Consider the following 144,179-nt stretch of genomic DNA (forward strand, 5'->3'; position numbering starts at 1 on the left):
ACATACTCATCAGGACAAGAGGCAATGCACCTGGCCATTACAGTGTTGAAAATACACATACTTTCGTCAGTCAAGACTTTAGTGTTCCACTTATATGCTCTACCAGACTTGAAGCTTTTGAACAAAGATACATGAACAATTGTCCAGAAAGGGCCAATGCCCAGTCCAAAGTAGATAAGGCCCACATGGCCACAGTGCACAGTCCAAGCCCCAACTTGATCCTGACTAACTCTGCACAACACTGTGCATGGGCAACATCTCGGAAGTGGAGAGGCACCTCAGGGGGGAAGCGGGTGGAGGGCACCTCAGCTGACGTTGGGAACGTGCCCACTGCTCCTGGAGGGGGCTCCATGCCCATTTCCGAATGCTGGGGAGTACAAGGTCACAGTCTCTGAGGTGGGGTACTTGCCCACTGGTTCTGGAGGGGGCTCCTTGTACAACAGTCCCTGGAGGGTGGCCTACATGCCCTCTGCTGGAGGTGAGGGCTGCTGTTTCTCTGCTGGGTGAGATGTCATCTGGGCAGCCTCTGCTGGAGGAGAGGGCTGCTGTATCTCTGCTGGGGGGGCTGTCTCCTGGGCAGCCTCTGCTGGAGGTGAGGGCTGCATTGCCCCTGCTGAGAGAGGTGTCTCCTGGGCAGCCTGTGCTGGAGGTGAGGGTTGCTGTGTCTCTTCTGGGGAGGTGTCTCCCTGGCAGCCTCTGCTGGAGGTGAGGGCTGCATTGTCTCTGCTGGGGGAGGCGTCTCCCGGGCAACCTCTGCTGAAGGTGAGGGCTGCACTGTCTCTGCTAGGGGAGGTGTCTCCTGGGCAGCCTCTGCTGGAGGTGAGGGCTGCTGTGTCCCAGCTGGAGGTGAGGGCGTATTGCTTGCCATTTGTGGTTGGTGGGAACCTCTTCTGTCATTGGTGGTTGAGTGGGAACCTTTTCTGACATTGGCGGTTGAGTGGAAACCTTTTCTGTCATTGGTGGTTGAGTGGGAACCTTTTCTGACATTGGTTGTTGAGTGGGAACCTTTTCTTTCATTGGTGGTGGAGTGGGATCCTTCCCTTTCCTGGCTGGTGGAATGGGATCCTTCCCTTTCCTGGCTGGTGGAGTGGGATCCTTCCCTTTCCTGCCTGGTGGAGTGGGATCTTTCACTGTCCTGCCTCTACGACTAGGAGGTGCCTCCAGTGGCGTAGCGTGGGTTGTCAGCACCCGGGGCAAGGCAAGTAATTTGCGCCCCCTAACCCGTGGATTTTAGCACTCGCGAGCGCGCCCCCCCCAGATGTTGCGGCCGCCCCCCCCTGCACCCCCTACGCTACGCCACTGGGTGCCTCCACTGTCCCCGTGAACTGTTCTGCTGAGGTGCTGGGCTGGGTCGTTGGGACCCTGCTCTTAAGGGCAGGACGGGGGAGGGGGAGGGAAGAGGTCAAATTGGGCAAGGAAAAGCTTCTTAGGGACAGTGGGGCGGGAGGAGGGAGGAGGGATGGGAGTGGAGGTTGAGGGAGTGGTTGTTGGAGGAGTACATCTGCTGGACTTGAGTGCAGGTGCATGGGCAGTGTGCTGGTGTGAGGTGGATGGCTGTTGGGTGTCTGAGTGCCTGCGTTTGTGTCCTTTAGGGAGGCGGCGACAGACAGGGTGGGAGAGGACACAGGGGACGCGTGGATGGATGTTGTGGAGGTGTATGCTAGTGAGGTGTGTGTGTTGCTTGGTGTGGTGATGCTGGTGGTGGCTGCTGAAGCAGTGCATGCAGGTGTGGACGTGACTGTGAGGGAGGTGGAGGAGGAGTAGGAGGGGGAGACAGTGGAGGCAGTTGATGTGGATGTGTGTGAAACTGCCTGTTGTTTGTGTGAGTGCTTGTTTGATGTCTTGTGTGCATGCTCATCTGTATGTGTGCATGGGATGGGTTGGGGTTGAGGAGACTGGGACTGGGAAGTGGTAGTTGGAGAGGGGACGGTAGGAACAGGGACAATGGCTGCCATCAGAGAGGAGGCCAGAGCCTGAATCGATCTCTGTTGGGCCGCCAATCCACCATGAATGCCCTCCAGGAATGCAATACATTTCTGCATCTGGGATGCCAGCCCCTAGATGGCATTCACAATGGTTGACTGCCCTACAGAGATGGATCTCAGGAGGTCAATAGCCTCCTTACTCAGGGCAGCAGGGCTCACTGGGGCAGGCCCAGAGGTGCCTGGGGTGCCACCCTTGTGGCCCCGGACCCCCGCTCCGATTTGCTCTCTTTCCCTCCCGCCTCCCAGCTGATCCCTCCTCCCCCCTCCCTTCTTATGGCAGCCGCTGCGCGGCAGAGACAGTGACCCTTGACCCTCGGGTAGGTCGCTTCCCCGCCGCCGCAGCTCTGCCTGCCCAGGCCCCTGCCAGGTAGCTCTTGCATTTAGTTTCCTCCTTTCCTCCTTTGACCTTCCTTCATTGTTTTTATTTTCCTTCTCCTCTTCCCCTTTGCGCTTTGTTTCCCGCCGCTGCCACCCTTGCGGCCCCACCCCCCCTGCTCCCATTTGCTCTCCTTCCCTCCCGCCTCCCGCCTCCCAGCTGACCCCTCCTCCCCCCCTCCCTTCTTATGGCGGCTGCTGCGTGGCAGAGACAGCGACCCTTGACCCTCGGGCAGGTCGCTTCCCCACCACCGCAGCTCCACCAGCCCAGGCCCCTGCCAGGTAGCTCTTGCATTTAGTTTCCTCCTTTCATCCTTTGACGTTCCTTCATTGTTTTTATTTTCCTTCTCCTCTTCCCCTTTGCGCTTTGTTTCCCGCCGCTGCAACCCTTGCGGCCCCGCCCCCGCTCCCATTTGCTCTCCTTCCATCCCGCCTCCCGCCTCCCAGCTGACCCCTCCTCCCCCCTCCCTTCTTATGGCGCCGCAGCGGGCGTGCCACTGGCGCGCCCAAGGCGCACCAAAGGGAAGCCCGTCTGCGCCCATCCGCGCCTGGACCGCACCCAGCGCCAGGACCCCTGGCCCCCACCGCACTCAAAACACCCGACTAAGATACGACGCCGCCTCCCTCTACGTCCTCAACACCGGATGAACAGCCACCTGCTTCCAAGCCAGCCCTAAACGAACCCATGGACCCTTCACCTGCAAAGCCTGCAAATACTCATTCCGCTGAACCTGCAGACCACCCACCGGCCCTCGCAACAACAACCACCTCAAGTGCATCCTCCTCAACACACGCTCCGTCCACAAGCACGCCGTCGAACTATGGGACCTCCTGGACACAACAGCACCAGACGTCGCCTTCATCACAGAAACCTGGATGAACGCCTCCTCGGCTCCAGACATCGCCATCCCCGACGGCTACAAGATCGCCCGGAAGGACCGCGTCAACCAAACCGGAGGAGGAATTGCCATCATCTACAGGAACACCATCAACATCACGACCACCACCGAAGACACCCCCCTCGCCGCCAAACACATACACTTCCAGATCCACACCGACCCCAGAACCACCCTCAGAGGAACACTCGTCTACAGACCCCCGGGCCCATGCGCCGAATTCAACGAAACCATCACAGACTTCATCAGCCCGCACGCCCTAGCCTCACCAGAATACATCCTCCTTGGGGACCTGAACTTCCACCTGGAGAAAAACAACGCCGCCACCCTGCTCGACAACCTCGGACTCAAGCAACTGGTAAGCACCCCCACCCACACTGCTGGCCACACACTCGACCCCATCTTTTCCGCCAGCAACCACATCTCCTTCAGCCACTCCTCCGAACTACACTGGACCGACCACAGATGCGTCCACTTCACCATCCAACGGGAGACTCACCACCATCGCACACAACAAATCCCCCGCAGACGCTGGAGCAAAATCTCCACAGAGCAGCTCCTCTCAACACTGAGCCAAAACCCACCAGCCAACATCACTGACGCCAACAACGCAGCCCACAGCCTCACACAGTGGATCACCAACTGTGCCTAAAACCTCTCACCACTTAAAAGCCCCCCAAGCGGGACAAGCATCAGGAAACCCCCATGGTTCACGGACGCCCTCAAAGAATCTAAGAAATCCTGCCGAACCCTCGAAAAAACCTGGCACAGGGAATGAACCACAGAAAACATGACAGCCCTCAAGACCGCCACCCATGAACACCACCAGCTGATCCGCTCCACCAAAAGGACTTCATTCAAAGAGCGACTAGACAACAACACCCACAACAGCAAGGAACTCTTCAACATCGTCAAAGAGCTCTCCAACCCCAGCGCCAGCTCCAATGACATCACACCCTCACAAGAACTCTACAACTCCCTTGCCACGTTCTTCCACCGAAAAATCGCAGATCTACATGACAGCTTTGGACCCCAGACCCTGCCCCCTACCATCGAACCAGCAGCCCCCACCACTACACTCAGCTACTGGACCCCTATCAGCTCAGAAGAGACCAGAAGCATCATGAACACTATCCACTCCGGCTCGCCCTCGGACCCTTGCCCCATCACATCTTCAACAAAGCCGACTCCGTCATCGCCACCCATCTCCGGAACATCATCAACAGCTCGTTTGCATCAGCCACCTTCACCGAGAGCTGGAAACACACGGAAGTCAACGCCCTCCTGAAAAAACCCACGGCTGACCCCAATGACCTGAAGAACTTCCGCCCCATCTCCCTCCTCCCCTTCCCGGCCAAGGTCATCGAGAAGACCGTCAATAAGCAGCTGACTGCTTTTCTCGAGACTAACAACTCGCTCGACCCCTCCCAATCTTGATTTTGAGCCAACCACAGCACAGAAACCGCCCTCATCGCAGTCACTGACGACATCAGGACTCTGATGGACAACGGAGAAACAACCGCCCTCATCCTCCTGGACCTCTCGGCTGGCTTCGACACCGTGTGCCATCGCACCCTAATAACCCGCCTCTGCACCACTGGAATCCTAGGACAGGCCCTAGACTGGATCATCTTGTTCCTCTCCGACGGAACCCAGAGAGTCCACCTCCCTCCCTTCTGCTCAGAACCCACCGAGATCATCTGCGGCGTACCCCCAGGATCCTCGCTCAGCCCAGCCCTCTTCAATATCTACATGAGCCCCCTTGCCGCCATTGCACGCAAACACAACATCAACATCATCTCCTACGCCGACGACACCCAGCTGATACTCTCCCTCACCAAAGACCCAACCACCACCAAAACCAATCTACAGGAAGGAATGAAAGACGTCACGGAATTGATGAAGCTCAGCCGCCTAAAACTGAACTCAGACAAGACAGAGGTCCTCATCCTCAGACAATCCCCATCCGCCTGGGTCGACTCCTGGTGGCCCACGGCGCTGGGCACCGCACCAACCCCCTCGGATCACGCATGCAACCTCGGATTCATCCTGGACCCCCTCCTCACAATGACCAAGCAAGTCAACGCCGTCTCGTCATCATGCTTCAACACCCTAGGCATGCTCCGAAAAATCTTCTGATGGATCCCCGCCGAAACCAGAAAGACAGTCACCCATGCCCTCGTCACAAGCCATCTGGACTACGAAAACACCCTATATGCAGGTACCACCGCAAAGCTTCAGTAACGTCTACAACGCATACAGAACGCCTCCGCACGCCTCATCCTCGAAATCCCACAGCCACATATGTCGCCACAGCCACATATCCGCCCACCTGAAACACCTGCACTGGCTCCCCGTCAACAAGAGGATCACCTTCAGGCTCCTCACCCACACACACAAAGCACTCCACAACATGGGCCCCGAATACCTCAACAGCCGCCTCTCGTTCTACACGCCCACCCGTCAGCTCTGCTCAGCCAGCCTCACCCTCGCCACCGTCCCACGGATCCGCAGAACCACCGCCGGAGGAAGATCATTCACCTACCTGGCAGCTAAAGCATGGAACTCCCTCCCCGCACACCTAAGAACTACCCAGGACCATCTTGCCTTCAGGAAACTCCTCAAGACATGGCTTTTCGTGCAGCAGTAACTCCCCCCCCCCCTCCAGCGCCTTGAGACCTGCCAGGGTGAGTAGCGCACTCTATAAATGTTCTGATTGATTGATTGATTGAAGGAGATGCCTACCCTCCTGGGTGAGCGGGCACGGGCAACTCGCTGAGGGGCTACTGGGAGGGCAGTGGTCGCACGGGGTGGCGGCTGTACCTGCAGCTGGGGTGGTCACAGAGGTGTCCCCCACCACCAGGGAGCTTCCATTGGAGGAGGTATCTGAGTCAGTGTTGTCACCTCCTGTCTCCGCCGTGGTACTCCCCTCACCCTCCGTCGGTGGACTCTGCCTCCTGGGTCCTGTAGGATGCAGGTCCCTCTGTCTCCGGTACCCCTGCTCCTCCGCCAGATGATGCTAATGCACACATGGATAGAATGACAGAAGAAGAAAAGGGGGAGGAAAAGAAAGGGAGCACTGGGTCAATTACAGCACCAACACCACAGTTGGCATACACAGCACCGTCACACACAGGGATCAGGATTGAGCACTATGCATTGCACTGGCATTGAATTAGCTAGATGCCACAGCAAGATGAGGAACAAATACCACCAACTGCACACCTCCTGGGACCCACAAACATGGGACATGACTGACATGGAATGCAAATGAGCTAGGTTACCTGCATTTGCCCTACACCCATTACCCTTGAGCTGGATCACGCTACAATGTCTGTCCTGACATTAAGGGGCACCCACTAACTCACAACCACCACCCGGATCCCATGCCACCTACCAATGATTGTAGTAATGCCCACTGTACTCGCCCCTTGTGGCTGCTGTGATGCCCTCAAGCACCCATCCAGGTCTGGGTAGGCCACCGCCAGTATGCGGGCCATCAGGGGGTCAGGTTCCGATGGGCACCCCTTCCTCGTTGGGAGGCCATCCCCAGCTGGGCCTCCGGGGTCTTCGGTGCCCAGCGTCTCAGGTCCTCCCACTGTTTCCTGCAGTGGGTGCTCCACCTGCTGTAGATCCCCAGGGTCTGCACATCCTTAGTGATGGAATGCCACAATCCCTTCTTTTGATGGGCGCTGACCTGCAGAGGTAATACAGACAGGAGGACACCATTACATATACAATCCAGCCTGTCACAGCCTGTCACATTTAGGGTCCACAGCCTGGACCCTAAATGCTGTTTCCAAATCCATTGGCATACTCATCGCCTGGCACAACCCATGTCCACTTCCACCAGACATACCACCCCACATATGACACGATGCCTGCATACATATCTCCATGCAACCCTCCCACATGCATCGTGCCCAAGGTGTACTTACCTGTTGGTCTGGAGGCCCATACAGCTGTCCATACTGGGGCAGGACCCCATCCACCAAGCACTCCACCTCCATCAAAGTGAAGGCAGGGGCCCTTTTTCCAGTCACACAGGCCATGGTAGGTTCCAGACACAGGTCACAGCAGCACATGCAGTGTATGTTTTGTCCTGTGGAAAGTCAGGAATCAAGTAAGGTTATAGACAGAAAATGATGGCCACGTCCACGGCGGTGTACACCGTCACTGCCGACGCTGATCCCGATTGGCCACTGTACTTCATAGAGCCCCATATTAGCCAATGAGGAATTGCACAGTGGTGCAAGACCGCCTTTCACCACGACACCCAACGTCGGTGGAGTTACCTCACTTCCACCTGTCCCTAGATGCAGGACAAGCGGTCGTCATTTCATGGTGGTGGACTACATACAGATCTTCCATAACTGCGTAATTTATGAAAATTGCACATATATTGCCATTCTCACTGTCCCATCACATTAATACTGTATGCACATTGAGGTGGTGGTTTAATTGTTCAAATTGTGACAGCCTACTCACTCATGTGTCCCTTAGATATCTACCACTACGGATGAATAGGAGGAGGAGACAAACCCCGTGTACAGACCCCTTTTGGACTTGGCTACACTGGAGGACAGGCACATTGTACTCACCTATAGACTGAACAGGGCCACAATCACAGAGCTATGTGCCCAATTGGAGCCTGACCTGATATCAGCTATCCGTCATCCCACTGGGATCCCCCCTCTTGTGCAGGTTCTATCAGTGCTTCTTTTCCTGGCAACTGGTTCTTTCCAAGTGACAGTGGGCTTGGCAGCAGGAATGTCACAGCCAATGTTCTTAATTGTGCTGGCAAGGGTATTGTCTGCCTTCGTGAAACACATGTGCAGCTACATATCTTTCCCCCAGGTGGAAGATTTGGCCATTGTGAAAGCTGGATTCTATGCAACGGGACATATTCCCAATATTATTGGTGCGATTGATGGTACACATATTGCGTTTGTTCTCCCCCCGCCAGAATAAACAGGTGTTCAGTAATCAGAAGAGTTTCCACTCACTTAATGTGCAAATGGTGTGCCTGGAGGACCAGTACATCTCCCACGTTACTGCCAAGTATCCTGGGTCGGTGCATGACGCCTTTGTCCAGAGGAATAGCAGTATCCCAAATGTGATGGCCCAACCTCAGAGGCACAGGGTGTGGCTAATAGGTGAGCCAGAGTCCCCATCCACTGTATGTCAGTATATGCCTTCAAGTGTTATCCCCATAGCATTGAGTAAGGCTAAAGTTTGTCCCTCAATACTTGCAGGTGACTCTGGCTACCCAAACCTATTGTGGCTCCTAACCCCTGTGAGGAATGCCAAGACAGGGACTGAGAACCGTTATAATGATGCACATGGGTGAACTAGGAGAATAATCAAGAGGACCTCCGGCCTCCTGAAGGCCAGGTTCAGATGCCTGCATCTGACAGGTGGATCCCTGTGCTACTCACCGAGAAGGCCTGCCAGATACTAGTGGCATGCTGCATGTTGCAAAACCTGGCCTTCAGATGACATGTGCCTTTTCTGCAGGAGGAGAGGACTGGAGATGACCCTGTGGCAGCAGTAGACCCTGAGGACAGTGAGGATGAGAAGGCAGAGGATGAGCATGAGGACATCAGAATATCACTTATACAACAGTACTTCCAATGACACACATGTGAGACAGTGCAACTGACCATTACTCAGACTATTGATGTTTTCTGTGTGGCTATATCATGAAGGCTTTCACTTCCTTTGCATCTCGACTTACTGTCACCTATGGCTTGTCATTTTACAGATGTTGGTGATAAGACAACAGTGGCCTGATGTGTTTACTGCAGACAGCTACAGGTCATTATGTGTATGCTATCACAGTGTTCAGATCATTTGCACTAGATGTGACAATTCGCATAAATGCACATTTTCAACACATAAAACTGTGTCACTCAAGTTGTGTTCAAGGGTATTTATTGTAGTGCAAATAATTGACTGAAAAGTGCAGTGGAATGGGGTGATGGTAGAGGAAAGTCCAGGGTATTGTTCCAGTCTGTTTGTAGCACAGGTCCAGTGTCCAAGGGGCCATAGGAAGGGGATCAAAGGCAGTTCAAAGTGGACAAGGTGCCAGGGTGGGACACAAGGGGGACAATCAGGAGAGTTTCATTTCCTTGCGGTGGTGTCTGGCTTCTGTCTGGGCTGCAGGGAACATATGTGGGGTGGTTCACCTTCTGCAGGGGGAGGGGTGCTGGTGGCCTGTGGGTCCTGTGGCAGGGCCTCCTGCCTACTAGCTGCAGAGGAAGGGGAGGGCTGGTCAATTGATTGGCTAGTGGTAGGGGCCCGCTGGTGTGCTGTCGATTCCCCCATGATGTTGGCCATGCCTGCCAGCACCCCTGCTATGGAGAGCATGGTGGTATTGAGAGCCTGCAAGTCCTCCCTGGTCTCCTGATGGTGTTCCTCCTGCAGCCGCTTGTTCTCCTGCATGTTGTTAAGGATCTAGCCCATCATGTCCTGGGATTGTTGGTAAGCCCCCAGGATCTTGGTGAGTGCCTCCCGAAGAGTCGGTTCCCTGGCGCACAGCGGTCCTCCCAGCATCCCTGTTCCCCTGTGCCTTGGTCCCCTGAATGGTGTGCCCACTGACCCCATGTCCCTGATTGTCTTGGGGGCGAGGTGTGGACTGGGCTCCCTGAAAAGGAAAGCACACTGCTGGTTGACGTGTCCTGGGGACAGAGGTGTGGGGACGCTGGGTGGGTGCTGTGCTGTTGGATACTGATGGAGGAGGCTCTGTGGTTGACCTGGAGTGGGCTGGGGTGACCGACTGATCAGTGGTCCCTGATGGGCCAGGTAGTTCATCCAGATGCAGAAGTCCAGAGTTACTGTCATCACTGGGGGCATCTCCTGTTGGGGGACTGGTTTGTCGTGGCACCTCCTCTCTAATGACATTGGCTGGGGCACCTGTGGGGATGTAAGTGATGTATTATACTTCATGTCTGTGACATATTGCACATCCCTATCTTCCCCTCTTTCGTTGCTGTTGCCCTGCCACCTTAGTTTGTGCATGGTGATGTATTGTGGGGTTGTTAGTTCGCCTACGTTGTGCATGCTTTTGTGATGGGTGTTCATGCAGGGCTGGGAGGGCTGTCCATGCATTGGTATAGCATGCAGGGCTTGGCATTGGGGTTAGTCATATGTGTAGGTGCAGTGTATGGGTTGGGGTGGAGTGATGAGAGTGAGGGGTTGAGATGGCATGCAGGTATGGGGGTTGATAAGTAGTAAATGTTGATTCACCAGTGTCCAGTCCTCTGGCACCTCCAGTGAGTCCCTCAGTATGCAGTACTGCCAAGACTTGCTCCTCCCATGCTGTGAGCTGTGGGGAAGGAGGTGGGGGTCCACCGCCAGTCCTCTGTATGGTGAGCTGGTGCCTTGCTGCCACGGAACGTATCTTCCCCCATAGGTTGTTCCACCTCTTCCTGATGTTGTCCCTTGTTCTTAGATGCTGTCCCATGGCATTCACCCTGTCCATGATTCTCCGCCATAGTTCCATCTTCCTGGCAATGGATATTTGCTGTACCTGTGCTCCAATCAGCTGTGGCTCTACCCTGACTATTTCCTCCGCCAGAACCCGCGACTCCTCATCTGTGAAACGGGGGTGCCTTTGTGGGGACATGGGTGTTGTGTGGTGTGTGTAAGTGTGTGGGTGTTGGGTACAGTGGTTGGGTGTGTGAAGTAGGGTGCGTGAGGGATGTATGGTGTATGTGGTGTGTGTTTCTAGTTGTCGCAGTGGTCCTGGTGTCTGTCTGGTGGCAATAATTTGTATTCCAAAAGGGTTGTGGGTAATGTGGGTATGTGTTTTATAGTGCTGTGGGTGGGTGGGTGTGGTGTGTGTATGAGTGTCATGTGTGTCTTTTTGGTATTGGCCAATGTTGTGTAGTTTAGTATATGGGTAGCCATTCTGAGCATGCCGGTTCGTACACGAAGTTTCCTGTGGTGGAAGTGGTGGCCTCCACATTAATCAATCAATCAATCAGGGATTTGTAAAGCGCACTACTCATGCGTGAGGGTCTCAAGGCGCGGAGGAGGGGAGAGGGGAGAAGCCGTGGGGGAGGTGCTGTTACTGCTCGAACAGCCAGCTGTTGAGAAGTTTCCTGAAGGTAAGGTGGTCTTTGGTCTGGCGCAGGTGGGTGGGAGAACATGAGACCTGTACTGGACAAAACCTTTGCAGTATTTGGGCTCCCAGATGAAGTCCGAACAGGCAATGGTCCTCCTTTTTAGGGGCAGGACTTCAAAAGTTACCTTGAAAGGTTTGCAATCCATCACCGCAAGATCATGCCGTACTGGCCGCAGGCCAATGATGATGTAGACAGGACCCTTAACCGTGCTTTAAGGACTGGTGTGAAACGACGCGAGGAGGTAGAATGCTGTTTGCACCAGTTCCTAAGAGCATATCGACAAACACCCCACAGCACGACTGGCTGTGCCCCGGCTGCATTGATGTTCAAGGTGGCTCGCGGGATTGCATCCCAGCCGGCTCTCAATGGCAGTCTCCTGAGTTGGATGTTGAAGCCACCCAACAGCACCGGAAGCGGACAAATCAAAAGGCGAATGATAGAAGAAAAACCAATCGTGATCTTCAAGTGGGTGACCGGGTGGTCGTGAAAAACAGGATTCCTGGAGGAAAGTTCCAAACACCATTCGAACCAGAGGTGTGGGAGGTGGTAATGGTCCAAGGGTCCATGGTGACTGCCTGTCGGGAAGAGAGGCGAGTGACGAGAAGCGCATCACATATTAAGCGAGCTGGTGTGTCGGATGTCGTTAAAGAAGAGGAAGAGGATGGTGCCCTAGGAGAAGGAGAATATGGAACAGAAGAGAGGACAGACACTCGAGAGGTGTCGGTCCCTGTAAGGGTAGGTCGATGAGGTGAAGCCGATGAGGAGGCGTTGGCCGGTCAGAGTGAGCAGTATCACCTCCGGCCCAATCCTGCACCCAGCCAGAGACTTTGAGATTTTGCCTGCTAAGACTGCGGCTCGGATTGGGAGAACCTTGCACCCTGAGAATGGGTTGGGACACCCAGACTTTGATGACACTTTGTCAGAGCAGGCATTTGTGTGAAGCGGTCGCTTCAGAGGAGGCCCCTTTTATTTGCGCATATGTTTTACTGTTATTTATTTTCCTTTTGCCTCCTACTTTTGCTTTCTTTTCTTCTTTTAATTAAAGCCTTGGAGGGATGTAGAGAGCCACCCGGGCTCTGCTATACTTTGTTGCCCTGTGAGGGCAAGAGGGCGGGCGCGAGCCCGAGGTGTTAAATAAACGAGGGGCTGTTGATACGGCAGTTCCCCTGTGCACCCTGCTAGTTAGTGGCCTTTATTATTAACCGGGACGGGCGAGGGAGCATACGCACACACAGCACAATATAAAAAGGCATTCTCCCGCATACATGTATAGACCTGGCAAGCTGTGGAATCTACACCGTTCCTATAGCGCTATTACCATGTCACCAGTACTTGAGCAATGTGGTGTTACCACGTTTAAACTGGATTGTAGCTTGGAAAAAAGTGCTTAGTCAGCACTGTCAGAAAGCTAGAGGTAACCGCAAACGTAAATGTGAAAATACTTGCAAAAACTTTTTCTCGAATGATATTACTATTTCACGGTGGTAAACTCTCACTTCGGGTTTATTAAAAGTGACGTAACGAGTACGGGGCGTGAACAATTTTATAAGCCAAAGTACACTAGACCATCATGCGGGAGCCGACCACACGCATAGACGCGTATTTTTACCACATCCAATCAGTCCGTAAATAGCATAGGCCCTGTTATGTCAGAGGTCAGACATGCCCCGTTTTCCTGATGTCACTGGGGTCAGAGGTCACACGAAGATGGCCAGTATGTATTACTGGGACTGTTTACTTCGTCTGGCAGGGAAAACAGAAGGGAGGGGAAGCAGGTGGGGGCAGGGTTGGCCGAATAGTCTGATAAACGCGAACACACAGGCTGAGGTTAGGGTCGACCTGCTGTGGGGCCTCATTTCTAAGAACTGCCAGTCTCTTGTTTGAATTAGGCCTGGATCCACAAAGGCCTTAGTGTGTGACCCGCCCACCCAACACCCTGATGTCCAGCCACACAGGACTGCCCTCCCGCCCCCTGCCCTGCCAGCCACCCGAGACAGCTGAGTAACCTTCCCTCTCTGAGCTCTTTGGCACACAAACATGCGCAGGGCAGCCGGTGCCATATGGACTCAGAGCTCCCCCGGACAAAGTCCTGCCACCTCTCCTGCCGCGGAGCAGATCTCAATGGAAGGTGTTGATCCGACCAGCTGAGCTCCGCGAAGGCTGTAGAACCAGGTGCTAAGCGCTGGAACTGGCATACAAGGCAGATCGCCGTGAAAGGTGCTGATCCGACCATCAGAGTTCCCTGAAGGCTGCAGAACCAGCTTCTGAGAGCTAGAAACGGCGCACAAAGCAAATCTCTATGAAAGGTGCTGATCCGACCAGTAGTGCTCCTTGAAGGCTGCAGAACCACTTGCTGAGCGCTAGAACTGGCACACAAAGCTAGAAGAGGAACGCTAAAGCAAGCTGCATAAGGAGGGCCGATTATGCAGGCTGTAGAGTTCTGAAAGAGCAGCATATCCAGCCAGAAGACCTCTAGACGAGCCAGGCATCAATTCTTCAAATTCTGGGAGGGCTGCAATCATACAATCAAAACTCCAGGAAGCTGCAAATCTCTAGGAAGGATGATGATACAGGCTGCAGAGCTCTTGAAGGACTGACGATATAGACTGCCGAGCTCTTAATAGGAATGATGATAAAGTGATACAGACTGTAGAGTTCTAGAAGGGTTCATGATACAGACTGCAAAGCTCTAGAAGGACTGATACAGATTGGATTGCTCTAGAAGGACTGATACAGATTGGATTGCTCTAGAAGTACTGATGATACAGGCTGCAGAGCTCTAGAAGGACTGATGATACATACTAGAGAGTTCTAGGAGTACTGACGATACAGACTGCAGCGCTCTAGAAGGACTGATGATACAGGCTGCAGAGCTCTAGAAGGACTGATGATACAGACTGCAGAGTTCTAGGAGGACTGAGGATACAGGCTGCAGCGCTCTAGAAGGACTGATGATACTGGCTGCAGAGCTCTGGAAGGACTGATGATACAGACTGCAGCGCTCTAGAAGGACTGATAATACAGGCTGCAGCGCTCTAGAAGGGTTCATGATACAGACTGCAGAGCAGCGGGAAAGCTGCAAATCCAGCCAGTAGATCTCAAAGGAGTCTGAAGATTCAGTCAACAACCAAACCAACCAAAGCTCTAGAAGGCTACATAGCTGCAGCAGGGCTGATGATACAGGCTTCAGAGCTCTAAAAGGCCTGCAGGTCCAACCATCAGGTCTAAAGACAGGCTGAAGAGTCAGTCATTAAAGGCCTCAAAGCGCTTCTGTCAAACAGCCAATATTTTTAGAGGCTGCAAAGCTCCAGGAAGGATAGTGATACAGGATGCAGAAGTCTATATGAGGGATGATGATACCGGATACATAGATCTATGAGGGATGAAAGCACAAGCTGCAAAGCTCTATGATGATGCTGATGATGTATACTGTAGATATTGGGAGAGCTAAAAATCCAATTAGCAGATCTCAAGGAAATCGGGAGATCCAGTCAGTAAACCTCTAGGAGCTCCATAATCCTACAGCACAAGTGTGCTGAGTTCCAGGGTGGGCTCTAATCCAGGACTCAGAATCTTCCAACAGAGCTTTTGGAGGAGTGCTGCTGCAGACTCTAGAACTCCAGAAGGACTGGTAATGTAAGCTGCAGAGCTCTGGGAGTGCTTCAGATCTTGCCAGCAAATCTAAAGGGGATCTGAAGATCTAGCCTGCAAACTGAGTGCTGCTTATTAAACAAGCCAAGCTCTCAAGGCTGCAGAGCGCAGCGCAGAGCTCCATGAATGTGGGTTCTAACCCAACAGCCTTGTAGGAGGCCTGTAGAGTTGTAGGACGTCTAAGGTGCCCTCAGATCCAGCACAGCAAGCTCTGCAGGGCTGCAGACCAAACAGCAAGGGCCCGGAGGGCTGGAGAGCAAGAAGGTGGACTATGGTCTAACTAGCCAAGCTAGAAGAGGACTTCATAAGTCTAGGGGGCTTCAGGTCCATGAGACAGAGCTTTCTGAAAGGCAGCCGGCCGGTGGTTCCGCCCTGCAGAAACGTGGCTATGGCTTTCCTGGACTCGTCAAGACAGGACTGTACACACCTGCATAAGAAGGTAACGTGTCTCCTTGTCCACCATCTTGCGGGCTCTTGGGGTTCTCTCTTGAAATTCCATTGCTTTCTTTTTATTCATGCCTTGTACATCCTTCTTGCTTGTTTCTCTATTTTCTAGTTTTCTCACAGTCTCCTCTCTCTTGCCTCGTTTTCCCTCAGATACCTCACTTTTTGCTAGTTTGGGGGTCCCATTGTTTTCTATATTGCATGATGCCTTTCACACTCTGGCTGTTTCTCCTCTTTTGGGTCCCCCTGTTGTTTTCTGTCAGGGTTCTCCTCTATGGGCTCTCCCTTGCACCCCCTCTTTCAGAGTCTCTTGCTTGTTTCTGCCTCTTGGTGGTTCTCTCTGTTTTCTATCCCATGCATGATCCATGTTCACTCTTTCTTCCACCCTCCACTCCATGTGGTATGCTTTGTAGTCCCGTTGCCCTGTCCCATGCAGTGCTTCATTTGTAAAAGAGTAAGGGCCTCATTTTGAGTTTGGCGGGTGGCGGAGGCCGTCCACCAAACTCTTTAGGACTGAAAACCACCACTCCAGTTTTGTGCCTGCCGACCCTATTATGAGTTTTCCGCTGGGCCAGTGGTTGGAAACAGCGTTACCACCTGCTGGCCCAGCAGAAAACTCACTACAACATTGACACCTCCTCGTAATCGAGCTGGCGGCAATTTTGCAGTGCGCCAGGTGCGACAGCACCCGTCGCTCTTAACAGCGCCATGGGGCAGTCTATGGGGGGCCCTGCACTGCCCATGTCAAGTGCATGGGCAGTGCAGGGACCCTATGGGATCCCCAGCACCCTGTCTCTGCCAGCCTTTGCAAGGCGGTGGGACAGCCATGCCAACGCCGGTGGAGAGGGGACCTGTAATCCCCAGGGCAGCGCTGCCCCCGCGGATTAAGACCACCGGCACCACCAGGCTGTCGACTGGCAACGACCTGACGTTGCTCGCGGTTTGACCATGACGACTCCGCCAGGGTCATAATGTGGAGGCCGGACCACTGCTTTGGCGGAGGTCTGACCTCCACAGCGAGTCTGGCAGTCCCGGGACCGCCAGACTCGTAATGAGGGGCAAGTATTGAGGGCCAGAGTTTTGCTTAGAAGCCCAAAACCGGCACAACAGAATGTTGGGGTGCCTAGTACCAAAGCTGCCTAGTCTTGATTCTACCTTGCGCCTTTTTCATCCACCACCAGACACTCTTTGTCTGTTTATCTCACTCTTCCAGGTTTTTTTTTCATTCATGCTTTCTCCTTTGGGATATTTTTTCCATGTTTCTCTTCCTCTTTCTATCCCATTTTCTTTCCTCTTTTGTGTTTTCTTTCTCTTGTTCTGGATGAGAAAAAATAAGTGCTGATCCCCAAAAATGAGTTCTGGTGCCACCCACCTGCAACCCCTGCCTCAAATGAAGCACTGGCCCCCTGCATGATGCCCTCTTCCTGCTTGTTTCTTAGTTTTAATTTAGCTCTTGTGGGATTTGCTGTAGCTCTGGTTTCATGCACAATGAAGTTCCTCTCACATATGTGAGTATAGGTGACAGCGCAGACCCTCTGGATTCCAACACACCACTAAGGTGGTCATAGTTGTTGCCTTGTTTGCTATAAGCAGGGTCACTGGAATTGTGAGATAGTGTGGCCATGGTATTTTTTGCATAGTTATAGATTTTCTGCATTTGCCACCCATTAGCCATCATCTGCGACATAACGTGAAGATTTTAAGAAAAAATGTTTCTAGCTCAAACGGTTCAAAAGTTACTAAAAGCGCAGCAACACGTGTTGCTGTGCAGTGACTCCTGTGCAAAGGTTAACTGGTCACTTTTCTGTTTGTTGCACGCCCATGCTTTGTTAACAAATGTAAAATTGCAAAATAATGCAGACTCATAAAATGTGCCCACAATGTATTTTTTCTTGTTGCTTAATTTAGTCATAATTTGGCCCTCACCTACAGCATATTTCCAATATAGAGGTCGAGCCTCTGCTTCTCCACAGCCACGCTCCAGCCAGATCAGCCACTTTAATGACTGACTAGTGGTAAGTATCCAGGCAGCAGAGATGCCCTCACCAGGATGCAAAGCGTAATGCAAAATACGCCCCCACCGAGTCTTCAATATCTTACAGATGTGCATTGGCCCTTGGCTGTATAGCCCCCTCGCCCCCCAAGGAGGGAGGTTTGGGGGCCCCCTTGAGGGCTGCCCCCCTGCGCTGCAAACGCTTCAGGGGCCTGTGCTGTAATACTGGCAGGAAGCCCGACCATTCTGCCGAGCCCCCACTCCCACCCGTTTCCACCCATGCCCTCTCACCCCCACCCGCAGCTTGCATCCTTTCCATCTCCACTGTAAGCCACCCTCCCCTCTATGATGCAGCATCCCAGCTCCCCCGTCTTCTACCCATCTCCCCTCGCCCCTCCCCCCACCCTACTTCCCCCCACATTCCCTCCCCAGGCTTGTGCACTGACGGCTGCAGCAGCTTGGGATTTCGCGCATGGTTTGTGGTATAAAGTGTCACACAGAAACAACAGTGACACCTTCAGAACGTCAGCAGGGAATCAGGGAGCCCCCGAGTGCACCGACCAGGTGTGAAACCTGACTGGGGATCTCCCAAGTGGGCACTGATTTTAATATGTTTTTGAATTCGACAGGTGGCAGCTCGAAATTTAACATTAGAGAACAGTCAATGTTTTTCTACCGGAGCGAGTATGCTTCAGACTTCTTCCAGTGATGGGTTATAGTTTCAGTGCAGATTGTGGTCAGTGCAAACAGTGAAACACAGCCCTACCCCGGCTGTGTGCCTTGAGGCCCCATAGCATTCTGGTTGATGCAGTCTTGCATTTTCCATTATTTGCTCAGTTTTAATTTCTGCAGCAAAATGCGGACCGACTTTCAATGAAGTAATCTTTCAATTGAACAATGAATACAGTTCAGTTAGCACTGACACCGTGACATTTTGCTTTCATTAAAGCTCTTCAGAGGAGCTAAACTTTGAGATTGTAGCTTTCTTAAACAAAGCATTAGAGCATTCCAGCCATCAAACAGAATGTTCTAAATTTAATAAGTAGAACCAGAAATAATCATTGGAATGTTGGAGCAGTTATTGAGTTTATGGTCAGAGACTTTTCAAGGCATAGACAAAGTGGGCTCTGGCACAGGGCCTCTAGTCCTTCTGGGGGGCCCTGTAGAGCTGGCTCTGTTGTGCAGACAGTCTTGCCCCGATGGCCTTGAATGATTCTTAAATATAGATGGTTTTAAAAACTGTTTTCCTTTAATTTATTTTTAACACAAGAGATGTGTGGGAGTCTGTACAGGCATTTTGCAGAGAAATGTTGTGCTTGTGTTTTCGAAACCATACAACATCCATAAAAAAAGTTTCTCTTAGATCGACACAGGGCCTCACATATTGGAAACAGGAGAGGGTAACATACATTATTTCCAATAATATTAGTGAGCTGCTGCTGCTGACAATATTGAAAACACATAATTATACGCCTAAATATTAGATGGGCACACATTTAGAATTTGGACCAGTGTGCTTTTCAGTGTGTCAGGGACCTGGCCAAGGAAGGCATGAAAGAGATGTAATTAGGTCATAAATTCAAAGCTGTTCCGAATACGCCCCCAAATACGGGTAGCCTGGGGCCCCCAAAATCTTTAAGATGTCCTTGTTTATGGTGTTTTTCTGTATGAGTGAACTGTTGGATAGCGACACCTTTTGAGTTTTTCATACTTAGCAACTTAATGCATGTTTCTGCCAAAGGGCTGGGACAATATTACATAAAGCACTGGGAAACAAATCGTGTAACTTCACCTCATGTAATTTGTGTATCTTAAATGGAACGAAGGAAACCGATTTTACTTCAGCATTACTACATCCCAGGTCACCTTTTTTTCTGCACCGGGGCAAAAAATGGAGATAAAATAATTTTCCTCTCTTACTCTTTTCTTGCTAAAACGGGTTGAGCTAACAGGTGCTACAACAGTTTTCAACCAGGTTCCGGTAACTAGAGTCCCTGATATGTTAGAAGCGCCCATGGTGGAAAACCGTGCACAGATGCCCACCTTATTTTAGAGACTGCACCTCTGTCTGTGAACGTATCAGTAGCATTCATCTGACACTACCTATGGTTTGCTCCTGGTGCTATCACTCAATTGATAGCATTGAATTGTCCGTAGGTGTTTGTGACCATTGGCAGAGCAGGTCAAATATCTGACGCCACTCTAATTTCTTAAGGTAGATGGTTTGCTGTAGTGGATACAGATATCTTGCATCGTGAGATGAAAGCAAATACAGCCAGACAATAAATAAATGGTTTATGACATAAATGAGATGTTTTTGGTCATGAAATCAGCTATAGAAAAATAAATGGTTTATGATCTAAATGACGCCATTTTGATGAAGAAATCAGCCAAACAACAAATAAATGATATACATTAGATGTTTTTGATTGTGAAATCATCCATAGGATAAATACATGTTTTATGATATAAATTAGATGTTTTTGATCATGACATCACAACAAAAACCTCCTGCCTGATGCACAATACTTTCTCTAGATATTCAATGAATTGGAGATGTTTGGTGCGACTGGTGCTAATCTGGGCCTGATTAAAGTGTCCTGATAAATTGCAATACCTGTGACATTGTAAGTGGTGTGAAATTTATCACACCCAGTATTTATTCAGTCTGGTAAAGTTTGCACTCTGTATTGAATCTCAGCAGGTAAAACCAGCCGGTATTGAACATGGGAATGGGCCTGGTATTTATCAAGACAAAAGGATTTTGGTCAGCTGCTCATTTTAATCTGCATGTTATTTCCCATTAAAGAGAAAATACTCAGAATAGCTGTCCCTTGATCAGTTCCAAATCCTGCTTTCCTCAGGGCCAATTTCAATCAGGACCCTTGTGTTGCAAATTTCTCATTACATTAGCAGGGTTCCTAGCTCGTTGGGGTTCACCAGTCTGAGGTCGAAGAAATCTATAGTCAAGCCATTCTGTACATATCAACAGGTTCGGAACCTGGTGGGTTCACTCAAGCTTTCACCCTCCTGAGGCCAATAAAATAAATACAATTGATATAGGTAATAAACATCTTGTATACAGTGCAGAGAAACCCCTCTGCTGAGTACTTTACTAATTCCCATTATATTAATGAAGATCTTGTAAGAAATCTGGTAAAAGGCTGTTTCGGGCTTCTCCAACGTGTATTTCGTGAGCTACTGGTAGCTCTCCAGCTACCTCTAAGTATCTCTCCTAACCACACCCATGTCAAGCCCATCAGTTTGGTTGGTTTGTGGGCTTGCCTTTTAAAATTAGCTTGATTTAATTAGTGAAAGGCATGCAAACGTCATGCCTTTTCCGGTGTTTAGCCCGCCTCGAGTGCAACGGCCAACTACTGAAAACATACGAGCCTCCATGTTTTCCGTATGGTTTCTGCACTACTGTTTCTCTTTATTTCGTAGGCAGCGCGATCTCGCTGGGCACTAGTTGAGCACTTTGCATGACATCAATCCTTTTACATGGATATTTGCCCTTTAGCCGGTTTCATGGATAATTGCTCTTTTACCGGTTAAATGGATAATTGCACTTTTGCCGATATGTTTCACTGCGAGCGAACTTCTGTTTCCTTTTGTGTGTTTGCTTTGCGCTCATGGTGGCCTTCGGCTCACTTATGTGAAACTGTTTTACTTTTCAGTCTATGTTGGAAGAAAAGTCCAGTTAGTAGTTTACAACACTAATAGCTTTACCTCGAGCAAACGCAGGACCCATTGCATTGCAAATGCTTGTTACATTACTGCTGGCAACTCTGACTGATGAACTGAGGTGATCACTCGTGCAAATCCCACATGGGGTGGCCACTAATGTAATCTTGTTTGATTTGGCCACTATGACACCACTAATAATAGTTGTAGCTGGGGATGATTTTCTGTGAACATAAGTATCTCTTATTAAAAAAAAGGTTGGAGACTCATTTTAAGACATCCATGGATTCATGCTTATTCAAGTACAGTGCATAGTAAGCCTGTATAGTGACTATCTCGTTTAGTAAACGTATATATAGATATCCAACTATATGTAGCGATAGATAGATAGATAGATAGATAGATAGATAGATAGATAGATAGATAGATAGATAGATAGGTAGATAGATAGATGTCATGGCAATGAAAATAAATGTGTTCCAATACCATGTTATTCTGTTATTAGCACAATACAACGAAATTGTTTATTGCCTGCCTCATCGATACTTCTTAATATGACTTTGTTTTGGTTAAACAACTATTTAAAAAATGCTAATGAAAAAGTGCCATGTCACAAACCAAATAAGTGTGCAGATACAAGTGCAATATGCTATTTATTGTTGCCGGGAGAGGTTTGTCGGCAAGTAGCAGCAGCAGTAGATTTTTGTAGGTTACTGATTTAAAGCTCATAGTGTACAGCATATAAAATCTGTGCACAGGTAGAGTTTCGAAGTTTTTTTTAAATACATCTATTTATTCAGATTCCTGGTGGTTTCAGGTGTACGTTCTTTACAGTAGAAAGGTAGCCAGGCACCCCGCCTGAGTGCATTCGGTATAGCCCAATCATACATTATGATCGATGTAGAGAAGCCAGTAAATAACAATTATGACATGCAGAGCAATCAAGACATCACGCCGACATCGGGAGTCTACGTGCACTCCAGGTCACCGAGACATGTAACTATGTAAAACAGTGAATTAATGACTGTCTATAGCTTTGCAGACAAGGCAAAAAGATGTATCAATTTCATAAAAAATAAAACTTCATATAATAATGGTAACAGCTATAACAGTGGTAACTGGGGCCCACTTCTGTAATCCCTACAAATTCCCACCCCACATCCCTGTACCACCCCATCTGATCAGATACCCCCGTTCCCCAGCAGCAGGGCAAGCATGGCCCACCCAGAACATGGCGGAGAGTGAGGCCGGGTGAAGGGGGCCTCTGACAGGGCCCGGGGTACTCATTCGGGTCACCACAACTCCTCTGTGCAGGCCACAGGCCCAAGGTTCCCTCATCTGTCCCACGCATCGGCCTCTACGCTCAGACAGTATCTTAGCTGGAAGCCAATGGGTACTTGCGAAGTCGAATTTTCGAAGTGTGGGTAAATGTAACAGCTCCTGTGCTGGCTTTGTTTGGAGAGGGAGTGAACTGGTACCCAGGCCTGATCCATCATCACACTTAAGCTTCCCTAGGTAGCTTAAAGAATGGTGAAAGACCCATGGCGTTCCAAGCTCTTAACTTTGGATCAGTCTCAGCCTTTCCTGTTACCTTCAGTTCAGGAAACGTCTGAAAAGAGAACTTTTTAAAAAGATCAGCAAACAAGCCTCATATCCTCAAGGGAGAGATCAAACAATGCCCCATCTAGGTATACATGTGGCTGGGCTCCACCTTTCATGTTTTCAGAACGGTTATTGTCTTGCTTTCATTTATGTTCCAGCGCTCTGAAGAGGTCTAAGTGACATGCAGCACTTTATAAAACTCCTACATAAGTATTTGATAACATTTGATTACATTTTGAGTTTGTCGCTGTGTCCTTGCCAGCGTCTGGCATTAATAAGTATTGTATGGATAATGAACTGTTCTGTGCACATGTAAATATTTTTAAGAGCAGGATTTATTAAGATAAGCAGAGGTGTGGTGAAGATAACAGTATGTGTAGTTAGTCTATTAAGACTTGCTGGGGGCAGATAAGGTAAGTTGGCTTCATTAGTACAGTGATTATACTGATAAAAACACGCTTTTCGTGGTCCTTCCTGGTCCTGAAATTTCGCAACAGACTACGCTTTTTGTTCGTTGCCAATTGGGCTTTAGCTGACACATGCACTGTATCTTTAAGTTAAGTCTCAACATGGCCTTCCTTATCTACCTCAGGTCACAGTTCAGGGTCCATCCCATCCAAAAATGCTTTCTTGCACCTGCAACTATTCTACCTCTTTTATAATAACTATGTCGCACACAAACATAAAAATGGGGGCCAAGGAAAAGTGGGGTCTCATAAGAAAAAGTGTGCTTTCACATGTTAATTCTATGATAAATAAAAAATGTGCTGAATGGAATTACAACAAATTTGGCATAAAGTTACAGCTGTATTCAAAAAGCCTGTTTTTTTGTATTTGGTGTAAATGCATTCAGCTGTTTTTGAGAAATTGGTGTTTAAAGAGGGCTAGGGCAGGGGATCGTTAGACGTTGGCTTATTAGTTGAGGGGGGCAGGTACCCACCGTTGGTAATAACCACAGTCCTTGTCAGGTTGAACCATTAATTCACAAAATAAAACTGGTTTCAACCCTGTGGTATTATGGCACAGAGCAAACAGGTTTCACTTCAAATCAATATGTAAGGTATTTAGGCAATACTGAAACATTAATTAAGTCAACATGCAAAGCAATGACACAAACGTTACAAAAATCCATTGTGGGGAACCAGAGCTATGATTTTTTAAAAAGTTTTAAGTAGAAATAGTGCCGAGAAGTGCTAAGTGCAAATGATAGTCAATACTAGTAGTAGAACAGGACCTAAGCACAATTTGAATCTGATCATGAGGGAGTGCAAGTCATACACGCTAACTAGGTTCGTCCTGGTCAAATATTCTACCTTCTGATTTTAGTCCTTCAAGTCCCAATCCACCACAGGAGACACTTCTGAAGCCTCCCAGACCTCAGTGGAGTCAGAGACTCACAGGGTGGCAGATAGAGGCCAACAGGAGATTCCAGTTCAGGTCCAGTTGCCACTGATCAGCTTGGCAGTTGCAGGAAAAGACCTCTTGTAGCTTGTTGTGTCCCTGCAGCTCTAACAGAAGGTGTAACAGAAGATCAGACTTTTGACTCTTGGAGTCCACTTCTTTGTCCTTGGTACAAGAGAGAGACCAGGTGCAGTCTTCAGAGCTCTTCTCAGGTCATAGGCAGCAGGTCCCGTCCTCTTTTGTTCTTTCATATGTGTTTTGAAGTGGGTGCCTGGAGATGTCACATTTATGTCTGTCACCAGCTAACAGGTGGCAATGGTCCTGGGGGATGCCCTAATCAATGGAGTAAAGGTTCCTGGGAATAACTCTACCCACTTTGGGCATTTTCAAGATGGTTGAAATCTTCGGCCACACTAATCTTGGGCTCTGATGGCTGGGTGTGTGTGGGAGTGAGATATGGAGATCCTAGTGCCTTCCCACATCTAACACCATAATCCAGTTTCAAGCAGTCCCTATAACCAAACAACCCAGGAGACAGTTTGGTAGAACAAAGCTGAGTTTTCAGTAAGCTGACAGGGGATATATAAGAATTGTTTTGGCCTATCTTTGCCCAAGTGTGATATGTAAAACCCCAGCAGACACTCCCATCAGGATCTGACACAGTGATGTCAACAAGAGGCTTACTGCAATTGGGGCCTGTCTGGCTATAGGGGAAAAAGAGGGCCCTGCCCAAGTGTCAGCTAACATCTACCTGTAATGGGGGGGCGTTTTTTAAGTTAATCAAGTTCTTAGGCTAGCCCATACGCTATCCTTTCTAGGGCACACCAACACCTCCCCACACCCAAGGACTTTTTTCCCTCTCCTGGGAGCAAGTTCACACCTCATTCACTCCTATTCAAATGCTAATTACTGGCTAGAAGAAGAGAGAGAGCACAATAGTTTCCAGTGCTTAAGACAGGGCAAAGGTAACTTTTCTAAAAGTCCCCTTCCAAAATATTTATTACAAATCCGACTTCACCAGTAAAATGAGCTTTAATAAATATTTCAAAAAGACAGCAATTTTAATTTGTAGACGTTTTCTAGCCAGACTTAAACTTAATGTTGTATTCTAGTGCTTTCCTTAAGCACAGCCAATCCTGCAACACAGAAAATAGCTTTTTGGGCATTTACACTGAAAGGACATTTTTAATAGTAAACTTTTACATGTCCTACTTTTGAATACCATGCAGTGTGCCTCGTGGGCAATACGGCCTGCTTAGGGATGACATATTATTGTTTAAAAGGATGATTTAGTCCTGTCAAATAGGGGTTGTTTACAGGTCAAATTTGCAGTTTAAAATTGTACAGCCAGACTACAATGGTAGGCCTGGAGACAAGCTTTACTGTGTCACTGCAGTGGATGGCACAATGAGCACTGCAATTCAATGTCACCATTTAATTTCCAGCCTCTGGGTACATTTGGTATTATATACTAGGTACTCATTGGCACATTAAATAAACCAGTCAGGTGTATACCCATATTTCCATGCTAGAAGGAGGAGCACAGACACTTTACCCCTGGTGAACAGTGGTAAAGCACACAGAGTTCTATAACCAGTGAATATAGGGTACAGAAAAAAGGCAAAAAAAATCAAGAAAGGGCCAATTTCCAAAAGGCATGAGGAAGTTAAAAAGTTAAGTATGTCTAGATTGTTGGTGTCCAGGAATGCTCTGATTATCTAATTTAGAGGAATAGCCGATCCTGATTGGCTGGTCACAACATGAACAATGTATTGAGACATTACAGGACTCAAACAAAAAATATAGTTGTGGTGGTCTCAAAGCACCTCCCTTCCTTGATTAGCTAGCCACATTATGGGCAACATGTTGTGGCAGCCATTACAGGGCTTGGGGGAATTGTCTCCTTTGAAATGCATCGAAGCGAAAGCCTGTTTTGGAGGACCCCAAAAAGAAACAGATATGGATGGTGTTAGTCACAACATTAATTATTTGTTGGTGGTGTTACACTCATTTTAGGAATTCTGGTGAGTTCTTAGGTGATTTTACTCTATGAATAATGCTGGCCCTCAGCTGGTACTTGATGAACCATGTTTAAGAGAAAACAGTTTTCTCTCATGATTTTCTTTAAGAGGTTATGGAAGGTATTACCGAAGCTAAAATGAGAGCACTAATTTTCTGTAAATTCATGCTATCTGTCTCAGCCATGTGAGAATAAAGTCTTGTTATATTTGCAAAACGTACTTCGAACAGCAACAGCAGTCTGTCGGTTAACCCCTTAGTGATCGACTGCAGCTTCACCACAGTTCTAATGAACAACTATAGTGCTAACATTCTATATTTATGATAAAGGATGGCACACCTGAATGCCATCTTGATGGAATCAAAGCTGTAGACCGAAAGCACTTCCCACAGAAGAGACCACAGTAATGGCACAAAAGGAGGGGGATCTTTCTGTCATAGAAATTGTAATTAGTGCTCTAGAAAGCTAAAATGAGGACATATTTTCTATTATCTCTCAAACGTCTTCCTCGTCCATGTTAGTACATCATTCTGAAATAAATAAAAACATACTTACCTCCCTATTGATCAATGAAAGCTTCACTACACATTTCTAATGAACAAAAAGAGAGCTACCATTCGGATTTTATAACAAACGTCTGTCATTTCTTAACACCATCTTGATGGAATCATATCTGTAAAACTGAAAGAAATTTCCTAGAGAGGATACTGCAGTAAATGAAGAACGTAGGGGGGATCTTTTGTCATAGAAATTATGGTTTGTGAATAGAAAGCTAAAATGAGGAAACATTTTTTCCGAATTTTCAAATATCTTCCTCATCCATTTCGGTAAAACATTCTGAGATGCAGAGTGAAACATGTATGTTATGGCCTTTAATCTTGGGTCCTTTGTTGTCTTCTGTGTTATTTTGGAATGTTTATGTGTAAGGTTTTATAGTCATGGAACTGATTGATAGTTCCAGATGGGACAATTGTACAGCTTTCTGAGGATTACAGCTGCTACATAGAGTGCTGATTTTCTTGAAGTTGGAATAAACTCAGACCTTCTTCATCTGTGCCTCTTTTGAGTATTAAAAGAGACAACATAAGTTAACAACGAGGGTGGGATCTGTATTTCCAACAGTAATTTGTCAGTTAACAAACTAATGATCAACAACAGCATCACCACAGAGTTCTAATGAACAACTAGAGAGCTAACACTTTTTATTAAAGAGGAAAGTGAGGCTGTTCTGTGGAGCATGGACCAAGTACAGATTTATTCACCGTAATTTCTGTGCCGCTACTGATCATTCTGTAAATCAGGAACTCTTTCCATTGTCCATGTTTCTTTACCCCACCCAACCCTGCCTTCAGCTTGCTTTTCCTTAACTTTTATCACTGTTGCATGATTGAAAGTTATGAAAAAACAGTGCTTTGCTGCATTATACTGCTATGAAATAAGGGCTATGATGAGACATCTCCAATGAGACTACTCAGAATGTATATATCTAACCTCATTTTACAGTATGAGACTGCTCACAGTCACAAAGTATATACTGGATTTCATTTTACAGTATATTGTCATAAGTATTGTCCCTATAGCGCATGGCAGTGACATGTCCATAGGAATTCTAATTCACTAAGTGATCAACTATGTTGTAGAATGTGGATTTACTGCAGGTAGGCAACTAAGGTTTGCTAAGAAAAGCAACATCGCCATCTGCTGGAATTACACTGAAAACAATCTCAAATAATAGGTCTAGAGTCTGGCATTCCAAAGCAAGGGCTGTGCAACAATAAGAGAGAAGTGTGAGTTTTGGGAAACCTACAGCTAGAGTCCCCACATCACAAAGATAATTATCAGATTGGCTGTTGCAGATGGATAGGCAGCACAATAAAGTTATTTGTGTTTTCTGCCGGACTGAATACGTTTTTCAGTTCACACAACATAACCAGCATTTGGCACAGTGATGATGCATATTCATGCTACTGACATCTATAATGAAGTTAAGGGTTCTATCCCCTAACCCCACCTCTCTCTTTTCATGCTACTTTGCCCCCTCTAACCCTGCCATCATAGGACTCTGTAGTGAGTACTCTGATTACAGGATCAAGGAAAGTATTCGTTTATTTGATAAAGCTACACGGTTGTGGAGCAGCACAACCAGCGACCATTCACAGCTTCCTCAGTTCTCCAATGACTGTCATCACATTTCCAAAATCAACATTCTAAGAATATTCCTGCATCACTGTACAGAATCAGAGTGTTAATACATCACTGTTCTACACATCTTCCCTTCTTCATGCAAAAAATAAAGGAAATACAACATATAAAAAAAGCATAACATACATAGAGGAAAACAACAACAATATCTATATGGGCTAATATAAACAATATACTAGTGAAAATAATTCACAATATCTCTTTGGACTGACTATATTTCTTCTCTCATTTTTAAACAACTCAGCCCCGTCATTCACTTTGTTGGGTATTTTCTCACAAATTTGTTCAGTTCCCAGATCACAAACTTTGGAATAGTTTTTTACCATTACAACCTTAGCGAGATTCCACCAATGACCACCTTCAACTTGAATGGTATTCCAAGAATTTTTATTACTCTGACAGGCCTCCCAAATATGTTTTACCCTTTTTTTTACATACATTGGTGACTTTATACAAACCATATTTCCAATTTCTAAGGGAGTTAACTTGACACTTTTCTTGGTATCATACCATTACTTTTGTTTTTCTTAAGTCTGGGTCATGTTTTCTTTTACTGTCTGCATCAATCTTGTCACATCATAGTCACTTTTGAACCACTTTGCCATCCATGTTGGTCTAAAACTTGTGTTTGCCGTCCTTCCCTTTAATAACTCAAAAGGAGACACTTTTGTAGAAGAGTGAGGTGTAGTTCTGTAAAACCAAATCATACTATTTACAGATTTCTCAATATCATGGTGTCCATTTTTGGCCCACTTGATACATTCACCCACAACCCAATTCATCCTCTCCACCTATCCATTGGTTTGTGGGTGGTAGAGGGAACGTTTCAAATGTTTAATGGAACAAGATTCCAAAAAAATCTTAAAATCGTGGCTCACAAATTGAGTCCCATTATCTGAAATGGGGGTCCCAGGGAAACCTTCTCTCAAAAATGCTTCTTTAAGAAAATCAATCACTACTCTAGGTTCCTGAACCATCTTAATCTCAGGCTATTTTGACACATAGTCCATCAACACCAAAATGTACTTGTTACCACTAAATAACACATCATATGGCCCCATAATGTCAATCCCCAACTTTTCCCACGGTATATCTGGACACTCAGTGGGCATGAGGGGAGGCGTTACCATTTTCAAACCTTTAGTGGCTGATCTACACACAAAACAATTACCGCCCTCCTCCTCCAACTCCACATCCATTCTGGGCCAATCCTAACCAAATGTGGTGGAATAATCTTGTCAGTACGTTATACTATTCCATCTTCAACAGAGATTTCACTGCCTACCTTACAGTAAGGTTGCAACAAAGGAGACAATATTTTCTCATGGGGCCATCCCTTTCTAACGATTTCACTAACTTGCTGTAAAATATCATCATCCGTCATAGCACTCATCCATTAATTTTCCATGCACGTCCTCATATTAGGTACATCTAAAGCTGCTACCGTACAATCTTCACAATCTTCTTCCACAGATCTGAAAATTCCAATTCCTCATCCTCTTTCTTTTTGTGGAAAACGGGACTAGAAACCCGCTGTTCCATTCTTTCCTCCGGTAATATAGTATATATCAAATTGGTACTGCAAAGGTTTTGTGACTAACCTCAGAATCTTGGGAGTACAACACCTGCTCCATCCACTACCCAGAATGCTGACTAAAGGTTTGTTGTCTGTAAACAACTTGAACCACTTTCCTCATATATACGGTCTGAACTTCTCAATGGCCCATACACAGGCCAACAGTTCTTTTTCAACAACAGAATAATGAAGTTCCGCTTCTCTCAACACCCTAGAACCAAACACCACTGTATTTTCACAACCATCAACATCTTGTGTTAACATTGCTCCAAGACCAACTTGGCTGGCATCTACAGTAATACAGCATGATTGGTTGGGGTCAAAACGTTTAAGAGCTCCACTCTGACTAGCATTTCCTTGATTTCTTCAAATGCCTTCATACATTCCTCCCCCCACACAAAATTTACCCCTTTCTTTAACAAATTGCTAATAGGACGAACTTTGGTAGCAAAGTCTGAAATATATCTTGAGTACAACCCACATGCGCCGAATAAAGATTTGACACCTGTCTTGTCTGTGGGAGATGGAGCCATCACAATAGCATCTACTAAACCTGGTCTGGGTTTGATTAATTCCGCTGAAATCACATGTCCTAAGTACTCGACTTCCATTTATCCAAACTTACACTTTTCTGTCTTCAATAATACTCCATGTTTTTGAAAAATACGCAATATTTTTTTGCAGAATCTCCTCATGAGTTTGCTCATTAACACCGAAAACCAGTACAGTGTCCTGGATCACACGCACACCCTCAACTTCTTTTAGCAAATTTTACATGACATTGAAAAACTGAGGCTGCAGAGGCCAAGTCGAAAGGCATGTGACGATATTGAAAAGTTCCTATGTGAGAAATGAATGCAGTGAAATGGTGTGAGTCAGGGTGGAGTTCGACTTGATGATAAGCAGTAGCCAAATCAAATTTAGAAAATACTCTAACACCCCATCTACATGCAAAAAAGATCACTGATCTTGGGTAATGGGTAGGAGTCTAACCGAATCTCCTTGTTCAAAGATTTAAGATCAACACAAACCCTTAATTGTCCATCCCTCTTGCATGCCACTACCAACAGCAACAGCCATATTGAGGATTCAGTGGGCCCAATAATCACATTTTCACATAGATTTTTAAGTTCCTTTTCCAAATCTTCCCTAATACTAAAAGGAACGCTTCTGAGTTTATGTTTAGTGGGAATAGCACCTTCTTTGATACTATGTTTGAAACCACAAATTTTGCCCAACCGATCTGTGAACACAGAAGGAAACTTGTCCTTCCATTTTTGACTTTCTCCTTCGCACTCCACTACTAGAATTTGTTCTTTAGCTCCAGGTCTCAATATCATGCCAAATAGACCTTGTTGAAACTACCCCAATATGTCGAGCCCTGTGACAGCAACATAAAGCTTACCTCTGGTCACTCTACCTTTGAATTCCATAACATCTTCCATATTTCCCAAAAGCTTGATTCTATGACCTTCATATGAGACGAGAGAGCAATCAGGTGGCATCAATGGTCTTTCACCCCATGTTTCACTAAATAAGCGTTGTGTGATCGCGGTGATTCTAGACCCAGAATCAACTAAAAGTTTAAGAACTTTGGACCCTACTTTTATTTTTACAATAGGGTCAACACAACGTGAAGCATCACCTTCTTTACGATTGTTGCTGTCTTTAAAATCACCAACTACAGAGACAACTTCAGATTCTGATTCGTCCTCAGACTCCACAACACATATTGTTGGTTTCTTTTGTTTTTTTCAAGAATTCTTTGGCAAAATGCCAAATTTGTTTTCAACAGTTACAGGTAACATTGACTGCTGTACACTTTCCACCTTTCGCATGTGGAGCATTACCGCACCAAAAGCATACATTTTCATTGCTGAACCCTGAGTTTGGGGTTCTGTTAGATTTCCCCATTTTCTGCCCGGATTTGCTAATTCCAGCCACCTTCACCATTTCAGCTGGATTGTTGTCAAGCTCCTTTCGAGAGACTTGTGAAATTTCAATGCTTTAGGCTACTTTGATGGTCTCCTCAAGAATAGGATTACTAATTGCTAATAACTTTTGCCTAATTTGTTTGTCTCTGCATTGACAAACAAACTGATCTCTGACCAGCTGGCCAGTAAAACCTTCAAATATACAAATGGATGCCAGTCTACGTAACTCTGGAATATATGTCTCTACATCCTCCTTCACTTTGTTTTCTCTTAAAAAATGTATGTCTTACTACTATAAGACTGGGTTGTTTGTCAAACCTGTTCTTCATTTTCAAAACAGCTGGTTCATAATCATCAAAACCATGATCACCCTCTTGTTGTGGTAAATCATGCAGATGTTTGTAAACAGATGTGCCCTCAAACCCCAATGAATAAAGAAGGAGACATTTCTTTCTTTCTGCATGAAATCTTAAAGTTCCAATAGCCTCTAAATACATCTCAAATGCTTCAAACCATACATCCCATTTAACAGGAGGTTCACCTGACGTATCTAAAAATGCAGGTGGAGATGAACCACCTTGAAAAGTAGACATGATTTGTAAAAAGATGCAAATACTAAATGGATTGAGGGTAAATAACAGAAGGGTAATTTCAACGAGATAGGAAAAAACAATTTAAAGGGTGTTAAGGCCCATAGTTAGAATAAACAAGCCATGAAGGTTCTGTAAAGTGAAAAGAAGGATGTGCACATCAAAGAGGAGATAACAAAAGCTACTGCTAAAAAAATAAAGTTAGTATAAGTAAAATAATAATAATATCAGTGTGTGGTTTTAAAAAATAATGAGTGTAGGTTTGGTGTGCGAATCACCATGATCCGCGCTGTCGTAAATGAAGAAAAAAGAAAAGAAAAAAATATATTGTAGAAAAATGGCTCCCTGTTGCAGTTACCCCCCACTTTTTGCCTGATATTGATGCTGACTTGACTGAGAAGTGTGCTGGGACCCTACTAACCGGGCCCCAGCACCAGTGTTCCTTCACTAAAGATGTACCATTGTTTCCACAATTGGCACACCCCTGGCACACAGATAAGTCCCTTGTAAAAGGTACCAGTGGTACCAAGGGCCCTGTGACCAGGGAAGGTCCCTAAGGGTTGCAGCATGTGTTGTACCACCATAAGGGACCCCTCACCTAACACATGCACACTGCCATTGCAGATTGTGTGTGTTGGTGGGGAGAAAAAAGCAAAGTCGACATAGCATCCCCCTCAGGATGCCATGCACACAAAATACTGCCTGTGGCATAGGTAAGTCACCCCTCTAGCAGGCCTTACAGCCCTAAGGCAGGGTGCACTATACCACAGGCGAGGGCAGGACTGACTGGTCGGTGCCAGCCTGCCACTGAGACGAGTTTCTGCCCCCCTGGGGTGAGAACCTTTGTGCTCTCTGAGGACAGAAACAAAGCCTGCACTGGGTGGAGGTGCTTCACACCTCCCCCCTGCAGGAACTGTAACACCTGGCAGTGAGCCTCAAAGGATCATGCCTTTTGTTACAGCACCCCAGGGCATCCCAGCTAGTGAAGATGACCGCCCCTCCGGCCACTGCCCCCACTTTTGGCGGCAAGGCTGGAGGAGATAATGAGGAAAACAAGGATGAGCCACCCACCAGTCAGGACAGCCCCTAAGGTGCCCTGAGCTGAGGTGACTCCTGCCTTTAGAAATCCTCCATCTTGAGATTGGAGGATTCCCCCAATAGGAATAGGGATGTGCCCTCCTCCCCTCAGGGAAGAGGGTGTATACAGTGACACAACGTCTATTATAACCAAAAAATAATCAGATTGCCATACTACACCATCCAATGCTCCTAAGAAATTTCCAGCATCTTGTATATATGAATTCAAACCTTTTACCATTGGGGCCAGATAGTAATCTATATAGTTCGAAATGCCTTCATATAATGAACCACAACTTGATATAATGGGCCTACCAGGAGGTTTATCTAAGGTTTTATTAATTTTGGGCAAGAAATATATTGTTGGCATAATTGGATTATTGTTCATCATATATAATTTCTCATCATAACTGATTAATCCTTCTGAGTACCATTTGTCTAATCTTTCATTCAGATCCCATATTAAGTCATTGGTGGGATTTTGCGTCAATTTACAATAATTTACATTCATATTCAATTGTCCAAGTGCTTCCTCTACATAATCATCCTTGTTCTGAATTACAGTATTACCCCCCTTATCCGCAGGTTTAATCACTATTGTTTGGTTATCCATTAAGCCCTTCAATGCTTGTCTTTGTTCCTTTGTCAGATTTTCCTTATATTTATTCTGAGGAGATTGTAATTTCTCTAATCCGCAAAACATTTGATGTTGGTTAAAATAGGGATTATTATCCATATGATGAATGAAGGCACACATAGGTTGTGATTTTGATTAATAATAATTGCTAATGTGAAAGAAGTAAAGACAGTAGAATATTATTATAAAGAATATGCATGAATGCAGTAGGTATTATAGTAGTTATGATCTTGTTTTTGGTTGTTTTGAGATATCACATGATGGTATTTATATTTTGGGTGCACATTAATTCACTGGCTTATCTGTTATATTAGTAACACTTTTGGGGTAATTTTTATGTTATTTATGTTATTGGTGGTTCGTTCCAGTATTACACATTTTACATAAAACTACATATCCGAGAATGCCACATAAAGGCATATTAGTAACACTTTTGGGGTAATTTTTATGTTATTTATGTTATTGGTGGTTCGTTCCAGTATTACACATGTTACATAAAACTACATATCCCAGAATGCCACATAAAGGCATTGCTTAGTGGAAGAGTATAAGTAGTACATGGATTGGATTAATGATTTACCGTGATCAAGACCGGGAAGGTCGAAACGTGTTGGTGTTAGTTGGTGGGATTTTTCTTATTGAATAAAAGAGGACTTATCAGAATTCTGTGAGTGTGGCATCTTTAACTTGAATGTTAAGTTGGTATAAATATATATATATATATATATTTTTTTTTATTTATTTTTTATTATAAATATATATATATAAAGTTGACTGCCAACTTAAAAGTGACTGCCACTAGCTTAACTATATATACATATATATATATATATATATATATATATATATATATATATATATATATATATATATATATTAGTGGCAGTTGCCACTACGTAGTTATAGATAAGGACCATGTTTTCATAGAAAAAGCATAGTTTGACTTGCCTGTATCTTTGGCACCGTCTGATGAATCTTGACGATCATTTTTTTAAAAAGTGCCCCCAGTGGTTTTTGTTGTGCACGGAAAGCTTTGGGTTCCTGGGTGGTACCAGAACACCCACAAATATAGTAAGAAAAAAAAGAAAAGAAAAAAGATAAATGAGCTCACAGAGCAGTTTGTTTATTATTCACTGCCCTGGGAAGAGTTGCCTCATAATTCCCTTTGCTAGCACATTTTCATCCTTCCCAGAAACCAAATGCTTCACCAAGGTCGACTGACCTTTTGGCTCAAAAAGAAGTGTGGTGAGCCATACACAAACTTATATCAACACCACATCAACAATTTAGACACAATGTCCAGTGTGGCCACAGAAGGAAAAATTCAATTGGGAATAAAGTTCAAAGTTTTATTTCACAACCACAAAGTTAGGGACATATTTAAGTGCCCCTAGCACCACCAGAGCTTCACTTTTTGTGCCACTCTGGTGGCGCAATGCCCTGCACCGTATTTACAAGGTGGCGTTAAGCCACTTTTTGTGGCTTAACACCACCTTGTAAATGTGGCCCCTTCACATGCAGCATCTGCATGGAAGGGGCATGCAATGGGTGTTGCTGTAGGCATCCCACAGCAACACCCATTTCATTTTGACGCAGTCTCAGATTTTTCGTAAACCTGAGGCAGTGCCAGAATCGCCTGACACAACGAGGAGTAATGCTTTCATTTCTCCTTGTTCTTTGCTCTTTCTATGTGTGCTCCCCCTCAACACAGCCATCCTTGCACTATGGTGCAAGGGTTGCTGCATTGGCACACAGCAGCAAATTTAGTGCCGGCTCAGAGGGAAACAAAGGGGTGCAGCGTATTCTAGTAAAGACGGCGCATCCCTGCATTTTGAAAACGATGGTGCATGATGCTGCCAGATTTGGCACAGCACCGCGCACCATAATTTTCTGTTAAATCTGTCCCTTATATTAATAAAAACGTTGCATAAAATAAAAGTATAGAAGCACCATAGGCTGCCCTTAGAGGCGAAACAAGTTCAGATGAATTAGCATTAACACAATTAGGCATTCAAGAAGAATTATGCATATCATTAATTAAATTATCTGAGATACAGAAAAATATCTTAAGTCAGATTGCATCAACATGAAGTTCAATGAAAGAGTATGAAATTTTGGGGTGGACATAAGTTGGCCCTACAGCTAACCAAGTTAATCAATCTAGGAATGCATGTGTGGGAACAGACACATGCAGAAAAAAATACAAAATAATTTGAACAAATATTTATCTCGGACTACAGAATACTAGCTAGAAAAATAAAAAGAGTGAGTGTCAGCATGAAATATTCTATTCTAAAAAAAGGGACGTCAAGTAGCAATGGCAATCAGCTTAGAGAGATATAGCTCTCCAAGGAACAGCATTCAGGGATTCTTCATCAGCAAAGTGTCTGGATCAGCAGCAAAGTTCAGTGAGAAGTGTCATCAGGAAAGATACAGAGAGAGAACTGACTAATACCTTAAAGTCCATCCCTAATATAAAACACATAAATCATGTTGATTCATCGGTTTAATAGCGTCATGTTTCGCAAAAGGGGTATGATTCAAAAGTTGCAACAGACCATCAAATTCTCAGACTTCCCCTGAGATCCATCTTCCACTGTGTGCATCCGTACAAGAAGTCGCAACATTTTATTTCACATTAAGACTACAGGCCAGGATGTTCCTCTCAAGGTCACTAAACTAAAAGTCTCTGTGCAATTGAACAATGACCCTATTCCTACTTGCAAAACTTCTCATGAGGATGGAACCTAGAGAAAAACTCACAATAGAAAGAACAATAATTCATCACTTTTCCATGACTGCAAAATACAAGCTCTGCAGGCCTCATTTAAGCTAACATAAGAAAAATAATTGCATTACAGTTATTCATTGTAATTCAATAAAACATGTAAAAATATAAAATTTTAAACTCTTCAATATTAATATTTAATTAGTATGAGCAATACATTTTACTTTGAATGATAACTTTGTCAGTACATTTCAATAAATTTGGCAGAAAAGTGCAATGGTTACCTTTTTGCACATACCTTTAAACTCATTAATTACACAATAAACATTACAAATTTTTATTTGTTTTGTTACTAGTAATTAGTCTAAAACCTAAATTATACTTTAACATCATCTTTATTCCACAAACACATTGTTTAATACGGAAGGCACAATTTTGACCGCCAGCAAATCAAAACATAAGCACATTTAATATATGTGTCAGCTTTCTATGTTAGGCTGTCAAACATGAGACACAAATCATCACCTTTTGCTGATGTCTGGGTCACTAAAAACATTACTAAAATATATGCTCCAACAGTCTCTTCTTTTACAGCAATCTATGCCGTCACACAAAGGACACACTCTCATGTCAATGAGACAACTCAAAAGTTTGATGTCTTTTTTGGGTAATGTCTGCTGCAATCCCAATCATTTCTTGAGGTTACTGAAATAAAGTCTTCTACTAATCTCCAATTCTATCGCTTTTCTCCTCTGTCTATTCCTAACTCTTTTCTCATTCCACATTTTGTATAGTTTGTATAATCCAAGTGCAACTAAGGCACTTAAAGCCACAATCAACATTGGTCTCAAGATTATTCCCAATACTCCCTTTCCTAAGTTTCCAAACCATTTTCCATTGGTTGAAAAAACATCACTTACTGCCTCCCATGCACCAGTGGCTGTCATTTCTTTCAGGTCATTTTTCAGGTTAGTGATGTTTGAGATAAACTTCCTTATTTCTTTACTATTACACCATATGCACGTGCAACATTATTGCACATGTGAAACTTTGCAGACTCTGCCCTTCTTTGCAAGCAAAATATCTAATGTAAGACGATTTTGCAAAACTATTGATCTCATAGCAAGCATCTCTGTGTCTATCAATAACCTGGCACCTACTGTGTCAGTACATCATTTATCTACTACCGTTGACAACTTCCTAATGTTGATATCATTCAAGATCACTCCAACTGATGGAATGATGGCACCAAAAATATATCCTGTAATCTTCGCTGCACTAGCTCCTCTCCTAACTCGGGAATTTCGTTTCTCTTTCCAGACCAGGTTGTCAAAATTGTCCACATGATACATTTTCAGACATACTACTCCCAGTTAACATGCCATACCAGCCTTTCAGCAGTTTGTAATAAGCATTTTTTCCACAAATGAAATAAACAGGTGGCATTGCGGGATCTTGTCCATTCAACATAAAGGTCCAAACACTCAAAAAAAATACATGTCTACATTCACTTTTACCTACAAAATGTGTGTCTGTCTTTGACTTGGACTTATATATACACAATTGCCCTAGGTGTTGCCATTCTAAAGCTAAGTATCCTTGGTTACTGCTACGTGAAGCATGTGCAGAATCTTTTTGCCAGTCTTGTAAAACTACTCACTTTTCTATCCTGGCTTTCATTCCTTTTCTTCTACTTGTCTAATGAACCCCTTTTTTACTGGTTTTTTTGCGGATTAGAGAAATTACAATCTCCTCAGAAAAAAGATAAGGAAAATCTGACAAAGGAACAAAGACAAGCATTGAAGGGCTTAATGGATAACCAAACAATAGTGATTAAACCTGGCATTGAAGGGCTTAATGGATAACCAAACAATAGTGATTAAACCTGCGGATTTGTTTTTTTGCTGATTATTTTAATTCTGTACAAAGACAGTAGGATCCTCTTATTATTTTATAATCAAAATCATAACTGACAATACAGTTCCTCATCGTAATTAATCCCATATGGCATCTTTGTTTTTAATCTGATGATGTATTTAGACTCCAAACGTCTTAGTTTCTGAACCCTATCACCACCTCGTTCATGTTTTTGCATTGTTGCAACACCATAATATTTCATGGACATCCAGTTTAAATCTGAGTGAGTTTTCAAATGTTTCGTTATAGCATATGCAGTATCCTCATTTTGTACTGCCATTATATGTTCTAAGATGCGCTTTTTTAAGGGGCATATGGTACTGCCCGCATATTTCATCCACATCGGCATTCCAAAACATATACAACAAAGGACGTTTCACATGTAATTTTCTCGTTGATCACTATTTCTCTACCTCTAAAATCTGTTACAGACTTTTTATCAGAGCCAATTTTGCATGCTTTGCATTTCCTACAGCAGAAGAAACCCTTATTATCCCCTGATAACCAATTGAAGGTTTTGGGCATCTCAAAGTGACTTTTTACTAATATGTCTTTTAAAGACGGTACTTTCCGATATGTAATTGAAGGACAAGTACCCACACGATGTCCAATATCAATGTCTTTTTGAATTAGGTGCCAGTATTTTTTCAATATTTTTGCAATTTGGTGATTTTCTTTGCTGTAATCTAAAATTAGTCTAATCTCATTCTTTTTCCGTTCTGACTGTTCTAATACATTACTTTTCTTAGCCACCACCTGTGCACAGGTTTTTTCCCTTGCCTTCATTTCTTCCTGCTGATTGATTTCAAAGTGTATCCCCTATTCATAAACCATTGTCTGGTCTCACTGAATTTCTCATTCATGTCCTGTTCATCCGAACAGTTCCTTTTGATACGAATAAATTCACCATATGGGATACTCCTAATCAAAGACCTAGGGTGGAAACTGGTACCATGTAAGATACTATTAGTAGCTGTGGGTTTTCTATATAATGTGGTTTGTAATACTCCTGCTGCAATATAAACTTGTACATCTAGAAATTCAATCAAGCTATCACTTATTTTGTATGTAAACCGTAATCCTACGTCATTGTTATTTAGTATGCTGAAGAATTGCTCAAATTCTCTCACAGTTCTGTGCCAGATCAAGAACAGGTCATCTATGTAGCGAAGCCACATGATCACCTTGTCCATGTATCTATCGTTCTCTTGAACCCAAGCTACACAATTCTCCCACCACCCCATCGTGAGATTCGCATAACTCGGGGAGAAGGTCATTCCCATCGCTGTCCCACAGATTTGTTAATAGATCTGATGATTAAACAAAAAAATATTGTTGTTGAGACATATTCCTATCATCTCTAATAGCATCTCAGAATGTTTCAGAAAACAAATTCTTTTTTGTCCCAAGAAAAATTTCACTGCATTTATCCCCACCTGATGTGAAATGGATGTATACAGTGACACAACGTCTATTGTAACCAAAAAATAATCATATTGCCATACTACACCATCCAATGCTCTTAAGAAATCTCCAGCATCTTGTATATATGAATTCAAACCTTTTACCATTGGGGCCAGATAGTAATATTTATAGTTCGAAATGCCTTCATATAATGAACCACAACTTGATATAATGGGCCTACCAGGAGGTTTATCTAAGGTTTTATGAATTTTGGGCAAGAAATATATTGTTGGCATAATTGGATTATTGTTCATCATATATAATTTCTCATCATAACTGATTAATCCTTCTGAGTACCATTTGTCTAATCTTTCATTCAGATCCTATATTAAGTCATTGGTGGGATTTTGCGTCAATTTACAATAATTTACATTCATATTTAATTGTCTCAGTGCTTCCTCTACATAATCATCCTTGTTCTGAATTACAGAATTACCCCCCTTATCCACAGGTTTAATCACTATTGTTTGGTTATCCATTAAGCCCTTCAATGCTTGTCTTTGTTCCTTTGTCAGATTTTCCTTAATTTTTTTCTGAGGAGATTGTAATTTCTCTAATCCGCAAAACATTTGATGTTGGTTAAAATAGGGATTATTATCCATATGATGAATGAAGGCACACATAGGTTGTGATTTTGATTAATAATAATTGCTAATGTGAAAGAAGTAAAGACAGTAGAATATTATTATAAAGAATATGTATGAATGCAGTAGGTATTATAGTAGTTATGATCTTGTTTTTGGTTGTTTTGAGATATCACATGATGGTATTTATATTTTGGGTGCACATTAATTCACTGGCTTATCTGTTATATTAGTAACACATTTGGGGTAATTTTTATGTTATTTATGTTATTGGTGGTTCGTTCCAGTATTACACATTTTACATAAAACTACATATCCCAGAATGCCACATAAAGGCATATTAGTAACACTTTTGGGGTCATTTTTATGTTATTTATGTTATCGGTGGTTTGTTCCAGTATTACACATGTTACATAAAACTACATATCCCAGAATGCCACATAAAGGCATTGCTTAGTGGAAGAGTATAAGTAGTACATGGATTGCATTAATGATTTACCGTGATCAAGACAGGGAAGGTCGAAACGTGTTGGTGTTAGTTGGTGGGATTTTTCTTATTGAATAAAAGAGGACTTATCAGAATTCTGTGAGTGTGGCATCTTTAACTTGAATGTTAAGTTGGTATAAAAATATATATATATATATATTTTTTTTTTTTTATTTTTTTTTTTTTATTATAAATATATATATAAAGTTGACTGCCAACTTAAAAGTGACTGCCACTAGTTTAACTATATATATATATATATTAGTGGCAGTTGCCACTACGTAGTTATAGATAAGGACCATGTTTTCATAGAAAAAGCATAGTTTGACTTGCCTGTATCTTTGGCACCGTTTGATGAATCTTGACGATCATTTTTTTTAAAAGTGCCCCCAGTGGTTCTTGTTGTGCACGGAAAGCTTCGGGTTCCTGGGTGGTACCAGAACACCCTCAAATATAGTAAGAAAAAAAAGAAAAGAAAAAAGATAAATGAGCTCACAGAGCAGTTTGTTTATTATTCACTGCCCTGGGAAGGGTTGCCTCATAATTCCCTTTGCTAGCACATTTTCATCCTTCCCAGAAACCAAATGCTTCACCAAGGTCGACTGACCTTTTGGCTCAAAAAGAAGTGTGGTGAGCCATACACAAACTTATATCAACACCACACCAACAATTTAGACACAATGTCCAGTGTGGCCACAGAAGGAAAAATCCAATTGGGAATAAAGTTCCAAGCTTTATTTCACAACCATAAAGTTAGGGACATATTTAAGTGCCCCTAGCACCACCAGAGCTTCACTTTTTATGCCACTCTGGTGGCGCAATGCCCTGCACCGTATTTACAAGGTGGCGTTAAGCCACTTTTTGTGGCTTAACACCACCTTGTAAATGTGGCCCCTTCACATGCAGCACTTTGCATGGAAGGGGCATGCAATGGGTGTTGCAGTAGGCATCCCACAGCAACACCCATTTCATTTTGACGCAGTCTCAGATTTTTCGTAAACCTGAGGCAGTGCCTGAATCGCCTGACACAACGAGGAGTAATGCTTTCATTTCTCCTTGTTCTTTGCTCTTTCTATGTGTGCTCCCCCTCAACACAGCCATCCTTGCACTATGGTGCAAGGGTTGCTGCATTGGCACACAGCAGCAAATTTAGTGCCGGCGCAGAGGGAAACAAAGGGGTGCAGCGTATTCTAGTAAAGACGGCGCATCCCTGCATTTTGAAAACGATGGTGCATGATGCTGCCAGATTTGGCACAGCACCGCGCACCATAATTTTCTGTTAAATCTGTCCCTTATTTTAATAAAAACGTTGCATAAAATAAAAGTATAGAAGCACCATAGGCTGCCCTTTGAGGTGAAACAAGTTCAGATGAATTAGCATTAACACAATTAGGCATTCAAGAAGAATTATGCATATCATTAATTAAATTATCTGAGATACAGAAAAATATCTTAAGTCAGATTGCATCAACATGAAGTTCAATGAAAGAGTATGAAATTTTGGGGTGGACATAGGTTGGCCCTACAGCTAACCAAGTTAATCAATCTAGGAATGCATCTGTGGGAACAGACACATGCAGAAAAAAATACAAAATAATTTGAAAAAATATTTATCTCAGACTATAGAATACTAGCTAGAAAAATAAAAAGAGTGAGTGTCAGCATGAAATATTCTATTCTAAAAAAAGGGACGTCAAGTAGCAATGGCAATCAGCTTAGAGAGATATAGCTCTCCAAGGAACAGCATTCAGGGATTCTTCATCAGCAAAGTGTCTGGATCAGCAGCAAAGTTCAGTGAGAAGTGTCATCAGGAAAGATACAGAGAGAGAACTGACTAATACCTTAAAGTCCATCCCTAATATAAAACACATAAATCATGTTGATTCATCGGTTTAATAGCGTCATGTTTCGCAAAAGGGGTATGATTCAAAAGTTGCAACAGACCATCAAATTCTCAGACTTCCCCTGAGATCCATCTTCCACTGTGTGCATCCGTACAAGAAGTCGCAACATTTTATTTCACATTAAGACTACAGGCCAGGATGTTCCTCTCAAGGTCACTAAACTAAAAGTCTCTGTGCAATTGAACAATGACCCTATTCCTACTTGCAAAACCTCTCATGAGGATGGAACCTAGAGAAAAACTCACAACAGAAAGAACAATAATTCATCACTTTTTCATGACTGCAAAATACAAGCTCTGCAGGCCTCATTTAAGCTAACATAAGAAAAATAATTGCATTACAGTTATTCATTGTAATTCAATAAAACATGTAAAAATATAAAATTATAAACTCTTCAATATTAATATTTAATTAGTATGAGCAATACATTTTACTTTGAATGATAACTTTGTCAGTACATTTCAATAAATTTGGCAGAGAAGTGCAATGGTTACCTTTTTGCACATACCTTTAAACTCATTAATTACACAATAAACATTACAAATTTTTATTTGTTTTGTTACTAGTAATTAGTCTAAAACCTAAATTATACTTTAACATCATCTTTATTCCACAAACACATTGTTTAATACGGAAGGCACAATTTTGACCGCCAGCAAATGAAAACATAAGCACATTTAATATATGTGTCAGCTTTCTATGTTAGGCTGTCAAACATGAGACACAAATCATCACCTTTTGCTGATGTCTGGGTCACTAAAAACATTACTAAAATATATGCTCCAACAGTCTCTTCTTTTACAGCAATCTATGCCGTCACACAAAGGACACACTCTCATGTCAATGAGACAACTCAAAAGTTTGATGTCTTTTTTGGGTAATGTCTGCTGCAATCCCAATCATTTCTTGAGGTTACTGAAATAAAGTCTTCTACTAATCTCCAATTCTATCGCTTTTCTCCTCTGTTTATTCCTAACTCTTTTCTCATTCCACATTTTGTATAGTTTGTATAATCCAAGTGCAACTAAGGCACATAAAGCCACAATCAACATTGGTCTCAAGATTATTCCCAATACTCCCTTTCCTAAGTTTCCAAACCATTTTCCATTGGTTGAAAAAACATCACTTACTGCCTCCCATGCACCAGTGGCTGTCATTTTTTTCAGGTCATTTTTCAGGTTAGTGATGTTTGAGATAAACTTCCTTATTTCTTTACTATTACACCATATGCACGTGCAACATTATTGCACATGTGAAACTTTGCAGACTCTGCCCTTCTTTGCAAGCAAAATATCTAATGTAAGACGATTTTGCAAAACTATTGATCTCATAGCAAGCATCTCTGTGTCTATCAATAACCTGGCACCTACTGTGTCGGTACATCATTTATCTACTACCGTTGACAACTTCCTAATGTTGATATCATTCAAGATTACTCCAACTGATGGAATGATGGCACCAAAAATATATCCTGTAATCTTCGCTGCACTAGCTCCTCTCCTAACTCGGGAATTTTGTTTCTCTTTCCAGACCAGGTTGTCAAAATTGTCCACATGATACATTTTCAGGCATACTACTCCCAGTTAACATGCCATACCAGCCTTTCAGCAGTTTGTAATAGGCATTTTTTCCACAAATGAAATAAACAGGTGGCATTGCGGGATCTTGTCCATTCAACATAAAGGTCCAAACACTCAAACAAAAATACATGTCTACATTCACTTTTACCTACAAAATGTGTGACTGTCTTTGACTTGGACTTATATATACACAATTGCCCTAGGTGTTGCCATTCTAAAGCTAAGTATCCTTGGTTACTGCTACGTGAATCATGTGCAGAATCTTTTTGCCAGTCTTGTAAAGCTGCTCACTTTTCTATCCTGGCTTTCATTGCTTTTCTTCTACTTGTCTAATGAACTCCTTTTTTACTGGTGTAAGAATGCAGATCAAATTGTTATTGTGTGCAATTGTGGTTCCAAAAGTCAGGGTCAGTTCAAAGAAACCTCCTACAGTGTCTACATTTTTAGCTTTAGCCACACTACTCAGATGCTGATTAATAGGCACAAAAGAAAACACTAGGTCATAACTGGAATAGAAATACTGGATATACTCCTGGTCATACAACCATGCTAGTAACAGACTACATGAAATTCCATATGTTAATGACAAGCTGTTATTAGTGATTTCTTCCTGAACTGACAAAGGGATCTGGGTGCAAACATAACAATCATGCACTTCCATAATTTCAATATACTCATACAACAATTTATAATACACATTAGATGTCAAATCTCCCTTAGAACTGTCTGTGTGTAACAATCTCTTATCCTCATATAGGGGATCTCGATCTGTGGTTGAATCTCGTAGCATCGGTGTAATTGTGCTCTCAATCACCTCTTTTACTTGCAGACTCAATCCAACTATTAATAAAATCCTGACAACCACACATACTGTTGCTAATCCTACACACATGTACTTTCATTTACTCATTTTACCATGATTGCCTTTCATGACTTGTCTAGACTCTGACCACAGTGTTACTCAATTCTTCAAAAACAAAAATTCAAAAATAAAAAATGCAAAAGCAGCCCTCAATTAGTTTACAGCGTCTTTTGTTTTCTTAATGCGAGAAAAGCAAAACCTAAAAATCCCAAATTTATCTTCTCAAAAAATGTTGAACTTATTTACAAAGTTCTAGAAAGTTCATCAAGATTTTTCTCTACTTGCAAATGTCAAAAACATTATTAAAAGTGTCAAATGTTTCTAATAATAAACCATCAGATGATCACTTACGAGTAGATTTCAAAGTTCAGTTCTAAAGCAATTTCAAGTTCCAAAATGTTCAGCTGAAGTCAAATTGTCAGCACAAAAGACAATGAACTCCTTCTCCCAAACATCAGCTGTGTATTAAGTCCATTCAGCAGCTGAACATTTTTGACTTGGCATTCTTTTTCTTTTTGACCTGATGCACAACCTTCAATATCACTGTCAGTTAGATCTGATTCTTCAGTTATTTCATCAAGAGTAAGAGGCACATGTATCACTGAGTCTGGACTTTTTGCAAGCCACTGTCTCCATCACAATTCTTTCCTCAGGCACAACTGGGATTTCAAAATTTTCTGAGCTAGCAGGAGTCAGCTGCCTCTGACTTGACCTTCCTGCACCTTCAACTGCAACAGACTCACTCAGAGTTTCATCTGACCGTGCATTTTCTGCAACAGCCACTTTTTCAGTCCCCACAGCTTGGCTGACCTGGACCCCTTCGCTCACTTTACTTAACCCGGGAACATGTGCTGTTTGGTTAAGGGGAGCTGAAACTTTGCAAGTGTGGCTCACATATATCCAGTTTGGTAGACCAGCACACTTCACAACAGTCTTTGTGACTGGGACAATCTGGTATAGCCCTTTCCAAAGCGGCTCTAAGCATGACTTTCTTACATGCTTCTACAGCAGAACCAAGGTTCCAGGAAGTAGGTTGTGACACACTTCTTGTTGTAGTTGAGCAGTTGTTTCTTAAACCTGGTAAGACAAAGAACAAACCACATTTGCTAGTCCTTTGCAATAATCCAGCACTAAGTCATCTGTAATGTTCACAAGTGTATTTGTGGGCACAGCTGGCAACCTCATAGCATGCCCCATAATTATTTTGTGAGGGGACAATCCTGTCTTTCTGTCGGGGGTGCTGCACATGCTCATCAGGACAAAAGGCAATGCATTCAGCCATTTCAACGTTGTAGATGCACACACTTTTGCCAGTCAAGACTTCAACGTTCCATTCATCTGCTCAACTAATCCTGAGGCTACTGGTCTGTAACTGCAGTGCAATCTTTGTTCAATTTGTAAAGCAGCACACAACAATTTTATGACCTCACTGTTGAAATGAGTTCCTCGATCTGATTCCAGAGAGGTCAGAAACCCAAATTGAGGTATCAATTCCCTCAAAAGCAGCTTTGCAACTGTGAGGCTGTCATCCCTGTGAGTTGGTAATGCAAGAAGGCACACACACCACATCAAAAACATACTTCAATCCATTACACACAGGCATTTCAATGAAATCGAGTTAGATTCTTTGGAAAGTACCTCCTGATCTACCTATGTGACTCAGATTAACCACAGTGCATTTCCCTACATTTATTTGTAGACATGTTACACATTTGTGACACACTGCTTTAGCAACCAATCTGAACCCGAGGTTGTACCATGTTTGTATGAATGTTCTGATCATTGCATCCCTACCTATGTGAGCTTGTACATGGTAATACCTTGCCATCGGGAACAACAAACTATTTGGCAACACTGCTTTTCATTCACTGGAAACCCAAACATCATCCTCATCTCTCTGAACACAACCTGCTCTACTCCACTCTCTTGGTTCTTCTTCTTGCACTTCCTCCTGCAATCTTTTGACTTCTTCCAAGTATCAATTGCTGTCATAAGAAAGTTTTAGTTTGTCTCACTGATGCTGCTTTCATGGCTCCATCCCTCATTACAGGATGTGCCATGAAGAGCACATTAACATGCCACTTGGTCAGCATAGGTATTGCCTAGCGAGATGTAATCCTTTAACTTTTGATGTGCTGCACATTTGACAACCACAATTTTTACAGGTAACTGTAGTGCTTCCAACAATTAGTAAGCCTTGTCACCGTTTTGGATAGGTGATCCAGAAGAGGACATGAAGCCTCTCTGAGACCATAACTGTCCGAAATCATGAACGACACCAAAACTAGACTGTCTGTCAGTGAAAATGGTCACTTTAAGCTGTTCAGAAGCACAGCATGCTCTAGTAAGAGTGACCAATTCAATAACTTGAGCAAAAAAGACTCCTTGAAGTCATGAAGCTTCTATCACACTTGGGACTGCGCAAACTGCATAACCAGAGCTCAGATTTCCATCAGTGTCTCTTAAACAGGAGCCATTAACGAACGTGACATAGTCAATTTAATCTAGTGGGTATCTTGAATATGGGAGCATTGGTCAAGTACTGGGTCTTCGTAAGGGTTAAAAGAACTTCGACTGAATGGGGCACAAAAACATTCAGGGGATGGCCCATAACAATGCCTTTGCACTGTCCTATACTGACACCGCTATCAGCCACAATTTTTAAACAGTCAGGGAATGCTGCAACTACACAATCAAGTGTAGCTGAAAAATATGCTACATGGCTTGTTTGCATTTCCATACATCTGTGTCAAAACAGAAAGTGCACAACCATCTCTTTCGCAGCAAAACAAAGAAAAACATTTGTTGTAATCTGGCATTCTCAGAACTGGGGCTTGGCGCAGGCTTCCTCTCAGCTTAGAGAAGGCATGCATGCATTTGTCATCAAATGGTACCGGATCAGATACATAAATGTGTGTCAGCCTTTGTAAAGGCTTGGACAGCATGCTCTAGTAAGAGTGACCAATTCAATAACTTGAGCAAAAAAGACTCCTTGAAGTCATGAAGCTTCTATCACACTTGGGACTGCGCAAACTGCATAACCAGAGCTCAGATTTCCATCAGTGTCTCTTAAACAGGAGCCATTAACGAACGTGACATAGTCAATTTAATCTAGTGGGTATCTTGAATATGGGAGCATTGGTCAAGTACTGGGTCTTCGTAAGGGTTAAAAGAACTTCGACTGAATGGGGCACAAAAACATTCAGGGGATGGCCCATAACAATGCCTTTGCACTGTCCTATACTGACACCGCTATCAGCCACAATTTTTAAACAGTCAGGGAATGCTGCAACTACACAATCAAGTGTAGCTGAAAAATATGCTACATGGCTTGTTTGCATTTCCATACATCTGTGTCAAAACAGAAAGTGCACAACCATCTCTTTCGCAGCAAAACAAAGAAAAACATTTGTTGTAATCTGGCATTCTCAGAACTGGGGCTTGGCGCAGGCTTCCTCTCAGCTTAGAGAAGGCATGCATGCATTTGTCATCAAATGGTACCGGATCAGATACATAAATGTGTGTCAGCCTTTGTAAAGGCTTGGACAGAAGGGGGAAATTCAGAATCCACTGGTGGCAGTAGCCAACCATTCCCAAAAACATTCTGACATCTCTCTGTGTTATTGGTGGGTTCATTTGCATTATTGCTGAAATTTTCTCTTGGGACACCTTCCTTGCACCTTTCTCAACGTGTGACCCAAGTATTTTACTTCTTTTTGACAATACTGCAACTTTACTGGGGAATCTTCACGTCCATTTTCTCCTAAATGATTTAACAGGGCAATTATATCTCTCCTACAGGCTTCATGTGTATTTGATGCAACTATCAAATCATCAATGTATTGCACCAAAGATGAATGAAAAAGCATTTTAAGGGATTCCAAATTCTTTTTCAAAATCTGATTAAAATTGATGGCGACTCCAAATATCCTTGAGGCGTATGACACTATGAGAAAATAAGGCTTCCAAATTTAAAGGAGAAAAAAAAATCTGGCTCGCCTCATGCAGGGTAATAGAACCAAACACCTTGGCACAAGCCAATAATGGTGAACCACTCGGCTTCACATGGGATCTGAAACAAAATCACTGCAGGTTTAGGTACCACTGGACAACTTTGAACAACAATTTCACTCACTTTTCTCAGATCCTGAGCTATGTAGTATTTTCCATTGGGCTTCCGCAATCCCCAAAATATGGGAATTACATGGGCTTCCCAAGATTTCTTTTAGAATACCTTGCTCAATGAAGTTATCATTTATGGGAGTTCTTCCTGCAATTACTACTGGGGTCATGTTATAAGGCAGTATCCTCAGATACACCGTGTTTGGCTTCACTGTTATTTTTACTTGCTCTACTCCTTTTATGAGTCCTATCTCCTTTCCTGAAAAATCCCAATCTCCTGGTAAAACTTCCTCTTGCAACTCACCGGGCAAGCTTTTAACTGTCATCACCGGAAACAATGTAACAAGTGGGTACTGTTCTATTATTTTATAGGGCACATCTTCTTCATAATTTGTTTGAATGTCTATTCCTTTTTGTGTGCAGCTAATGGAACAATTTAGCTTACACAATACATCACAACCTAACAGACTAACAGGACTTGAATAGCAAACCACAAATTGGGGCCAGTCCTGAAATGAACCCATTTTTACTGGGACATGTTCTGTAACAGGATTTCTAAATTGCTTATTTGCTACTCCTATCAACTTAATTCTCTTACCTGACAAGGCAAATTTGGTACTTCTGTGATTCTGACAGTGGAATGTGTAGCTTCAGTGTCGACCAGAAATGAAACATTGTGTCCCATAACATTGGCGTTTACATAGGGACCACGTTGATCTACCTCTAAGGATGCTGTCAACATGCACTCTTCATCATCAAAACTGTCACTGTTAAATGTTCCTGAAAACTCCTTATCACTCTGATCAATTAGGGGAAACAGTGACACCAACTGATTTACATTTGCTCTCTGATTCATGGGCTGCTAAAGAACAATCAACTGCTGCTGTGTCATCAGGACTTGTGCAACCTGCATTTGTTGTGGAACCTATATTTGCTGTGGAACCTGAATTTGCTGGGCACCTCTGGAAGCAATCACATTTTGGACTAGGGGTCTTTGAATTCTCTGAATTTGAACTTGATCATTGCCAATAGTCTGAGCAACACCACTACTCACATTAATATAAGGACATTCTTGTCTCCAATGTCCATAATTTCTGCAAGCATGTCATGGATGTGTTTTCTTCATAGACTGCACATCAACCACAATTCCACTCTTTCTTCTGATCTCTTTTCTTTGTCCATCTGCCTTCCCATTTAATTCCTTGGGAATTCCTTTATGTGCGTTCTCATTCTCGGTGAGCTAATCTTTGGTATGTCTTTGGTACTGAATTCTAATCTGTAACTTCACTTTAAAGGTTTAGATTTTTCTAAATCTACTTCATATTTTTCGGCCAATACTGCTAACTTCTCATAAGCCAGTCCTGCACGTTGAGTAACAACTTTGCACAAGAATCGCTATTTATCTTCTGTGTGTGTTTCTAATTGCTCCATCTCTAGCGTTACCATAATCAATTAATTTAATTCTAATTTCAGTCTGGGTACATTCACTGTTCTATCTCTCTCAGTGTCTTTTCTGATCTGACATTACCATTTGTTGTACCTGCTGTGTTGAAAAACATTGCAAACTAATATTATTTCTCTGAAACACATATTGGATCAAATCTATTTATTATTTTGAAAGCACGAAAAACATATACATACCCAATATAAAATGCAAGTACAGTACAACACAGTGCTATATAAGGTAAATGTCACCGCTTCAGAAGCTCCAAGTCCACTGTCCAGAATCTTCTAAGGTAACTCTAAATTTGGCTAAAGGCACCGCAAAACAAACCACCCTTTGTTAATAGAATTAGCATACGGAGCGCATCTAAAATCTTCAACACTGCGAGTCCCGCGAAGAAAAACCAATCAAACATACACGTAAAACAAAACACATTGACAATGCTCCCCTAACTCAGCTTTATCATCTTCCTGTCTTTTCATCATTTCAACCCCCCTCCCACCGCATCGCCACCCTCAGACGTTTCTAAATCAAGCATTCTAGGCATGGTTCAAATCAGCCTCAGGACTCTCAAGTAAGCTGGGCATGTCAACTCAGTGAATTCTGCCGATAGGATCTGCAGAAATGGCTTCCATAATTCACTCAACTCCCCTGTCTGCTGCTGCGAGGCCAATGTGAGTTTCTCCATGGCAAGAACAAACCAGAGTTTCTGAAGCCACGCGTTGCGCGTTGGGACTCTATCCATGCCCCACATGACTAGGACCAATTGTAGGGCTGCGTTAAGTGCTAGAGCCATCTGTCTCCCTCTCAATGACTTCAAGGGAAAGGTAAGAGGATTAGGCAGCCCCAACAAAATGTATGATGGAAATCTGGGGATCTTAGTTTGGAACTCTATGTCAATCGCGTCTATTATGCCCTCCCAGTAGCGGTGAAGTTTGGGGCAGTGCCACAGCAGATGCACAAGTGTACCCGTGCCTCCGCATCTCCTCCAACAGAGGTCAGATTTAGCAGGGTCCCATGTGTGTATACGCGCCGGGGTGTAGTACCAGTAGGAGGCCACTTTATATGACGTCTCCGTCCCCGCTGCATTATAAGCTGTGTGATGTATTCTAAAGAAGATACTGTCCCACTCCTCGTCTGAGAGCTCCCTCTCCAACTACCTCTCCCATCGCAACTGCCCTTTAGTCTTAGGCGGGCGCTGGTCCCCCTGTAAGAGCCAATAAAGTTCTGAGATGACTCCCTTATCGTCTTTCTTTAACATGAGCCATTTCTCAAAGGGCGTAAGGGGTCTATCTATCAAAGCTCTATTTGGCGGCTGCAGTGCCCAGTGCCGTATCTGGTAATACATCAATCTGTCAGACTCCATCAAACCATACGCTTCCCTCATCTGTGCAAAAGACAAGACCCCCTGTTCGTCAAAGAAACACCCCACCCTTTTACAGCCCCCCTTGTGCCAGCGTCTCAGGGCTTCCAGGCGAATCCCGGGCTCAAAGTCTGGATTCGCGCCTATGGGAGTCATCGGGGATGGGAAAGACGTCAGCCCGGATCGACTAGCCACAGCATCCCATGTGCGCAATGTGACCCCCGTAATCGGAGAGGAGTAAAGTCCGACTGCCCTATGCCCGCGCCAAAGCCATAGCTCCTTCCATATATGCGAGCCCGCTACAGCCTGGTCCATGAAGCACCAATGTTTCTCAGTGAGTGGGCGATTCCACTCCAGAAGAAAACGCAGCTGTGTCGCTTGAAAATAGCGCTGGAGGCAAGGGATCGCCAAACCTCCCTCACTCTTAGATAACCTCGCCGGTCGACCCTCCCATATAAACCTCAGAATCGACGATTGAAGAGTCGCTATTGTTCTCGGGGGAGGACTTAGCGGAAGCACCTGAAATACATAGAGAATGCGCGGCAGGATAGTCATCTTCACCGCCGCCACCCTACCAAGCCAAGACACCTTATGTCTCCCCCATGAGTCAAGATCTCGCTGGACCTCACGAACCAACGTCGCATAGTTCTGGCTCGCTGTCTTAGCGACCGAGGTCGCTAGCTCAACTCCTAAATAGGGAAGACTCAGGGACGACCAGAGAAAGGGGTAGCTAGCTCTCAAGTCAGCCTCATGATCCGGTCTCACCGACAAACCGAGAACCCGGGACTTCTGCATATTAACTCGGAATCCCGAGACCTGACCAAACTCGACTATTATCTCCATGAGTGCCGGCAGTGAGGTCATAGGCTCCGCCAGGGTAAGGATCACATCATCTGCATAGAGGGTGATGAGATGGTGGTCTCCGCCAAACCTCACCCCGGAAACCAAGGGACTATCCCGCAATCTCTGCGCCAGGGGCTCCATATATAGCGCAAATAAGAGGGGAGACAGCGGGCATCCCTGTATGGTCCCGCGTCCAATCAGAAAAGGCAGGGAGAGCTCCCCATTAACTCGAACTGCAGCACTGGGTGACCGATAAACGCAACTGATCCAGGACCTGAAAACGGGTCCTAGCCCAAATCTCTCCAGCACTTTAAAAAGATAGGGCCAATGCACCCTATCAAACGCTTTTTCAGCGTCTATAGAGAGGAACAGTACCTCCCTACGGGAGCGATCCGTTTTATCCAATAGGTGCAGGAGCTTTTTCGTATTGTCTCCGCATTGTCGGTTTGGTATAAAACCCGATTGATCCGGGTCAATGAGACCCGGCAGATAAAAATGAAGGCGGGAAGCAAGGATGCCAGTAAACAACTTAGCATCTATATTCAGGAGCGAGATCAGTCTATAGGAGGCACAGTCCTCTGGGTCCTTACCCGGTTTATGTATGACTACAATAGTAGCATCCAACATGCTAGGTGTCAGCGCTCCTGTCGTCCGAAAGGAGTTAAAAAGACGCACCAACAGCGGAGCAAGTTCCACGCAAAAGGTCTTATAGAATAGGGCCGTAAACCCATCCGGGGGACTTCCCCCCTTTTAGTCGGGAAATTGCCGAAATAACCTCTTCCAGCCTTATCGTCTGGTCCAACCGCAGCGCCTCCTTCTCCCCAAGAGGGGTGATTGCTATGCCCTCTAAGAATGAGTCCAAAGCCTCAGGCTCTCCCTCATCAGCCGCGTAAAGGCCCCAGTAAAACTCTGCAAAAGCCTCTGCAATCTGGTCACTCGTGCCCGCCGCTATGCCAGAGGAAGAGCGGATCAGTTTTATAGCTGCAAGCTGTGCTCGTAACCGATGCGCCAATAACTTCCCACACCTATTACTCCCAATGTAGAATTTGTGCTGGAGTCTCGCTATTGCATACTCCGCCCTGTCCCAGTCCAGCCTCTTCAGCTGTTGCCTCACCCTCTCCAGCTCCCGCCAGATTCAAGGCGCACCAGTAGTCTTGTGGGCACACTCCAGGACAGCCACCCTCTGCTCCAGCTCCTCCCTTATCTCTCTCCTTGCCTTGTTATCCATCGCCGACATCGCCATCAACTCGCCCCGCACCACTTCCTTCATAGCCTCCCATAATATCTCCGTTGAGGTGCTAGCATCATCATTAAATCTAAGATAGTCCGCGATCACGCGTCGAAGTGACTCTACCATTGTCTCACTCTGAAGCATGGAATCTCTGAGGCGCCAACTCGGAGTACCCACCGGTCTCACCCCCACCGTGACCTCTAAAGTAATTGGGGCATGATCAGCCAGAGCTCTGGGTTCAATCGTGGCCTCTCTGACCCGGGGAACAAATTCCTGCGAGACTAGGAAAAAATCAAGCCGAGCGTAAGTCTTAGTTGCCGCCGAGTAAAAGGAATAATCTCGGAGCGTAGGGTTCAACTTTCTCCAGATATCTTCCAACCCACAATCAGCCAACCAGTGCCGCCCCACCTCCGATAAAGCCCCAGTTTGTCCAAAGCGTTGGCCAGAGCGATCAAGCTCATTGTCCATTACCAAATTAAAATCTCCCCCCACTAAAATAGCCCTATCTGGTGAACTAAGAGTTGGGGAGATCACCTGCCTCAGGAATGCCTCTTGTTGGGCATTTGGAGCGTAAAGAGAGGCGACAGTAAAAGAGAAGGCCGGAGTTTTATTCTAATGGCCAGGAATCTGCCTTGTACTTCGTGTATCCCCCCCATTATCTCCCCAGAGAAGGTCCTGGAAAGCAATATCGCTATGCCTGCATGCTTTGTAGTTGCCGAGGACCAAATCTGCCTGGGAAACCACCTTGAGCGCATGCGATATGTGTCTTTATGCAACAAATGTGTCTCCTGGAGTAAGCATATGTGACACCCAGATTTCTCCAGACCTGACAAAATCGCTAATCGCTTAGTCGGATTATTCAGCCCACTGACATTTAAGCTAAGACACTTAACCGTCATACAGCACAGGAAAGCAGTTATTCAGGTCTACGGAGTAGCCAAGATCCTGAACCGGACCCCCGCCACTCCAGCCCACATGGCCAAACCTCCGATAGCATGCCTAAACAAGCTCGCAGTGAAGCATACAAACAAATAAACAAAATGCATAACAGGTGCCTATACAAACAAAGTCCTCTGTCCCACTTCCAAAGAGGTAAAAGTCTCAGCTGGGCTGTAGAACCACACATGTTCCTCCACCAAGTCCACCGGCTCCGCCGCCCAGGCCGCTACACTCAGACACAGGGCCGCGGCCAATGGCCCGAGCCGACCAGAGGGACCACAGCGCTCCCTGTTTAAGCACTCGTCCCGGCTGCTACACTGCTCACTGCCGACTGGCGCTCTGAGATCTGCCCCAACACGGTAGGGCGTTGGTGTTTCTTTCTCCTTTCTTTCCTCCGCCAGCGTGGACGGTCGCTGTCGGTTGAACTCAACCCCGAACCCGAAGCAGGGGCAACCTCCTCTAAGCCCAGGATCCGGTTAGCCTCCGATATTGACTTCACCTGGCGCAGTTGATCCTCCCAGCGAAAAACAAGGCGGAACGGATGACCCCACGATTAGGACACCGCCCGCTCGCGCAGGTACTCTGTGATGGGCTTGAACTCACGCCGTCTTTGCAAAGTCCGAACCAAAAGGTCCTGATAAAGTTGAAGCTGATGCCCTCTAAAAAGGACCTGTGGAAGATTGCGCGCCTTTTGCAGTATATTTTCTTTCAGTCCAAAATTATGAACGCATGCTAAGATATCTGGTTAGCGATCCCCTGCTCCTCCAGGCCGGCCCACGCGGTGGACTCTATCGAGGGTGATCTCCCAGGTCTCCTCGATTTCTAAGACCGAGCGAAACAGCGCCACCACGAAGGCACTAATGTCCTCCTTCTCCACCCCGCGCGGCACTCCTCTGATGCGGATGTTATGTCTGCGCGAGCGGTTCTCCAGGTCCTCCACCGTCATCTGTAGGAGATCCTGCTGCTCTCGCAGGCGCAGAACCTCCTGCTGCAGGTCTGCCACCTCCTCGCCGCGGGTAATTTCGCCATCCTCGACCTGCGTCAGCCGCTCACCCAGGGAGGAAAGCTCCACTCTCAGCTCCTTCACCTCGTGGGATATGTCTTTATGGAGTGCGTAGAGATCACTCCTAAGTGATTTGAACAGGGAGGTAAGAAAGCCCTTGGTGACTGTAGCTGCCTCGTCCTCCGTCGCCTCCCTCACCGTCTCTGGGGTCCTCGTGCTCGGCCTCTCCTCCAGCACCCCTCCCGGCACCTGGCGCCCGCTGGTCAGCATATCCCAGACTGTCCGGTCCCGCTTGGGCTTAGAGGTCGCCATCTCAACCGCCCGCTCACAGCACGTAAGCCAGACTCTGACTGTCCACTACTCAGAGTCGCCGCAGGCCACTTCCTCTAGACCACAATCCCTCAAGGACATCGACCCTCCAGCTGCAGATAGTCCTTGGGCCTCCTCGTGGCCCCGCTCCTCCCTGCTCCTAGTATGGCCCTCACGTACCGTCCTCTCCACTGGACCGCTGTCCTGGTCCTCTTCAGCACTCAGGGAGCCCAGCCTCAGGCCCAAACAGCAGGTGGACCCACCGGTTCGCTCCCTCTCTTCACCCCGGGTCTCCTGGGCGAGGCACAAAATGGACGACCCGGCTACCACCGGGGCCCGACTCCAGGCCCCCACTGGGCCTCAAACACTGGTCACTCCTCGCCGTGGGGGCGCGGCTCCCTCCAGGGTGTCGCCGCACCCCCACACCCAGTCAGCAGTCTTTCAGGCCCGGAATCGCGGGAAAGAAGAACCCGCGACCCCCGGGCCTCACAGCCTCAGCCTCCGATCCGTTACTCTCGGATCCGCACTCCTCCGGCGCGGCGACCCCACACCTCACGAGGTCGCAGCAAGCCCCCAGCGCTCCCGGGGTGCCAGGCTTCTCATCGGGGAACCCCCGGCCGGCCTGCCCCTCATCCAGGCAGCAAATTTCAGGCCTAGGCGGCAGAGCTCGGACCGACGCGTCCGCTCACGCCGCCATCTTGGCCACGCCCCCTGAAGCACATTTTGCGGGATACTGCAATGCAAATTTGTGATCTGGTTAGGTGTTGAGATGAAAGGAAGTGGGGTTCCCTGTGGAAACCTCGCATCAAGAACTGGTCCTGTCTGATTTAACATCTGGCTCGGTTCTGCAACTCGTGAAGAAATCAAGGGTCAAATAAGAGAAGCTGTCCTCTCAATTTCTGAATTATTGGAAAATATTGATCTCTGCATCCCAAATGGTGATATTCCTGCAGATGTAACTGGAATTTCTGAAACAGTCCGGGTATTTACTGAATAAACATAACTTTCAGGATTACCTGAAGCATACAAAAGAACAATTGAACCTATTGTTTCAGGTACTGCTAGCACATCGGGTCCTAGCAAATTTCCGGATTCTGTAGAATTATCATTGCAGCACTTTGACTTGTTAAAACGGTATTAAAAGTTGTTCTGCTTGGTTCTGGACAACATTTGGCATTGACTAAACTGGAGTGAACATGGGCATTGACTGGGGCTGGGCACAATTGTGGACAGGCTGATTAACATAAGGTGTGGACACTGACTCACAACAAGACTTGGCATAACCTTGTTCATAACTGGGTTCGGTACTACTTGATTTGCAACTGGGCTTAGTTCAGGCTGAACGGTATTCACACTTGAGACGGGGTGGATAAACACAGGCACTTGTGTCACTGAATCTGCGGGTGTTTCAGGTTTGAGGTCTGTGCAACTGGAGCAGTTGGCACGCTTGGTTAATGCTTTGTCCTGCTTCATTTCTCATTCCTATCTCAATTGCATGATAAACTGTCTTTTTATTCTCTTCTTCTGCTGTCTGTTCTGCCTTCATTGTCTGTCTCTTTCTTGTCTTGGGTTTAGTACCAGCTTCTTCTTCTGAAACTAGCTGGAAACCGTCCACTGGCCCAGTGGAAAAGTCACATCAACATTGCTTCCGGCTCGTAATAGAGCCGGCAGCAATGCTGGTGTGCAGCGGGTGCAGTAGCACCCGTTGCGCTTTTCACTGCCTGAAATTCGAGCAGTGAAATGTGCAACGGGGCTATGCCTGGGGGCCCCTGCACTGCCCATGCTAAGTGCATGGGCAGTGCAGGGGCTCCCAGGGGCACCCCACGTCCCCCTTACCGCCAGCCTTTCCATGGCGGTGTTTACCGCCTTGGCCAGCCTGGCGGTCGGGGACTCATAATCCCCAGCACTGCTGCCCTGGGGATTCTGGCGGTATAGTGGAGGGGCCGGCGGTATGGCCGTGGCTATTGCGCCACGGTCATAATAGCTGTCAGAACACCGCCAGCCTGTTGGCGGTGTTACCGCCAGCTTACCGCCGGCCGCCAGGGTCATAATAAGGCCCTTTATCTGCATACACAAACAATCTCAACAACTTTCATTCTGCATCCAACTTCTTGTTCCTTGCAAAAGCCATCAAATGATGTGTAGGAAACTAATTTATCCCACACATCCAAGACAACACCGCTTAGGTGAATTCCAGTTGAAATTCAATCAAGACTGTAGCACTGAAACAGCACTGCTACAGGGTTCAGTGATGCAGTTTGCATCCTGGATTCAGGCAACTCTTGTCTGCTGATCCTTCTCAACCTATTTGCAGCCTTGACACATTAAAAAATCAGATGGACATTGATGGTGTGGTTTGAATCATATCTCATAGGCAGGAGATAGAGGCATCTCAATTACCACTACCAATGCAATCCTGGTTGGACTCAATCAACATCCTCAAATGCAAACCTACCACAATCAACAAAACCAAATCACTAGGAGTGATACAATACTTGTGGGACATGGAAGGGGACACACTGGTACATGACACATATAGTACACATACACAACTGTAATTTTGGTGTCCGTATCAATTGCCAAATGAATGCAGACACCACAGTGACATTAAATTCACATCCATTGACTATGACCATGTGTGCACATTGCAAGGGGTTCTGCACCTGTGATGTTGTGCTTCCAGTTGTGTATGTGAATCAAGACGTGTATGTGTGTGTGCTATTCATTTGGCTGGTTGAGGCAGAGGGAGCTGGAGTGGGTGATGTGGTTGTTTCTGTATGTGTGCCACTTGCATAGGGGTCTGCTGTTTGTTGTGTATCTGTGTGATGTATTGCTGTGTGCAACATTCAGGTACGTGTTATTGTTGTGTGGTGGTCATTGTCATGACATGTGTAGTTGTGCTTGTGTGTGAGTGTGTTTGCGCAGATGAGTGTGTCGTTGTGGCTGTTGTGGTTGTGTCATATCTGGATGCAGTGTCAACAATGTGTGTGTGTTGTGTCATGGATGTATGGCAATGTGTGTTTTTGGCATACACGTATTGTGTGGTGTTGGAATGGCAATGCATAATAGTGTGTATGTAGTGTGTAGTGTGTTGTGCAGGTGGACACATATGGTGAAGGTACAGTGTGTGTGTGTCACTTACCTCTACTCCATAGCCACTGAAAGTTGTACGATGTCCATTGTGTCCAGCGACTGTTTTCCTGCATCCACAACCTGCCGCCAGTACGTGGCCTGCAGGACTTTAACATCTAAATAGGGTCAATGGGATCCTGCCAGCGTGACGGCTAGGTAGAGCACTCTGTTGTGGGAGTCTGCAGCTCAGCGGCAATACATCTAAATACGGCCGGCAGAACGCCATCAACTTGACATTGTTTTCAAGTCCGCTTCTGTGGCAGGTTGGCAGTAATAAGCCCAAGATCTATATCAGTCTCTTACTCTAGAATCACAAGTTAACACCATGACCAGAAATGAACTCTTTCAATTACATCTTCTTTGGGTAATTTGCTGCTTCATTCCAGAGTAAGATCTCAAAACCCCATTGAAGACCAAGCTACATACAAGACAGCATCATTCAAAATGCCCTTCAAACTTCTCCAATTTACTTGGCTGCCCAGCTAAACATATTTGACTGGTCTAGACATCATGGAATGCTGAAGCTTTACTTCTAGAACACCCTACCTTTAAAAGGGAACTATTTACAGCTCAATTCTTTTCAAGGAGCTCGACCAGAGACTAGAACGCTTTCTCCGACCCTAGGTGCCACTACCTCAATGGCAATCTTTAAATTCCATTGGAAACCCTTCTATTCAAAAGATAGTCTAGTTCATTTCTCTTCTTCCTACAGCGCCTAACTTGCTACGTTCTGCACTGATCCTTGCCATGAAACTTACCTCTCTCCATCAATATTGTTTAGCACCTTCCTAACCTCTCCCCTGTTTTCATTCTGTTACTTAATATATATGATTGTTGTCATTTATGTGCCTTATTTAATTCTCTGTTTCTGTTCTATCTCTAACACCGTGTGTGCTACTAGATGACGCAATATTAAGGATACAGGGGGTCATTCTGACCTCGGCGGTAAAAGGCCCTTACCGCCGGCCAGAAGTCCGCCATTCTACCGCCACGGCCGCGGTAAACCGCCACGGTCATTCTGACCACCAACTGTGCAACCGCCAAAAACCCGACATCCACGGAACTCCGCCTCATCAGCGGGCAGCGATAAACTGGAGATGACCAAACCTCCACCGCCACGCCAACACAATCACGCCCATGCCATTCTGACCCACGAATCCACGCTGCGGTCTTTCAACCGCGGTATTCCATTGGCGGTACACACCGCCGCGCTCAAAATACACACACAGCTCCAAAACACTGCCACATTGGACAATTCGAAATCCACACACCTGATACACATACACACACCACTCCCACACACCCAATTAACTATAAAACACACACCCACTTCACCCACAAACCCCTACAACCACAAATATCTGAGAGAAGGCGCAATACACTGAGAGAGAGCACAGGGAACGCAAAGAACAACACACACAGGAACACAACATCCTCACACACACCACATCTACGCACACATCACCACACATCACCACGCACATCACCACAAACACCACCCCACACCTCATCCACACCACCCCATGGCACCCCAAAGACACCCCAGGTTCTCGGACCAAGAACTGAGGGTCATGGTGGAGGAAATTATAAGGGTAGAGCCCCAGCTCTTCGGCACACAGGTGCAGCACACCACTATAGCAAGGAAGGCGGAGCTATGGCAAAGGATCGTAGACAGGGTCAACGCTGTGGGACAGCATCCCAGAAATCGGGAAGATATCCGAAAGCGATGGAACGACCTACGGGAGAAGGTGCGCTCTATGGTGTCGCGACACAACATCGCTGTGCAGAAGACTGGCGGCGGACCCCCACCCACACCACCCCAATTCACAGCATGGGAGCAAGAGGTAGTAAACATCCTGCATCCTGATGGCCTCGCTGGAGGACACAGAGGAATGGACTCTGGTAAGTCGAATATCAACTACTTCACCCCCCCCCAACCACCAGCATGCCAATCCCCACCCCCACCCTCACCCCCAATCTCAACCCCCCAGCACACATCCTCCCTGCCAATGTCTCACCAGCACAACCCACCCTAAACAACACCAACCCCTGAATGCCAACACAACCCATAGACAGCCATCACCAAAGCATGACCATTGCACATACCCATACACCCCCCCCCCCCCCACCCTCACAACACCTCCCACAAGGGAATGCCAGCACTGGGGGACAAGGGCACTCAAAATGCACGCCATGGCACACACAAAAACAATAACCATACTCTTTCACCCCTGCAGGGCCCGAACGCCAACACACCGCCACGGAGGGTCCAGATATGTCCATCCCACCCCCAGAACAGGCCCCCAGTGAGGACAGCAGCTCTGTCGACCTAGAACCTGATGACCAGCCCGGACCATCGGGGACCTCTGGACAGTCGGTTCCCCACACACAGACACAGGCCACAGCAGACCCAACCCCCTCTGGGAACACCAGCACAGCTCCCACCCAGCGGGCCCATGCCTCTGTCTCCAGGACGAGTCAATCAGCGGTGTGTCCGCCACTACAGGGCACCCAGGCTGACCCAACACCCCAACAACAACAGGGACCTGGGGGCAGTGGTAGTGGGCACACCGTCCAGGGCACAGAGGCCCGGGGAAACAGGGCAACTGGGAGGGCTGCTGTGCGACAGGGGGGGGAGGACAGGCCCAGGGAACCGACTCTCCAAGAGGCCCTCACCACCATCATGGGAGCATACCATCACTCCCAGGAGACGATGGCGACGGTACTGGCCAGGTTCACCGAGATCCAGGCACAGCAGGAGGAACGGTACATGGGGTTCAGCAATGAACTCAGGAACATCGGTACCGCTATGGGGACCATAGTCCAGGCCCTCAACCGTATAGAAACCACATTGCGGGACCATGTGGCACCACAAAGTGCCCCTGTCACTAGCCAGGACCAGGAACAGCCTACCACCTCCGCCGGCGCTAGTGGACAGGAGGCCCCACCACAACGACAGGCCACCAGAACCCCACCTCCTGCTGAAGAACAACCACCCCGCAAGAGGAGCCTGAGATCCCAAAGGAAGACAGAGTAGGATGCCAAGACCCCCGCCAGCATAAGATACCCCCTGATGTCATCCCACTGTCCCACATTGTCACCCTGTCCAACCTTGAACTGCCCCTGCTCCATCCTTCCACAGGCATATGGACAATGCACCTGTGCGACTGAGAACTGGACTCTGCCATGGACATAACTCCACCCTCACCCATCACCGTTTTAATATCATGTACCAATATCTAGCACTAAAATAAATCACTCATTGCACTGAAATCATTCAGGAGTCAGCCTGTATTATTTACAAATGTATAACACATTATTGATCAATAATGTTCAGGTAATTTTGTGATGACAACATACCGATGTCAATAAGCATTAGTCCATGGGCTAACCAAGCTGAAGTCACGCAGTGGGTCATACAGCACTGAAAAGGGAAGGGAAAATCAAACATCATTTTAAAAGAACTGGGGGGAAATACACAAAGTAAAGATGCAGGATGCTTTCAGCAAATGTTAAATGGCGTGGTTGATTCTTACCTGTGTGCTACTGAAAATACTGTTGGATAACTGTGTCCCTGTTGTCTGTGTCGTCCCCATCGTCTTCCTCCTCTTCACTCTCCACAGGCTCCACAGCTGCCACAACACCACCATCTGGACCATCCTCCTGCAGGAAAGGCATCTGGCGTCGCAAAGCCAGGTTGTGAAGCATGCAGCAGGCCACGATGATCTGGCACACCTTCTTTGGTGAGTACATCAGGGATCCACCTGTCATATGCAGGCACCTAAACCTGGCCTTCAGGAGGCCAAAGGTTCTTTCTATGATCCTCCTAGTTCGCCCATGGGCCTCATTGTACCGTTCCTCTTCCCTGGTCCGGGGATTCCTCACTGGGGTCAATAGCCAAGGCAGGTTGGGGTAACCAGAGTCACCTATTAGCCACACACGTTGTCTCTGTAGCTGTTCCATCACATAAGGGATGCTGCTATTACGCATAACATACGCGTCATGCACTGACCCAGGGAACTTGGCATTTACATGGGAGATGTACTGGTCAGCCAAACAGACCACCTGGATATTCATAGAATGGTAACTTTTCCTGTTTCTGTACACCTGCTCATCGTCTTTTGGGGGTACTAAAGCCACATGGGTCCCATCAATGGCACCAATGATGTTGGGGATATGTCCAAGGGCATAGAAATCACCCTTCACAGTGGCCAAATCAACCTCCTCAGGGAAAACAATGTAGCTCTGCATGTGTTTCATCAGGGCAGACAACACTCTGGACAAAACCTTAGAAAACATAGGCTGAGACATTCCAGATGACATGGCCACTGTTGTCTGGAATGAGCCACTTGCCAAAAAATGGAGGACTGACAGAACCTGCACAAGAGGGGGAATTCCTGTGGGTTGGCGGATGGGGGACATCAGGGCTGGCTCCAGCTGGGCACACAGTTCATGTATAGTGGCTCGGTCAAGTCGGTATCGTAGTATGATATGGCGTTCTTCCATTGTCGACAGGTCCACCAGCGGTCGGTACACGCGAGGATTCATCCTTCTCCTCGCAAGTCCCAGCGGACGGTGCCTAGGAAGGACAACATGGAGCACAGAGTCAAGCAAATCACAGGTACGTTCACCACAGCTTGCATAGCACACGATTATCTATGTTTTGAAAGGCGTGTATGTGTGTCAATGCAAGGCCTAGGCCTGTGTGACGCAGTACAGATTAGGCCATGTGGGCCCTTGAAATGGCGGCTGCCTGACCTGTGAAGTGGGACAATGGGATGTGAGGTCAATGCGCTGGCGTGGCACACCGTGGCGGTAGGCGGTCGAAGACCGCTATACGAAGCCGCATTGGTTAACATTGAAGCCTATGGGTTTCAGGAGCCAATGACGAGGTGCGCCGGCGGTCGCGGTACGCACCGCCGCGGTACGCCCCGCCGCGGGCGTGACCGCCATTTTCTATCTGCTTAATCACTCGAGACCTGATCATCCACAGGAGAGGACCTATACTGCATGTGCTGCTGTGACCTCGGTCTGGAAGAGACAATGGCTGCTGCGACTGGGGAAAGGGCCCCTGCCTTCACGTCTGAAGAGTTGGAGAAACTTGTGGATGGGGTCCTCCCCCAGTATGCGTTACTCTACGGTCCTCCAGACCAACAGGTAAGTACACTGGGTGCACATTGATTGGGCTATGCCTGTGTTGAGTGGGGTGGATGTAAGATGGTGGGGAGGGGAGCGAATGAGGAGTGCAACGCACCACAGATGAGAGCATGTGCCACATGGCAAAGTTGGGGAGGGGGGGGGCAATCGCATCTAACATGCAGATAAATGATGAATTTTCCTTTCCCACCCTGTACATGTCAAATAGGTCGGCGCCCATCAGAAAGTCGACATTTGGCGTGCCATCGCCAAGGAAGTCCGGGCCCTGGGGGTCCACATCAGACGGGGCACCCACTGCCGCAAGAGGTGGGAGGACATCCGCCGCGGGACCAGGAAGACCGCCGAGTCACTGCTGGGGATGGCCTCCCAACCTAGGAGGGGTGCCAGTCGTACCCTGACCCCCCTGATGTCCCGGATCCTGGCGGTGGCCTACCCTGATTTGGATGGGCGCTTGAGGACATCACAGCAGACACAAGGGGGTGAGTATGAGCACATTCTGCTATCTTTATGCGCAGTGGAGGCGTCTGGGTGGGGGAGGAGGGTTGTGGGTGACATTAGGCCAGGGCGTTTCCTGTAGTGTAGTCCTCTCCTTTAGGCATGGCCCTGTGCCCCCGCCCCCCACCTCTGTAGGGTGCCAAGTACAGCTATCCATGGTCCTGCATCATCCAGGTGTGTATTTGTTGTGCATAGACCTGTAGGCCTGGTCACAAGTACTGAGTAGTATACCCCGATTGCGCAGCGTAGTGCATGAGGCTCCTGTGTCTGTCCTCTCCGCCAACGGTGTTGACATTGCATGCACTCAACCTGTTTTATTATTTCTCCCCCCCCCCCTTTTTCTTAATCTGTTTGTGCATTAGCATCATCAGGCGGAGGAGATTTGGCATCGGAGCACGAGGGAGCTGCAAGTCACAAGGCCCCGGTGGGCCGTGGTACAGACACCGAGGGCACCAGTGATACGGAGGGCGAGGGGAGCACCACAACGGGGACCGGTGGTGACACCAGCGACACCGACACATCCTCGGATGGGAGCTCCCTAGCGGTGGCAGCAACATCCGGGCCCCCCGCCTCTACAGGTACAGCCGCCACCCAGCGCACCAGCCCCGCCCTCCCAGCAGCCCCTCAGCCTACGCTCCGTGCCCGCTCGCCCAAGAAGGCGGGCATCTCCTTCGCCCCAGGCACCTCAGCCCCTGTCACCCCTGCTGCCCTCAGTGAGGAGGTCATTGACCTCCTTCAGACCATCATTGTTGGGCAGACTACCCTTTTGAATGCCATCCAGGGGGTAGAAAGGGAGGTGCATCGGAGCAATGCCTACCTGGAGGGCATTCATTCGGGTCAGGCTGCCCATCAACGATCGTTCAATGCTCTGGCCTCAGCACTGACGGCAACCATTGTCCCTGTTTCCAGCCTCCCTCTTCTAACTGCCTCCACCCTGTCTCTGTCTCCTGTTCCTCTGCCTATCCCATCCACACCATCAGACCAGCCTGCACACACCTCAACACCCAAGGGCAGCTCATCCAGACACAAGCACCACAGATCCCACAAACACTCACCCAAGCAACACCCAGATGCAGACATGCCAACAGTCACTACCACCTCTGTGTCCCCCTCCTCCTCATCTCCCTCCTCCCTCCCTGTGACGTCTACACTCACACCTGCATGCACACCACCATCAGCCAGTGCTTCCATCACCAGCACACCCTCCAGTCCAGTACGCACACGTGCAGTCACCACCCCCACTGCTATTTACACGTCCCCTGTGTCCTCTCCCACTGTGTCTGTCACCCCCTCTTCCAAGACACACAAACGCAGGCAGCCACCCACCCAACAGCCATCCACCTCACAACAGCCTACGTCACAATCACCTGCACCCAAAGACAGCACACCTGACTCTCCTACAACCACATCCTCTTCCTCCACTCCCATCACCACTACTCCCACCCTTTACCTTGGTCCTAAATTTTTTTACCTCTCTAATCTTGACCTCTTTCCCTCCCCTGACCCACCCCCTCCATCTGCTAAGAGTCCCAAGAGCACCTCAGCCACCACCAGCCCAGCTTTGAGTGTCACTGTGGTGCATGGGTTCTGGAGCCCACCCTTTGGCAGCAGTGCCACTTCCATCAGCAGCAAGGGGACAGCCAGCCCCCCCCCCAGGCAAGAGGACCCGGAAACTCAAGTGCCGCCGTGAGAGGAGTGCCACGGCTGCCCCCAAGGACCAAAGTTCGGCCACTTCACCTGCCACAACATCCAGGGGAGGCAAGGGCCAGAGAGCCTCTTCTAAGGAGCGAAAGGGCAGCAGGGCGGAGAAGTCAGCCAGCAGGAGCGCGGAGCAGGAGGGACCCACAAGCCCCATCCCGGCTGTAAGGGAGGACACCAAAGGGCCCAGGACTCAGTGACCGAAGGGTCCAGCAACTGCACGGTCGGAGGGTGACTGAGCAGGGAGTCCAGGCCAGGTCTGGCTCCCGTGAATTACTGGACAAGCTCCGCTGAACAGGGCCCCGCCGTGCAGAAGAGCACCGCTGAACAAGGCCCCGCCGTGCAGAAGAGCACCGCTGAACAGGGCCCCGCCGTGCAGAAGAGCACCGCTGAACAGGGCCCCGCCGTGCAGAACAGCACCGCTTGTCAGGGCCCCGCCATCTCATGCACCGCTCCGCTGGGCCCTTCCTGTCAAGCACCGCTCCGCTGGGCCCCGCCGTCTCAAGCACCGCTCCGCTGGGCCCCGCCGTCTCAAGCACCGCTCCGCTGGGCCCCGCCGTCTCAAGCACCGCTCCGCTGGGCCCTTCCTGTCAAGCACCGCTCCGCTGGGCCCTTCCTGTCAAGCACCGCTCCGCTGGGCCCTTCCTGTCAAGCACCGCTCCGCTGGGCCCCGCCGTCTCAAGCACCACTGGCACAATGACAGTGCCGGATCTGTGTCGAGCTACTGTTCACGGTTCACTGTGCCCACCATGCCTCCTCCTTGACCAGTGGTGACTGTTATCCACCTGATGGACTGTGGCTTTGCACTCCCCAGGATGGCACAGTGGGCAAACCACCCACTGTAGAGACTTGAGAGACTGTGGCTTTGCACTCCCCAAGATGGCACAGTGGGCAACCCACCCACTGTAGAGACTTGAGAGACTGTGGCTTTGCACTCCCCAGGATGGCACAGTGGGCATGGTGGCCCCTTCGTGGATCTGGCGTCGTGGACTCATGTGGCTGTGGTGCCCCCCCCTTCCCTTCCCCCTGAGGTGCCTGTAGTTTTGTCATCAGATGCCCCTGCAGTGTTCTCTCCAAAGACTCAGGTCTCCTGTGTGGGCTTTGCCCTTGTGTTGATACACTTTAGCCCACGGACACTTGGAATTTCGTTAAATGTGCAGGACTAATTGCCTCGGTTTATCGATTGCACTAAATATTGAATTGAATTATTTAAATTTTTATTGCTATTTGACGATGACTTATCAGAGGCTATTTTTACATAAATTTTGATTCACAATTTAATTATGTCTTTGCATTTTTCAGCGGGGGTTTGGGTGGTGTCACTGTGACTTGTTGCTCTGCATTGGTGTGTACATAGTTTGGGGGGGTGGGGGTCGCATATGTGTGTGCCGTAACCTTTCCTCCTCCCCCCTCCCCTGTGTCGTAGGTGCGGTACTCACCGTTGTCGTCTGCGCCGCCGTTCGTACTCGTGGTAGATGAGCAGGTAGACGAGAGCAGGTAGTGTGTTTAATTCGGGTTCCATGCTGTCCTCCTTCCTCGTGGAGTGCGTAGAGGTGAGCGTTTTCCCGTTCGTAGTCTGTTTCCGCCGTGTTTTTATCGGCGGTGCTCCCGCCCCGGAAAAGGTGGCGGATTGGTGAGTTGTGATAGTGTGGGCGGTACATTGTCTGCCGCCTGTCTGTTGGCGGTGACCGCCGCGCTGTTTGTTTGTCCCGCCGTGGCGGTCGGAGTGTTAAAGTGGCGGGCTGTGTTGGCGGTTCCCGCCAGGGTCAGAATTCCATTTTTTGGACCGCCGGCCTGTTGGCGGGTTGGCCGCCGCTTTATCACCGACCGCCAGGGTTAGAATCACCCCCATAGTCTTTAGACTCCTGGGGTTTCCTTTAACAAATCATTGTTTTATGGTGCATTTGTTCGATTAAACTAAACCAAGCCTATAACCTGGGATGCTTTGATTGTTAATGGAAACCCTAGGAGAAGAACAACTCGTGCCAATTCATGCAGTCATTCGTACAATCTCGCCAGAGGTCCTCCTAGTGACCTGAAATCGAACTAGGAGAGTAACGCACAGTTGCTACAATTCTCTAATTCCACGTGTGGACTTAAATTCCACCCAGGCCTAGTACTGATGTTGCCCATCATCTACTTATTTCTATATTAAGGAAGCATGTATGTCTTATGTGGGTATTTATATATATATATATATATATATATACAATACCCTCTGCCATTCATTTTGAGGATATACGAAATCACTGCGGAGTTCCATGACCATATGGAGGAATGAGGCAGAAGGCTGAATTATTTTATGAGGTCGTGGATCTTCAAGGTCTCTTCCAATGTCCCTATAATATGCAACAGGGGGTACTTTCTTCCTTATAAATCATGATCACACCAACACTCTTCCCACAAATTGCCTGAATCCTTGGTGTCTTGTTCTGTGATGTTTACTTCAGCAGAACCTGTACTGTGACATTTCACACTCCAATAGGAAGTTAGTATGTTTTGCCAAAAAGTAATATGATCAGTTTCTTGTAAATCAGGTTAAATAAATGCTGTGCTGAAAGATAGAGAGATGTTATCTCTTCTGTAATGACCTACGGCATGGAAAAAAATAAACATGTTGCCATAAATAACTCCTTTCTGCTGAACGCCATTCAATACATATCAGAAGAAAGGCATTATGACATCAAAGCTCAACCCTAATAACGTGTTACAGTTGAGTGGCTATGCCATTACTTTATTACAGGCTGCTAGATTTGGCATAAATTGCCTGTAATAAGGAAGTTAGAGATGGGCTCTTGTAATGGGGTTACCGGATCCCATGCATTATACAGCGTTATGCTATTTAGGGGAAAATATGCATTGCAGGGGTAGTGGCCAGGATCATTTATGCTGATTCCCTTACGTGTTCTTCTCTCTTGATTATCACTGTATTTCCCACTATTCTCTCGCCCTCCATCACCCCAAATCCACCGCCCAGCTGCCCCTGGGGGTATCACCTGTGCTCTAGAAATGAAATTAATTCATTCATTTAGAGATGGAAAGGGAGATTACTGAAACTGGGAAAGGGCGAGGAGGTTTCTAAAGTGTCAAGATTGAGTGTTCTCTGTAAAAATGAATCATTAATTCGTTTCTGAATTGGAGGATGGTTGGGGAAAGCCCAGTGGTTAGGGGAAGCATGGTGCAGGGAAAGAGAAGTCCTGTTCCCTGTTTATTTTCCTTACATTTCTTTGTTTTTGATCTGGCTGTATCTTGGCTACACGTATCTCACAGTGCTCCAGGGAAGCCTTTCCTGGTGCCATTGTGGCAGATGCACGTAGCTTCGAAGATGATGTAGACATGTATAGGTAGCAATGACCTTGCCTCAGGGTAGGCGTATGTAATCAGACTTCTTCGGGCTTTTGATAAGGTTGCTGTGGTATGCTAAAAGGAGAAGAGGTATTTTTTACTTACATTTCTTTGTCTTTGGTCTGACTGTATTCTGGTTGCACTTGTTTCAGAAGACTGAAGCCTTTCCTGGTGGCCTTGTAAGAGTAGCAGCTAGCTTCGATGATAATTCAGGCATGCCTGTGGTGCTGTGAATTTGCATAGGAGTAGAGATATTTAATCACATTTCTTTAGGCTTTTGATGAGGTATTCTGTGGCAGGCAATCACATTTCTTCTGTATTTTGATGAGATATGTCGTGGCAAGCTGGATGCCTTTCAGAGGAACGGTGGTTCACCTCCATCCTGGTGTGAATGTATAAGGGCTTGTATTGCCATTCCAAAGCAGCTTTCAGGGAAGAAGGCTAGACTTTTTTCAAGAGGGATCGCTGCTGCGATGCCGTCTTCGTTGTCTTGGAGATGTGCTCCTTGAGAGAGCAATGGATGTTGAATGTGAAGCTGTGTGATTTGGCTTTGGTTGGTAGCTGGGGTTAAAACCGTCCTGGTTCATGGCTGTTGGGTTGCTGAGAACGAGTTATTTGTTGTTGCTGGAGAATGGGAGGAACTCAGTCTTAGTGGAGTAATCCTTCAGGTAGACACTAGACATCCAGGTCTGAATGAGGAGGAGGCAGAGTCTAACTTGCTGATAAGTTTTTCATATAGAGTTGAGGGACGAAATATTGGTGATTTTTCATGTCATCGTTGGTAAGCAAGGTTCTGAAGGTTGCTGTGTAGAGATGGAAGATTACAGGGGATGGGTTGGAGCACTGGGATGCTCCTCAGGTGACGACGAGCTTCTTGGACCTTGAGGCACTAATGTGGGTCATCTGACGGTGCATTGATAAGTAAAAGTAGAACCAGTGCAGGACAATGGCAGTGGATCCAAATGGAGATGCGAGGGTGTGGATGAGGCTACAGTGGTCAACTGTGTCAGAGGCACCCAAGAGTTTCATAGGTATCATGGTTGTCATGATGGGTCAGGAGGCGTCATCTACTACATGTACGGTGGCTGTTTCAGTGCTGCAGAATGATCTGAGGTTGACCGGTGGTCATGAAGGAATTTGCAGTGTTGCTGCAATGCTGTAACAAATCTATCTCTATGTGGGCAAAGGCCCGTGCAAGACCTGTTCTGTGTCTTAGTGCGATGTGAGAAGATAGATTGTAAGATATGATTGAAGCATGTTGACAGATTGGATGATATAAAGCACGTAAATTCAGTGTAAATTAGAAAACATGCTGATAGATTTTAAAATTACTATATATGGATTTGAAGATATGCAGCATGTTGATGGTGCATATACAAAATGCCAACAATGTGCCTCAATAAATTAAACTCTCACTGCTGACATCTGCTATTGCCTGCAGGTATTAATTCTAATCCCGCCAAGGTCAACCTCCCATCCCCACCAAGTTCAGGAAGCCAATAACTTTAAAACTGGACTAAAGTTATTTACAATACTTAAAAGTGGTTAGAAGTGCTAAATTAAAAAAAAAAAATCTTGCTATCATTTAAGAGGTTAGGAGTTATCAGATGCCAAAGCCCATTGTGCAGCTTATAACTTAAAAACTATGATAGATGCAATACCTGAGATCGACGTAATAGTTTACAAGACAGATGTTACGATCCAATATATTTTTTGTGAAGCTTTTTAAGAAAACATTAGTACTGTGGTGTGGTTGGCTTCCACTTTCATTGTACTATAGCACATTGTTAGGTACATGCAGTTTCACTGATGGCATTACCCCTGGCAGCATCTGCGCAAAGTGACTGAATTTTCCCCAGAGGAATGCAAGTAGAGGATTCAAACAGTACCACCCCAAAACTAGAGTCAATATATTAATCAGTAAACAGACTAAATCAATTTAGTTAAAAGAAAAATAATTGTGTGTTTAAAATAAAAACAAACTTACTAAAATTTGATAAGTCAATTAGGCGTTTTAGATTTGAGTATATATCACAAAATACACACAAGCTTGATTTATGTATGAAAGTCAACAGGATCCGCTGTGCGCTACCCAAAAGTGACCACCAGAGGCTGCTATCACAAAAGCAAAATACAGTTACTATCATATCCTGCTGCATGTGCCCTCACACAGGCCAGTTGGGTGGGCTTTTTACATATGTTACATCTCCTGGCACAACAATATTATCCCAGTCCAAACTGTTTTTGTGCTTCCTGCCCTCTCTGCACAACAGAAGAAATTCAATCTGAGCCCAACCTCTCAATAAAGCAGGCCCACACCCCATAATCCTCTTTGAATATTTGAAGCGCCTCACACCATAATCCTCTTTGAGAATTTGAAGGGTCCTTGCAAAAGTCCGACCAGGGCATGGTGTGGTGTTTAAAGTGTACTCCCTTTCTTCCAGCCCCCCACCTTCCTCAGGCAACACCTCTTCTTGACTTGGATAGAGATGTTACGACAAGAGAGCTACCCCCAAGTATAATTAATGGGCCTGATTGGGGACGTTGAAATGTAAACTAATTCAGATATGGATCAATCATACCAGGTTACAGTCAAGCCCAGAGGGAGGGAAAAGCCAGGTAAGCCCTACACCATGTCAACATGGTTTACCTTTGAATTGTGCTGTCTGAAACAGGGCAACAACCAGGCGAGTAGGCCTGAAGCCTTTCTTTTAAAGTCACTCATGTAGGCAATGCAAATCTACACTGCAGCCCATCTGTGGAATTAACCATTTATGCCACATATGTAGCATTTACTACATTGCTGTTAAATACTTCAGCTGGGATTAGTGAATCGCTTAGCACTGGGAGTCCAGTTAGTGATTTCCAAGTACTGAGACAATACAATTAAATCCAGTCAAGGAAAGTACTGGGAACAACTCCAAAAGGTGCTCCTTCCCACAAGCATGATATAGCTAATGCAGCTTATTACAGCATCATAATTGTATAAGGGCACAGCTGACAGTGTCGTGAATATTAACATATGGGCCTATAAAAAGCACTAATAGGCAAATTTTGCAAAACAGCACACCAATAAATTATAACTGGTCTGAGTGTATGGACGACCAGTTTGTTCAACACTGGCCAAAATACACAATGTTCCTTGCCAGTAAATGTTGAGAGAGTCTTGGTGCAAAGAGTTATGGTCAGTGGTAAAGGGCGCAGAGGAAAGGTGAACCGTTTTGGCACAACTTTGGTCACCCCACACAAGATCAAAACATGTCCCAGTGAGGCTACCTTACAATTCAACAGCCCATGAATCACATACAACCAGCCGTCCACAAATGCACTTTGGCACCTGAAAGGGGCATAATAAGTAATTTTGATACAAATGTAATGCAAAGAATTCTCATCAAAAGTGTGGTTTTGATCCTTGTCATTTGTACTTCTCTTCCGGGTTCCCAGAAGGCATCGCTACGCTTTCTCAGTCAGACGTTGCTGTGCCTGTCCTTGCTGCTCGCGGCGCACCTGGACCGGTCCGAGGGCCGCTGCCTCCCACACCGGTCCAAAGAGATGCTCTGCGGGGCTGAACTGGTGGACATTTTGCAGTTTATCTGTGAGCCCACCGGCTTCTATTTCAGTAAGTTGTGTGTTTGTCTTTTTCTCTCCCCAGTAATACATAGTGAGTTTCGTTTTGTGCTTTTTATGTAATTTCCATCTATTTTTGCATAAATTTCACTGATGTTCAGGCCATTGGAAGAAGTGTTCAGTCTCACTGTCCCTAGTTTAGTTTGTGGGGTGTTCATTAGAAATCCTTAATCATGGTTTGACTCCTTATGGGCTTCTCCTCACTTACGCAGCGGTCCTCATGCACATTGGTCCTTGAGTTCTTGAGGTGATTTCAAGCAGCTTCTCAGCGTGTACTTCAGATCCAGCAGCTGCACACCCTTTTCATAGTCACCTTTTCCTCAGTCCTCAAGGTCAAGATCAGATTCTAAAGAGAGACAGCTCTACTGGATGCCTCTGGTTCAATGCTCCCCCTGGCCTGTGCAGAGAACATGTAATTGAATTCAGTACAAGCCTATGTTCATACACAGTGGCAGATGAGATGGGGTTTAGTCCAAATCAGGCAGCCCTTCAGCCAATCAGGCACTTGTTGCTGTACCTCAGCCTTCCTCTGCCACTGTAACCATGGGTTTTGGGGTAGGAGGGGGTCAGGTGACAGCAGAACCCATGCCCATGATCATAGACTTTGTCAAGGTGATGCTTCTTTGCAGGCTGGCCAATCCAAATTGATCTGAATGAATGAAGCGAGCAGAAAGACTACTTCCTGGTTCCATTCAGAGTTTAATTATCCAAACCAGGCACATAGTAACCTGGCTACAATGACTTGTGGAGGAAGAGAGAGAGAAAGGTGTTATCAGCAATGCATGAAAGAGGATAGGGGACCGCTCACTCAAAGCATTTGCCTCTAATATGGCGATCTGCCTTTTTGGGGATACAAATACATTGTATACTTTAGATGATATATGAGTGGTGCAATAGCATCCACATGAGCAACAAGAACACCGGCAAGCAGGATGCTGCAGCCAAGGAGATCAGAAAGGACCATGACTTGACTGGTGATTCTAAAGACGGCTTCAGGATGGTACATTGTCCTTCTGCCCAACTGTTTGTGCTTTTGCGGATATGTGTGTCCGTAAGGAGAGGTCTGTATATTGATACCGAATTCTAGTGAATTTGCTCTTCCGCTGGGTGGGGTATGGATCTGTCCAGGGACCTTGTATTTTCTTAGATCAGTGCGGACTTTTGGGCGGTGTGACTGGTGCCATCGCACCTGGGGTCGAGCTTATGGGGGGTGCGGCTTTCCGATATATCTCATGGATCTAAAAGCACCTGCTTCAGAGTTATTTGTGATCCTAGCAATGCTCAGGCCGTAACAAACATGTCAAGATAACTCTGGTGGTTAATGTACCATCTGAGATCCAAATTTTCTCTAATACTAGATTTGACTCATCATAAAGTAGTGCAGAGGGTCAATGTGCCTGTTAAAAAACGTGTAACATGCAGATCACAGAATTATATTTTATGTAGCTATCTTAGTCGGCTACTACTTTTGTCACATAAATACTTTTGTTACTTGCAGTTCATAAGCTACTTCCCTAATGTTGCACAGTGACCTATGAACTGGCTTTTAAGTGCTGCATGCACACTTCATAGTAGAGGTTTAGAACTTTATGTTTTTTCCCTAGTCTTTTGTTACCCTAAGGTTGCTAAAAAAGGGCTAGTTTGGTAGAAATAAATTCTTATTATAAAGCTAATGCCAACCTCTGTGTTATGTTTTAAATCCTGAGTTTGTACTTCACCAGACCAAGCACTCTTCAAGTATACTGCGTACCAGTATGGATGACATGTGACTTCTACAGCTTGTATCCCCAAGGGGCATATTTAAGAGCCCCTCGCGCCACCGCAACATCACTTTTAGTGATTCTCCGGTGGCGCTATGCACTGCACCGTATTTACAAGATGGCGTTAAGCCACTTTTGTGGCTTAACGCCACCTTGTACATATGGCCCCTTCACACGCAGCACTTCATGTGGAAGGGGCGTGCAGTGGGTGTTGCTGTGGGCGTGCCACAGCAGCACCGATTGCATTTTGATGCTGCCCCAGATTTATGAGTTTTCGTAAACCTGAGGTAGCACTAAAATCTAACGCCACCCCGGGTATGGCAAATGCTTTAATTTCTCCTCGATTTTTGCTCTTTGTATGTGTACTGCATTTTGCAGCACACATAGAAAGAGCAAATCACCATTTAAGATTGTTTTTGTACAAGAAGGTGTTCCTTCCTCCACAAAAACAATCTCCTCCTCAATGCAGCCATCCTTGCACAGCAGCAAATTCAGCACAGGCGCAGGGGGCAACACAGGGGTGCGCTGTATTCTATTTAAAATGGTGCATACCTGCATTACGAAAATGACGGTGGGCAACGCTGCCAAATTTGGCGCAGCCTCTCACACCATAATTTTCCCTTAAATCTGGCCCTCAATGTCTTATGTAACATTTCCTATACATTGACTTACGCGCTTGTAGGATTCATTGTCTCTGTATAATGTGTGTGTGATGTAAAGTGCTCTGAAACCCTGAACTGGTTTGATTAGCGCTATTAAAGAAATTAAATACAAATGAGATAGGGCTATGAAGAGATGAGGGGAATCTTTGAAGGATGACAGTGAGGGGATCTATGGAGAAACAGAGCATTAGGGGGCAACAACAAAGATTGTCGCACTGGGCGCCAGCGACGCTAAAGCTGGCCCTGTCTTGGATTACTGGTTGACCAAATTTTAATAGTTAGAAGAAAGTTGAATGAGATAGATATTAGGTCTACAGGAGCTACAAAACGGTGTAATGTGGGCTGAACTTGCAGAAGACAGACACACAAGAAGAAGCGTTCACAGAGTCAGGATAGATTGAGCAATATTTTCAGTTTCCAGGCACTACAACAGAGGATATCAATAGCAAAGCCTCTGGTCTGCAATTCCCTCTGATTCATTGCCTTCGTGTGACCTCTCCTCATGACACAACAGTAGCTTTACACCCATAAAACTGTCTGTTTCTCTAAACGCTTGCCCACTACTACTACTGCGATGTGCTCAGTTATGTTAAATACGTTATGCTGTAAGAGGACATGTTACACCTTCATGCCTCCCAGTCAGATAACTTTGGTAAATAACTCTGTAACTTTGAATCTCTTTTAAGGCATGACTGCACCAGTACGCAGCAGGACCCGGACTGGCATCGTAGAGGAATGCTGTTTTTGTAGCTGTAGCGTGGCCATTCTTGAGTCTTACTGTGCGGCGCCAGTCAACAACGTGACCAGTCCAAATGGTAAGAAGACAACCTTTGTCCATGGGAATGAACCTTTCTTTTTACACACAGTTCAATATGTCTGGCAAATCTGACATGTCTATGGGTAGGCTGGTTTTATGGCTGTATGGGGCTAGTTTTGTAGTGTGGTTGGCCGGCTTTGTGGCAATGTGGGCCAAAGTCTATTTTAGAATGGCTACGGTGCAGCAGGCAGCGCCATGCAGATGACAGCAGATTGCACTTGGCGTCTCCCATGGTATGGAAGGTGCTGCATCATGTCATATTGGACCTGCTGGTGCAGGTGGTGTAGTTACATTTGAAAAACACATCAGTGCCACTTGGCTCACCAAGACAGGTGCACACACTCTTTCCCCAAACTCCCTCTCTCCAAAGTATTCCTGCTGCTATATGTACAGGCACTCAATGCACCAATCAGTGCCCATTGCCCAGTCCCACCTTAAATGTCAGCAGGGGCCAATTGATGTATATGGGTGGGGCCAGTGAGCAGATGGGCAGTGGCCAACCTGCCTGTGCAGTGCCAACACTGCAAAGGTATGAGTGGAGAGGTGCTGTCTGCATGGTACAATCTGTCACGCAGTGTTATGTCAGGACGTCTGATACAGACAAAAAAGATGTTGTTTGAACTACTCTTTGAGAAACATTTCTTTTTTTGACAGCCAAAATGTTTAAATGTTTGGAAACAACACTCCCTAGTGTTCTAGGGAAGAGAAATATTCCACAGCACGTTATCAACAATTTTATCACTTTCACAGCTGCATTAGCATCTACAGTGGACTCCCTAACCAATGACTATCCAAACTCAAATTGTCTAGAACCATCCTGCTCATCTCCCTTTCAGCCTAAAAGAACATGGATGTTGGAAATTGCCCTTCCTGCAGGGTTATCCTCAATCTTTTTGCCTTTCTTCTTCTATTTTTCTGACCCTCTTTTTGTTGGCTTTAACACTCAGGGCAATTTACCACTGCTAATCAGTACTAAAGTGCATATACTCTGTCCCCTAAAACTTGGTATAATTGGCCTACACCTGTTTGGCTTGTTTAATTTACCTTTACATTGTAAAGTGGTATACAGTGTACCCAGGACTTGCAAATTAAATGCTGCTAGTGAGCCTGCAGAGCACATTGCGCCACCCACAGAAGCAGCCTTTCCAGCTTGTCTCAGGCCTGCCATAGCAGGGCCTGCATGCGCAGTTTATTGCCACATTGACTTGGCAAGTCAAACTACTTGCCAAGGTCTAAACTCCCTTTTTACTACCCCTAAGTCAGGCCCTAAGGTAGGCCCTAGATAGCCCTAGGGGCAGGGAGCTGTGTATCTTGGATCCTGGTGGTCTGGCGGTGGTGGATATCCTAATGGGCCAAGGCAGCACTGTATGCAGCGCTGCCCTGTGGATTACAACCTTGTTCTCCCCCAGCCTTTTCATGGCAGTAACACCGCCATAAAAGCTGGCAGAGAACAGGTTTGGGGAAATGGGTAGTGCAGGGGCCCCCGTGCTCAGCACCGTCCCAATGTTCACTATCTGCTTTGCAGACAGTGAACATTGCAAGGGTGCTGGTGCACCTTGCTGGCTATAGCATTGCCGCCGGCTCGATTACAAGTCGGAGACAGTGCTGTAGCCTGTTTCCCTCTAGGCTGGTGGGTGGAAACTCATGTTTCCACCTGCCGACCTAGTGGGAAATTTGTAATGACTCTGGCGAAGAGGGTGTCACGTAGGCGGAGGCCACCCTCTCAGGAGTGTGGCAGATGGGATTTTCCATCCACCAAACTTGAAATGAGGCCCATAATCTTATGTGCCTATTTCATTTTTCACTACAGTGAGTGTTGTTCCTCTCATAGGTTTGCATTAGGAATTCCCTTATATATTTCTATGTGGTAATTTCTGATCTGTAAAGAATAGCGTGGGTATGTTTGGTATGTTTGGAATGGTAGTGAGAAATCCTGCTTACTGGTAGCAGTGGATTTTACATTATTATTTTAGAAATGCCACTTTTAGAAAGTGGGCATCTCTCTGTGCTTATAACACTAGTGCTTTGCAGCCTGACAGGGCTGGGGAGAGAGAGGGTCGTTCATACCTTACATGTGACTAGGCTGTGTCCTGCCATGGCACAATGGACTGATTATCCCCTACTGATGTCTGGAGCCAGGGCTGGGTTGAAAGGGTGTTGTGGTTCACTTGAAAGGGTTCTTTTGAAGTTACCCCCAAGACAAAGGCATTTTTGGAGTATAAGTAGAGGGGCTGTCGCCCCTTGATTTGGAAAACACTTTGATAATTGGGAGTGACCCTCTGCTGGACTGCAAAAATAACTCATCTGGACTGCTCTGCTGTGGTTGCCCTGCTACCTACTGCTGCTGGGTGACTTTTCTGCATGTTGCCTGCTGCCAGCTGATCCCTGACGCTGGTTCCACAAGGGGCACATTACCAGGAGCTGCTGTGTCATCAGGAGAAACCATCATTGTGGGAACTTCCCTATGTGCTGGCCTGCTGCCTCCTGTCTTCCGTGGTGCCCCCCAGTGCTCCCCAAATTAGCGTGTAGCGAGCACTTTATTGTCATTATGTTCCCCTTGAATTCTGGTTCCACACAAGCGAGCGCTGGCTTATTGTATAGCCATGAAGAGTATATGAGAAGTACTTATTGATCTCGCAGCATACTCACTCATCATTTTGATTAACACTGTGCCCTTTGAGATCAATCTGTGTAGGCCTCTGCATACGCCCCGCTCCCAAGCACTTCATTTCCGAAACCCGAGAGCTGCTGCAACACCAGGGGAATCCCCTGCCTCAGGTACACAACACCAACTGGAGTATTCTTGACCCAGTCCCCTTTAGTGGGGGGACTGTGACATACGCCACCAGAGAAAGGCACCATCTGGTGGCATCTTCCTCTGGACTGGGGATTTCATGTCGCCTGGGTGGAATCCCCCTTGGCAGCTCCCCCTCAACTGTTGTAAGTGCGAAGTGCAGGAGGAAACACCTTTGCACTTGCGCACCTGCCGGGAGACAAGCCCTGTGTGTAAGCGTCACCCCTGCCAGCCCGGTGCAGCCCTGCACAGCCCAGCACAGCCCAGCATGTTCCTGCATGATCCATGGAGTGAGGACTGCCCCAACCCCCCACAAAGGTACCGTAGGGCTGGCTAGGGCCAAGAGAGGAGGAAAGGTCTCTTAGTGCCCCTTCGCAGGCTTTCCGGTTTTCTTGGAGAGGAGTGTGAGTTTGTCTGCCTGACCTGCCAGAGCTTAGGAGGGTGGGCGCCTTTTGAGAGCCCAGCCACCTCTTCCTACATTTGGCCTCTGGGAACCCGGGGTGACCGGAGTAGGGTTCAAGGCTTTCCTCATGACTAGGTGACCGTGCCTAGGGTAGTGATGGTCTCAAGGAAAACACAGATGGGTCACTTTGGAAGTAACCTCTATGAAATGTTTATTCCTCGCGTCTACGGGACTGGTCTCATTCTACACCTTTGTCACAGTATTTACTAATGTATGTTGCATCCACCCTACATTGCTCAGCACAGCAAATTATATATAAGGGACAGATAGCGATCTTAGGGCCAGATGTAGGAAGCCTTTTGCGCGTCGCAAACTGCGAAAAACGCAGTTTGCGACACGCAAAAGGCCAAACGCGATGCACAACAGCAAATTGCGAGTTGGTACCGACTCGCAGTTTGAGGCTGCGACTCGCAAATAGGAAGGGGTGTTCCCTTCCTATTTGCGACCACATCGCCATGCTGAGTTGCTTTGTGACCGCGAATGCGTTCGCAAACCAACTCGCAGTTACCATCCACTTGAAGTGGATGGTAACTCATTCGGCAAAGGGAAGGGGTCCCCATGGGACTCCTTCCCCTTTGTGAATGCCCCAAAAAATATTTTTTCAGAGTAGGCAGTGGTCCTATGGACCACTGCCTACTCTGAAAAAAACGAAACTAAACGGTTTTGAAAGTTTTTCTTTTTGCAGCTCGTTTTCCTTTAAGGAAAACGGGCTGCAAAAAGAAAAAAAAAACTGCTTTATTAAAAAAGCAGTCACAGACATGGTAGTCTGCTGTCTCCAGCAGGCCACCATTCCTGTGAGTGCATGGACTCGCTATGGGGTCGCTAACTGCGACCCACCTCATTAATATTCATGAGGTGGGTCTTTGCGACCCCATAGCGAGTCGCAGAAGGTGTCTGAGACGCCTTTCTGCCTAACATTTTGCGAGTTGCAAATTGCGAGTCGCTATGACTCGCAATTTGCAAGTCGCAAAATGTTATTTTGCTACATCTGGCCCTTAGTCTTGCTATGCATAGGATGATAAGTCTCTCCTCAGAGTTGGTATAAGCTGCACAATAATTAATGTTATGATACCTTATGGTGATTCATGTGATTACTACACCTAACCTACCTGAGGTGTCCCTTGGCCTGATGTTGTGACATATGACATCTTTATACTTGTCTAGCCAAGATAGAAGTGCTGACTCAGGATTTGTACCTATAACGGTTGTTGATTCTGTATATGCTAAACAGAATATAATACTTATATTTTATACAATTATGCGCAGAGTCTCTTTAGTGGTGTATTTATTGTGTCACTGATGCGAGTGTGAGGTGCAAACACTCTACACATGACCTCTGGTGATAGGTCTGACTGCTCTGTGCCAAGCTACTGGGGGTGAGCATAGGTTATCTTTGGTGTGTAACTGACTCGCCCTGACTAGAGTGGTTGTTTCTGCCTGGCTCAAGTGCACACCCTAGCCAACCAGAAATCCCATTTCTTACAATGGCCGTATTCCAGCTAGACACAAAGCCTTCTACTGGCTCACTGTAAAAGAAACAGCAACGTTCCCAATTTCAGCTGCCTTCTTCACAAAGTCTTACATGGTCTAGCTGCATCTTTCCTGTCAATGTTGTTTGCCCAATTATCTCTAATAGAATGTCTAATGTCTATCTTAACTTACTGTCTACCCATCCAACTTATCATGCCGCCATTTTGGGGTTCCCAGGGGTCACCCACGTGACTCCTGGGTTGCCCTTTGCGACCCCTGGCACTGCTGTTAAAACGCTTGGCCTCAGTGGTAGCAAAGCTAATGCCAAGAATAAAAGGTAAACAGTGCCCTGATGAGCCCTGTCTGCTTTTGGCAGCTTCCCCTGCGATCTGGGACATTAACCTTTTAGTTCCTTTGAACAAATAAATTCAACATGCAAGGCACACTCTCCTATTTGAATTAAAAAATGCCATACAATTTAATCAACATGTGCTCGATTTTCATTACTATAAAAACACGCAAGGTGGTATGGTTGAAAATACTTCACATCTGTGCTTTGCATGGGTGAGAACGCCTTACAAGTTATCATAATGAAAGTGTATTAATTATGAAAAGGAACAGGTTGTAAATAACATGATTCACATTCAAAATATGGTCTGCGTGAATTAATACAGATGGGCAAAACAGCTGTTGTTTCTTAATCATCGCCCTACAATTTAAATAAACAGTATATCCTTGCAGTATTAGGGGCATAAACTAGAGGAACTATTAAATCCTCACAGATTGTGGTATGAATAATTTGGGTTCCTAGTGATTTTCCGTCCATCAAGTACTTAAGTTTCATGCAGTAAAAGAGAGGAATGTGCATTGTTCCTAACATGTGATAACCCTATTTACTATATAGATGGTATATCAAACAGGTATTTATCTCTGTTAGTAACTGTTGTCAGCAATGTCAATTATCATGATGTTATCAGGATCAAACTCATGTGCCATCTCTTCCTGGGAAGAGTTAATGTCAAAGAGCGTTTGATGTCACTACCTATTATGTGATTGAGTCAAATGGGTGGGTGTGATGTCACTTCCATTACCTCTGGAATTTTGGTTAATTGATGACCATCCAACTCGTTACAAGACCATTGGAATAATGGCCTTTTTTGTGCAAGTCACATCTCTAAGAAGCTCTCTACCACTTTGTCTACACTTGGAATATGATTTAGGAGATTGTTAAAAATCAATTAATTTGGGAAGACGTCTGGCTAGCCCTTCCTGTGCCTGCATCTATTCTCTCTTTATTTCCTCAGGCCTGTTGCTCAGATGCTTAAAACTAGTTTCTGAACCTTCATCTTGCAGACTCTTCCCCAAGTCACCCTTCTATCAGCATGAGGGGTAGATGGATTCCTTCAGTTGATAATACCACTCCAAGAGATGTCTAGTTGTTTTCCAGGATGAAAACCATTTCCAGTCTTCTATGTATCTGATCCAAGGTACTGAGAGGGTACCACAGGTTTTTTTTGCTGTACTTTAATAAAATATAATTTATAGGAAGGAGGTAAACTAAAATAGCACTATAATACCGATGCCAACCAAATGACACCTGCTACTGAGGAGCAACTTTTGGCAGATGGTGTTAAAATGTGGACAAGAGGTCCAATAAAGTCAAGGCAGAGAACATGACTCAGTCCTGGTTATTGAGTAGTTCTTTCCTGATATTTAATAGTGTAGACTCTACCCGAAGGAAAGCCAACTGTTTGAGTCCAGGTATGAGGAAAGTTAACAAATGACTACTGTTTAAGTGTCATTGCAACATAGGATAAGCCTCTGATAGGTTGTTTGAAAGAATGTAAGGTTTCCTTGAAGGGCTCTTTACAGTAGGGGAGATGATGGCCTGTCTGAGATCTCGATCCCGTAGAGAGGGAGGCAAGTAGGTTGTCACACACTCATTTGGGGGTACCAGGAGGATAGTTATTAGTTTATGGGTTCCCATCGCCTTTTAAGCATGAAAGGTTTTTGGTTGCCTTATCTACTTCAGTAATCTTAGTGTGTAACTCTCCCTTTTTGGCTCTGGTGCAAGCGCATTTATAAACACTAATATACAAGTGATATGTTGATATAGTAGATTTTATTTATTCCAGTGTCTTTCTATGGCCATGCCTTGAGCTTTCAAGTGACAAAGGTTATCTGTAAACTACTTATTGGGTTTTATAGGATTAGATTTGCAGGTGGACAAAGGGGCAACCGTATCATATGTGAGAAGCAGTTGTGTGAAATCAGCAGGTGTTTTTTTTTACAGAATATGTGTTCATTGGAGAGGTTAATCACATTATGGTGTGACAGGATAACTTCTGTGAGCTCAGAAATAATTGAAAATAGGTTGAGGCAGTGTCCTTGTGAATGATTTGGGACAAAAGTTAGATAGATGGTCTTAGTTATACTTTTGGTCTAAACTTAGACTTCAGGTCTAAACTTAGACATTGTGTCTAAGTTTACGTTTGTGAATAGGGACCAGAGTGTCTATTTCTTCAATGATGTTTTGACTGTTCAATTTAGAAAAATCATCTGCCCAGATAATGAGGAGTAGGAAGACTCTGCCAGGCTACGGCTGTAAGGGCACACTTAAATAGTAGTGGGCCCTTACAGCCTTAGCAGTAGTAGTATCACAGTGACATATCAATGGTACCAATAGACCCTAATGAAAGTAAGTAATTCATCCTCACAAGTAGCAGTAGTAGTATCACGGTGACATATCAAGGGTACCAATAGACCCTAATGAAAGTAAGTAATTCATCCTCACAAGTCGACAGAGCACCACATTTGGCAACCTCCCATGTAATAGCTTTCTTCACCACTCTTCTTTGTTTCCACCCCATCTTTTATACCTCCTGTTCTTGCTACCACTATGCTCTCCTCGTTTTCCAGTTCCTTTATCTGTCTCCCTTTCTGTTCATCTCCTGTCCTTTCTCTAACCCCTGCAGTACTCTTATTCAGGAGGCAAAAGTGTGTTGCTTACAGATCAGTGAGGGTAAAGAAATAAAAGCTTGCTCCCCTACACCCTCCCTTTTCCTGAGTAGCCTATGTAGAATGTTCATTTCTTTGGGAGGCCTACACACTTGGCAAGCAAATTGAAGATGCCACAGTGGGGGCTTTCCCAAATGGCCTCAGTAGCTAACCACAAAGGCGGGTGGGCGGTGGGACGGAGGGAAATATGACAATATTATTACTTCTGCCTGCAGTGTTATAGTCACAATAATTTTGCTGGTGTCAGAGAGTCCTAGGCCATGCTCACACCGATTGCTACTACTTACTGTTTTCTGAGGTTGGGGACTACAGAAGAGCTAGCCTACCGCTAAGATGGATACAAGTCTTGGGAAGTGGTGCGGCCTTAGCACTCTCTACTGGCTCCAACCTCCCCTTCAGGACCACACAATATTGTCTGATGATCAAAACACCTGCAAACTATGCCATCTGGTCCCTGCATCAGGCTGTCTCTTTGGCTTCTCCACCCTAGACTATATTATCCGCCAAAAAAAATAAGGGGGAAGAACAGACAAGACTGGCCAAGTCCCAAATAATCTAACAAAGCATAAAAAAGTAACTTTGGGAAACTGATCTATGACGTTAAAGGTTCACTTAAGCTTATCAGATCTGGTTGTCAGGCTTAGACATGTGAATTTGTCTTGTCAGTCCTAAAAAATTTAGGGGAACCCTCACATACCTTCCCAGGTGTCATGCTACATCATAAGGTTGTCTACCTCAGCCCGGCACTTGTTGGTGATGGGCTCAATCGACTTAGTTGAGAGCTCTTTGGTGGTGTTTGTGGACTCACCAGGTGGTGCTAGGTAGGGGATCGCAATGTGTCTAAAGATCCCTGAAACGGTACCCAGATCAATATATTTTATTCAGTGGGTATGGTCAATATATGTTATTCAGTGGTTATGTCACTGTTAAAATAGAAGGGGAGATCTCAGGGAGTATTAATGTTTCCAGATTCCTAAATTTAGTCAACATGTTTGAGCCATCTCAATGGGCCCCCCAGGAGTCTGCAGGCCTCCTCCGTTATAGATTACTGCTCTCACTTTCACATGCTCATTCAGTCATACAATGAGAAAAAATACGTAAATGGTGGTACTCCCATTGAATGTACCATATCTGGGGTCCAAAAGGGTACCTGTGACATCAGAAATGACACAGACAGACATGTACTTAATAGCTGATAGACATGCCTGTTGGTGACACTAGTCCAGTGCAATCCAGTCTTATGGCCAATCAAGGCAAAGCGAAGTCAAACTAGTGAATGGCACATGTGCAAATGGTGGACACCGGCTCATGATAATACCATGTGTTCAATCTCTAGGCTCATTTTAGATATGGGTAGTCATTTTCCCAGGGAAGCGGGACTAATGCGGTGCCCTGTAGTCAAACACTGAAATGAGATAAAGGGCAAAAAGAACCATTAATGGTCTCTGAAGAGCCTATGGAGGATCCATCCAATCTGAGCTAGAGGGTCACTTACTTTGTGAAGGGAAAACACAGACTATTACCCTGTTGGTTCACCTGTTGTCTCTGAATGTGGAAGCGGAAAGCATGCAGATGGAAGAAGTAGTACTTCTTGGTGGGCATGGTGGTAGTGAGGTGTGGTAGCACTGCCCACCTAAAAGTGATGTGCCCCTTTGCAAGACACTTTTTTATTAGAAGAATGAAACCAGAGGCTGATGATCTTTGAAAGTGGTGAGGCATAATACATGCCGGGAGATCCCTCTATTTTGTTCAAAATTTGTCTTCAGAATTCCCCATATGTTAAGAATTACCTTCTTTGTATAAGTGCCAGCATTTTGTAATGGGTAACCCCTTACCTCAAGAATTATATACAGTATTCCAGTACCAGAAGTTTGCCATTGATACTGTCCCAATACCATGGGTGGCCCGTACATGATAAATCACTTGCAATATTCCAGAGCCAGCATTTTATCATGGTTTTCTTCCCCCAACCCGTCCATTAGGCCCCCATATACCATGGCTACCCTCTCTGAGGAAAATAATTACCTCCATTTTGTCAGCACCAGCATTTTCCCATAGGTACTCCCTAATATACCCTACTTTATGCCAGTAATTTTGTCCAATTATCCAGCTCCAGCATTTTGCCAAAGATGCCCCAAGCCAAGCATTTTCCCAGTCTGCAAGCACCAGCATTTGTTTTAGGGTTCAGGGTGGGTGGGGGATCGGGGCACTTTAGTTTTTAGAGGTGGGTGGGGGGGTTGGGATAGTTTTTTTTTAGGTCTCAGGGGTGGGGATTAGGGTAGTTTAGCTATTGGGGGTGGGGGTAGTTTTCAGCCTCATTGTATGACAAAACCACGCATGCCGTTTCCACGTATGCCTTTATTAGGCGTGCTTTTACAACAAAATTTGTTGTAAAGACATGCGTGGTAAAGGCATGCATGGAAACAACTCGGTCGTAGTTCTGACCACATTGTTAAGGCATGCGTTGTTCCAGCATGAGTGGTTCTGTCATACAATTGTTTGCAGTTGAGCTATGTTTTTTTCAGACATGCACAATCCAGACATCCACCCACAGAGTGTCATGTTTTTGTACAGTACTGTGTAGCTGGATTGTGCTTCAGCCCCCTCCTCCTCCTGTTATCAGCAGCATGGAAATGAGGCTGGGAGGCGTGATCTGTTCACTGGCAGTGTTCATACAAAACATAAAAGTTGTGTTTTCATGAACATTGTTCGTTTACATAATTAGGAGTTGTGGCAAGGGTCAGTAAGTGGCACTTCCAAGAAGCCAGTGCTGCGCCTGAAGCCCCTGGCAAGGGCCACCACTAAGAATGAAAGACTGAGTTTAAAGCAACATGATTCAAACCTGTCAAATCCTGGTTGCCATCACTTTTCCATAGTAGGGACATTAGTTACAAGGTATCTTTTCAGCTATATCTGCTGGGCGAGTATACGCGGTGGTAAGCAGGCTAAAGGGGGCCAAGGCTGCAGAGATGATCTGTGGGCATCCGGTACCTCTTGTTATAATGCTTTCAATACACTACGAGGGTGAGAATGAACTTTGTAACAAGATCAGTATGTAATCTACTGCTCCCAAGTTAGAATAATAATCAACTTTTAAGGTTAATGCACCTGCTACAAAACATTGTGTGTAACCTGTAAATCACATTCTTTACTCCAGACTAAGATGGCGCAGTTGTCTAAAGCACTGAAGGGGACAGCAGTCATGGAAAAGTGGGATAAAGAGAGAGGAAAGGAGGGGGATATGTTTGGGTTAATGAGGAAGGATATTGTGTATGTTATTATCTCATTGAAAGTAACTTTGATGGACCATATACCCTTTGCAGGCAGAAGAGTAAGTGTGTGTCAATGTTTTGCATCCTTTTGATAGAGGTGGAGCATAATGAATTGTACTGCTTCGTTTCCGAAAAACTACCACATGTTGCATGCAGAAACTACCACATGTTGCATGCACAAATGTATGCGCCTCCTCCCATCACACCAAAAAGACCACCCTCAACAGCACATCTTAAAAAGTTCCAAATTCCTCTGTTTAGAAATGTGGGCCACATTTTTTACTACCCATTTCACAAATAAAGGCCATTTTTTTGGGTTCCACGGACTGTTTGCTGTCCCTGTCTGACCCTGTCTCTTGCCTATTTCAGCAGTGGCTCCTCCGCAATAGCGGAGGGGCGTCGCCCCACTGGCTAAGAGCCAGATACTGAGAAATAAAGTATTTTGTTTCATTTTTAAGATGCTGGCTCAGCCAAGTTGGAGAAACTGCACAGACTCCAAAGCAGTATCTGAGCAGCAGACCAAGCCACTCAGACCAATCCTGGAACTGCTCTCATGCTAGGTATAGCATGAGAACAGTGCCAGGATTGTGTGCGGAGCCTGTGCTGGTGACCCAGTGACTGCTGGGACACCATCAGAAGACAGAAGCTTATTTTAAATTTGTATTTATTCCCGCTCTCCCTTGCCCCCCCCCCGCTTGAGATTTGTGGCGGCTGCTCCTGGCCTCTTCTGCCTCCATTGACACATCCCTGGCTCTTCTTACACTTACAGGAAGTATCAGTAGTAATTACATATTTATGAAGTTTGAAGATATATACATTTTGTCAATGTATATATATATGTGGAATTGAGTGTAAATAACCTATACTTACCTACATATACTTACAGTGTCGATATGTTGATCATCAATATTTGTGCTACAATATTTGTGCAGCACCATATTCAGTATTCAATATTCTGGTACCATATCATAATGATTTGATTGGGAATCATATGAATTCCTTTTAATTTTATCATGTCACTTTAATAACTTTCTGGCCTTCCTCATATAATTTCTAGATGTATTTTTCAGTATCTGTTTGGAATTATTTTTGTTGTGCTCTAATTTAGGATTCCCTGCATCCTGCTTCTGTGTTTTCTCTACTGCTAAGTTAACTTTTTTTATGAAGCTTGGTCTGGTGCGGCAGGCTTGCCTCCTCTCCACTAGAATGGAGTGAAACCATATGCAGAACCCTTATATTTCAACAGTCTGTCCCAATATAGTAGGGAGATTGGGCAAGGTGGCTTCAAATAAAGCCACAATTTGAATGTCACAATTTTCAAGCCCTCAGGATATCCACTCGTCCTTAGTGAGGGCAAGGTATCAAGAACACAGTGGAGTTTGTGTGCCTGTACTCTTGGCTCACTTTTTGTGTCTCAATATTTTATTTTTCGTATTCACTACATCATAAACGGATGTTATGTTTCCGTGAGCATTTTAACATTCCCTATCAAGGAGAAAAATGTACCTTGGCTACATTTACCATGTCCGGATTGGTTCAGTATCATTGTTTTGGATCCAATAATGACTTTGACAATAATATGAGGAAATTGATGTCAGAGGAATTATTTTCGAAATTCCATTTTCTCTTGTTTTTTAAATATTAATTTCAGATTAGACATCTAGGACCTAGTTGAGATCTCAGAGGAGGGGTTACTCCGTCAGAACAGTCACGGGTATCCTGTCTGCGGAAATCTAAATCCTATAGAAAACAATTGTAGTTAGATTTCGGCGGATGGGATATCTGTCACCTTTGTGTCAGAGTAACCCCTCTTCCAAGATCTAGATCAGGCCCTTAGTTTTAATATAGAATTAATTTATTTTCATTAATGTGGTTAAAACAGAGTTTTTTTTTGTTTTAATGCTTCATTTATAGGAATGGTGGAGCCCAACGTAACAGTTTTCTTTCTGAAAAAAATCTCTTTCTAAGGTTATTTTGAGCCATCAGTTATTGGCGCAAACCAATTATGTCACTTTCCTTTGATATCTCTTAATCAAGTAATTTGGGCTTTGGGTTTCCCAATTGTACTTTGTGGTTACAGAGACCTTAGGATGATCTGTTTTGACTTCGATTGATTTTTGGCATTGTAGGCCATTGACCTTGGAGGTGATAGGTCCAGGATTCCCCCCCTCCTTTAGAGGAGGTTGAAAGTAGTGTCAAGGGAGGCCATTGAATACAACTGTTGGACTACTCACCCATCCCTTTGAAGTTTACATTCTCCACAAAATATGACTTAATATAAAGTTGATAAATTTAGAGGCTATGTGCCCACAGCATTTCTCAGTTAACAGCTTATCCCTACCTGGAGTATGAGAGATAATTCAGAGGAATAGTAGCTTAGAAAGAGAGTTCCCAAGACTATATACTAGATATTCAAAGACTTTATAGTTTGAGTCTGTTTGATTGCTTCCCACAGGATATAGCACCTTAATCCTTCAAGACATTACTCTATTCAGGTTTGTGAGAAGGGGTTAAACCAAATTTCTTCTAGGAAGCATTGGTTACATTTACAGTCTTGTCATAGAGGGTTATGCTAAGATTAACCATTTCTAAGGTGCTAATTTCCTGTTCGATCATGATAAATTCCCCATCTTCTGTTTACACCTAGTCGCCACTTAAATTTCTGTAAATGTGTTCATCTCAGAGCTTTGCAGTACCTTTAGATGACTAACTATATAACATTTTCATTACGTTACACAGGATGCAAATGTTGATGTGTTACATTTGCTTGCAAATGAGCCCTAATCCTTGGCAAATCTCTTGTGTGTCTCTTCTTGACAGAATGAGTAGTTTTACATTATATTTAAAATATATGGTGCCTCATACCTGCAGTTACAGTGGAGTGCCAGTGACAGAGGAATCTGTATTTTCACAAATTCTGCCCACTCCTTGAAAGGGATGATTGGAATAATGATTTGTGACTTCAAAGCCCACGCCTTTCCATAGATAACCTAACCCCCTTATACATTATTTTAAATTAGGCTATTTGTGGGAAATTATTTTTACTTTCTGCAAATGATCTATTAGACCATAAGACTTACTTTTCTTGGCCATCCTGAGAAGTTCCTTCTCTATTGTGAGCTATAAGTGATGTCACTTTCACTCAGGAGTGGGCATCCATTTTTCCCAAAATGAAGATGGCAGCAAAGAAAGTACCTCGGAGGAGATACGATGTCACCTACAAACACTTTCAAATGTTCCTTTGTTTGATGGTGCCAGCTTGGGTTTTGAGACGTATTGTGGCACCATTCACTGGAAGACCCCTTTAACAATATTCTTTGCTATGGCCTGTTTCATCCTAGCTGAAATGCCTTCCACCCAGGGGCGGCTCCTCTATAAGTGTGGAGGAGTGTTGCCTCACTGCAAGCAGCGGCAGCTGCAAAACCTTACCCCAAAAACTATAATAAACCATGTTTATTATAGTTTTGGGGGGAAAGGGGCGGGGCCCGGCGGTAACGAGCAATGAGGGGGAGTGCTCAGCACTCACCCTCACTGCGCATGTAGGTTTGGCCAGCCATCTCCGGCTGCCAAACACACATGCACAGAAGGGTCTCTCCAGCCCAGCAACACAGTTGCTGGGCTGGAGAGAGCCTGCACAGACTCCCAGTCTGCCTGGGAGCGCCTTTGCTGGGTGCTCCCAGCCAATCCTGACGCTTCTCCGAGCAGCGTCAGGACTGGCCGCAGGGCAGGCTGGGAGCCTGTGCAGGAGCGAGACGGAAGAGAAGAGGAACGGCGTGGCCCGGGAGCGGAGGTAAGTGTTTTTTAAATATTTGCTTCTAATGTTGTGCTGTCATCCCTGTCATACCCCCCCACACACTCGCCGCCCCCTCGGCGACACGCGAGCCGCGACTGCTTCCACCCACCTCAAACAAGAAAACATGCAGGTTTTGATCGTGGTTAAAGTGACAGATTTATGTTTAACATTGTATTTCTATTTCTTTTAGAACGAAGCCCCTAGTCAGAGACAGATTCTGTGTGCTTATTCAAAAGCTGTAATGAAACATACAACTAGGAAGCCAACCTTTCGGAAAAGGAAGTTAACATCCGAAGGAACAATATCCAGTGCAGTATATAAACTTCAGAAAACCCCAGCTAGCATCACAATGACGGAGGACGTCTGGAATAAGGAAACTACCTGAGGCAATGGTTTGAAATCCATCCACTGTCATGCTTAATGGCACTACGGTTTTCCCAAAAAATTCCTTCAAACCTGGACAAGATGGAACTTCCTCAAAAAGGATCTGAGACTTGAAGTGTCGGGGATTTGTCTCTAGGCTCCAGTTGTTTGAAAAATGTGTCACAAGGAAAACAAAGAAATAACAAATATTAGAATAAGAGACACAGATAGAAAGAAAGCGAGAGAGAGACAGAGAGAGTGCCAATTCTGGGTAGACTCATCCTAATAGAGGGCTGCCTACCTATTGCATAGCAAATGAAGCTGATCGAAAATGACTGTTTCATAGTTTTAGTAAAGAATGTATTCTATATGCATAGTAGAGTTTTCTAGATGAGGCAATGTGATTGGTGTGATTGAACGTCAATTGGAATGAATAAGAGCACAAATTCTTTCAAGGTACTGTACAGTACACATAATTACTGATTGTGCAAGTTTAAACAGATACTCACCACTGTCATGCCAGGGCAAGATCAAATCATGCACTATCCCGAGAGAAAATTCCAGTTGATTTCAGCTGCATCTTGGCACTGGTTAAAGATGTATTCAATGGTTCTTCGTAAGTGTCTAATGGTATATTGTGGTTTCAGTTGGCATTTTATTTGAGTACTAGATTTTCATTGTCCTATTGATAATTTTAGTCCAATATATAAAACCCCATTTACCACACCAGTAACCAGTAGAAACCATCTAAATAAAGACTGCCATTTTCAACACCGATAGCCATCGAAAGAAAACACACAAAAGCATATGTACCCTATGCCTAAGCCCAGTCTCTAAGCCTAACCACCATCATACTGACAAGGTCATGTCTTTGAAATGCTGCTGGCCCACCTTTCCTATACATGCATCAGTATGGACACATTAAGACAATAAAGAATCCTTATTGTAGAAGCATGCATGTATATATAATCTGATCCAAAAGGGAATGGTGCTTTTTCTGGCAATGGAGGCCAACATATATTAAAAAAACTTGATCAGAGGAGTGAAAACCATGATGTCCCATATGTTTTGTTCTTAAAAAACACACAGATTACACAATGATATACATGGGTTAAATGATATACATTGGCTATCTTTATAAGGGGAAAAAGTGGATCCATATAAAGAATTACTCAGTACAGAATATATGTAGCCTTTTAACCTAAGAGCATGAAGATCATCAAAATATATCAAAATAAACCATTGTATTCTAGGTGATTTCACAGAATGAGAGATTGCCTATATTATACACAATGTCTTTTATTCTACTCCATATAGGTACTATTTAAATTTTCCATAGAGTTTCAAGTGACTTGATTTTACTTTGCTCCTAACCATTACTGATATGTTTTTACATCATTAATGATTGGGAAACACCTTATCTAAATATCAGAATCTCGTTGATATCTTAATATGTGGGTTCCCCCTATGTGTATTAGGGGAAATGATGGTTTATGAATATAGGGATGAAAGGCATCAGTGGTAGGGGGTACTTTCTAGGGGCTCGTTGAGGCTGTGACCCCCATACAAAATAAATGTATGGTCCCTTTTTCATCTATCACTACAGCAGTCACTGAGGACACCACTATTAATATTGTTAGACTTGTCAAAGGGTGCTATACAATTCTCTGGTGGCGACACTGGGGATTTCATTTACAACATCTATCAGGGTTGCTTTTTCACTTACTGTACTGATGTATTTGAGGGAATAGACCGACGGAGTATAGTTTGTTGAGGACCAATTATTGTGGCATAACAAGGGGAGACAGTCATGGCATTGATGATAAGAAGAACCATACACGATCTAGTACACAAATGCTAGATGTGGTAATGTGGCTAACTTTATCTTGGATGCGTATGCTGTATCACAGTGAACAGACTAGCGCTTACTGTTTACCAAAGTCCTGATGTCATGATGTCATGTAACAGAAGTAATGCCAGCACAATATAGCCCAATGTCTGGCATTAATTATATGCTATTAACTTGACTGAAACTAAAGGGACATGAGGTGGAGAACACTTTAGCTTTGCAAGCAAGTGCTCTATTTAAATAGGTAGGGCCTTCGTTCTGAACGGTACGGCTGTGCATTTTAGCAAATACTGTAGATTTAATTCCCTTGTCCTTGCTGACTTTTTAACTGCATATTCTTGTTTATCAGCTTTAATATGATCACTAGTTTACCCTACTCTCACGTTTTAGGGAATGGGAGCCTCCAAGTGTCTAGGGTAAGTGCAGCTACAGTAAACTGAGAACTGTGTGGGGTGTTTTGGGACAATATCAAATGGTGGGAGGAGAGGGAATACCATATATGCCTCTTTGTTTTGCATAGTGTGTGGTAAGAGCATTATTACTTTTTTAACATCCTTCCACAAAGTTCTGCCATGGTCCACAGTAACTTGCAGAGGGTGTAACAGACTCTTTTTCTATTAGCAAATCATCATGTCAACATTTTTACTCTCTCATTATAGGTTACTTCAGCTGGAAAGTGATTCCAACCTCCGTACCTAATGGTCTTCAACCTTTTCTGTAATCAGAGCTACTTATAGTCAATGAAACTCATCATGAGCTACTTTTATTAATAGAGTGGTAACAGTGTCTACAGAAGACAAGATTACATTAATGGCTACTCTCTTTAAGATTACTAGCAGCGATCACCTCAGAGCATCAGGAAAGGTTGCCAGCAGTAATGTAAAAACGGCTTTGTCTATATGGAATGACTCTACATGGGTAATACATAACAGCCATAGCTGCAATGCCTCTGGCACTGAGGTAATAACAGTTGTAAAAAGTTTATCCAATGCCACATGATGTATCACTCAAATATCATTTTTAAATATAATTTAGAAATTCTGCCATGTTTCTCCAAATATCAGTTTATGAGTTCTGTACATAAACACAGTTTCCTATCATATACACATTCTCAAATTTGATAAATGTATATTAGTTCAACTAAGAAAAAGCTTCTAATTTAGTAGGCTGGGCTGCACACAGGAGAGCTACTTACAGGTAGCTGGAGAGCTACCAGTAACTCACAAGCTACTTGCTGGAGAAACCTGCTCTATAATAATCTGTTGTTTTATATATTTTTTCACTTTAGATTCATCAACATGTCATGTTTTAGTGATTACAAGTGTGGACTGATTTCTATTGTTGAGAGATTTTTGGTCCCCTCAAAATCCCTAAACCAGTAGTTGGCTTGATATCAGGAGTTGACACATGTTGGCCTGACTTACAGGGAACGTTAACTTGACCATGAGTAGTGATCCTAATCTTACCGCAGGGCGGCATAAAAAAATTATTGCCACACTGAAGATAATTATCCTTTTTCATCCCTCACCCTCCCTATACATATAGGGTATCCTCTTATCTTTCAAAACACCACCTTATATAGGTACATCTTCCAATGAGGTTAAGCCCACACATATTGAAAGACTACCAACATGCGTGAGGAGTAAGACCTTCAATGACACATGCCACCTATTTGATGGTGAAGGACCAGCATCTTTGATAGATAAATATCATAAGCGTAAGTCCCCCTGTCCCGGCATTGACTTCCCTAGTTAGGGCTTACCTTCCTTGGGTTGTTGTCCTGGTGTACTGTGATTGCTAATAGTTGCCTTCTGGTGGGATTTACTCTAGGTTAGTTTACCCTCTACTCCTTTCAGGTGTTTTATGAGTTAAACACCATACCCAATAAGACATTTAGGGCCTGATTACAACTTTGGAGGAAGGTGTTAATCCGTCCCAAAAGTGGCGGATATACCACCAGCCATATTACGAGTCCATTATATCCTATGGAACTCGTAATACGGCTGGTGGTATATCCATCACATTTGGGACGGATTAACACCTCCTCCAAAGTTGTAATCAGGCCCTTAATGTAGGGTACGTCATTTGAGGCTAGATTTAAAGAAGATAAGTAAAATGCCCTGGGTAATGTGAAAGTGTGCTACAGTGTCAGGCAAGAGAAGATAAATGATTCTTTAGAACCATCCTGTCTATGTGATATACCATGTAGGGGTCACACAAAGGTTGTTGCTCAAGATCTCATTAATATCAGTGATTTACTGGATTGAGTTGCCTATTTGTTGGAAGGATATACAATACCCTGTGAAAATATCACCAACATGTTTTGTTAACACAAAGGAATCCAGGAAGTACTTCTGTGAGTTGCAGTAACTAAAAACACAGTAAGACAATCAACCCAAAGATCTGACTAGCTGTGTAAACTGAGCCCCTTGCTCTTGTACTGCTTCCTAGGGGACTGTTCTGTGTAAAGGCCTGTTTTTATCTTGCCATACAAAGTTGTTTTTAATAATCCGGAACTGGGTCTCATAACTCATGAATTGTTCAACAGAGTGGAAGATCACACCCTCCATTTGTGAAAGATGGACTTTTAAGGAAGTAGGAACAGAGTCGTAGATCAAAGAACGGAATCGGTTAGACCACGTGATAACCACTGAGATCATTGTGCTTTTAGACCCTCTATCGAGCATATGTAAATGTTGGTATTCCAGCACTTTCTCATCCTTAATTCATAAAGTGAGTATATTGACTAGACTTGAGAGGCAAATAGATTGACCTTAGAGCTATCTGCTTTTGAGAAGTATATTTTCTAAAACCATCTCCTAGTGAGATCATCAACGGCAAGCTCAGAAACTTGTACCTTCTTATTGCCTGTCCATGAAAACAAAATAAACATGGTGGCTTCATGTTCCTTAGAACTAGAACTACCAATGCTGTGGTTAATCTCCCTGCCTGTTAGTGAGGTCCCATCTTTATCAAGGAACTAAGACGTTGAGAAAAAGGAACGTGTTGCGAAGAGCCCTGATGGGCTGCATCCACTGTGACAGTTTCAGCAATGATTTTGTCTGAGACTGTTCGGGTTGCAGAATACAGGATGTGTATGTTTAAAGGCTGCTTTGAATCATATTTATATTGGACGGTGTGACTTGGCCAGCCTATCAAGTATGATGGTATTGCAAACATTAGCTTGTTTAAGAGTCCAATCCAAATGGAAGTCATGGAATCTAATCCAGAAACGTACCCTGGTAGTGAACATTCCTAGCCCAGAAGTTTAAACTTCTACAAAGAGGTTGCTAGTTTGTTATTTGGAAATAGTGACCTTGGAGATCTACAGTAAAGGCAATCCACCCTCAGTTGATTTGAAGGCAGACTGTGTTCAAGCCACTTACATGGTAGAATAGGATGAATCAACAAAGGTCTGACCACAATTCATTATTGCACTATTAAGGATGGACAATTAAACTACTTGCTGCTAGCAGAAAGGTGCTGCAAGACGCAAAAAGAGAAACAAAAAAATCCCCCCACTTCTGACGATGCCTTGAATCCTGAAATCCTGACTCTGCCAGTGCACAAATAGCCTTGTATATTTGGCTTCTACATCAAGCCCAATCGTGTAATATGTTGCAGGATCAAATTATATCCTCTTCAGGGTGTTCAACAATTGTTTTGTGTCCTATGTTCGTTACGTAGACTGGTACAGGTTAGGTATTGTTCTCTGGTCTGTATCACTATTGTTCTGCCCTAATCAGACGGTCTTTCTTCATCTCAAGATTCTTGACTACTGTTTATTCTTTTGACTCGAGGTTCTCGGAGTCTATTTTTTGGTGTCTATAGCTCCAACGACCTTTGTCACTGCTTGCTCAAATTCTATTATCTCATGAGGAATGGAGGGAGTGGGGTACTTAAAGGATAACATTTTCTTCAGGTATGTCTGTGTGTTTGTATTATCATGGGGAACTCCAGATCCTTAAAGAATATTTTGACATGGACTTCCTAAGGAATTCCGCAGTCCCACAGTGAAACTTAATTTTATCAGTCTATTTTGTAGGGCCAAAGCCTAGGCCTTTGTTCTGGACACCTATATCATCTTCTGAAAAGGTACATGGGGTAAGCTCTAATACATGGCCTATATTGTGCTGAAAATTGCAGGTTATCAGTGCTTACCAGAATGCTGCTTTGGGGTACAGTTATTCAGCGACTCCCTTGCAAACCAAGAAAAGAGAACTATGGAGCTAACTCAGTACCTGTCTCACAGTTCCTTCAGAGAAACACAGATACTTGCTCATTGTACAAATAAATGTGCCAGTTCTGAATATTTTGTGCATATGTAAGAGCAGAGAAGCTTTGCAGAAATGTATACTTGCAAAGTGAAACAGACTTGCAGATTTCGTTGGAGAATATGGAGCTTGCTGTTGGTTCAAGACACACAATTACATAGATCTAAATGGAAAACAGGTTGGAAAAAGAGGGTTTAGGATTGAAAAACACTGTTATTTCCTAAACAAAATGCTGTTTTGAATAAAACTGGGTCTGACAATTGGTACAGAACAGCACTGATGTGCCTGGAATTGTTGTGCAATAATGTGAGATCCTGCAGCCTGTGTTGTGCACACGTTGATCAGAATAATAAGTCTTATGTAACATGATGTCCTTGTTTGTTTAACCTTAACTCAAAACTGGGTTGTGCCTGAACTGGAAGTTGGAAAACTCTGATAAGAGTTATTTAACTAAAGGGATTTAAACAAAGTTCAGCATGTTCACTGTGACTACCTATATGTTTTATTGGGGCTGAAGGTGGATGACTGTGAGGACTGTGCACTTGTCAGATGCCAGAGTGACTTGAAACCAGCCAATTGTGCAGTACACAAATACTGTCCCTTGCAAAGGTTTTGAGGTGCCATTGAGATTCTGGGCTGAATATGTTGCCTCTGGAAGGGTGGCCACCCTGCTCCACAGACGGCTGACATCCCATTTAAATGAGACCGAATTCTGATCAAAGTTGAATGACTTCTGCACAACTTTGAGAGCAGATACGCTTTCTCATGTCACCTTTAGCAATTCACCTAGACTGACCACAATTAAACACCTATACGTAGAATATTGCAATGTTATTCTCCTTCCTCATTTTACAATTGTTTGACCGCCTGCCTATCAAAGAATTAGCCGACATTGTAGGATATAATCAGGAAAATGAGTAATAAATATGTTTTATATGCCAAAAAGCCTAACAGTTTTTTTATGACTATAAGGGAGTAGACAAACTGATATAAAAGATCAATGAATTGACATAGTAGAACTAAGGAAGCTCAAGCGGGAAACAGCTGCCATGCATGTCAGCTTTTGACATATCTTAGCTTTTCCTCAGTCCCTTCCATTCCTTCTGCTAAGTTGCCCTCAGTGGTTGCAGACGTTGACAGGTCTACTGGACAATAGTGTTTATAGAAGCCATTTTTGTGGAGATAATTGCTTATAGAGCTATAGGAGTAATGGACATGGGCCAGAGACAATAGAAATCTGAAGGACAATCGAAACTGCAGATTTAGTCTACAATAGAGATAAATCACATAAATTGATAATTAATATCATGGGACTTAGAGCAGCTCGCAATACGAAGGGTCTGATATAAAGTTGGGTAGTAACAGAAATTACTCCTATATTTGTAGGAAGCAGCAGATCCTCTGCTGGATGATCCTCCTACAAATTACTTACCACATTCTCTACAATTTGGAGTATTTTTCATTACCACTCAGCTTTACATAAGGTCTGAATTACACTATCAACATGCATTCAATAATAGTTGACGCATTGAAAATGTACTGTTTTACTCAATAGCTCAGGTGAACTATGGGATATAGCTGTAAATCAAGAAGGTCCAGAGCTTAACAGACATTGAGTGAACCATTCTCACAAACAAGAAGACTATTATTAATATTTTTTTGATTTCTGTAAAACCATATATACCTCCGAGAAGTCCCACAAGACCTGAACTCGTTTATTTGACAATATGTTGCATCCTTCAAAGCATCTCACAGGCTTGTCTAATGTTGGTGAGGAATTAGCTGCATCCAATGTGGCCATGGCTCTGAAGTAACTCAAATAAGGCAGGTCTTGCAAAGAAATGCCAGACTTTCAGAATCTATACGTCTATGCGTTCATCCCTATAATAGAGGATTAGATCTTGGATTTGGTGGTACAAGCTAAATATGAGAGCAATAGGTAATATAGGACGAGGAAGATACAATTCGACAAATTGGATCACATATAGTTTGTTTTTAGTGAGGTGTATGCATGAACTGTTTTTATTTCTTTTCCCCACCTTTACCTGATTGTATCTTTTGGTATAAAATCGAAATTAATTTACAAAGCTTGTATGAGTATATGTGCTGTAAATAGTTTAATAATAATGAGTTTCCAAATGGGGTGTGTTTACTGACTCTTGCTTTATAATTGTATTACTTTGCCCATATTGTACAGTTCTATGGTGCAACAGAGATCTCAATTTTCAGATTACATGTGCACCCATGGAGATTTTAGGCACTCATTTAATCTGCAATTATTATTCTACTACCCGAGTAGGACCCAGTTGAATTCCAGAAATGCCTTGAAGATGGTTCACGTATTGGAATCTAACTGAGCTGAACTTGTATTGTAACTCTGCATAAACATGTTGGGGGTATTGTGAGATGGTTGTTTGAAAATGACTGGAAATCACAATGGTTGGTACAGAAATATAGTCTGACATAAATATCATGTCCCTAATATCCTTACCAAAAATATTGTCCAATTGGGTGTAGATTTTCTGTCATTCACTCTGATGTAGAGATATTACTATTGAGTAAGATTTAAAACATAATATTTCATTCACACAATATTCTGATAGCAATTTCCTGCTGACACACATTTGAGGATGGTTAATATATCTTAGGGTGTTTAGATTTGGAAAGACTTTGGGGAGTTTCTCTTTCTATCCTCAGTAGATGCATGCTTTACAGTAATGAAACATAAGAAGTAAATGTTCCACATTCATAGCCCTTATATGTATCTTGTCTTTCTTATCATACTCAGTAAATGCATATATTCAAATAAAAATGTCCTAAAACATTTTGCAGAAGGTCCAATTGATACCAGAATCTCAAGATAAATGTTCATGCTACAACAAGCTGGCTGTGTGAACACACAAAACAGAAAATTCATAGCCACACATAATAACACTGCAAAATATATACACAGTGTTAGAAATGGGGTCTTTGGTTGGCAGTCAGGTTACCCCGTCCAAGCAAGGACCCTCTCTCTAGACAGGGTAAGTCACACATAATCCAAATTATTCTGGGCCCACCCTCTGGTAGCTTGGCATTGAGCAGTCAGGCTTAACTTAGAAGGCAATGTATTAAGTATTTGTGCAATAAATCATGCAATAACACAGTATAACTCCACAGAAATACACCACACAGGTTTAGAAAAATATACACTATTTATCTGATTACATGCAAGTCAAAACGATCAACATTTGATAAGTACACTTAGAAATATCACTTTTAGGAAATTATTAAAAATAGTCTTAAGTTCTTAAAAGCAATAAGTGTCTCTTGCAAGCACAAAGTACCTGGTTTGGGTCTAAATGATCCGCAAGTGGCTGCAGAGGAGGAGATGTGTCAGTTTCTCCAGGCGCACACAAACGATGCATCGATATTTTTCACACAGCCAGGGCCTTGCATCGATTTCCGGCATGCAGACTTGAATCTTCTTTGGGTTGCGGGGTATTTGGACGCCCCAGGGACAATGCGGAGAAATCTTGGGCGTGCAGGACGAAGTCACAGGAGCTGCACGGTCCAGTGGCTGTTACGGGGAAAGTTCTGTCGCACAGCAGGCGCTGCGTCGATTCTTCTGGCAGGAAGTCAGGCTGCGTTGTTCCGGCTCGGCTATGCATTGATCCAGTGGTCCGTGCGTCGAAGTTCCGGTTGCCACGCTGGCGCTGCATCAATCTCCACTGGGGGAGCCGGGCTGCGTCATTACAGTTCGGCATGCAGTGATTTTCTCACCACGATGCAGGCTGTGTGCCTTTTCTGTGACAACAGAGAAGTGGAGAGGTTTTTGAGCCATCTAGCAAACCAAGCAATATCCAACTCCATCTTCCTGTATCTGCAACTATGCCCAAAATTGCTGAGAAGAGAATCTAGAGGGATTCCAACTAAATTCTGGACACAGTGGAGATTGTGGTATGGTAGGTACTCTATCAGATTCCTAATCTAAGTTAATGTAGTATCCATACACCGCTCCAAGAGGTTGAATCATTAACATGCTCTGGACCATACTCTAAGAAGTACCGTTGATACATTCAATTTGTCCTACATTAAGCCTTTGTTTATAGAATAATTTAGTGAACTTATTTTGTTTTATGGTTTTATACAAGGTGAAGTGAGCCCCAAAGCACCTGCATATGGACAAACATGGAGTTAATCACAACAGTCAAATACTTTTACTCAAACAGGTTTTGGGAGTTGATTTGACTGTCGTGAAGTAGAGAAGATAAAGCAGCAGCACAACAGTGATTGTAACTACTAAAGGGTCATATAGGATTTGCAGAAGTACCATAAATGGTGTAGGTGGGTAGAGAGCAGGTAGGTTGTGCAGGCACAGGTCTTTACCAATGTATGGCAGAGAAGATTAGGTTTCAGCAACAATAAGATATATCTTTCTGTGGACGGAGGGACACATATTCTGACTGGGCGATGGCAGAGGATGCATGCTTACAGGATGAAGAAAGGATGAGATGAGGGAAGAGTAACTAGACCTGGGAAGTAATAATTTACTTTACAGAGGGGTCTCTTGACAAGAACAGCTCTGACAAATTAAAAGGGTTTCATTTGAAGTGCAGAAAGTTGAGCTTTATACAAGTGGCCAGTGTCAAGGTATTGGAGACTTTAGAGCACATGGCAGCAAAAAATATATACCAGGGCCTAGCTTGACGGGACAGAGGAGGCCCTTGTGTGGCTCTTTGATGTAGCATTCCAGTAATGGATATTAAGCGAGTACCCAGACTCAGTGTTTTGAATTAAATGCCATTGCATCTAACCTTCGCGGAACTGAAACGGGCATTCATTTCACTTATGGGGGGATTTAACAAAAAATGCTCTAACACTGCTTTAGTGTATGTATACTTCCAACACAACCAGAATTGTGTGGACCTAGCACGAGTTTGAAAGAAAATATAACATTGTAGAACAGGTAGCTTGCAACTTCACACACTACCAACAATGGCAGAGGTATTATATAGAAAGCAGGCGTACTACATTTCTACATTGATTCATAAATGTAGAATTAAGAAAGAATGATCATGCCTTCCACACTATTGTCCCTCCACAGATGACGCGTGTAGTTGTCCTAGCAAGGGAAGAACATAAGGCACTGATTAGACTGATGAGCAGCACCCAGTTAGGAAGTACATGTAAAGTCACACATAGCTTCTGGTTCAATAACACTTACCTTACGTTGGATGTGCGGTCTCAAAAGATTTGTTATCCTTATAATATAGTTTGTCTTTGCTCCTCACTGCTCTACTTCATATTTTATCTTCTTTTAATGTTCACGCTTGGGTTATCCGAAGTATATTACTTGGCAGATAAAGTTCCAAAACAGGCACCTTCACAGATATAGGTGAAGTTTCCTGGCTTGCTGTAGTGCTGTGCTGCACTGGCCATAGGTCCAACGCGGGGCTTGGGCAGCACAAAAGGGACCCTCACACTTATTCTTGGTATGGGACGAAGATCTTGAGCAGTCTTGCGCCCATTTATTTATACCCTCAGGCCACGCTCGGCTCCGAGGGTTTTGTGGATCATATCCTCTGTAGGGGCTGTGTGGCTCACTACATCCCCCCAACTTTAACCCCTTTTAGTAACTCTTCTCATAAAAAATCTCTGAGCCTTTGGCTAGGCTGAGGATTTGACTGTAGGTTGTATTGGTGGCTTCTGGTGGGGCTGGTGAGTTCCGTGGACTCTGCCTGGTCCGTCTCCACGCCTGCTTCTGCTTGGCAACTTGGGAGTTGTGCTCCTGTGGCGGGCTTCCTTTGCTGTGCACCCTGGGAGCTATCCGTTTTTGGAGGCTTGAGTACCAATCTAGCCTCATCCTCTTCATGTCTTTCTATGGCCGGAATCCTCACCCTATAAGCCAGGATATATTTCTGGTCAGTGTTTTCTCTCTGTGACGGGCCATCACCATGTTCATAGAAAATGAGGCCAACCCAGTAACCCCAGGACCCGGGTATGTAAATATAACAAGAAATTTCTGGCTCCAAGGGGGAAGTGTAGCCTTTGACTTCCACTGCAAAAAAGTATTTTCTTAAAAAACCTTGTGTATCAGCAAGGTTAAAAGCATATTATTTGAGTAGCATTTTATTTAATTCTGGACATGAACATGAATCAACATATTTAGGTGCTCCTAGGAAAACGGCGCAGTGAAACGCGAATTGTGAAATAAATATAGTGCCAAGTGTTCTATACAATATATGCAAATTGTGGTTTAAAAATGCATACAGAGTGATCTTCAATGGGACCTCTTCAATCCAGGTGTCTGGAAGTCACTCATCTCAATAAAGAATAATCCACAAAAATGTATGTAGACATTTCGACCCTACAAAGAGAACCAATCAATAAAGGGTCATCATCAGGACAAAAGTCATATTTTCTTAGGTAGCACCTAAAATGAACCAAAAAGAATTTGAATCAGTCTTCTCACTTAGCAGAACACTACTAAAGTGAACAGTCGACGATAACACTCCAATAAAGACTACTTACCCTCACAACGCCAAATGTTAACACTTTTATGATTTTCTTTCAATGTGTCCGATTAATAATCAAAGGGGAATCATTCCACTTCCCCTTGGGGCCAGAGATTTCTTGTTATAGGGCCATCACCATGGTCTCATCCACTGCTGTTACATGTTCCTGCCTAGTAGGCTGCATGGAACATCCACCCTGGCTGACGATCACCTATGAGCACCTGATCTCTGGGCTTTAATTGACAGCTGTGTGCCCATCGTTTGTAGCTTGCCCTGTTATTATTCAGTTTTTTCTGCCTTTCCAGACTTTCATGTCATACTCTGGTGATGCCCACCTTGGATGGGTTTGAATCTTCTGGGTCTGATCCTTCTTGTACTGCAATCAGTTGTGGTTTGTTTAGGGGGCGCATAAAGTCACCATTGGCCTGCGGCCACTGAGGAATTATGATCTAGTGTTGTATGCCTATGTGTCACAGGAAGTCCTGGATCTCTGACACCTGTAAAGGTGGGCTAATATCAGTTCTGATCTCCTCTTGGATTCCAAAGAGTGTGAACACTCTTTCTAGTGTTGGGCCAACTTTGGAGAATGCTGTTGACTCAGTCAGCTCTACTACGGGGTATCTTGAGTGGCTGTCTATCATTGCCATTGTAGTGTGTCTGTATGGGAAGCTACCAAAGTGCAGGCTGAGCTTTGCCCATGGTGTGTCACAGCGTTCTTCAGTGATTACCAGAAACAGGGCTTCGGCTCTGCTTCTCACTTGGCATGCAGGGCAATGCCTCACTATGTTGTCCTTGGCCTCTTCCAGTCTGGGGAACCCTACTGTTTCCCTTTTTGTCTTGGCAGCCCGTTGTGGACCAATTCGGTGACTTGCTGGGTCAACAAGGGTGGTATCACTATGCGATGTCCTCAAAGCATGAGGTATTCCTGTGTGGCACACAGCTCATTTCTGACTCTCCAGATTTTTGTTAGTCTGTCCTTGTCTGGGCCGCCTCACTGGTTGGCATTGTTTAGAAATGTTCTCTAATCTCTGTCACACAATGTGTTGATGACTTTATGGAGCACACAGTCCTCAGCGGTCGCTTGGCCTATCTCCTGGAGGCAAAGTGCCCTTGTGAATACTCCTTGGCTCACAAGTTTTAGGTATTCCTCAGTTTGAGGGTCGTCACGTGTGGTTGGATCTGTCTCTAGGATGGGGTGCTGTGAGAGGATGTTTGATGTGTTCCTCGACCCTTTGTGGTAAGTGATGTCAAATCTATACTGTTGTAGCTGTATCACCCAAAGCTTGATTTGAGGTGGGGTGTAGTTGGTGCCTTTGAATAGGGGCACTAGTGGCTGATGGTCAGCTACCACTTGAAATGGTCGCCTGCACAAACATAGGTGGAAGTGTCCACAGCCCCTTTTAATGGCGAGGGCCTCTCAATTGGGGCGTCTCTTGGTTCGGTTGAGGTAAGTGTCCTGCTGTCAAAGGCGAGGGCAGCCTACCTCCTGGGTTCCACTTCCTGACAAAGGCGAGGGCTGCCCACCTTCAGGGTTCCACTTCCTGAGTTAGTATTGCTCCTAGGCTTACAGGCTCGTATCCACAATAATTTCTGTTTTCCTTTCTGGATCGAAGAAGGCCATTTCGCTTTGTCTAGCAGTTCGTTCTTGATCTTTCCAAATGACTCCACTTCCTTGGGGCTCCAGTTGCACTTAGTGTCGGCCTTCATCAGGGCTCTGAGTGGTTCTGCAATTATTGCCAAGGAAACTGAGTAATTCTGTGTCATTCCTGGTGGCCGGACCTTGTTGGATTGCTTGAGATTTGCGTGAGTCTAACTCGATGCCATTTTTCATGAAGACATATCCAAATAATTCTATCTTGGTTTAAAAAAATGAGCACTTCTCCCGGTGAAGGATAATGATCAGGCAATGATCACAGAGCCACTTCATATTCGCTCAGAGCCGGTGATGGTGGTCTCCTATGGTCATCTAACAGATGAGGATGTAGTGACTTAAATTGAGAAGTCTTCAAGGCCAGATAGTATCTTGCATAGTGTGTTCTGGAACACTTCCTCTGCTACTGCTGCTGCTGTATCTCCTCCGACTATGATGGGTTGAGAATGTGATGATGTACTGACTGATTTCATCCAGTTGAGTTTGTGGTACCCTGCGTTCAGATCAAGTTTGCAAAACCATTTGACTCCATTGAGGGCTGCAATTATGTCATTCATGGTGGGTGTGATGTGCTGTTCCCTCTTTATCACCTTGTTGGAGAGATTCATATCAATGCTGTTCCCTTTTTATCACCTTGTTGGAGAGGCGCATATTTATGCATAGCCAAGTTTTGCCAGGCTGATTAGTTTTTCAGCAATCACCATTGGGGATACCCAAGGACATGGAGTGGGCCCAGAAACATTCTTGATTATGTTCATTGCTTTGATCTTCTACAGCTCTTGCTCGACCAGGGGTCATAGGTGGAAGGGCACTCTGGGATGTCATAGTGCCAACACTTTCCCTGCCTTGTCAGTATGTAGCTTCACTGGAGTTCCTTTGAGGCATCCTAGACCTTGGAATAGGTGAGAGAATTGACATATGATGTCTCCTGCTTGGCGAGCTTGGACGTTTCAGGAGAAGAATACAAGGCTGAGGTCTTCAGCTGTGTGACACCTCACACCTCAAGGGTTTGAGATTCTTCTTTGACAACGTGGAACTTTGCCGGTGTTTCCTTCCTGCAGTTCTGCACCGAGACATCAATTGTCCCCAACACAGGTGGGGTACTTGGCCTCCATATTTATATATCTTGGTTTCTTGGGTCAAAGGTAGGAGTACTGGTGATAGGACATGACATTCACAGATGCTGTAGTGTCAGTCAGGGCTTTGAGCTTTATGCCTGCCACGTGTATCTCACATATTGGTTCCTCTTCACGTGCTCTGTGAACGAGACAAGGAAGACTTCCTCGTCCTCAGATTTGGACTGATCCTGGTGGTCTCCTGCTCATGTTTGTCATGGGGCTGGGTCCGGACGCTCAGCATAATTGATTGTGAGGTGTCAGATTGATTTTGCAGGGGGTGTGCTCCCTCCGGTCCCTCAGCCTCTCGTCCACCTCTGTATACTGTTGCAAAGTGGTTTGGCTTTCCATAGTTGGAGCTTGTTCTTCCTTGGGTGGGACAGTTCTTGATTGGGTGGCCATCTATCCCACAATTTCTGCAGTGAGTGCCGGGTGTGTGCTCTGGTGGTTTTGTCCTGCTGCCACTGGTCCTGTTCTGATCATGTCGGCAGTCTCCCTCTTAACTGTAAGCTGCTTGCTGGAGTAGGGACCACTGCAACTGGGGGTGAGTGCTGATTCCAGAACAAAAAGGAGGCTCCCACCTATTTCATGGTATTTGCCGACACCACTTTATTTGTGCCCTTGAGCCACGCCCAGCTCTGAAGGGTGTGTGCATCATATCCTGGGTCAGGGGTCCTCTGTAGGGGCCAAGTGGTTCACTACAGCAGCACACTCAACCCATTTCCATGTGGCCTGAAGCCCGGCAGTAAACCATTACATTGCAGGGAGCCCCAATGTTGCAGCAGGGAAATATAACTGGCTCCCTCATTCCTCAGTAACCTTCAAACTTTCTTTTGTACCTGTTGCTGCTGGAAGCCCTATTGTAAGAGGAATTCAGGCTATAGGAAGGGAACAGGAAGTTTACAGGAAGCCTCAGTCATCATGCTCTACAAGGAGATAGAAAACTGTGCTGCCAAACAGGTTCTTGCAGCCCTAACAATTACCTGGAATGATGAGACAGCTGTTTAGCCCCTTTTAACCTGTCTCTTTTGTCAGTATTTATACTTCACCAGTTTTGCGACAGTGTGAAACTAGTGAGAGTTTGCTCAAAATGTAGAAAGTTGTAGGTGCCAACATCATCCTCTATCATCAATGGCACAGACACACTCTTAAAAATGTTTGTCATAAATTAAACAACTAAATTATTTATCAGCAACAATTAAGAACAATTGCGTATTAGTCACCACAATGTCTGTTGATGCAGGCTCCTCCACCTCTAGAAGAAGATGATGTAGCTGTTTTCTCTCCTGAAGGTACTGAAGGTACCTGGCAATGAGACAGTGAGCCTTCTGCCATCTAATGCATGCCCCAGTGCATATACCACACCTTTTTGATAGGTAGCCTTTCGTAGGTCTGCATGCAACAGATGTATTTGCCCACTAAACATACAAAGAAGAGCTGCCAACCAGCTGCCAAACACCCAAAATAGCAAAACGTTTGCAGGGTCTGCAGGATTTGTGGGTCTGGCCATTGCTCTTCCATGCTGAGTGCTGACTGGTTACAATGAAATAAAAACCAGAAAGAAACCTTTAAATACTAAAATTACAGAACACAAACACAACTACATAGATTTAAAAAATAAAAGACAAACAATACAAACAATCAATATATAAAAGCAGTTGGAGGGTTAGGGTAGAAAAGGAGGGTAAGAGAGAGAGCAACATGGAGTATTAGGGTAAAAATGCAAATAGGCAAGAGAGAAAGCAGCTGGGAAAAGCACATGGAAAAGAAAGCAACATGGGGTGGAGAAGGACATGAGAATGAATGTGTCACATGTGGAGTGCGGAAGAGAGAATCACACGGGAGAGGGCAACACAGAGCAGAGAACAGAAGCACACTAGCAAAATATCTGGAAAACACATACACTCTTGTGGGGTGTTTAAGACAAAAGGAAAAAGTAGTTCCCTAAACTACAGTGGACAGTAGAAGGACACATGGGAGAAACCAGTATAAATCAAAACAATGTCCTTTCAGGTTTAGTGTCACACAAATTCTGCAAAAAGGAGCAGGGAACTCTGAGAAGTTCTCAACGTTTAGGTGGAAAGCAGCTCCTTTATATGGAGCACTACACCACATATGTCTGTTTTTCTAGCAGTTTCAAGCATAGGCTTAGCACACCAAACCACCCCACTCCAATCTACCCCATCCCACTATTCCTCACTCCAGCCTACCCCACCCCACTCCAATCTACCCCAATCTCCATGACTCCTCTCCAATCTATCCCAATCCACTCCACTCCAATCCAATCTACATCTACCACACTCCAATACACTCTACCCCAATCTACTCCACTCCAATTCACCCTGCTCCACTCTACCCCAATCCACCCACTCCAATTTAATCCTATGCACCCCACTCCACCCACTCTAATGTACCCCACTCCATCCCAATCTATTCCACTCCAATCTATTCCACTCCAATCTACCCTAATATACCCAACTCCACTCCAATCTACCTCACTCCATCCCAGTCTATCCCACTCCATATCAATTTACCCCACTTCTTCAGTCTCCACTTCACTCCACTCCAATCTATAACACTCCACCCTAGACTTTACCCCACTCCAATCCAATGTACCTCAGTTTACCCAGCTCAAACTACCACTATCACACTCCACTCCAATCTACCTCACCCCACTCCAGTCTTCACTCTTCACTCTTCACTCCACTCCAATCTATCCCACTCCACTCCACTCTACCATTCTTCACTCCAGTCTACACAACTCCTCTCCAAACTGCACCAATCTACCCCACTGCAATATACTACACTCTGCTCCACTCCAACCTACCACAATCAACCCACTCCACTACAATAAACCACAATCTACACCATTCCATTCACGTATACCCCACTCCACTCCAATCTACCCCAATCTCACCCACTCCACTCCACCCCAATCTACTTCATTTCACTCCAATCTACCCTACCTACCCCACTCCACTCCAATCTACTCCACTCCAATCTACTTCACTTCACTCCACTCAATCTACCCCAGTCTACCCCACTTTACCTCAATCTACCCCACACCACCCTACTCTACCCCAATCTACCCCACTCCACTCCAATCTACCTCATATCCCCACTCCAATCTACCCCATTCTACCCCACTGCACCACAATCTAACCCACTCCACTCCAATCTATCCCACTCCGCTCCATTCCTATCCACTCCAATCTACCCCACTCCACTCCAATCTACTCCACTCCAATCGCTACTCCACTCCAATCTATCCCACTCCACTATAATCTACATAACTCCACTCCACCCCAATCTACACCACTCTAATCTACCCCAATCCACCCCACCCCGCTCTTCTCCAATCCACCCCATTCCACTTCAATCTAGCTCAATCATCACCACTCCAATCTACCACAATCAACCCCACTCCATAACAATCTAACCCACTCCACTCCAATGTACTCCACTCTGCCCAACTCCACTCCAACCTATCCTACTCCATACTGTCCCACTCCACTACAAATCTACCCCACTCCACTCCAATCTGACCCACGCCACACCAATCTACCCCAATCCATTACAATCCATCCCACTCCAATTTACCTCACTCCACCCCACTCACAGGTATCCCAATCCAATCTACCCCAACCAACTCCATTATCACCACTCCAATCTATCTCAGTCTGCCTCATTCAACTCCACTCTAATTTACCACAGTCACACTCCACTCCACTTTACCCCAATCCACTCCACTCCTCTGCACCACTATCTACCCGACTCCACTATAATCTACCCCACACCACTCCTCTCCAGTCTACCTCAGTCTACCCAACTTCACTCCAATCTATCCCACTCCACCCAATCTACCCCAATGTATACCAAGCCACTCCAATCTACACCAAACCACCACACTCCAATCGACTTCATCCCAATATACCCCACTCCAGCCTACTCCACCCACTTCAGTCTACCCACACTTCACTCCAATCTACCTCACGCCACTCCAATCTACCCCACTCCACTCCAACCTACCCCAATTCACTCCACTCTTATCCAATCTACCCCAATTTACTCCCTCCACTATAATATATTCCAATCTACCCCACTCTAATCTACCTCACACCAATCTTCCTCATTCATTGCAATTTACCCCGGTCCACCCCACTCCAATCTACCTCAATCCACCACACACCACCCAATCTATTTCACTCCACTACAATATATCCCACGCCACTCCAATCAACCCAACTCCACTCCAATTTACCCTATTCTACCCGACTCTACTCCAATCTACCCCACTCCATCCCAATCTATCCCACTCAATACCAAATTTACACCGCTTTACTCCAATCTCTACTCCAATCTATCCCACTCCACTCCAATATACCACACTCCCCTCAGACTTCAATCTATGTCATTCCACTCCAATCTCAACTCCACTCCAATCTATACCACTCCACTCCAGTCTACCCCACTCCAATCTACCCCACTCCAATATACCACACTCTATTCCACTCCAACCTACCACAATCTACCCCACTCCACTCCACTCCACCCCAATCTACCCCACTCAACTCTAATTTACCTCACTCCAATCACCAATTCTGCCCCACTCCATTTCACTGCACTCCAATCTGCCCCACTCCACTAATCTACCCCACTCCAATCTACCACACGCCACCCAAATTTACCCTACTCCACTCAAATCTATCCCACTCCATCCCAATCTTCTTCAATTTACCCAAATCCACCTCATTTCATCCTTCTCCAATCTACCCCACTCCAATCCACCCGATGTTCCGTACTTTAATCTACCCCTCCCCAGTCAAAACTACCCCACTCCAATATTCCCCACTCCACTCCAGCCTACTCCACTCCACTCCAAACTATCCCAAATTACCCCACTCTGCCCGAATCTACCCAGTCTACCCCAATCCACCCCACTCCACCCAACTTCATGCCACTCCACCCCACTCCAACCTACTCCACCTCATCACAATCTCCCCCACCCCACTATACCGCACTCAACTCTAGCCATTTCTATCTACCCCACTCCAATCGATACCACTTCAATCTATCCCACTTCAGTCTTCCCCAACATGCCCCACTCCTAACCACCCCACTTCAATCTATCCCACTCTAATCTACCCCATTCTACCCAACTCCACTGAACTCTACTCCACTCCACTTTACTCCATTCCTCCCCAGTCTACACCACTCTATTCCAATCTATCCCACTCCAATCCACTCAATCTACCCCACTACACCCTAACCTACCCCAATCTACTCCAGTCTGCCCCACTCTACTCCACTCAAATCTCCTCTACTCCAATTTATTCCCTTTACTCTACTTCACTCCAATCTACCCCAATTTACCCCACTTTACTCATATCTACCCTACGCCACTCTACCCTAATCTACCCCACTCCAATCCACCCAAATCCAATCAAATTTACACCAATCTACACCAATCCACTCCAATCTACCCCACCCACTCCACTCCAGTCTACCTCAATCTACCCCACTCTAATCTACCCCAATCTATCCCACTCCACTCCAGCCTCCCCCACTCCCCTTATTCTAATCCAATCACCCCAATTTACCATAATGCAATCTACTACTATCCAAACTACCCCACTCCAATATACCCCACTCCAACCCACTCCAATCTAATCCACTTCACTCCAATCTATCCCATTCTACTTCACTCCAATCTACCCTACTCTACCCCACCCCAGTCTACCCCCTTTACTCCACTGCACTCTAATCCAATCTACCCCACTCCAGCCTACCCCAATCTATCTCACCCCACTCTACCCCAATCCACCCCACTCCACTCTACCCTGATCTACCCCACTCCACTCTACCCTAATCTAACCCACTCCACCCCCTTGTCCCATCCCACTAACTTGTAATCATTCTGAACAGCAGCCATACTGATGTACAATATGGCTAAAACACATTGCCAAAGCCAATAGTTCTTGCATAGGCGAGACCTATTGACTTGCAGAAAAGCCTTTAAAAATAGGTGTAGCAAGTGCCATCCACGTCAAGCTTGAACTGTGAGCCATATCTCACAGTTTCTTAATGAAGAACTTGCTCAAATCTGTTCGCTGCTGTCTGGGTTCAATGGGTTGCGACTAGAGCATTTACATGGGAGCAGGTCATAAGGGCATAGAGGATGATGTGACACATCTTTGAATTGCATGTCCTTGTCTTACACAAGTATTGGGAGGCTCATTTAGGGCCTGTTGGGTGGTCTACTAGCCCATCAGGTCAGTGGTGGAAGGGGTGATAGCCTCATCTCCCTTGGCTCCCCTGGCAGAGATCCCATAGAGGTGTTGATCTCAGTGTCTTCAGACCAACTACTGGTGCAGCGGTTGCACTGAAGGCAACAGAGATTGCATTTTGGGTGACATGTTGGTTTGGCTTAACCTAGAAAACGTTTTTGATTTTCAAAAATAGACTTCTAAAGCAACAGTTTTCAAACAATGACCTCTGCATGTAAGGGTCACTGTTTGATTTCTCTGCCCAGAACCACCATGCCTTGCACTGCAGGTCCAGACAGGGAAAATTAGTGACCTTTGCCATCACTATTATCTGGCAGCAAGGTGGTGGATGGGCCACCAGGTCAAGCATTTTCGCTGATGGAACTAGCTGTGGTTCCTCCTGTAGGAACCTAATGGTTCCCTCACCAAAGGTGGGGTAATTGCAAGGGGGCATGTGAACCTCTAATTTATTGTATTCATCCACTATCCCAAACTCTATATGACCCCCAAAATGTTTTTGAATTAATTTGAATGGTCATCTTGTTTTGGGGTGTGCCAGTGTCTCTGAGGCAAGCCTTTACATTTTTCAATCATTCTTGTATTCATATATGGACTTCTTTCAATCCTAAGGGGCTCTCCTGATGTCACAGGGTCTGTTTTCTTTTTTCTCGAAACTAAGCTCAGCAATGGAATCTACACTACATAATATTGGCACTGTTTCGGCAACGAAGGCACCCTTGCACCATGGTGCAAGGGTGCCTGCATTGCATGCAGAATGGGTGCTGCATGGGGAACCTTCCTGCACAAAACCAATCCCCTGGGGCGTTTTCCTCTTCCTACGTATGCCGCAGAATGCAGCACACAGAGAAAGAGGGAAAAACAAGGTTAACTAGTGATATTTCTCCTTGGTGTGCCTCCCCTGGGGAGGCATAAATTTTTATCACATCCCCAGGGGGATGCAACAAAATCCATGGGAGTTGTGTGGGAAACACCTACCGCAACACCCATGGAACACCTACCCAGGGCAAAATAGCTCAATGCAGCAACTTGCGCTGCGTTGTGCTACTCCAGAATTCTGAGACCACTCAAAGCCAAGCCAAATGGCTTTGTGTGGCCTCATAAAACTGACTGAGAGCCTTGCGTCACACATGTACCCACTTTACGTAATGCAAACATGATGCAAGGCTCTCATAAATATGGCCCCTACGTTTGTTCTTCTCATTGAACATCAGTAGTGTTCATGCAATTCAGAGAATTAGGTGGTTTGTCCAAATCTGATGAAGCAGAAGCATTAAGGAAGAGGATGAGGAGCTAATTAGGCAGTCTTCTTATTATTCCAGTTCCTTATTAAAGGGGCTTACTGTTCTGAGGGAGGCTCCGGTAGATACTCAGAATGAGTGGTGTGAACCAATGGCCTTTACAGCCCTTTCAGTGGAGGTAGGAAGCCTATTGGTAAGCTCAAAACTAGAATTCAGTCAGTGAGCTGCCTCAGAAGGCGTGGACTAACCACACCAAGTGTAAGGACAGGATGTGGAAAAAGGACTCAAAGTGATTGGATGACCAGTGAGTGCAATGCCACCTTGGGTGGACCAGATGTTGCTGGTTCTTGAAAGGGAACATTTCATCTTCATCATCCTTGGAGAATCCTTGGAGAATGGGACAGGGGGAACACAGAATCTCCCCTTTGGGCCTCCCATGACAGGTCTGATGGTGAAAGCACAGAGACCACAAATTGGCGCCCAATACCTGCAGTTTCATGGATGGGTCTTGTAATCAGTGATTTCTTTTTATTTGCTGAGCATATGAGAAGCCAGAACCTGGTGCCAAGAACAACACTGGGGCCAATATTCCGAAGGACAGTACTGTTGGCTTTCGGTATAAATAGCACAGCAAATATTGATTCTTTTGGCCGCTCTTGAATACAGTAATGCCATGGCTGTAAAAAATCACATTATGTCTTACGGTACAGCACAACATGGTGTGTTTTTTACTCACGTGGTCCGTGCTGCTATCTGATTTCATAGAAACACAAATTCATAGAATACTAACTCTGAAAAACACGCTTCGCCTGAATTGGCTTCACCGTTTTCTCGAGATGAATAACAATAACAATTTGTGAGAATGCAACTTTATATTTTTTAGGTGCAAATCCTACTAATCATGTAAATAGTCATCTCGCATCTTGTTTTTCAGCAAGGCTTGCACAGATACTTTTCCCCATTCACGCCACTTTCCTTCCCACATCCTGTCACTGGGTGAGGTTTACCTTTTTATAAAAGCTTTATTCTAGGGCATACCCCAAACCAATTTCCCCTCTTCCTGCTGCTTTTTTTCTTCCACCTTCATTTTCTTTTCCTCTCCTTTTTCCCTTTCCTTTTTTTGAGAGGAATCCCCTCCTGCACACATTTTAAAATTATTTTTTCACTTTCTCCCTTGCTCCTTCTACATTCCAGTTCTTTGTATGGGGCGCTCCTCCATATCTAGTTCTCCTCCATTAAACCCTTCCCTTATACTGTTTCTCCATACCCTGGGTCTCCTTAATTCTTTTTGCTTTGATATTAAAAGTACATTCCCTAACTACGATTCGCTATGGAGTCCACAATTCATTTTTTAAAACTGACGTTTTTCTTTACTAAACCAATATACTTTGCAACTGTTCTAGAGCTTTTGTTTTACTTTTTTGCCCAACCCGCATTTTTATTAATTTCTTTTTCCAATGAATAGGTTTTAGATTACTTAAATTCTCAGAAATGGGTTTCAATTATTTTGTTTGTCTCTGAGTTTGCTTACCACAGTAATCCACGCACCATAAACATTTACTTTCCTCCTAACCCTTACCGACATTGACGAGATACTATAGACAATGCACTCAGGGCCTGATTTACATTTCCGCGGATGGGTTAGTACATCACCACGGTTACAGATATCCCGTCTGCTGAAATCTAAATCCCATTATTTCCTATGGGATTTATATTTGGGCAGATGGGATATCCCTCCCCGTTCTGACGGAGTAACCCATCCCAAAATCGAAATCAGGCCCTCTGTCCTTGAATTATTATCAGACCTAGTTGTTCTTGGCACTACCTGTGGGGCGGGCAATAATGTTCAGTAGTTTAGCTAATTACTAAATTACACTATGATCATATATTTGGTGGTTTGCAACAGCACAAAGACACTCTTGGTGGTGGTCAAAACAGCAATTATAAAATTGAATATTTACATGTTATTAAGAACAAGAAAGAAGAACAGATGTTGGATATGAAAAGAGTGTGGAAAGTAAGCATATTTCTTGTGGAAAGACAATGCCATCATCATCCAGTGTAGTCCAGTCCACAATATTTTATAGCATCTTACCCTAACTGGTATCCAGGCGTTGTGCACAAATAATATGAGGCCAGCTATTGGGAGATTATAAATAATGAAGGGGTAAATGAAGGGGTACTGAGAGGATGTACAGTGTTGGACATTATGGGGGTCATTTCAACCCTGGCGGTGCAGGACCGCCAGGGCTGAAATGACGGAAGCACCGTCAACAGGCTGGCGGTGCTTCCAGGGTCATTACGACCGCGGCGGAAGCGCTGCGGTCACACCGCCGGGGCTGGAGGTTTCCCGCCACAATGGCCCCGCGGTAGTAATCCGCCAGGGCAGCGCTGCCTAGGGGATTACGAGTCCCCCTACCGCCAGCCTTTTCCTGGTGGTTTGAACCGCCAGGAAAAGGCTGGCGGTACGGGGAGTCGCGGGGCTCCTGGGGGCCCCTGCACTGCCCATGCCACTGGCACAGGCAGTACAGGGGCCCCGTGACAGGGCTCCTTGCGGCTTTTCACTGTCTGCTCTGCAGACAGTGAAAAGCACGCCGCAACACCGCCGGCTCCATTTGAAGCCGGCTCCCATGTTGCGGCCCACATCCCCGCCGGCCCAGCGGGGATGTCATAATGGGCACTGCAGGAGTGCGGCTGCATTTGCGGCCGCATGGCGGTTACAACCGCCGCCCGCCAATGTTGTAATGAGGGCCGATATCTTTCTAGGAGGTCTAGCGGGGGAGGGTGGGGGGCTCCATTTACCTAACTATGGAAGTGAGAATTTCCCAAATTTCCCACAATATTCGAGCACTGTGTGTTGTGTTCACTTGGGGTGGGATGTCTGCCTGCTGACTGTTTACTGTTCGAGGTGGACTGTTATGTACCTACCTCACAAACATAGAAGAAAAGGACTATGGTATATACCCAAACATGACAATGATAGATGCGGTAGGGAATATATCAGCCAAATAGGAACCTAAAGTGCTATTTAATTCAAGAAAGACCCTGTGTCTTGGAGAGCCTAGTTCACAAAACTAACTTAAAAGTATGAGTAAGTTTACTACTTTTCAAAAACTGCACTTTTGTAGTAAGTTACACTTTTGTAGTAAATCTAGCACTACATATGGCCAACCACTGGTACTCCAACATTCTCTCATAGAAAATAACAGCAGTAGGGACCTACTACAATAAGTGTAATTTACTACAAAACTGTAAGTTACTACAAAAGTGCAGTTTGTGAATATCGAAAAGAAGTAAACTTACTCAAAAGTGCAAGTTACTAAAGAAGTGCACTTTGTAAATAGCACTTTCTAGAAAGTTTTGTAGTACTACAAAACATACTGCAAAGTGCAGTTTGAATCAGGCCTACAGAGGGAGATCTCTACCACCTCTGCCCTATTTTTCTACACAGAGCTGTCGGCTAAAATGGCAGAGATCTCCACACATGTAAGTATACTTTTTTGTAGCTACTGTTAAAGGGGTGGGGAGTGGCTGGAAAACAAGGAATGGTATACTTAGTACATAATAGGAGGGCTTTGTGGAGCAATAATGAGTAGGTTAGGGAGGGACGTGCTAATACAAACACACATCCATAAAACAGTAAGGTCCTTGCTATTCAAAAGGTACACTTCTAAAGTTGCCACAGTCCAAAAAGCCAGATAAACAGTGATAAATGTATTTCAGTCCAGACTTGAAAGAGGTTTAGCACCACACATGGCCACTCATAGTAATTGCAACACACTCCCATAGAAAATAATGACGACAGGGACTAAAAATTAACCCCCATAGAATATAATGTTACATTAATTAATTTAATACATTGTTTTTGGCTTTTATATTAAATATGTATGAGTAAACTAAGTTTTTAAACTTTAAGTAGAACAGTTATATTATTAGTTTAGACATTAAAAAACAACTTTTAATTACATTTAATAACTATTAATAAAAAATCAATACGCTAGTGTGGATAGGTTTTTTTCATTTTGTTTTTATATAATATGCTAATATATTCTAAATATTTAAATATTCTAAATATTTAAACATTTAATGCAGATGTTATTTGATGAGTTAATGTGATATAACATTGTATTCTATTAGTTCTATGTTATTAATAATTATTTTAAACTAAATGTCAATGTTACTTTACATTAAAATATTTTTTCTATTTTTTAAATCAATAATACATTTTATTAATTATTGCTATATTTTACTAAAGGAAGATCTTCACCCTAGTGGCCGCCTATGTGTGAATAGTTATTAGTAGTTCAGGGGGTTAAGACGTTTAAGTCTACACTTATGCATTCAGAAATGATGAATAGCCCATAAGTGCAGATTTACACCTAAATTCAAGAGTACATTTACAAGTGAGTAATTCTACACATGTACATTTACCTATGTGAATAGGCCCAATAACCTTTGCCAAACATGCCTTATTTTTACGAATTCTAAAGTTGCCTTCATCACATATAAATCATTACTAATTATAACATTTTATAACGTGTCATTGTTGTTTTACTGCACCTTATTTTGGCCAACGTTACTACCAAAAAAGGACCATGTTCTTACTTTACCCTGTTTTCTCGAAATATTCTTGTTGAGAACCTTCCAAATCCTGAGGAGGGTGGATTTGCTCACACCTGAGGTCAGGTATTACACCTAGCTTTGAGACGCACAAGGAATGGAGGTGGGTAACACCAATCGTAGAAGGGGCTGGCGCCAGTGGTGTAAGTAAGCAGCGGCCTCTTAAAAAAAAAATTCCCCTCCACTTATTATTATTTTCTCTTTTACAAATTTAGCAATTTAACCAGTAAATGTGGCATTTAAAAACCATGAACATTTTTCTGTAAAGTTTAGATGGGGCACACATTTTCTATTGTTCCAACTGTTCTTAATCGGCTTGGGACAAGAATGATCTGTGTTGCATTATCTAACAAAGGCGGCATTCCTACTTTGTCTGTTCAACTGCCTCCATCAAATCTGGACAACACAAGAAGTAGAGTTTTGTAGAGAGTTCAGCTGTCTACCTCCAACACCATCTGATTAAGAATAATATGAAATACTGCCCTACTCTGAGTCAAAGAAATTAAATTAAATAAGCATTGACCACCCCCAAAATGTCTATAATTTTCCACAAAAGCCCAGGAGAGCAGTAGTGCTTGGTTGTGCAGCGTTAATTCTTTTACTTTGTGTAACTACCGAATTTTGGATTATGGTGGTTCTTAATCATACAGTTATGTTTATTGTGAGTCTGCTTAAAAGCACCATGGTTTGGCCTACTAGGTACTGCTCACTTGGATTATTACATACAGGCTAAATGCCCTTCTTTACCCCAATGGCTTTTCAAAATGTCCCCTTCTATCACATCAACACTAGAGTATCCAAAGGCTGCAAGAAGAAGACCAAAAGAAAGGCAATCTGTCCCATATCTAAACAGAGTAAAAGGGTCAGTGGACATTACGATAAGAAGGAGTTTTCTAATGTTCACCAAAAACTTACTATGAGAGAGGGTGGCAGAAACTTTCAAAGAGATGGGGGTCTTCCCATGGAAGACAGATGCCAGTTAAAGCCTCCATCAAGGACAAGACGGAGGCAAGGAAAAGGAAGCCAATTGCTTCAGACCACCAGATCCCAAATCAGATAAGCTTGAATACTCACATACCAAGCCACCCACTAAGCCACATTTAAAAGCCTATTTTGAACAAAGGTATTTCATATGTGTTGACTAACGATGGCACTTTATTTGAAACAGAATTGTACTTTCAAAGGACTGTCAGAGGCACTTTATTTGAAACATAAATGTATTTTCAAAGGAATATCAGACAATTGATTTATAATACTTGGTACAGAAAAGTATTTTAAGCCACTTTAAATGAATCTGATACTTGGAAAATGTTACATGCAAATTTTAGGTGACGGGAAAGTTGGATTATAAGGCCACATCTAAGTATCAAAATTAACCACAAATAGTTGGAAGTTTCTCCAGGCCTTATTGAAGGATTCTTCTAGAGAGGTCTTTAGACATATATGCAAGTGTGGACAATAGGCTGGAGGTCATGTGTTCGAATCCCAACAAATCAAACTCAAACTTCCATCCTTAAGAGGCGAGCACTGTGAGTAGCACAAATTGTGTCATAGTAACAGCTGTTATTTATAACACTTAGAAATGGTAGAAGTGCAGTACTTAGCACTATATGGCACTATATCAAAGAATTCTTATTGTGATGGAGAGGACACAACATGGGTCTGAGTACAAGAGTAGCTGGGGAGACCAGGGGCACAGAACATAAGCACAGGTCATGGGACCACCCACCCTCCAACAGTCCTCAAAACAACCTGAAATCTTGCTTTTCCCATCCCTTGTACTGCCCTACATCCACAGCACCATGCCCAGGCATTCACCATAAAAGGTGGATGGAGACAAGGGCATCACCTGTCGTTTTGGACATGTTGCTCAAGCAAGGTCAAAGACCAGACCTCCTGTTAATCCCTTCTTAGCATCAATCCTCATTAAACAACATTGATCACCTACGAACCTAACCCAGTGCTATCACCACTATCTCACACTCACAAACATCATACCCAAAAGCACCACCCAAAAACTGTCAACCCTAACATTAACACTTACAACACCCCTCTCTACAACCTACATCACATAAATAGACCATCCTCTCGTCTTCCTGTTCACTTACACAAAACAGGTCTACCTTGGTAATCTCAATTTTCGAAGAAAGGCTGCCATCAAAATCACAAAAGGTGGACTCCTTCATCTCTCCATACTACTTCCAGCTAACAACAGGCCAGACTTTGACAGCTAATGTAACACCTTTGGTGTTGCCTGCCCCTCCATGTTTGAAACCCTCCTGCCACACTGAAACCGTAGATTAGACTGACCATAATACCACGCTCATTGATCTCCTACACACCAGATGTCCTCACCATTGCTGGCCAAGCCCCTTCATTCTGCAATTCTATTCCTACCACATCAACTTTCTACAGCAAGTTGTCAACACATTTAACCCACTCAACTAATGTCAATGGTCATTTCGATGCCCTCAATCATATACACCTACCCTATGCAAACACCCATTCATCCATTAACACCCACCCATGACATCTCATTGCCTCAGCTACCTGCTACTCACAAGGGCTTCCAGACAGCAAACATATCGAGATGCAAAGGAAAAGTCCATCACTCAAGCCAGGAATACCCCATTACATCAACACCAACACAGCTAACAGGAGCAGAATTCTCTTCAAGACAATCAAGCACCGTACCAACCCTACATTTTTAAGACTTCACTGACAAATAAAATACAATCAACAGCACCTTCCACAAGAAAATTGTAAAGACCAAGAAACTCGCCAATGACACTAGAACATCAAATGCCATCTCTGCTATTCGGTCCTACAAGGTATGCAAGTGGTCGCACTTCAACCCCTTCACCTTCAAAGACCTCTGAGGATTTCTTGATTCTTTCATGGCCACATCATGCAAAGACAAGATAATCACATCACCAATTGTGAAATCTAATACTCAGAAATCACTTATCACACTGCTAAACATCAACTTTTCTCAAGCCTGAAGTATCATGGTCAACTATGACTATAGTCGAGATGTAGCTAACCAGTGGGGTGTTATCTTGCTACTCGAGAACCTTGACACTATCGGTCTCAAGCAATTGGTCACCTCACCAATGCACATCACTGGATACACACTCAACCCCGTCTTTTCCGCCTGCAGCGTCGTCATCGGCGAATCAACCGTGCTACACTGGAATAATCACTACTGCATCCACTTCTCAATCACCACACCTACAGCTCATGTCTACACCACCCGCCACCCTCCCAACAAGAAATGGAACCAGTCCACAGAGCAACTCATCAACACCCTCAGCAAATCACCACACCCCGACACAACAGATGCCAACACTTCAGCACGCAACTTCCACCAATGGATTGCCAATTGCGTCTACACCCTAGCTCCACTCCGAACGACCACAGGGAAACACACCACTAAGAAAGCCAGCTGGTTCACTCCCGCACTCCAGGAATCAAAGTGCACCTGCAGGAAACTGGAGAAAAAATGGGGGAACATCAAATCCCCAGAGGACCTTGCAGCCTTCAAATCCGTCAAAAGATCCCACCATGGTCTCATCAGATCCACCAAAAATAATGCCCTGCAGGACCGCATCAACGCCACCATTCACAACACAAAATAACTTTTCGCTGTCATCAAGGAATTCGCTAAACCACAAGCTGAGGCCACTAACATTCCTCCATCCCAGGACCTCTACGACAGACTAGCCACCTTCTTCCATCGGAAAATCAATGATATCTGACAGCTTCGGACCCCAAGACTCTCTGAACTCACCAACAATGCCCCATCCCAGATCCACTGAACCCGCACTGTTCCTGCATGCCTGGACCCCCATCAGGATGGAGGAGACTCACTCCATTCTGAGCAGCATCCACTCCGGAGCCCCCAACGACCCTTGCCCCCACTACATCTTCAACAAGGCCAGTGCCTTGATCGCACCCAAGCTCCGCAAGACCATCAACTGCTCCCTAGAGTGGGGACACTTTCCCTCAGGCCTGGAAGCACACCGAGATCCATCGGCTCTTGAAGAAACCCACAGTCGACACAACAGACCTCAAGAATTACCTTGCTGCTGCCTTTCCCAGCCAAGGTTGCCGAAAAAGCAATCAACGCTCAGCTCTGCCAACACATCGAGGGCAACAATATCCTGGGCATCTCCCAATCAGCATTCAGAACTAATCATAGCACAAAGACCACCCTGCTCGCCGCCACAGATGACATCCGCTCCCTCCTCGACCACGTCAAACAGCAGCCCTCATCCTACTAGACCTATTGCCACCTTCAATACAGTGTTCCAATGCACCTTATACGCCAGACTCCACACAGCAGGCATACGCCACAAGGCTCCTTCGGTGGATACACTCCTTCCTGACAGGCAGAACGCACAGAGTCAGACTCCAACTACACCTGTCAGAACCTACAGAGATCAAGATCTTTGTTGAGTCCCACACTGTTCGACATCTACATGGCCTGCTCACCCCAATCGCCAGAAACTACAGACTGAACATTGTCTCCTACGCTGATGACACCCAGCTGATCATCTCCCTGACTGAAAACTCTACAACGGCCAATAACAACTTGCAAGACGGGATGGAAGCAGTCACCACCTGGATGAAGGAGAGCTGTCTTAAGCTAAACTCTGACAAGACACAGATCCTCATCATGGGATCCTTCTCCTCAGCCTGGGACGACTCCTGGTGACCCTCAACACTTGGCAGCCCTCCACCCCTACAAACCACGTATGCAACAGCAACATCACCCTCGACTCAGCACTCACCATAACAAGACAGGTCAACTCTGTCACCTCCACCTGTTTCCACACCCTCTGACTCCCATGGAAGATCTTCGGATGGATCCCAAGTGACTGCCGCAAATCACAAGCAGACTTGACTACGGCAATACCCTCTATATCAGAACCACCAAAAAGAACCTGAGCAAACTACAACAAATCCAGAACGCCTCTGCCAGATTCATCCTGAACATCCCCTGCTGAGACCACATCACAGGACATCTGAGAGATCTCCACTGGCTCCTTGTCGAGAAGAGATCAACTTCAAGCTCCTCGTACACCCTTACAGGGCTCTCCACAACCTTGGACCCAGCTACATCAACCACCACATCACCTTTTACTCCCCTGCCAGACCTCTCTACTCCTCCCAGCAGGCGCTCACCAGCGTACCCCGCATAAGGACGTCCTCGGCTGGAGAGAGATTGTTCACCTACCTTGCAGCAAAATGTTGGAACTCCTTACCTCTCCACCTCAGACAGTCACTATTGCTACCTCAGTTCAGGAAGGACCTCAAGACCTGGCTCTTCGACTGAACCATGAGGGCATACCCCACAGTGCCTTGAGGCCCCACAGGTGAGAAGTGCACACTATAAATATTGATTGAGTGATTGATTGATTGATTGTTTTTCTTGGGACACACTATTTTTACAGCTGTGGTTCATTCCAGCTAGAAAACAAATCTCCTCTCTTCTCGTTTGTTATGATTCCAGAAGTGGATTCATATACCACTTAGCTCCAAACATTTAACTTCTACTAAGGAAGCTAAATGAGCAAATAAAAATGAATGTCCTCCACCAGTTAAGATTCAGGTATCAGAGCAGCACAGCGATGGCAGCACCTGTGCAGTTAGCGATGAACTGCCAATCACTGATGCCAGTGACGTCTGCCTCATCGTCCTCCTTGAAGTCTCTGACCACTGCACCCTGCTGCAGACATTATCTATTCTGAAGAAATATGTTTAGATAATATTAGTCTGAATTGCTTTGCCTACTAATTGATTAACAAATGTCAGTTCATCCAGATGAACATAGGCTTCATTTAGGGGTCTCCAAGGGTCACAGCTGCGACCCCTGGTTTTCCCCTTGCGACCCCTGGCACTCAATTTGCGACCCCTGGCCTTAGAGGTGGCAAACTCAGGACCAGAAACACAGGAGCAGCTCGCCGTTATGGACATCGGTTGGGGCTGCAATCTCCTTGTTTTATGTAAATTATTATTACACAGATAGTGAATAATAGCATGTTATTCATTATTGGCATAATGACAATGGAGTACAATTAGGTGGAATATGACCCTCCCTAGAGGTGGGGGCAGTAAAAAGTGCTTTTGAATGTATGTTGAGTGCATGCTTGCGGGTGAGAGTGTGTTTATGTGTGTATACGTTTGATTGTGTGTGTAAGCGTAAGCATGTGTGTGTGAGCAAATGTAAAGGCGACATGGTGTGTGATGTCACTTCCACTTTCACTACCCCTGGCCATCAAGGGAGTTTGAATTTCTGGGCTTTCTTCACCTCAGTCTATTGCTGCCATCATCTGATCAGTGACACTGTCATTGGGAAGGAGCCCTTGATTTGCAAGTTCATGAAAAGCATCCACCTGAGTCTCAATATTCCAGGCTTTGGGATGTGAACAGGCTGTTGACTTTCCTCACGTAATGGCAACCCAGTAAAGATTTACTTATGAAGAAGTTGTTATGTAAGTTGACCATCCTCAAAAGTAAAATCTGGTGATTGGTCAGGACATTTTATTTCCATGAACCACTTTTCCACATTCATGGTGATTGGTCAGGACATTTTATCTCCATGAACCACTTTTCCACATTCATTGTTAATGGGCTTTCAAGATGCTCATATTATTAACCTTTAATCTTACCATAAAGTTATAGGCCCTCATTTCGACCTCGGCGGTCTTTTTTAAAGACTGCCGAGGTACCGCCGTGCTGAAGACCGCCAGTGCAGGCGGTTTTCCACGCAGCGTATTATGACTGCTGGCAGTCCTCCGTCCTTTTTCGGACGGAGAGCCGCCAGCAGCCATACTGGCGGTTGGCGGGGAAGTGGAGGCTGCTCCACCGCCCCATCATCAGAACACCGGCCACCGAATCACGTCCCATGCTTCAGTGTGGCGGTGTTCTGGTGACGGGGAGCTGGTGGGGGAGCAGCCCCCATGGATCCCCTCCCCTCCCGGAGGATCAACAGACAAGGTAAGTTGATCGTCCGTTAGGGGAGGGGGGTGGGGGGTGTTGTGTGCGTGCATGGGGGTGTGCATGTGAGTATGTAGAGGAGGTGTGTGAGTGCGTGTATGCATGCGGGAGGTGTGTTGGGTGTATGGGAAATGTGTGCGGGTTGGTCTGTGTGCATGTCTGTTTGTATGTGTGCGGGTATGTGTTGTAGTGTATGTGTGCGTGTAGGGGTGTGTGTATGTGCATGTTGGAGATGGGGGTGGGGAGGGGGTTTGTGTATGTGCATGTTGGGTGTGGGGGTGGGGAGGGAGGTCATGCCACCTTTGGGGGCAGCAGGGGGGTGGGGGGAGGACTCGGGGTGGGCGAGGGGGGTGGAGGAGACCCCTATCAGTGCCAAAGAAGGAATTCCCTGGCACTGATAGTGCCTACCGCCATGGATTTCGTGGTGGTTCCAAACCACCCGAAATCCATGGCGGTATGCAGGGTCCTGATATTGCGGCGGTCTGGTGATGGCCGCTGGGCTGGAGACCAAAGTCTCCAGCCCAGCGTTCGTCACCACCCTGGCGGTCGGAGTGGAGAAGTGGCGGATGACCATGGCTGGTCATGATTCCATTTTTTTTTCTGCCGGCCTGTTGGCGGTTTTACCGCCACTTCTCCCCCGTCCGCCAGGGTCATAATGAGGGCCAAAGTTTTCCTAGCAGTGGTAACCAGAAAATCTACATTAAAACCTGAAATGCTATATTATCTGCCTCTTTCCTCGCTTGTATTTTTGTTTGAGCCTCTATCTAAAGTGAGATTTTTTTTAATTCACATACCTTATTGTTTAATTTACATACTTTATTTACAAAATGCACTAATAGTGTGTATTTAGGAAATGCTTGGATTAATTGTCAGTTCTCTGGTCTGTTCTTGATGATATTATAGTTATTACATGCCACACGTTTCTGAGTGAATATTTTGTATCCATTTTATTAATCTGTATGCAAGATGTGCACACAATATGCCCTTGTCATAAAAGTTTATAATTAACATGTGAATTATCAATATTTTTGAGAATGTTTTGACAAAGCCAGTAGGTCTCACCTATACAAGAGCTATGGACTTTGGCAATATATTTTGCCATGTTGTACACCAGTGTGGCTGCTGTTCAGCATGGCTCAAAGTTAATGGCGTGGAGTGTCAGAATGGAGTGGGGGAGAAGAGTGTCTTAGAGTGGATTTGTTTGAATGTCGTAGAGTAGAGTAGGAGGAGTAGAGTGTCTTAGAGTTGATTAGAGGGAAGTAGAGTTGATAGGTATAATAACAATGTAATTATATGCAATGATAGGTGCCAGCGTAACAACAAACTTGTTTTGCTATTGTCGATTACACCTGTCATGACCTTTCCATCAACCCAGAGACAGAAATACGTGGTGAAGCAGGCCCTGCGACAGAGGCCTGAAACAACTCACTGACAGATCACAGGTAGCCCTAGACAAACGCGGCAAACAGGAAAGACCCAAATTGATTGCCCAGATAGGCAGCAACAGCAGAAAGGTCCTAGGAAAATTGGAAACCCATTTGGTTGGATGGGTGCAAGTTACCAAAACACCGTAAAGTTAGATGCCACATGAGGTTAAGAACACACAACCAATCAGAACACACCACACACACTACATGCAGTGATCACCCGCTCCCCATGCCGTACATCTGGACATGTTACCTACTGGTCCACACTATGTGCATGCATGTTCGAGACCCACCTTCACACTTTATCATTTGGTTGGATTTATGGCCTCGTGACTAGAACAAAATTCCTTTTTTTCAAAGAATATATTCAATCGTTTTATTGTACCTCAAGATAATATATAAAAAGACGCTCAAGACTGTGTAACTTTGAGAGATAGTCATCAGACCTCGACTCTGTACCGCGCTCTCCCGGCCATTGCGTTTAATTAAACAGACTATTCCTGCCTTGCTAGATGTCTCTTGTCTTTTATTTATTTAAAGTAAATCTGTATTTGAGCAACAAGTTCAGTGGTTCAGTGTCAGAGAGTGTCATAGAGTTGAGTGGAGTGGGGTGGAATAGGGTGGAGTGGGTTGGAGTGGATCGAGGTAGTGGAATATTGGAGTTGAAAGGGGTAGATTGGATTGGGGTAGAGTTGGGGTGGATTGGGGTAGATGGTTTAGATTGGAGTGATATGGTTGGGGTGGGGTGGGGTGAGGTGGACTGGGATGGGGTGGATTGGTTTGGAGTGGGTGGATTAGACTGGACTAGAGTGGGGTGGAGTAGATTGGACTGGAGTTGGGTGGACTTGACTGGAATGGGGTGGATGGACTGCATGGATTGGAGTGGGCGGGCGTGATGGATTGGAGTGTGGTAGAGTGAACTGGGATGTGGTGGGTGGATTGGATTGGGATAGAGTAGGTAGATTGGATGAGATTGTGGTGGACTGGAGTGAGTGGGGTGAGGTGGATTGGAGTGGTGTGGATTTGATTGGGGTGTGATGGACTGCAGTGGGATGGATTGGATTGGAGTGGGGTGGGATAGATTGGGTGGGGTAGATTGGCTTGAGGTGGGATGTGTTAAAATGGATTGGGGTTGATTGGAGTGGGGTGGATTACATGGTGGTGGGTGGACTGGAGTGCAGTGGGGTGGATTGGAGTAGGGTGAGTTGGACTGGAGTAGGGTGAGTCAGATTGGAGTAGGGTGGATCGGACTAGAGCGGGGTGGATTAGACTAGAGTGGGGTGGATTGGGGTGGTGTGGGGTGGATTGGATTGGAGTGAGGAGTATTGGATTGGAGTGGGTGTCGATTGCACTAGGCTATTCTGGGGTGGATTTGATTGGTCTGGGTTGGACTGCTTTGTAGTGAGGTGGATTGTGGTGGATTGGAGTGGCGTGAATTGCCATGGAGTGGGGTGGATTGAATTGGGGTGAGGAGGATGGGATTGGATTGGGAGGATTGGATTGGATTGGCGTAGGTTTGATTGGATTAGTGTGGGGTGGACTTATTGGTGAGGGGTGTACTGGATTGAAGTGGGATAGATTAAGGTGGTTTGGAGTGAGCTGGATTGGACTGGAGCTGGGTGGATTAATGTAGACTACATTGGACTAGAGTAAGGTGGGCTAATGTGGCCTGGATTGGACTGAAGTAGGGGTATTAAAGTGGACTGTACTAGAGTGGGGTGAATTGGATTGGAGTGAGGTCAAATGGGTAGCGGTGGGCTTAAATGGAGTGGGGTGGATTGGATTGGAATGGGGTGGGATGGATTGGAGTGAGGTGGGATGGACTGGAGTAGGGTGAGTTGGATTGGAGTACGGTGGGTCAGACTAGCATAGGGTGGATCGGACTGGAGTCGGGTGGATTGTACTAGAGTGGGGTGGTTTGGACTGGAGTGGATTGGGATGGAGTGGGGTGGGGTGGATTGTGTTGAGGTGTATTGTATTGGAGTGGGGTAGATTGCACTTGGCTATATTGGGGTGGATTGGAATGGTAAAGGGTGGACTGGATTGTAGTGGGGTGGACTGTGGTAGATCGGAGTGGGGTGACCTAGGATGGTGTCTGGTGGATTCGATTGTGGTGAGGTGAGGTGAGGTGGATTGGATTGAAGCGGGGCAGGTTGTTTTGGATTGGAGTGGGTTGTTTGGGATTGTAGAGGGGCAGGTTGGAGTGGGGCAGCTAGAAATGGATTGGAGTGGGGCAGGTTGTTTTGGATTGAAGTGGAGCAGATTGACATGGGGCAAGTTGTTTTGGATTGGAGTAGGGCAGATTGGAGTGGGATAGACTGAAATGGATTGGACTGGGGCAGATTGAAATGTATTAGGGTGGGACAGGTTCTTTTGGATTGAAGTGGGGTAGACTGATATGGGGCAGATTGTTTTGGACTGGAGTGGGGCAGATTTGAGTGGGTGTGATGCTATTAATTGTGTTTGACCAATGACTTTGTGTTTCACCCCTGCGCATATTAGTTGCTCAATGTTCACCAGTAGCATATTATGGCGGTCATTACAACATTGGCGGTAAAAGCCGCTTACCACCGTGCAGAAGACCGCCAACACACCACGCGGCCGCGGAATTCCGCCACAGCTATTATGACCCACAGCACGGAATCCGCCAATATTCAGACACCCACAAAAGTCCGCCACACCAAAGGTCAGTGATAAACTGGCGAAAACAAATCCTCCACCGTCATGCCAACAGAAATACGCCCACACTATCACGAATCCACGCGGCGGTCTTTCAACCGCGGTATTCCATTGGCAGTACACACCACTGCGCTCAAAATAAACACACACATACAAAACACAGCCACATTGGACAATTCGAAATACACACACCTGATACACGTACACACACCACTCCCACATACCCAATACAATATAAAACACACACCCACAAACCCCTACAACCACAATTACCGAGAGAAGGCCAGAGAGAGAAACCACCATCAACAATACTAGCATCCACAGACACACAACACCATCACCCACATAACTTCCACGCACCTCACACAACACACCACTACATATCAGCACACTTATCACCCCCCACACCACCCCACGCATCACCCACACCACCCCATGGCACGGCAAAAACACCCCAGGTTCTCGGAGGAGGAGCTCAGGGTGATGGTGGAGGAAATCGTCCGGGTAGAGCCACAGCTATTCGGATCACAGGTGCAGCACACCTCCATTGCTAGGAAGATGGAGCTATGGCGAAGGATAGAGAATGGGGTCAACGCAGTGGGACAGCACCCAAGAAATCTGGATGACATCAGGAAGAGGTGGAACGACCTACGGGGAAGGTGCGTTCCGTGGTCTCAAGACACCACCTTGCGGTTCAGCGGACTGGCGGCGGACCCCCACCTCCTCCCCCACAACTAACAACATGGGAGGAGCAGGTCTTGCCGATTCTGCATCCTGAGGGCCTCACAGGACTAGATGGAGGAATTGGACTCTGGTAAGTCAAATCTTAACTATCAACGTCAATCAGCAGTGTGTCCACCACTACAGGGAGCCCAGGCTAACCCACCACCCCAACAACAACAGGGACCTGGGGGCAGTGGCAGTGAGCACACGGTCCAGGGGACGGAGGCCCAGGAATACATGGGAACTGGGAGGGCTGCTGTGCGACAGGGGGAGGACAGGCCAAGGGAACCCACTCTCCACGAGGCCCTCTCCAACATCATGGGAGCCTACCACCACTCCCAGGAGACGATGGCAAAGGTACTGGCCAAGTTTCAGGAGACCCAGCGCCTGCAGGAGGAACAGTATTTGGGCTTCAGGGAGGAACTCAGAGCCATCAATTCCACCCTGGGCACCATCGTCGGGGTGCTGAAGGAAGTACTCAACACCAGGAGGGACACTGTGGCACTACAAGGGGCCCCTGACACTAGCCTGGACGATGAACTGCCCGCCACCTCCGCCAGCGCTAGTGGACAGGAGGAACCACCACAGAACCACCACACCAGCACCCCACCCCCTGTAGAGGGAGAACCACCTCGCAAACGGTCCCTGAGATCCAGGGCAAAGACAGAGAATGATGCCAAGACCCCGCCAAGAAATGAGACCACCCTGAATGTCATCCTTCTGTCCCACTTTGTCACCCTGTCCATCCTCAAACTGCCCCAGCTCCACTTCCTATGCCCCTTTGGACAATGCACCTGTGAGACTAATTGACTGGACTCTGCCATGGACATTCCTCCGCCATCACCCCTCACCATTTTGCTACCCCCTCCAATATTGATCACTAAAATAAACACCCTTAAAGCACAATCTGGAGTCAGTCTGTGATTTCGGAATAGTGTATTAGCAATTACAGTGTCAAAAAGCTCTTTCATTTGCAATGTCAACATACCTATGTCACACAGCTGTAGTCCATGATGAATCAAAGCAGAAGTCACACTGTGGGACACACATCTGTGAAATCGTAAGGGAAAGTGACAACTCAGTGACCATACACTGGGTGAAAACAACAGACAGTAGAGAGGTAGTAGTGTTAAAGTACATGTAGTAGGCAGGTTTGTATTCTTACCTGTGTCTCACTGGAAATATTGCTGGATTACTGAGTCCCTGTTGTCCATGTCTTCTTCTTCTGCTTCCTCGTCTTCACTGTTCACAGGCTCCACAGCTGCAACAACACCGCCATCTGGACCATCCTCCTGCAGAAAAGGCACCTGTCATCGCAAAGCTAAGTTGTGAAGCATACAGCAGGCCACGATGATCTGGCACACCTTCTTCGGTGAGTAGAATAGGGATCCACCTGTCATATGGAGGCACCTGAACCTGACCTTCAGGAGGCTGAAGGTCCGCTCGATTATCCGCCGTGTACGCCCATGTGCCTCATTGTAGCGTTCCTCTGCCCTTGTCCTGGGATTCCTCACTGAGGTCAGTAGCCATGACAGGTTGGGGTAACCAGAGTCACCTGCAAATGGCGAGGGACAACTGTTAGACACACACTAACCTGTAGGGATATCCCCACACACAGACAACCATTCCCACTGTCTTGCTTCCAGGTGCTCACCTAATAGCCACACACGGTGCCTCTGGATTTGACCCATCACATAAGGGATTCTGCTATTCCGCAGGATGTAGGCGTCATGCACTGAGCCAGGGAACTTGGCATTAACATGGGAGATGTACTGGTCTGCCAAACATACCATCTGTACATTCATGGAATGGTAACTCTTCCGGTTTCTGTACACCTGTTCACTCCTGCGGGGGGGACCAAAGCCACATGGGTCCCATCAATGGCACCTATGATGTTGGGGATATGTCCCAGGGCATAGAAATCACCTTTCACTGTAGGAAAATCCTCCCCTGGAGGGAAAAGGATGTAGCTCCGCATGTGTTTCAGCAGGGCAGACAACACTCTGGACAACACGTTTGAAAACATAGGCTGGGACATCCCTGATGCTATGGCCACTGTTGTTTGAAATGTCCAACTTGCAAGGAAATGGAGCACTGACAGCACCTGCACTTGAGGGGGGGATTCCTGTGGGATGGCGGATAGCTGACATCAGGTCTGGCTCCAGCTGGGCACACTGTTCATGGATTGTGGCACGGTCAAGCATGTATGTGATGATCACATGTCTTTCCTCCATTGTCGACAGGTCCACCAACGGTCGGTACACCGGAGGATGCCGCCATCTCCTCACATGTCCCAGCGGACGGTGCCTATGAAGGACAACAGCGAGCACAGAGTCAACCAACTACCCACAGCTTACACAGAACACAAATCATAATCCGAAAAGTGGCCTGTATGTTTGTTGAGTCTAGGCCTAGGTATGTGTGACGCAGTTAAAAATGAAGCCATGTGGGCCCCTGAAATGGCGGCTGCCTGACCTGTAAATTGGGACAATGGGATGTGAGGTAACTGCGCTGGCGTTGTACACCGTCGCGGTAGGCGGTCGAACACCGCGGCGCAATGCTGCATTGGTTAAAATTGGACCCTATGGGTCCCATGAGCCAATGACGATGTACGCCGGTGGTGACGGTACGCACCGCCGCGGACATGACCGCCATTTTCTATCTGTTCAATCACTCAATACCTGATCTTCGACAGGAGAGGACCTACACTGCAAGTGCTGCTGTGACCTCGGTCTGGAAGAGACAATGGCTCGAGTGTCTGGGGAAAGGGCCCCTGCCTTCACATCGGAGGAGTTGGAGAAACTTGTGGACTGGGTCCTCCCCCAGTACACACTACTCTACGGTCCTCCAGACAAACAGGTAACTACACTGGGAGCATGCTGTATGGGCTATGCCTGTGTGGAGTGGGGTGGATGTAAGAGGGGGGGAGATTGCGGCGTGCATGAAACGACGGTGAGTGCATGTGCCACATGGCAAGGGTAAGGATGGGGGTCAATGATTGTGACGGTGCAGTTGGTAATAAGTTTCTCTTCCCCCTGTACAATTCATGTAGCTCAGCGCCCACCAGAAAAAAGATATTTGGCGTGCCATCGCCAAGGACGTCCGGACCCTGGGGGGTCTACCACAGACAGAGCACCCACTGCCAGAAAAGATGGGAACACATTCGCTACTGGAGCAAGAAGACGGCGGAGGCTCAGCTGGGGACGGCCTCCCTTACGTGGGAGGGGTGCCCGTCGCACCATGACCCCCCTGATGTTCAGGATCCTGGCGGTGGCGTACCCGGAGTTGGATGGGCGCTTGAGGGCATCACAGCAGCCACAAGGGGGTGAGTACACTCTCATCCTGCTGATTTTGCGCGCAGTGGAGGTGTCTGGGTGGGGGAGGTGGGCTGTGGGTTTCCCTAGTCCAGGGCGAGTTCCGTAGGCAAGGTCCCTCCGTAAGGCAGGCCATGTGGCACCCACCCCACCTTTGTAGAGTGCCAAGTACACCTAGTCATGCCCCTGTGTCATCCATGTGTGCAGATGTCGTCCATAGCCTAGTAGGCCATTTCCCAGGAATTGAACAGTGGAGCCCAAGAGCGCGGCGTAGTTCAGGGGGCTTCTGTGTCTGTCGTGCCCGCCAACGGTAGCGGTAACGCATGCACTAAACATGTCTTTCTTCTGTCGTCGTCCCCCTTTTGTGGTCTCCCTGTTCTTGTGTGCATTAGCATCAGGGCGGAGGAGCAGTGGCACAGGAGCACGCGGGGGCTGCATCCCACATGGTCATGGAGGGCCACACTACGGACTCGGACTTCACCAGTGGGACGGAGGGCGAGGGGAGCTCCACGGCAGGGACAGGAGCTGAGACCAGAGACACAGACTCATCCTCTGATGGGAGCTCCCTTGTGGTGGCGGCAACATCTGTGCCCCCCCATCTACAGGTACAGCCGCCACCCCCCCTACCAGCACCGCCCTCCCAGCAGCCCCTCAGCCTTTGCCCCGTGCCCGCTCACCCTGGAGGGTGGGCATCACCTTCGCCCCAGGCACCTCAGGCCCTGCCCCAGTCACTCCTGCTGCCCTCAGTGAGGAGGCCATTGACCTCCTCAGGTCCCTCACTGTTGAGCAGTCTACCATTTTGAATGCCATCCAGGGTGTCGAAAGGCAGTTGCAACAAACCAATGCATTCCTGGAGGGCATTCATTCTGGTCAGGCGGCCCTTATGCAAGCTTTTCAGACTCTGGCCTCAGCACTGATGGCAGCCATTGTCCCTGTGTCTAGCCTCCCCCCTCCAACTTCCTCCACCCAGACCAAATCCCCTGTACCCCAGCCTATCCCAAGCACACCTCTAGACTAGCATGCACACACGTCAACACACAAGGGAAGCTCAGGCAAACATAATCACCACACATCCCACCGGCACTCACACAAACATTGCACACATGCAGACACACCAACATCCACTGCCTCCACTGTGTCCCCGTCCTCCTTGTCTCCCTCCTCCCTCCCAGTCTCGTCTACACTCACACCTGCATGCACTACATCTACAGCCACCACTGCCAGCACACACACCACCACACCCCACTCACGTGCAGTCACCACCCCCACTACCATTCACACGTCCCCTGTGTCCTCTCCCAGTGTGTCTGTGACGCCACCTCCCAAGATACACAACGCAGGCACACACCCACCCAACAGCCATCCACCTCACGACAGCCTCCAGCGCATACACCTTCACCTAAATTCAGCAAACGAACACCTCCTACAACCACAGCCTCTTCCTCCACTCCCAAACCCCCTCCAGCTACCCGTCCCAGTGTCTCCCAAAAACTTTTCCTGTCCAACCTTGACCTCTTTCCCACACCTCCCCCACCCCGTTCGTCTCCTAGGTCCCGAACTAGCACCTCAGCCACAACATCTCTGGGACCAGTGGTGCCTGTAGTCACCGGAATCTGGAGTGCACCGGCCACCAGGGCAGCCAGTGTGGCACGGAGCCACAGCACGGACAGTCCCCCACCTGTCAAGCATCAAAAGTTGGCCAGTGCCCGGCGGGAGAGGGGGAAGACTCCAGCCACCAAAGCCGCTCCCAGGGCTCCCGGTGGGAGTGTGGAGTCAGCTGCGACAGCTTCCAAGGTGGGGAAGGGCCACAAGAAACCAGGAAAGTCTGTGAAGAGCAGCACGGCGGAGGAGACCGCCATCATCCCCGCTGCCCAGGAGGCCACCACCGTCATCCCTGCTGTCCAGGAGGCCACAGCCATCATCCCTGCTGCCCAGGAGGCCACCACTATCATCCCCACTGCCCAGGAGGCCACCGCCATCATCCCCGCTGGGCCAGAGAGGACCGCCAGCACAAGCCCCGCTGGGCTAGAGAGGACCGCCAGCACAAGCACCGCTGGGACAGAGAGGACCGCCAGTACAAGCCCCGCTGGGCTAGAGAGGACCGCCAGCACAAGCCCCACTGGGCTAGAGAGGACCGCCAGCACAAGCCCCGCTTGGCTAGAGAGGACCGCCAGCACAAGCCCCGCTGGGAAAGAGAGGGCCGCCAGCACAAGCCCCGCTGGGCTAGAGAGGACCGCCAGCACAAGCCCGGCTGGGCTAGAGAGGACCTCCAGCACAAGCCCCGCTGGGACAGAGAGGAGGACGGCCAGCACAAGCCCCGCTGGGCTAGAGAGGACCGCCAGCACAAGCCCCGCTGGCCTGGAGAGGACCGCCAGCACAAGCCCCGCTGGGACAGAGAGGACCGCCAGCACAAGCCCCGCTGGGCTAGAGAGGACCGCCAGCACAAGCCCCGCTGGGCTAGAGAGGACCGTCAGCACAAGCCCCGATGGGTCAGAGAGGACCGCCAGCACAAGCCCCGCTGGGACACAACACAAGCCCCGCTGGAACAGAGAGGACCGCCAGCACAAGCCCCGCTGGGACAGAGAGGACCGCCAGCGCAAGCCCCACTGGGACAGAGAGGACCGCCAGCAGCTGAGTCACTGCAAAGGAGCCCGCCGCTCTAAGCACCGCTGAACAGGGCACCGCCGCTCCAAGCACCGCTGAACAGGGCACCGCCGCCTCAAGCACTGCTGAACAGGGCACCGCCGCTCCAAGCACCGCTGAACAGGGCACCGCCGCTCCAAGCACAGCTGAACAGTGCACCGCCGCCTCAAGCACCGCTGAACAGGGCACCAGAGCCTCAAGCACCGCTGAACAGGGCACCGCCGTCTCAAGCACCGCTGAACAGGGCACCGCCGCCTCAAGCACCGCTGAACAGGGCACCAGAGCCTCAAGCACCGCTGAACAGGGCACCGCTGAACAGTGCACCGCCGCCTCATGCACCGCTGGCCCATGAGCGCCAAGGGCACTGATGCTACTGAGTCCGTCACGAGCAGGATGAAGCACTCTGGGCACAATGCCCCCTCCAGAACCAGTGGAGAGATAAATCCACTACCTCTGTCCTTAGCAGGATGAAGCACTCTGGGCACAATGCCCCCTCCAGAACCAGTGGAGAGATACATCCACTACCTCTGTCCTTAGCAGGATGAAGCACTCTGGGCACAATGCCCCATCCAGAACCAGTAGAGAGATACATCCACTACCTCTGTCCTTAGCAGGATGAAGCACTCTGGGCACCAAGCCTCCTCCAGAACCAGTGGAGACTGTTATCCACTTGAGAGACTGTGGCTTTGCACTCCCCAGGATGGAACAGTGGGCAACCCACCCACTGTATGGACTTGAGAGACTGTGGCTTTGCACTCCCCAGGATGCAGCAGTGGGCAAGCCACCCACTGTAGAGACTTGAGAGACTGTGGCTTTGCACTCCCCAGGATGGAACAGTGGGCAACCCACCCACTGTATAGACTTGAGAGACTGTGGCTTTGCACTCCCCAAGATGCAGCAGTGGGCAAGCCACCCACTGTAGAGACTTGAGAGATTGTAGCTTTGCACTTCCCAGGATGGAACAGTGGGCAATCCACCCACTGTATAGCCTTTAGAGACTGTGGCTTTGCACTCCCCAGGATGGAACAGTGGGCAACCCACCCACTGTATAGACTTGAGAGACTGTGGCTTTGCACTCCCCAGGATGCAGCAGTGGGCAAGCCACCCACTGTAGAGACTTGAGAGACTGTGGCTTTGCACTCCCCAGGATTGAACAGTGGGCATGTGGCCCCCTCGTGGATTTGGCGTTGTGCACTCAAGCGGCTGAGGTGCCCCCCCTTTCCCTCCCCCTGAGGTGCCTGTTTTCTTGCTCTCTGATGCCCCTGCAGTGTTCTCTCCGTCATGGTCGGGGATCTTGTGTGGGCCTCGCCCATACTGTGTGGGCCCAGTGTTCCACTGACTTAATTGGAGCACTACCTGGACTACTATGCTTGGTGTATATTTTGTTTATGGTGTATATATATATATTTTTGCCTACTTGATTTTAATATATTACAATGGTTACACTCATTTTCTTTTGTTTTTGCATTCTTCCGGGGGGGTTGGGGGGTGTAACTATCATGTATAAATATGTATTAGTGTGTGTGTTGTAGTGGGTGAGGGTGGGGGTGGGGGTGTTGCGTGTGTGTGTGTCCCTGTTTTTTCCCTCGCCCTCCCCTGTGTCGTAGGTGCAGTACTCACCTTGGTCTTCGCCGCTGGAGTTCGTGCTCCTGGTAGAGGAGCAGGAAGACTATCGCAGGGAGAATATGGAGTTCCGGCTCCATGGTGTCCTGGTTCCTCGTGGGGTGTGTAGAGGTGAGCGTTTTCCCTTCGAAATCCTGTTTCGGCCGTGTTTTTATCCGCGGTGAATCCGCCCCGGAAAACGTGGCGGATTGGTAGGTTGTGATACTGTGGGCGTTACTTTGTCCTCCGCCTGTCTTTTGGCGGTGACCGTCAAGCTGTTTGTTTGTACGGCTGTGGCGATCTGAGTGTTAAAGTGGCTGTCTTTGTTGGCGGTTTCCGCCACGGTCGTAATTGCAAATTTTTTACCGCCGGCCTGTTGGCGGTCTTACCGCCGCTTTCACCCCGACCACCAGGGTTGTAATGACCACCTATATGTTTTGTTCAGTTTAGCTGCCTATTGGCTTTGACATGGCATTAGCCATTACATTCTGTATTCAGTTTAGCTGCCTATTGGCTTTGACATGACATTAGACATTACATTTCATATTTAGGTTAGCTGCCTATTGGCTTTAACGTGGGGTTAGACATTGAAGTTGAGACATTGCAGATGAGCTGTGTTTTTCCAAGCTGTGTTTTTCCACATGGTGGACCAAGCAGTGTTTTTCATACCAGACCTTAGCTGATAAGAGCACATAGATTTTGTGTTTACCTCGCAATCCAGTGTGAGAGCGAGCGAGCTCAGGAGAATTGGCCACTCTCCAAGGTTCTTCGGTTCTCACACTGAGTTTGCTTTTAAGGATGACTCTGGGCTACAGCAGGGGTAGATTGAATCTGCTTGACTTCAGACAGGAACGGAGACGTCAGTTGCCTGTCTCCCGTTTGGGTAGAAAATCTCTTTCTCGCAGTTGACCGGAGTCATCAACTTGCAGACCCCAGAAAGATGAAGCTGAGCTATAGGCCCTACGAGGATGAATTTTGACTTTTATGCTTTGCTTTGAAGTTATGCTATAATATAATCACGTATTTGCTGTGTACATTGCAATTGAGAAGTACTTTGATATATTTTGCTTTCATTGCTGCGACTACTTTTGAACGTGTGCTTCTAATCTACTAATTTCATCTCTCAGGAACCTTGTGGTGAACAATAAATGTCTTCTTTAAACTCAGAAGTGCATTCCAGAGACGTTCTGTAAGCTCGGTTATGAGATAAGAGCAGGAAAGCAGAACAGTGGGACAGACTGAAATGAATTGGAGTGGGGCAGATTGAAATGTTTTGGAGTGGGGCAGGTTGTTTTGGATAGAAGTGGGGCAGACTGACGTGGGGCACATTGTTTTGGTTTGTAGTGGGGCAGATTGGACTTGGGTAGATTGTTTTGGATTGGAGTAGGGCAGACTGTATTAGGGTGGATTGGAGTGTACTGATTTTACATGGGGTAGATTGGGTTGATGTGGGGTGGATTGGATGGGAGTGGGGTGGATTGGATGCAAGTGGAGTGGAGTGGATTGGAGCAGGGTGAAGTGGGACAGAGTGGGGTGGACTGGATTGTGGTGAGGTGGATTTGATTGGAGTGGGGAGTGTTGTTTTGGATTGGGGTAGGGAGTATTGTTTTGGATTGGAGTGGGGGGGATTGGAGTGGTGCGGATTGGAGAGGGACAGTGATTTGAATTATAGTGGGGCAGACTGGAGTGTGGCAGATTGAAGTGGGGCAGATTGTTTGGGATTGGAGTGGGGCTGATTGGAGTGGGCGGATTAGAGTGGGACAAATTGTTTTGGATTAAAGTGGGGCAGATGGAAGTAGGGCGCGTTGGATTGGGGTAGATTGTTTTGGATTAAAGTGGGGCAAATTGAAGTGAAGTGGACCGGAGTGGAACAGATTGTTTTGGATTGGAGTGGGGCAGATCGTTCTGAATTGCAGTGGGGCAGATTGGAGTGGGGCAGGTTGTTTTGGATTGGAGTGCAGCTGTTTGCAGTAGGGCAAATTGTTTTGAATTGGGGCAGATTGGAGTGGGGCAGATTGTTTTGGATTGGAGTGGGACAGATTGTTTTGGATTGGAGGGGGGCATATTGTTTTGGATTGGAGTGGAGCACATTGTTTCTGATTAGAGTGGGGTGAATTGGAGTGGGTCAGATTAGATTGGGGTTGGTTGGGAGGATTGGAGTGGGGTTGGTTGGAGTGGACTGGATTGGGGTGGGTGGTTTGGACTGGAGTGGGGTGGATTAGTGTGGGGTAAAATGGGGTGGATTGTAATGGGGCAGATTGTAGTGGGGTGGATTGGGATATACTGCATGATTATGTGTTAAAACATAATTTCAGAAATTACGCAAAATAAAGAAACAAAGTTGCTTTGCAATATTTCAAACAAGTTAATCATCATCTTTTCAGAAGGGCGTCCACTAGCAAAAACAAACAAAAACGTGTGGAAAGTGAGAAAAGACGACTTGGCAAAATAAAAGAAAGCTTTAAAAAACTTTGTAGTTTTGTTTGCCCTGCTGAACAGGTTTTTGCCAGTCACAAGCCTTCTGTTTACAGGGCACTACAAGTTAAAAAGAACAAATTAGTACCTTGATCACGGTGGGAGCAGCAGATGGGCACTAATTAAGTTGAATCAATCATTGCTTGGTCCCTTTTCCACACAGAGAAATGGAAATTATGCCAGACCTGCCCTGATGAATTAAGAGGCTGTGAAGAAGTAAACCAACAAATGGTGAGCGACAGGCTGGCTCAAGCCCTTTACTGTACACACGAGTCTTGCAAGCGAGATGCATGAGCAAGCGCATGTACTTGCAGGCTCAACCCTAAAAAGCAGGGTATGAGCATGCTGCGCTTGGAATGTTTCTTTAGATGTCAGAGAAAACATATTTGTTAAAATGAGACACTGATGCGAAGGAGGCGAAATGAATGAAGATTTATTGAAGTAAAATCCAACCCATAAAAAGATCTGTGCTCTGTCTCTCCTCAACCGATCTCAGCCTCTCAACCGTCCACCTCCTGGAACTTTAGCGTCTCCAGGCTCCAGAATGTCAATCCTGGAACTCAGGAGACAGCGAGGTTCCAGGCCTAGCTCAAGCTAGTGACAAGAACATTACAACACATCCCCTTTCCTTACATTAATACCTCCATGCCAATACCAAAGTGCAACAGGAGGAAATATACAGTGTTAAAATAAACTTGCAAACAACAACGAGTCAAGATACATAGGCCCATATTTATACTTTTTGACGCAAAACTGCGCTAACGCAGTTTTGCGCCAAAAAAATTAGTGCCGGCTAACGCCATTCTGAAGCGCCATGCGGGCGCCGTATTTATTGAATGACGTTAGCCGGCGTTAGCCGACCGGCGCTGCCTGGTGTGCGTGAAAAAAAAACACGTACACCAGGCAGCGCCGGCGTAGGGAAAAATGGCGTTTGGGCGTCTAAAAATGGGTCAAGTCAGGCTGAGGCAAAAAAATCGTCTTAACCCGATTTGCGCCATTTTTTTACGACGCCCATCCCCCATTGAAATGACTCCTGTCTTAGCAAAGACAGGAGTCATGCCCCCTTGCCCAATGACCATGCCCAGGGGACTTCTGTCCCCTGGCCATGGTCATTGGGCATAGTGGCATGTAGGGGGGCACAAATCAGGCCCCCCTATGCCACAAAAAAAACAACAAAAAAAATACTTACCTGGACTTACCTTAATGTCCCTGGGGTGGGTCCCTCCATCCTTGGGTGTCCTCCTGGGGTGGGCAAGGGTAGCAGGGGGTGTCCCTGGGGGCAGGGGAGGGCACCTCTGAGCCCACAGGTCCCTTAACGCCTGCCCTGACCCAGGCGCTAAAATCCGGCGCTAATGCAGGTTTTTTAGACCCGCCCACTCCCGGGCGTCATTTTTGCCCGGGAGTATAAATCCGACGCAATAGCATCGGAGTCATTTTTTAAGGTGGGAACGCCTACCTTGCATATCATTAACGCAAGGAAGGTGTTCACGCAAAAAAATGACGCTAATTCCAGGAACTTTGGCGCTAGACGCGTCTAACGCCAAAGTATAAATATGGAGTTAGTTTTGCGTCGAATTTGCATCGAAAAAAACGACGCAAATTCGGCGCAAACGGAGTATAAATATGCCCCATAGTCTTTCATCCAGACTTGTTTGGAACGTAATCTGGACGAAACATTGGTACGTAGTAATTCTTCAGAAGTTTCCATGAAACGATTTCTTCTCAGATCTTTCAAAGTAGAGGAGTATTCCGCACCTGTCCATCTCGTAATTCTTGACATGCTCCACGCATCCCCATTATCAAGAATCACAATGTTTTTCTTTACTACTCTGATGCGGAAAGGGCCTTTGAAAGATGATTTACCTTTGGTTTTAAAACCCGGGTTCTTCACCAGCACGAGGTCACCTACCTTCCACTTCGCTCTAGCAACACAATGCTTAC

The 144,179-nt window shown here is 45.9% G+C and overlaps 1 protein-coding gene across 1 annotated transcript; it reads left to right on the forward strand.

The window, feature by feature from the left end:
* Positions 1-13,421: 13,421 nt before the first annotated feature.
* Positions 13,422-95,382, forward strand: LOC138246388 (insulin-like growth factor III). Its single transcript, XM_069200961.1, has 4 exons — positions 13,422-15,475; positions 74,248-74,422; positions 77,539-77,667; positions 92,670-95,382. Exons 1-4 carry the CDS (start codon positions 15,365-15,367, stop codon positions 92,681-92,683), a joined length of 429 nt encoding a protein of 142 aa, XP_069057062.1. The 5' UTR covers positions 13,422-15,364; the 3' UTR covers positions 92,684-95,382.
* Positions 95,383-144,179: the final 48,797 nt, after the last annotated feature.

The sequence above is a fragment of the Pleurodeles waltl genome, chromosome 7 (genome assembly GCF_031143425.1).
Source record: "Pleurodeles waltl isolate 20211129_DDA chromosome 7, aPleWal1.hap1.20221129, whole genome shotgun sequence".
Classification (NCBI taxonomy): Eukaryota; Metazoa; Chordata; class Amphibia; order Caudata; family Salamandridae; genus Pleurodeles; species Pleurodeles waltl.

Excerpts from the sequence above, each read along its gene's own strand:
- LOC138246388 (XM_069200961.1), top strand. The coding sequence starts at position 15,365 with ATGAGACAGAGCTTTCTGAAAGGCAGCCGGCCGGTGGTTCCGCCCTGC. Across the intron at positions 15,476-74,247 it reads GTACACACCTGCATAAGAAG|AAGGCATCGCTACGCTTTCT; the intron begins GTAACGTGTCTC and ends CCGGGTTCCCAG. Across the intron at positions 74,423-77,538 it reads GCCCACCGGCTTCTATTTCA|GCATGACTGCACCAGTACGC; the intron begins GTAAGTTGTGTG and ends ATCTCTTTTAAG.